This window comes from Sminthopsis crassicaudata, chromosome 1 (assembly GCF_048593235.1).
Source record: "Sminthopsis crassicaudata isolate SCR6 chromosome 1, ASM4859323v1, whole genome shotgun sequence".
NCBI classification, from domain to species: Eukaryota; Metazoa; Chordata; class Mammalia; order Dasyuromorphia; family Dasyuridae; genus Sminthopsis; species Sminthopsis crassicaudata.
In genome coordinates, this window is record NC_133617.1 from 74,523,686 (window position 1) to 74,667,864 (window position 144,179).

The 144,179-nt window shown below is 37.0% G+C and overlaps 2 protein-coding genes across 2 annotated transcripts; one reads left to right on the forward strand and one right to left on the reverse strand.

The window, feature by feature from the left end:
* Positions 1-7,952: 7,952 nt before the first annotated feature.
* Positions 7,953-55,488, reverse strand: LOC141547038 (uncharacterized). Its single transcript, XM_074275382.1, has 8 exons — positions 54,998-55,488; positions 47,894-48,068; positions 43,079-44,004; positions 26,264-26,394; positions 23,848-23,920; positions 23,171-23,297; positions 21,178-21,282; positions 7,953-16,221 (listed from the first exon to the last, which is right to left on the reverse strand). The coding sequence occupies exons 1-8, from the start codon at positions 55,370-55,372 to the stop codon at positions 14,708-14,710; spliced, it is 3,426 nt and encodes a 1,141-aa protein (XP_074131483.1). The 5' UTR covers positions 55,373-55,488; the 3' UTR covers positions 7,953-14,707.
* Positions 55,489-99,718: 44,230 nt separating this feature from the next.
* On the forward strand, positions 99,719-116,553 carry LOC141539240 (myelin-oligodendrocyte glycoprotein-like). The gene is made up of 8 exons (XM_074261711.1): positions 99,719-99,965; positions 110,043-110,132; positions 110,475-110,816; positions 112,077-112,190; positions 112,917-113,030; positions 113,389-113,514; positions 113,960-113,995; positions 115,747-116,553. The coding sequence occupies exons 2-8, from the start codon at positions 110,048-110,050 to the stop codon at positions 115,788-115,790; spliced, it is 861 nt and encodes a 286-aa protein (XP_074117812.1). The 5' UTR covers positions 99,719-99,965; positions 110,043-110,047; the 3' UTR covers positions 115,791-116,553.
* Positions 116,554-144,179: the final 27,626 nt, after the last annotated feature.

Below are 144,179 nucleotides of genomic sequence, written 5' to 3' on the forward strand. Positions count from 1 at the left end.
GGATTGGAAGTAAGGTTCAAGTCTAGTTAGTGAAAGATGTTAGGTAAAGAGAAGAGGGCACTGGAAACAGTATTCCAGTGGGCAAAGGCTCTTGGGGTGCCAAGCATGATAGCTAGCATGTTTAGAACCTCTACAAAGAGAGGGCTCCGGTCTGGTTCTTTTATAATAGGGGGTGTTGGCTACAAGCTAAAGGGGGTTTGTGGGTAGAGTCCCATGTAGGCTCCTGGCTGAGTTGCAGCCAGGGTTAGAATTTGAATTGAATTCAATGGGTTTTGGGACTGAGCTGTCTCCACCCAGATAACAAAGATGAAACTGTTTGTGCTTGGGGTGGAGTCCCCTCACTGAGGCAGAATCAAAGAAGGTTTTCTCCTTTTAGTATTTTTCAGAGTTTTGAGGTTCCCTCTTCAAGTTGACCCAGAACACACAGAAGTACAGTCTGGGGAGAAAAGTGAACAGTGGAGTCAGACTCCAAGTGTGGGTCTGCCATTGAGGCCTGAAGGCACCAACTTGGTGTGGAGCTATAGACAAAGACCACTCTCCCTACCCATTCTCCCTTCAGTTGAGCTGGAAACAACTCTTAAAAATCTTAATGCCCATCACCAAACCACAATCAAAGACTGGGAAACTAAGGCAGAAGAGCGGGGACTATTTGTTCCACTTCCTCCACTCAGCCATCCTGGCATTGCCCTTGGGAAGGGAGGGTGATGATGCAAACAACCCCAAGACCCAGTTCCCACCTGGAGCTGCTCTAGGCAGCTTGGATGACTTCTATCTCGATGGTTCAGCACAGCATGGCCTCCTTTGTGGAGGGCCCAGCAGCACTGTGTACCTGAGCTTGAGTCCCTTTCTCTTGCAACTGTACCCTAGCTTGGTATCCCTAAACAAACTCTTCTCCCAGGATTAAGTTTCCTCTTCTGTAAAAGGGGACTTATTCTATGGGATTAGCAAAAATGTATGTTTAAAATTTCAGATATAACTCTTCTCGTATCCATGGAAAAGTTGTATTGTCAACACAATGAAAGTGAGAATAAATTTCCCTTGCATTCTAGACAATTAGAGGATGTTCAGTTTTCAAAAGGAACTCAAAGAAAATGGACCATTTAAAAAGTTTTGCTGATAAACCAGGTGCAAAAATTAATGTTAATGGAGGCAGGGGCTACCCAGTCTTCAGATGGAAAGCACATTCTGTTACTTAACAATTCCTTGGGAGAATTTCTTAAGCAAAGGAAAAAATAGTATTATAAAAGAGGAAAATGGAAAAGGGAGTAGAAGGGTAATCTCAAAAAAAGAATTAGAGTATGTAGTAAAGGAACCTCAAGTTTCCCTTGTTACTACTCAACCTTTATCCTACTAATAAAATTTCTGATTTCTAGGGGAAGTCAGAGGCTAGACAGGCTTTTAAGGAATTTGAGTGACTATAAGAGAAAATTAAACAGTCAGCCTATGAATTCTCAGAATAGTGATTCAATAAGGTTGTGGTCTAATAGGAGTGGTTTGGAGTATTAGCAGCAAAATTATATCTAATAGAGTTTGTAGAAGATTTTCTCTTGCAAAATCATTTTAATCAATTAGAGGGTCTCATTGCTTTTCCCTTTTCAAATGTATGAAAGTGGGAATTCTGCCTATAGGGTCCATAAAGACGCCAGTTCCCTGAGGAACGACAGCAAGGAAATGACATTTTTTTTTTTTTAAGAGGGATTGGTGGATTGAATTTAAGCCCATCTCCTATGAATCACCAAACCACTATCCACATCTGGGCAGACCACTGTGAAATTTGAAATTTGAGGAGACTAGGGCAACTCTAGAAGCTGCTCCGGCAAATAGAACTGTCCACAAAAATAACCTTTTAGGGATGGAGAGAGGAGGCATGCCTATCACCCTGCTAGCTGGGCAGAAGAAATGTGATAAGAAGCTCTGGGTAAGTTCTTCTTAAAAAAATTTAATTTAATTTTTTAAAATTCTGGAGCAAATTTTATAATGTACAAATCTTTATCTCCCATTTATGGATAGGTATTTATATTCTTAAGTAACTGATCCCATTGACACTATGTAAAGGACAACTGTACCACACAAGCACATTTTGTGACTTTTGGATATAAAATTTTTAAAGACTTTAACATTTTAGTTCCAATATCCAGCCAATACTACAAACAGAACATTGTAGATGAGTTGTAATATTCTGTGTAGTAGCTTGGAACACTTTCATTCCCTTCAAAGTTATTTGTTTGTTTGTTTTCTTAAATAAAAAGTTGTGCTACAGAGTAGATCTGACATACTTTACATAGGTTTAGTTATTTAAACAAATGTAGCTCTTCCTTTTATTTGTAACATTTTGTGTTAAAGTTATTAAATTACATGCTTTCTTTTTAAAGTGCATTTTTAACTATGCTATGCTATGCTATGCTTTAACTATGCTAACTATGTTAACACTAACAGCCATTTTGGTATTTTTGTTCATAATGACAAGATGAATGGACACCAGAAAAGACCATGTCCTTGGCAGCAACCCAGGATCTGAGTGGGTCCCGTTGAGGAGCAAGCTGACCCTGTAGAGCTATCTTCTACAAACATGGAAATCTTGTACTGAAGTACACTGTTAACTTAAACAATCTGTAGGTAAGCTATAAACATCATCTCCCAAGGTATTGTGTACAAACAGGATAATATTGTGTATAAACTACAACTGTCAGTTGATTTACTGATCTAAACAATTATCATATCTTATTTTACAATTCTTTCCCATAAAAGGGATTTTCCCCTTGTTAATTGCAAGTTCAATAGGAACTTTGCCTCCCTTATGCCTCTAGACCTGGAGATAATTGGGGCCTGTGAATTAATTTTGGATGACTTCCCACCTCAATTTGTGGTATCTCATCGTGATTTCTTGTACCTTATCAATAATACTGTCAATATGATGGAATTTTTTCTAAGAAGCTTTGGGTATGGTTTTTAAAATATGATATGGATAAAAAGATAATTGATGACTTCCCAATGGGAGGGTTAATGAAATGTTACTGGGACATCTGAAATCAGGATAGTAAGATTCCTTCTTTCCCATCAAAATTTAGGGCATTCTTGAAAGCCTCTGTTCTCTGGTCACTTCTCCATCCCATGTAGTGTTTTCAAGTCTTTGTGTTCGGATTTGAGGAACTATCAGAATTGTCCCCTTTGGATGAAGTCCTTTTAAAGTACTACAAAGAGGAACAGGATAGCATTTGGGGACCTAGAAGAGCTTAAATCTTCCACAAACATTCCCGAAAAGCTCTAAAAACACATCTATGGAATGATGATAAAATCAAAGAGAAATAGCAATAAGTGCCTCCATTCAGTAGAGGACTACAGAAGAAAACTGCTAGAAACCTGAAGTTTCTAGTTGAGACAAGTTAGGAAACAAAACATGAAGGCAGAGTGTATAAATAGCCTAGGTCCAATACAGGACAGAGACAGGAGGACACCAGCATCTAAGCATCAGTAAGAAAGGCCAACTGAGTCACAAGAAAGTACTGATCAGGATGAGCCATGCTCCAAGCCCAGGCAGACCCAAGCAGTGACACATTCAGTTCAGTCAACCTAGCCAGGCAAACCAACTACAAAGCATCATCCCAGGAAATTCAACCCAAGGCACCAAAGAAGACAGAATCAGGTTAGTGCCTCATAGTAATATTCAGGATCAGTCAGTGCAGCACAAAGGCAGTCCAGGACCCAGGCAGCTTACTCCCACTGGAGAAAGTCAAGTCCTTTAAATATATAAGAAAAAGAAATGAAACAAGTCTTTAAGGAACTCCCAAAGAAAAAAATCCTACAACCAGATGGACTTTCAAATTAATTCTTTCAGACATTCAAAGAACAATTAATTGTTATAGTACATAAACTACAAAAAGTAGAAAGGGGATCCTTCTGACTTTTTCTGTAATATAAAAATGCCATCAATACCTAAATCAGGGAGAGATAAAGACAACTTTAAACCAATTATCTCTAATTTATTGGTTTTTAAAATTAATTCATTAAATTAACTTTTACAAAAATTTTATGCATAGGTAATTTTCCAGCATTGACAATTGCAAAACCTTTTGTTTCAACTTTTCCCCTCCTTCCCCCAGATGGCAGGTTGACCAATACATGTTAAATATGTTAAACTATAAGTTAAATACAATATATGTATACATGTCCAAACAGTTATTTTGCTGTACAAAAAGAATCGGACTTTGAAACAGTGCACAATTAAGCCTGTGAAGGAAATTAAAAATGCAGGCAGACAAAAATATAGGGATTGGGAATTCTATGTAATGGTTCATAGTCAACTGCCAGAGTTCTTTCGCTGGGTATAGCTGGTTCAGTTCATTACTGCTCTATTGGAACTGATTTGGTTTATCTCATTGTTGGAGAGGGCCTCGTCCATCAGAATTGATCATCATATAGTATAGTTGTTGAAGTACATAATGATCTCCTGGTCCTGCTCATTTCATTCAGCATCAGTTCATGTAAGTCTCTCCAGGCCTTTCTGAAATCATCCTGTTGGCTATTTCTTACAGAACAATAATATTCCATAATATTCATATACCACAACTTATTCAGCCATTCTCCAGTTGATGGGTAGCCACTCAGTTTCCAGTTTCTGGCCACTACAGAGAGGGCTGCCACAAACATCTTATTTATTGTTACAAAATGATAAATGAAACATTAGCAAAGTGGTTACAATATTAAACAACTTTAAAAAGATCATACATCATACCTAGGGTAAATTTACATTAGGACTTCAGGGTAGCTTCAATATAAGGAAAATTATAAACATAATAATGTATATTAGTAATAAAAAATTGTGAAAACCACATGATTATGTCAGTAGATGCTGAAAAAGCTAGAAAAAAATTCAACACTTAAAAAAAAAACCACTAGAAAGCATGGGAATGAACTTTTCCTTAAAATGGTAAAAATAATCTCTCTAAATCCAAAATCCAGTATTATATGTAATGGTGACACACTAGAGGCCTTTCAATAAAATCACTAGAACAAGAAAGTTCATTATAACCATAGTGTTTATTTAGAAATGCTAACCATAGCAATAAGACAAGAAAATAAATTAAAGGAATAAACATAGTTAAAGTGGAAATGATTGCTTTGTATAAAATATATAATGAACCCTAAGGAATAAACTAAAAATTAATTAAATTAAATCAGAAAGCCCAAAATACAATATTAACTCCCCCTTTGCAAGCAGAAAAAAAACTAAAAAGGGATATCCCATTCAAAATAACTATAGAATAGATAAAATAGATATAGGCCAGAATTAGGGTAAAGGAATAAGGTGGTATCCCTTTGTCTCTTCAGGATGGCTCAAAGACTACAGAATGAAGGGCCATTCTATGGACTGGTAACCAATTTACCAACAAAAGTTTGCAGTGCTGTATCTGTCCGAGAGGCCTCCACACATTAAAGTGAATAGCCCTTCTTCAGAACAAGGAATAGGCTTCTCCAATCAAGGAGAGGTTGCAGTGTTGTTTCTTATCTCTAAAGTTCATCCACACATAAGAGTGAATGCTTTTTCTTATCTGGATTCATAATCTGAGAAGAACAAGTAAGGATAAAAGCTTCTTCTTGATGGGCATAACAATATAGGGAAAGTGAATATGGACAATGCTAAGGGAAGAAAAAGCTTAAACTTTTCTCCTCTGGATAGATGAAGTACAGGAAGTGGGCCCATCTGCTGAGTAAGGAGCTACTTCTCACATTTCCCAACCCCTTTCTCTAACAGTGATAATGTGACCTCTGAGTCACTTTCAAATCTTAGGACTGTGCCTAACACTTAATAGCGGATACCTATATATCCAGAACCACCATGATTACCTGGTAGGCCCTAGGAACCACGAAGGTTCTATCTATAAACTCCTGCAGGAAAAGAGCACCTTCATATCCTTTGGAAGCTTCATGGAGAGGTGTTTGTGGGATATAGTCTATGGCACTCCAAAGAGGCTCACAGATTTCTCCCCTGGGGGGTGAAGGGGATCAAAATCTGCTGGAGATGGGAAAATAACACTTCTAGACCTCAAACTATATTATAAGGCAGTAGACATCAAAACTATTTGGCATTAGTTATAAACTAGAGAATAGAAGAGAATTATAAATCTCCTCAACTAATTCTCCTAAATAGGAGAGAATTAGAAGCAACAAAACTCAATAACCCATTGTTGAATAAACCAGCAAGCATAAAAAGATGCCCCCAGTTTGTAGGTAGGGGAAATTATGAGGAAAAATATTATTCTAGAAAGCAGTCTGGCAGAAATTAGGTTTAGACCAGCATCTTATGTCATTCTAAATGGATTCAAAACTTTAATATTAAAAATCTTACAATTAAAAAAATTTGAAGATAAACATATCTCACAGCCATGGGTAGGAAATGTGTTCTTACCTAAACAAGGGACAGGGTTATTACAAAAGACAAAATAGATAACTTAGATTATATGAAATTAAAAAGCTTTTACATAAATAACATTAATGTGACTAGGATAAGAGAGGAAGAGGTGAATCAAATAGGGAAAAAGACTTTTCATCAAATCTCTCTTATAAGTATTTGATGTCCCAGATACATAAACAAACAACAGAGAGACAGTTCTCAAAAAAAATTTGTTAATTGTAAACAATAATGAAAGAATGCTCTAAATCATGAAATAACAAGAGAAAAGGAAAAAAAAAAGATGGGAATGATCATTGTTGGAAGGATTGTGGGAAGATAAGAACAGTAAGGTATTGTTGGTGGACTTGTGAATCTGTACAAACATTAGAAAGCAATTTGGAATGATGCAAACACCCTTTAAGATTCCAATAAAGGCTTATATGGCTAGGAAGCATTGATAAGGAGAAAATACCCATATTAACCAAACTATTTGTTACAAATGGTATTACAATTATGGTAAGTAATAGCAAAGAATTAGAAACAAAGTAGGTTCCCATTGATCAGAGAATGGCCAAATCACTTGTGGTACATTAATGTAACAGAATCTTACTGTGAAATCAGAAAACAGAAATGTGATGTATACAGAATTGCATGCTATTCATAGTATAGAAAGAACTAAATGAACAGATGCAGATTGAGGAGAACAGAGCAAAGAAAACAATATACACAGTGACTGCAACAATGTAAACAGAATGAACACACCCCTCTACCCCTCAAAATTGATGATAAAAAAAAAAAAAGCATGGCCATAATGACTCAAATGAAGAGATATGAGAAAACTCTCTCCTCCCGTTTTTTGAGATCAAACGTTCATTAAGTGTTACATAGTAAACATGTTTTTGGACTTTTAAAATGTACTAACCAATTGTAATTATTTTTTTCTATTATTTGTTAAATGGGGTGGTTTTCTGTGAGAGGTAGTAGGAAATGATACTGTGAAAAACTATGAATGATGTAAAAAACAAAAAACCACAATAAAAAATTGAATTTTTTAAAAAAGAAAAAATGTATGTATGCATTTACTAGTGAACATAAACAGAAACTGTATAACTACAAAACATTCTACAGAAGTACACAACTACATAATTAAAGAAATATTTATTGCTGCTAGGCATACTGTGCCAATATAATAAAAATGAAAATAATGTCCAAATTAATTTACTTATTCAGTATTATATCAGCCAAAGCACAAAAAAGGAGCTAAAAAAAAATAATGAAATTCAGTTGGTTGATCAGGGAGAAAAGTTAGGTAAACAATATTCAAAACCAAATGAGTAGCATAGTGTTAAATAAACCCAATGAACCCACAAGGTAAGGACTTTTTAGCAAAAAAAAAAAAGATGAGAAAACTGGAAAACAGTCTTTCAGAACTTAGTATAGATGCATATCTTATGTTTTATATATATATATATATATATATATATATATATATATATATATATACATATATATATATATATATATATATATATCAAGATAATATCTAAATGATTTCATGACTTTGATATAAAAGGCACTATCATAACCATATTAAAAGAGTAAGGAAATTATCCCCAATCATGGATAGGGGAAGTTCAAGACCAGTAAGAGACAGAAAAGATCAAAGAAAATAAAATAGATAATTTTGATCACATAAAATTTAAAAAGTTTTCAACACACAAAACTAAAATTGCAAGTAAAAGAGATAAATGGGAGGAAAATCTCTGCAAGAAGTTTCTTTGATAAAAAAAAATCTCATGTCCAAAAGATAAGGAATTGATTCAAACAAACCTTCATAGATAAATGATAAAAGTAAATGAATAGGGAGTGCTCAAAAGGAAGAATCCTAAGCTATTACTAAAAAAAAAAAATTTAAAGAATTGCTACAAATCATTAATAATTAGAGAAGTACACATTAAAGCAATTCTGAGGTGTTCTTTCATTCCAACAATGACAAAGATGACAATAAGGGAAAATTACAATTGTTGGGAAGATCACAAGAAAATCATCACACTAATGTGCTGTTAGTGGGACTGTGAATTGGTCTAACCATTGGGGAATACAACTTAGAATTATACCTCAAAAGTCACTGAACGGTGGTGCTCTCTTTGAACTATCAATACCATTACTAGGCCTTATTCCCTAAGGAGATCAAAGACATTAGAAAAGGATTCATATAGGCAAAATTTTCTATACTAGATCTTTTTGTCATAACAAAGAATTAGAAAGTGGGGATATACCTATCAACTAAGGAATGTTTGAACACATTATGATATATGAATTCAAAAAAATACCAATGCACAGTAAGAAATAATGAAGGAAATGGTTTCAGAGAAACCTAGGAATCCTATTATGAAATGATGCAGAATGAAGTGAAAAGAACCAGAACAATTTATACAGTAACAATGTGAAGAAAAATAACTTTAAAATATTTAAGAATTTTTATAAATATAATACCAACTAAAATTCCAGAAGGCAGATAATGAAGTATGTATCTCCTGAAAATTTTGTAGAACTAGATATACAATTTCAGATATAGTCAATGTAGGGATGTGTTTATTGACTATGAATATTTGTTACGATGGTGGTAGGGGTGGAACAATTGGGATGGGAGGAAAAAAAGGAAGTAAGGAAAGAAAGAAAAAAGCAGGGAGGAAAGAAGAAAAGTAGGGAGGAAAGGAGAAAAAAAGGAAGGAAAGCAGACAGGAAGGGGGAAGGGAGGAAGAGGAGAAAGAAAAAAAGGGAAAGAAACAAGGGAGAGACGGATGACTACAACTTTTAAATAATTTTCTGTTAGGAAGATGGAATTATCAGAATCACACATAAGCGGGAATGTGAGTTACATACTTAATTTATTATTTATTTTTAAAGAAAGCGTTACATAAAGGAAATTCAAAGTTTCAAATACAATCTTTTTTTTTTTTTTTGTCCTACTATGAATATGGGAATATCCAATTGGTGCTGATACAAACATTTAAAAAATAAAGTGCTACAGAACTTCAACTACCAGTTCTATGAAGATGTCTTCTGAATATTTTGCCATGAACTCTATTAGTTTAAGATGTTCGTCAAGTAAATGAAAATGAAAAACATGCTCAACTTGGAATCAGAGGATCAACTTGAATCCCAACTCGACTCTGTATTATTTGTGTGACCTTTAATCTTTTTGGACTTGCTTTGGAGGAATTAACTAGATCAGGAGTTCTTAAATTTTTTTGAATTATGGAACCCTTTGTCAGTTTGGTGAAACCTATGGACTCTTTAGAATAGTGTTTTTACATGCATAAAATAAAATATAGAAGTTTACAAAAGGAATAAATTGTATTTAAATAACAATTACCAAAGTATTAAAAGAAAGCAAGTTCACAACCCCTGAACTAGGTGATTTTTATTACTATACTCTCCAGTTGTTTCTGCTTGGCTCTTCTGACCTCACCTCAGGTTCCATTAAGCTTACTCATCTTTCTGACTTCCTTATTTTATATGTGACAGCTGTATCATTTATCCATTCTCTCATGTTTGAAACCTTTGCATTAGCTCTTTTCATTCTCCTTTCATATCTAATCTGGTAATAATTCATGTCCATTCTGTATCTTTAATCTTTTTCACATCAATCCTGGTAAAAATGAGCCTAATGCTATTATTTCAAGTAGAGACACTTTTAGATCATTGAACAATTAAGCAAAGAGATTTACTTAAATATAGCACAGAAAAGATATTAGCAAAGATACAAGTGGCACTTAGCTTCAGCTCTAGTGGACACAACCTTTGAGTCACATCACCAGAGTAGGTAACCAGGGAGTCACATCAGTACAACCAGAGGATATCAAGAACTTGTGTCAAATATTACATAAACTAATCTATTTAGTGCCATACCAAATTCCCAAGAAACTATTTTAATGACTGAGGAAAAATAATATCAAAATTCATCTGGAAAAACAAAAGATTAAGAATTTCAAGAGAACTAATGAAAAAAATAAAATGAAGGTAGCCTAGCTGTACCAGATCTAAAACTATTATTATAAAAAAGTGGTCACCAAAACCATTTGGTATAGGCTAAGAAATAGACTAGTTGATGAGTAGAAGAGATTAGGTTCACAGGACAAAATAGTCAATAACTTTAATAATCTAGTGTTTGACAAATCCAAAGACCCCAGCTTTTGGAATAAGAATTCACTATTTGACAAAAACTGCTAGGAAAATTGGAAATTAGTATGGCAGAAACTAGGCATTGACCCACACCTAACAGCATATACCAAGATATGGTCAAAATGGGTTCATGATCTAGACATAAAGAATGATATTATAAACAAATTAGAAGAACATAGGATAGTTTACCTCTCAGATCTGTGGGGAAGGAATTTGTGACCAAAGAAGAACTAGAGATTATTACTGATTACAAAATAATTATGATTATATTAGGTTAAAGAGTTTTTATAACTAATGTAAACAACATTAGAAGGGAAGAAATAAATTGGGAAAACACTTTTACATTCAAAGGTTTTGATAAAGGGCTCATTTCTAAAATATGTAGAGAATTCACTCTAATTTATAAGAATTCAAGCTATTCTCCAAATGATAAATGGTCAAAGGATATGAACAGACAATTTTCAGATGAAGAAATGGAAATTATTTGTAGTCAAATGAGGTGCTCCAAATCACTATTGATCAGAGAAATGCAAATTAAGACAACTCTGAGATACCATTACACACTTCTCAGATTGGCTAAAGATGACAGGAAATGAAAATGAATGTTGGAGGGATGTGGGGAAACTGGGACATTGATATATTGTTGGTAGATCTGTGAATGGATCCAACCGTTCTGGAGAGCAATTTGGAACTATGCTCAAAAAGTTATCAAATTGTGCATACCTTTTGATCCAGCAGTGTTTCTATTGGGCTTATATCCCAGAGAGATCTTAATGGAGGAAAAGGGACCCACATGTGCAAAAATATTTGTGGCAGCCTTTTTTGTAGTGGCAAGAAACTGGAAACTGAATGGATGCCCATCAATTGGAGAATGAATAAATTATGGTATATGAATGTTAGGGAATATTATTGTTCTGTAAGAAACAACCAGCAGAATAATTTCAGAGAGGCCTGGAGAGACTTTCATGAACTAATGCTAGTGAAATGAGCAGAACCAGGAGATCATTATACATGGCAACAACAAGACTATACAATGATCAGTTCTGATGGACATGGCTCTCTTCAATGAGATGATTCAAACCAATTCCAATTGTTCAGTGATGAAGAGAGCCATCTACACCCAGAGAAAGGACTGTGGGAACTGAGTGTAGAACACAACATAGCATTCTCATTCTTTCTGTTGTTATTTGCTTGCATTTTTTTTTCTTTCTCAATTTTTTTTCTTCTTGATCTGATTTTTCTTGTGTAGCAAGATAACTGTATAAATACGTATGCATATATTGAATTTAATGTATATTTTAAAATATTTAACATGTATTACCTGCCATCTAAGGGAGAGGGGAGGAGGAAGGAGGGAATACCTTGGAACAGAAGGCTTTTGCAAGGGTCAATGTTGGAAAATTATCCATGCATATGTTTTTTAAATAGGTTTTTATTGACAAAACATGTACTTTTTCCCTCCTTCTCTGCACCCCTTGCCCTAGATGGCAGATAGTCCCATACATGTTAAATATGTTAAAGTATATGTTAAATACAATATACATATACATATTTATACAGTTATCTTGCTGCACAAAAAAAATCAGATTTAGAAAAAAAGTAAAAATAACCTGAGAAGAAAAACAAAAATGCAATAAAATAATATCAGAAAAAATGGAAATTCTATGTTGTGGTCCAACATTTTCCAGTATACTTTCACTGAGTATAGCTGGTTCTGTCCGTTACTGATCAATTGGAACTGATTTGGATCCTCTTGTTGCTGAAGATAGAAATTTCCATCAGAATTGATCCTCATATAATATTGTTGTTGAAGTGTACAATGATCTCCTGGTTTGGGTCATTTCACTCAGCATCAGTTGATGTAAGTCTCTCCAGGCCTCTCTGTATTCATCCTGCTGGTCATTTCTTACAGAACAATAATATTCCATAATATTCATATACCACAATTTACTTAGCCATTCTCCAACTGATGGACATCCATTAAATTTCCAGTTTCTAGCCACTACAAAAAGGGCTGCCACAAACATTTTTGCACATATGGGTCCCTTTCCTTTCTTCAAGATTTCTTTAAGGTATAAGCCCAGTAGTAACACTGCTGGATCAATGAGTATGCACAGTTTGATAACTTTTTGAGTATAGTTCCAAATTGCTCTCCAGAATGGCCGGATTCTTTCACAACTCCACCAACAATGTATTAGTGTCCCAGTTTTCCCACATCCCCTCCAACATTCACCATTATCTTTTTCTATCATCTTAATCAATCTGAGAGGTATATAATGGTATCTCAGAGTTGTCTTAATTCATGCCCATGTTTTATAAATAAAAAGCTTTAATTAAAAAAAAAGAAAGAAAGAAAAACATTTGTGTCAAAGGAAGCAAAAGTCAATGAGGTCCTGGGGATATTGTCACCATTGAGGGAAAACTAATCCATAGTAGGAATTCTGTAGAGGGATAGGGATAGGCCTAACTCAGGAGAGACATAGGCAGCGGCGAATGTAGAGAAGGGACAAGATGAAACCTGACAGATATAAGTTCTATCATACAATCTCTTTTCTCCATTCCCACATCTCAACTCCCAGCCCACTTTATCTAGTCTAACAGCTTCTCTAACTGCTTCATACTGATGTCAAAATAATTAGTCTGAGGCACAGAAAAGTATGATACCTTAAGAAATCACTCCTTTGCTCAAAACCCCTCCAAAGTTTCTAACTTGCATATACCAACTTTACATTTCTTTGCCTGGCATCTAAAACTGCACATCCTTGCGTTACTCTCACTTTCTGGACTTATGTCATTACTCTCATCCATATATTATACTCTCTATACTAGTCTACTTCCTTTCTTCTTTAATAGAATCCAGAAAACAGTTCTCCTGCCTGTTTTTCCTCATGGACACTTTTCATTCCTAGAATCTTCTTCCTCATCCCTACCACAAACTGAATTCAACCTCTATCTTTCCCTATCCTCAGACTTCTCAGCCTAATGAATACTAATTATGCACTTATGGATAATTATATGTACCTGAGTAGACTGAAGGATCCTTTGGGACAAGGAATTAGTCATTCCATCTTCCCTAGCTTAACACAGTGTTCTTGAATAAATACAACAGGGATTTCACAAATGTTTTTTGAGTTAAAAACAACTCCTGTGGGCTTTTGAAAGTCACTTGATTGAATTCCCATTAAGTAGAGAATGAAATAGTGGTTAACAGTATTTGTATTTTACAAGAAAAACTATTTAACATAAATTAGTCTACAATTATCTAAGAAAATTTAAGCTTCAAAAGATTAAGTGATCTGCTCATGGGAGTCACACTGTGGGTCAGATTAATAATTGAAGTGCAGATATTCTGACACCAGACCAAGTGCTTTTCCCATGGTACACCGGACAGAAAACTGGAGGGGAGCTAGAACACCTTGTCTGTGTCACTAAAAATTACTTCATATTTCAAGAATACTAAACAGGATGGGACTGGCTGGCATTCCTATCAAGAGCTTCCTCAACTCACCAATGAAATCACAAGTCTAGTCTCTTTTCCACTGCAAAACTTGATGTTGGGCCCTGGGGAAATATAACAGATAATCAAGACAAAGTCCCAGACTCAGAAGAGCATATAGCAACTCAAAGTTTCTAGGGGAGTCAATAAATACAAAGAGCTATAGGATGGGAAACCCTTAATCACAAATGTGGAGGACTCAGGAATTTTAATAAGTTTTTTGGAGGGAAAGATGATTCAGCTAAAGTAAGGTGGTTGAAGATAGCAGCTTCCAGGCCTCAACTCCCGGTGTGCAGCAAAGTGAGTAGGAAGGCATTCCAAAGGCACCTGGGCAAAACCAACAGGACTGAGAGGCACCAGTTTTTATGTCATTTTCAAATGATGAGAGCTTCTCTGGGACTTTCTCTGATAGCCATCACTAAAGTTCTTCAGCTTCAATATAATATTCAATGTAATGTGGTGTACACAAATCAAACTCTGCCTCTATAAAGGTGTAGAAAAGTAGGTAGAAAATGCACAGTGACCCACCTTTTCATGGAAGGTATATGTCTTAGGATATGATTGATGCAACTCACTCCACATATTAAATGAGGATGTAAACTGGACAGGTTACTTCTTAAGTAATGAGTCAGTCATGAAGTGACAACTTTTTCTTGGGGTCTTTCTCCTATGTGAACTCTCTGATGTTGAATGAGAGATATTCTGTGACAAAAAGATTTGCTACATTCTTTACACTCATAAGGTTTCTCTCCAGTATGAATCCTCTGATGTGTAAGAAGATGAGAGCTCTGACGGAAGGCTTTTCCACATTCATTGCATTTATAAGGTTTTTCACCTGTGTGAATTCTCTGGTGTCGGATAAAGCAGGAGTGTACACCGAAAGATTTTTCACACTGATTACATACATATGGTTTTTCTCCTGTATGTACCCTCTGATGCCGAATAAATTCTGAGCGTCTACGGAAGGCTTTCTCACATTCACTACACTCATAGGGCTTCTCTCCAGTATGAATTCTCTGGTGTTGAATAAGGGATGCACGAGCACTGAAGTCTTTCCCACATACATTACACTGAAAGGGTTTTTCACCATTATGAGTTCTCTGATGAAATAGAAGTTGAGAATCCTGACGGAAAGATTTTCCACACTCATTACATAAATAGGGTTTCTCTCCATTATGTGTCCTCTCATGTTTAATAAGAGTGGATAACTGACTAAAAGTTTGTCCACATTCATTACATTTAAATGGTTTCTCTCCTGTATGAATTCTATGATGTAGAATAAGGGATGAGCTCTGACTAAAGGCTTTTCCACATTCATTACACTCATAGGGTTTCTCTCCGGTATGGATTCTGTAATGCAGAATAAGAGATGAACAGGTAGTAAAGGCTTTTCCACATTCATTACACTCATAAGGTTTCTCACCAGTGTGAATTCTCTGATGCCGAATAAAAACTGAATGCTGACGGAAGGCTTTTCCACATTCTGTACACTCATAGGGTTTCTCTCCAGTGTGAATTCTCTGGTGTGTGCTAAGGTTAGAAAGCTGACTAAAGGTTTGCCCACATTCATTACATTCATAGGGTTTCTCACCAGTATGAATTCTGTGATGAAGATTAAGGGCTGAGCTTTGACGGAAGGTTTTTCCACATTCATTACACCCATAGGGTTTCTCTTCATAATTAATTTGATGATGTCCAGATTGGGCTGAGCTTTGCTTGAAACTTTTCTGATATGCATTAGATTTACAAAATTTCTTTTCCAATTGTCCCTTCATTTGTTTTGAATCTTGTTTGAAGCTTTGGCTCATTTTAGCACATGGTTGAGTCTTCCGTACAGAAGAAATTTCTTTGTGTCCAATAGGGTTTGACTCCTTTCTGAAACTTTTCTGAAATTCATTACATTCTCGTTGTCTCTCTATGGTAGGAGATTTCTGGTGGATCATTTTCACTGGCTTGAAACCTCTTCTCTCTGAAAAAAGTTTTCTCAGTCCTTCTGTTAGATATTCCTGATTTTCCTTTGGTTTATCTGTATGTTTCTGGGAAAGATGCCCTCCAAATCTTTCCAAAACTGTTGCTTGCAATTCCATTTCTTCAAGAATTTTCTGCTTTTGAGACAACCTCTCGTTCTCAGTCCTGGTCTCAAAATCTGTAACAATGAATATAAAGCATATATATTACCTATTTATCTTGGGAGAAAGGAAATTACAAGAGACTTGGGGCTGAAAGATTTTAATGCTAGCATTATAGTCTCAGCAGAGGTTAGAAAGGAGGAATAAAGTGAAAAGAAAAATTATAGACACTAAGTTTGGATGAAGGCAGAGAGTAAGAGCCTAAGGAGGAAGGGGAAAGTGTGAAGAGAACAGAAGAGCTAAAAAATACCAAACAATGAATAGTAATATCAGAGAGGCAAATTGAGAATAAGAGAAAAGAAGTTCTTGGGAATCATGAGCAGAATGACGCTAAAGATATTAAAAAACCAAGAATATTTAGAGAGTTGCATTACGAATACATTATTAGTAAAGCTATAAATCAAGACACCATTTTGAAAAGCAATATGAAATCATACAAATGAAGGTATTAAAATGCCCACAACTTTAGAACCCGAGTTTCTAAGACCAAAATATTTATAGATAAGGACATTTTGTGATAGTAAAAAATTACAAAGAAGATGACCATCGAATAGGGAATAAATAAACAAACTGGTATATAAATATAATGGAATATTACTGTGCTGTAAGAAATAATAAATGTGATGGATATGAAGAAACATGGAAAGATCATTTACATGAACTGATGCAGAGTAAAGTGAGCACAGCCAAGAAAATAATATACACAACGACTACAAAAATGAAAATGAAAACAACCACCATAAAAAAAGCGAATAATGCAAAAACATAAAGAACAAGCAAGGCTTGAAAGAAGATCTATGAAAAGAAACTCCCTCAAATGTCATACCTATTTTCATAATTTTTTTTTATGTACTAATCAATTACACTGATTTTTTCTTCTTTTTCTTTTCTTTTGTCTTAAAAAAATTATCATTTGTTATGTGGGATGCCTCTCTTCAAGGAGTAATTTTACACTTATCTGGCATGGATGTGACTGTAATCAAAACAGCTTATGGAGGACAAGCCAAGAAACCGACAGAATTAATGAAAAATTAATTAATGGAAAGGATATCATCAATATATGGTGATATAAAATTATCAATCAAAACTATTTTTTTAAAAAGCAGATGATGTAAAATTATGAAGAGTTTATATAGCTTAAAAAAGATATGAGAAGATACCCCCATTTCTCCCCTCTTCAGAGGCATTAGATGCATAAATATTACACAATGCACATATTTTCAGACCTTTCCAACAAATTGATCACATACACTGATTTTTTGCTTTTTTTCTTTTTTGTCCTAAAAATAAATAGTGTGTATGTGTGTATATATATATATATATATATGTGCATATATATATACATATATGTACATATATATAAAACTATATATGTATGGGTATATATATGAAACTATATTTTAGATGGCGGATGTTGAGGGGAATTATAGTGATTAAAAAACACCCAGAAGACATCAATAAAAATTTATTTAAAGCAAAAGTGTTGCATATGGCTTCCTTTAAACATTGTCTATACAGTGTTATGTTTATATATTCTTGAGGACAAGCATAGGTAGAGGTACTAAAATTGAAATTTCATTAATATAGGGAATTCCTAGATAAGAAAATTTCTTTTGCCAATGAAAGTCAATAATTTCTCTTAAATATAATAAGTGAAAGTTGTTTAGAAGCAATGAAAGATTAAGTGGATTTTGTAGGATCACACACAATGGCCAGTATATGTCAGAGACAAGATTTTTAAATTTGTGTTCATGAGCCCAAGGCTAGCTTTCTAGGTACTCTGCTGACTCATGACTTATTATTATTTTTAATTATGATTAATTCTTTTTATTATTTGATAAACACCTGTTAAAACTTAAGTGTTGAGAGGCCAATAGGGAAAAATCTATATGGGAGAGGCAAACTTTCTTAGGACTAGCAAAATATACATAGAGCAGCAATAGCTGTGTGACTCTGACCAAGCCATTAAATGAATGAATGGACAAACAATAGTTTATGAAGTAGTGTTAGGATTCTTACAAGGTTCTAAGTCACTGGAATGGATATAATTATCTAATTTAGCATAGTACTTAATAATTCTCTAGTTCAGAGTTCACCTTTAAAGGAGTTCAAACCTTTAAAGGAGTTTACACCTTTAAAGGAGTTAGCTCATTGGTCCTTTAAGGAGCTCCCACAAGCCCATTCTCTGGGAGGATATAAGGAGCCAAGATTCAGTGGGGACAGTCAGTCTGGATTGGGCAAGGAGAGGACTTCCCAGGAGAACTTCAGGGAAGCTCAAGGAGATTCAGAGCCAGGATTCAATGAATTCGCAAGTCTAGCAGATTCACAAGTCTAAAGGAAAAGCCTGCTCATGGACTTCCGGGAGATTCACATCTAAGATTGGCTTCTGGGAAACCCACAATCCCACACTCTTGGAGGCAGAGTCTGATTCATTCCAATGTCTACCTTCCTGCTGGCTGGAGGCTTTGGATTCAGGGGGAGCTAAAGGCTGAAGCTGGCTGGAGTCAAGAGCTCATTGGGGAACCAAGGAAAGAGATAGGCCTCTATTAAAGCTAGCCGGACCCCAGGAAAATATTCATTTTGAAGGACTCAATAGAGGATCTGGACTTTAACTCCTGACTGCATTTTGGGATTATTGAACTGAAACTGAAACTAAGGCTGCCTCTAGAAGCTCCCCAAGAATCCTGCTCCCAGACAACGATAATAACTTAGAAAAAGAGAGCATCACAAAGTAGCTACTATGTACTAGAGGTAGGGATGGGCCTTGGAGATACCAATAGGAAACCCTCTGAGAGTTAGTTTCTTCATCAGTAAAATGAAGAGGATGGACTAGAAGGTTGCTAAGATCCCTTGTAATGCTTAATCTCTGATTTTAAGTCATCTTAAGGGAAACAAAGTCATAGTAATCGCATATTATACAAGACTATCCTTTTTGGGGGCAGCTAGGTGGCGCAGTGGATAGAGCACCAGCCTTGAATTCAGGAGGACCTGAGTTCAAATCTGGTCTCAGACACTTAACATGTCCTAGCTGTGTGACCCTGGGCAAGTCACTTAACCCCAGCCTCAAAAAAAAAAAAAAAAAAAAAAAGACTGTCCTTTTTGACTTAGTGTTCAGTCCTAAAATCAGTGATTTAAGCAAAAAAATCACATACAATCAAAAGTGGCTTTTCTTAAGACCCTTCAATTACCCATAAAAGGCAGGAGATATGGATGATTCTAAGCTGGATCTGTAATTTCAGTTTAAAGATTAATTCTATAGTCAGGTAGGTAGAAGTGGAACAGAAATAAGATGAGCATAAGTCAAGGCTGGATGAGATGCCACCATCTTCCTGCTTAGTGACCTACCCTTTATTTTCCCCTCTTGTCCTGGCCCTCTCCTTGCCCTTCAGAGAAACAAATTCACATCTCATTCTCACTCTGGGGCATATGATTATTGAATGTTATTCTCTCTCTTTCTCTCTCTCTCTCTCTCTCTCTCTCTCTCTCTCGGGTATATATAATTTAAATGGAGTAAAATTAATATAGTCTACTCTATTGTGCTCAATTTTAATGAGAAACACAAAACCAAAAGCCAAAGGTAAGAAATGAGAGGATCCTATGCCTTAAAACTGGAATGGATCTGAGGGTACATCTAGTCCATCCTTTTCATTTTAAAGATTCAGAAACTGAGGTCCACTGAAGTTAAATTGCTTGTTCTATAAACTCATACAGATAGCATTTTTGTTGTGACAAGAATTCAAAATAAGAAAACAATAGTTGAGACAGACCATCATTGCTGTAGGCATTTTTTAAAAACTAAGAATTTAGCTCAATAAACCTCAACAGAGAAGTCCTCAGACAGTTTTCTCAAACAAAGGTCTTAAAGAATCACTAGGGTTGACTGAGGGTACTGCTGGTTATCTGGGTGGTCACTGCTAAAATAAAATTTAAAAAAGCTACCCATCATTTGGGATATGATGTGATATCACCACCTTATAGAGGTCAAGTAATCCTAGAAATCATACATGTTGAGCACTACGATTTACATAGTCCTTTTCCCACTAACTCTATGAGACAGGTTATATTATTATTTATTATTCCTATTTTGTCTTATGGGGGAAATCAAGGATCAGAGGGACTAAATTACTTAAGGGTCATACAGCTGGCAAGTCTCAGAGTCAAACACAAAAGTCAGTACATCTAAGACTAATGCATTCCAGAACTAAAACAGAGCCACAGTAGGAGGTAGATTTGTTAAAAGTGGGAACCTCACACAGTATGGCATGGAGGGTACACATAATATAATTTAAGTCAACATTTATTAAACACCTGCCTTTTAGATGTTAGGTGAGACTGTAAGTTAAAGAAAAGGTGTTTTATTGTACTGGTGGAGGCAAGTGCTCATTCAGAATTTCCCTGGATCAATGAAATCACAGGTCTAGTTTCTATTTCTATTTCTATAAGCTAGACACTGCAAATAAAAATAAAAATAAATTAATTATTTATTTAAAAAAAATAAAAATTAAGCTGTTTTTGGCCTTAATGAGTTTATATTATCCTGGGGAACAAAACATGTACGCAAATGCTACTGAACCTTTCACCTAACCTCAATTCCTATAAAATGAAAGGGTTAGTCAAGGTGGTCTCTAAGGTCATTCCAAAGTCTAAATTCTATAATCCTATGACTCTTTGAATTAATATCATATCCCACAAGAAGCCTGCCCTGCATACTTTTCCTATGCTCTAAAACTTCACCTCATCAGCCCCTATGAGGCTGGTGAGGCTCCATATGCTGCCTTCACTTGTTCTCTGGAGTTCATTTTTCCTGTTCTACTTCCTTAAACAAAGTAACCTCCTTTGAGGTAGAAATTGCCTCTTCTAATTATACTAACCCTGGCTCAAAAATTATGCCTAATCCCCTATTAAGCACTTAAGAGATGCTAAGTAAAAAAATCCCTGTTCAACAACTGAATGAAAAAAAGGTTCTCACATACCTGAAAAATCTCCTTTCAAGGTCATTTTTTCCTGTGTATGCACAACCCATGGCTCTTCCCCTCGTTCCAGATGGGAGATCACATCAGGTTTAGATACTGGAAATCCTGCTCATAGGAAAGGAAATGGTGTCTGGTAGTTTATCCTGAATACACAGAAATGCCCCCAGCTTAGTTCAAGATTTGGATCTCTAAGAGAACAGGGAGGGGGAAAAGCTATGAAAGTCTCCGAAGGCTTTAGGAATATGCTGCATGTCTTCTAAGCACTGGAAAGCCTTGGGGAACAAAGGAATGATGGGAAGAGAAGTAAAAGCAAAAAAAACAAAATAGCTCATGTGTCTTCTTATTAAAAGGATAAGAAAGTCCCACCTCTAGGTACACTCAACATTTATTAAAGTTCCACTACGTGACAAGAATTATGTTCAGTGCTGAATTTACAAAGACAAAAACAAACAAACAAACAAAGACAAAAAGAATGCCCTTATGATCTGTGGGGGGAACATGTATACACAGAGGGAAACATAACATACATATAAGGCATATATAAAGTCATGAGAATGGGCAGAGTGAGACCTTAGCAACTAGAGCGTGGGATGAATTTCATAACATTGAAGCTAGAAAGGAATGAATGCATTCTAGCCAAGGAGGGTAGACTATGCAAAGAAACAGAGATGAAATGTCAGGTACAAAAAAATGACTAACAGACCATTCTGCTTGGAAAGCAAAGTAATCTGCAATAAACCTGAAAGGCCAAGCTGAAGCCAGACTGTGAAAGGCTTCAGATGCTAAAAAGAGGCATTTTATCTGGAAGTAACAGGGAGCCAATGAAGCAGAGGAATGACAGGATCACATAGCTATTTTAGGAAGATCAATTTGGAAGCTGCGTGGAATAGAGAGAAAAAAAGGCATGAGGAAGACCAATTAGGAAGCCAAGTGATTGAGACCTAGACTAGGTGACTTTGATGTTAAAGAAGAAAAGAAGAAAAATACAAAAGATCAAGGGAAGATTGAATCTTCAAACCTATCAGCATTTACTAACCACCTACTATGTACCAGGTTCTGTACCAGGTCCAAGGAGACAAAGAGCAAAATGAAAGAGTCTTTGTCCTCAAGGAGCTTATATTGTATTGGCAGAGTTCTTGGTGGTTTCTAGACAAGTGACTTCAGACAGATATGGGGTATTGGAAGTAAATGAGAGCAGTGCCTTGTAAGCCCCAGGAAGCCTAGGAAGAGGGTAATGAAGAAAAGGACCAATAATCGTAGCTGATGTTGTACTTTGTAGTACATAAAATATGATTTATACATTATCTCATTTGATCTTTCTGTAAGGTAGTACTACAGACTTATCCTATTTTACAGATAATGAAAACAAGGCTCAGAGGGGTTGAGTGACCTGATCACATAGCTATTGAGATTGAGAGGTAGTATTTGAACCTAGCTCATCTAATTACACTATGTCCCACTGCCTTTCAGAGCTTCAAAAGGCCTAGGTGAAGGCTAGCAGCCTTCAGAGCAGGAAACAGAAAGAGAGGTCATGGGGTTGAAGGGTACATGGGCCTGAGAAAGGGGCTTCCCAGAGACTCAGGGCAGCAAGATTTGGCACTGACTGGATATGAAGGATAAGAAAGGGGGAAGAGTCCAGGATGACTCCAAGTTTGTAAACCTAAGTAACTGGATAGAAGGTAGTGCCTTCAACCTTTCCAGTAGAACCAAGAAGAATTATGGGACTAAGGCAGAGAGGCTGGATTTCCTACAGGGAACCTGAAGCAGAGAAAATTATAATTCCAGGAATCCTTAAGAAAGTTGCTCATTTTTAGTTCTCAGTAGACCAGGCTTGTGGAAAACAAACAAACAAACGCAAATATCCATGTTTGAGTCTCAACCGGACCAGTAATTTCTGATTCCTGAACCTTTCAAACAATACAAATGGCCCATGAGAACACTTTGCTATTCACCAAGCAGGAAGTGAAGCTGAGAGCTAGAGGACAGAACTTACCCAAAGACAACATGTTTTCATAATTCTCCAGCATCACATCCCTGTAGAGCCTCTTCTGAGCAGGGTCCAGACAGTCCCATTCACCTCGGGTAAGGTATACAGCCACATCCTCAAATATCATGGGTGCCTGAAATGATATTTCCTGTTGCAACCCATACACAGTCCCACTTCTCAGATCAAAGGTGAGAGAATGGGAAGGGAAAGTGCATGTGGGAGCTCATCGAGTTATATTTAAGAAGGTGTACGGTATCCAATTTACACATGTTGAAAGGAACAGAATATGTAAAATGCTTATCTCAGCAGTGGGCTGGGGCTGAAGGGATGAGGACAGTCACAATTTGGGAAGGACCCAGACTTTCAAAATTTCTTTCCAAATCCAAAATGAAGCAAAATTATTCATCCTACCTATAATGCTTTTTTTGAAAAGCCCCTTAGGCTTCAAACTCTTGTAGCTGTATGGGTAAAAGGGCTAAGTGTATGCATATATACTGGGGACAGCCTAGATATTTGGGATATAGGTCACAGTGTTTGTCATCCCCAATCCTGGGATAGACCCAAGGAAAGGGTATTTGGGCTCCAGGACCTGAAGGGGAAAGAAACCAACAGAGATATTCCTAGTCAAGGAAAGAAATCAAAGCCACATTGGGTCTGGAATAATTAGGTAAAAGATCACTCACCTGAGGCCTGGTTGACAGACTTTCAGCCTCCATCATCAGTTTTTGGCCTTCCTGTGGTGTAATAGGCAGGAACCTAGGAAGATTTTTTGGGAGAGAAGAACTTTGTGGAGACCAGGATAAATCCCAAATTTTTAGCCCCTATCATCCCTCAACAGGAAAAGTCCTGTCCTCGATGTCTAAACTTTATCAGCTCCTTCTAAGCCAATTCTTAACACTTGTTGGCTCCAGAAAGCTTTCTTCAACTACCCTGCTTCTATGAGTCAGAACATCTTCAGATGCCTCAAAAAATGATACTGAGGGTCACAGCCCCACAAAGAAAGCCAAGAAACCTAAGTAGGTTGGCTATTCCTAAAGTATAAAGGAGAATATTAGACAGTTGGGAAATCCCATCTCTACTTCATAGGATCTTTCAAAATTACCTGAAGTGCTATGTCTTATAGGAAATTTATTCTGAGCCCCATTTAATAATATTCTCTTTTGCAAATTATTTTACAAACTACTTTACAAACTACTCTTTGCTCCCTTACCCCCCAAAAAACAATAAATGGGGTTAGATCAAGATCATCAATGTTAACAGCAAAGGTCCTTCCCCAGAAGAGTATAACTAGTAACAATTTTCTCTGGATCACTGGCTGAGAAACAAGGACTATAAAACCTCTAAATTCTATCTCACCTCAGTAATCTTACGAGTTCATGATTCCAAGCATAGACTCATATTGTTCTGTGGAATTATACTAGGGGCAGGAGATCTAGGTTCTAGTGCCAGCTCTAATACTAAGTCACTGTGTGGCCACAACAAAAGGCACTGTCCCTTTCTGGGGGTCAGTTTCCAATCTGTAAACAAACAATAAATAATCAACAAAATAATCTGTAAAATCCCATACAGCTCTAATATTCAGTAATCATCTACAGTCTCTGGGCTTATAATTATTGGGAGGCTAGTATAACAATGACCACAAAAATCACAGAATAAGAAGAAAACTTGGCAGGGTGAAGCTAGTTCTCACACAGGAGGCAGAATGGAGATGGAGGTCAGAGTCAGAATGTGAGGCAGACTTTCTGTTTGAATCTCTCTTCTGTTACTCAGTACTGTGAGACTTTGGGTAAAGCACAAACTCCCTCCGGCTCAATTTCTTCATCTGTGATTGACCTCCATGGCTTCTACACCTTCCGACTCTAAATACATAATCCTCAAGTGTCCCTCAGCCTCTGTCCGAAGTTACTACTGTGTGAACTTGGTCAAATCACCGAGTCTTAACTTCTTCATGTATACAATGAGAAATTCTAACTTAAGGCGGGGGATTCTAGGACCTCCACTAATAAAAGCTGCTTCCGGGAGGACCGCCTTCTCCATCGGGAAGGAGACAAGGTTTTGGAAGAGACAATAAGGGATCTGGACTTTAACTCCTGGCTGCATTTAAGGTGATCAATTGAACGGAACTGAAACTAAGGCTGCTCCCAGAAGCTCCCCAAGAGACCCGCTTCCGGGGAACGATGATAATTTAGAGAACATTACACGCTGGCCTTGTTAGAAGGGGTCTCTTTAGGCGTAGGGGAGGCTTCCAGCCTGGGATCACAGCATTGAGTCACATTCTCTCTATAATTTGGGTTTAGTAATTTACAACCCACTCTTAAGACATTTACCATGTAACACTTTGTATCACGATTTCTTGTGATGATCTTATTCCCTACTATGGGACTCTGACAAGCGAGATCTGAACTTCCCACCTGCAGGTCAGGGCCTCCCCTCTGATGTCCCAGGGCTCTTCCAGAAGAAAGGACAAATAACGGCTCGGTAGGCGCTGCCGGTCTCTCAGCACAGATAAGCACGTCTCATAAGTACGCGCGTGTGTACGCAGTTACTAAACGCTGGCTGCATCGCTGGGAGGTTTGATGTGGAGAACTGCCACCCCTGCCGGTCTCAAGTGGGAATTCGGCTGAGCTGCGTGGGGCACCGGGGGCGGAAAGGAGCGAGGCCGTTGGCTGGGGCTGCGTAAGGGGGTGGGGGGTCGGGGAGGGGGGATCGGCGGGGCTAGGTCCGGGACAGCGCTCTGCGGGCTTCCAGCCGGCCACACGGGCCAAGGGAACATCACCCAGAGGGACTGGGCGGGGCGCGCGCGCAGCCCCGGGTTTGCGCTGGTGGGAGGGCGGAGGGCGGAGGCCACGCCAGGCCCAGCCGGACCTCAGCTCGCCGGGAATGAGAGCCGCTCCCTGGGAGACCCGCCCCAGACGCCCAAAGACCCATCTCGAAGTTCGCCCCCTGCCGGTATGCCGGGCCAGGACTGGCCGCCAGGGACTGACCCGCCCCTCTCTCCCGGGAGGCAGGGCGGGGGAATCCCTGGCGCGCGCGCGCGCATCGGTCCCCGGGGCGTTCACCCTCACACCCCTTCTCCGGCCCAGGCCACCCCCGACTCACCGCCACTCCAGAGATGCCCAAGACGCCCCCCGCGAGACAGAAACCTCTGACCGGAAGCGAAGGTCTCGGTGCCGTAGCCAGGCCGGGAGGGTCCGCGCGGCCCCTCTAGGCGGCGGGGAGCATTCGACATCTCAGTGGCCGGCCTCTGCCCCACCTACAGTTTCAGTATCCAATGTGAGGCTTTCCCAAGCTTTTTGTTTTCATCTTCCCGTTATGTATGTGCCAGTGTTTCCGTCTTCTCTGCTTGGCTGTTTAAGAAATTAAGGTTGGTTGATTCTTTTTAAATACCTCCCCTCTTGCTGATAAAAACTGATTCTCTGTTTGTCATTTACTTCCAAGGAGCTTGTTCCTTTCCCTCCCCCCATGAATTTCTATCACAGTCCACAGTGGCTTTCTTTCTCCTTTCCTGGCACTTGCAAACATGCCCGGCTTCCCCCCATCCTTAAAAAAGCCTTCACGTGCCATCCTTCTCACGCTCTCCCCACCCCGCCCCCTTCATAAGCAAACTTAGTTAAAGCCTTGTCGGCTGAATCCACTGTCATCCTCCCACTGACTTCTCCGCATTTTACAAACGTATTTCACGCCTCGATCCCTCCGAAGCTATCAGTGATCTTTTCAGTGCTAAATCAGAGAATTCTAGATTTGGAGCTGGAAAAGTTCTAGTCTAACAGACTTATTCTACAGATAAGGAAGTTCCATACTCAGAGTGTCTGAGATCAATCCTAAACCCAGCCAGGTCTTCCTAATTCCAAGTCCTGCACAAGACCGTGCTGCACTAACCCCATCCCATCCTGGGACGGACCATGTTTTTTAGTCTTTGTTGTTTGTCATGCCGCTTTCTAAATGTGGTTGTTTTTCTAGAGTGATGATGATGATGGGCTTCCTCACCTTTTCTCTGTCATTTCTTCCTAGTGATCTTATAAGTTCATTTACCACTCTATGCAGATGACTATGCAGGTAATACATCCAGCATTGTTCTCCTGAAGTACCATATCCGTAAACCATGCTGGACCATCGGCGGCTCAAACCTGACCAAAATGGAATTCATCTTTCACCCATTTTCAAATGATTCCATTTTCGTCAAAAGTCATATTATTCTCCTAGAAGGGGACTGTTAATTTTTAAGTCTAAAGCAGATTAAGGCTCTTCTGTCTTTAGCAATCAGGAAATTGACATTTAAAGTGAGAAAACAAAAGCATAAAAGTTTTAATGTGTCAGTATTCTGGGTCTGTTCTGAGTCTGGAAGAATTAATTACCTGGAGTGAGGAACCTTTTGAAAGAGCCATTGTAACTAAAGCAGAATTGAGGTACATTTACTACGGGAGGAAGAGGCAATTGCGGAGGGATTTTTCTTCTAATGGAAAGTCCTCTGCCTTTCTGAGAAGATTAAAGTAAACTTTAAATTGGAATTGAGAATGGCAAGTCCATTCTCCATTTTATAGCAAGAAATAGCACTTCCATCAAGTCCATCTGAAAATTGAAAGAGAGCAAAGTTGTTTATTATTTTTTGAGTAGTGGAGATACAGCTGTTAGTGGCCAGCAGAGAACCAGGGATCAGCAATCATGTTGTAACAGCATGGAGCAAGGCTCACAAGAAATTACATGTCATACTGAAGGGGGAGTGAAACTGTTCCCTTTAAAATTATTACTCTTAAACTGTGTTCCCTTTTGATCTTGGGACTCTCAGACCCTCCTGGGAAAGCATATCTCCCCAGATTAAGTTAAGTGTCATTATTCAATTACAAATCTTGGTCAAAAAGCACCCCTTTGAGCTTTTGGGGATGCCAGACCCTTTGAATTCTAATTGGAGATGTGGGTGGGATACCAGTAAACATCTAGGGCTGGGAACTTTGGCTTCTTTTCAACCTGAAATCTGAGCCTCAAGATTCCTTTTTAAAGGGCAATTTCTGAACTTATTCTTTGCAGATGCCTGATGAGAAGGCATTCTCTTCTTAGTGCCAGCCTCCATTTCCCTAATAGGACTTTGCCACTAAAGAAATCAGTCTCTTAGCCAAACTGGCTTCCTATTCAACAATAAACTTCCATTTTAGCCAATTAATATTTCAGGTTCATGAATTCCTTCATGAAGAATCTTCATTGACTAAAAGGGGATTTCCACACCTCTCTGACTGCCACTAACTTCATCAATACCCACATGTCTGCTGGGACTATAAGACTGGAGCAGTGTTGGTCTCCACACAATGGAGACCATTCTGTATACACACACACACACACACACACACACACACACAGTGTATATTATATAGTGTAGTTTTAGATGTAGGTCCACATCTATATATAAAAGTATATGTATACATGTATACATACATGTAAAATCCAAGTTTTTAGGGAGTGCTTTATTAGTAGTCCTCTAGGCTGTTTTATTACACATTTGAATGAATTGTCATCTAGCTAACTAGTAAAAGTTGCCACATGGGTAAAAGGCTCATAAGTTAGGATTTTTTTTTTTGTTTTTTATTAAATATGTACTCTTGGAATACCATAAACTTGGTATTCCAAGGCCTCTTCTTCAAGATCTACCATGTGAATTGGAGCCTGCCCCAAGGTTATTACCCTCATTTCATTTTGCATATCAAGATTCCATCTTCTCCCTTCTTATGTTTACATGCTAAATAACATATCAATCATTATAGGGCTTTGCTGTTCATAGATTGGAATGTGGCCTCTGTGGGTGTCAAATACTGACCTTGTCTCCTTAGCTAATCTTTTGTTTTTACTCAAATTCATTTCCATGTTTTCTGAAAAGATCTTGGAAATAACTGACCATTAGATATGTCAAATACTGACCTTATATCCTTAAACAACGTTATGTTCTTAGTCAACTTCATTTTCATGTTGTCTGAAAGGATATTGAAAGTAACTGACTATTAGATAATGATCTTGTTAAGGACTCTGATATCTCTTCTCTTCTTCCTTCCTCTCTCTTCCTGTCACTCCCTCTGCCCCATTCTTTGGGCCAAAAATGGAAAGCCTACTATTAGCCTGAGAACACTGCCTCTTTTTTTTAGCTAGATGTAATGACTTAAGAATTAGCCCATCTTTATCAATCTACTCCCTATATATGACAGAGATGGGCCCAGATGATAACATAATAGGGCTTTGCCCATGCCCAAATTACCTAAGATAGACACACTTATGAGGGAGATCTGTAGGAACCTGCTTCAGATAGAAGACATTCTGAACTCTGCGTGTGAAGCCTCTTTGCTGGCTTCTATAATACTATCAAATTGGGATTGTCTTTCTCTCCAGCTGTTTCTAACAGCTAAATATCCTGTTTACAGTACACAGTGTAGGCATGATGAAATGAGCTGGGTATCTGTCAGGCAATAGAGGCCAGAATAATCAATATCAGAATAGTCTTGGGAGCTACAGAGTAGAAATTTTATGTTCAGTACCACTTGAGTAATATTCACCTGAGACCTTTAGGACCCACTGAGAAATATGCCCAAGATACCACAAGACAAGCAGGGTAGCATTAGTCACACAGTAATCACCATGAGATAATCAGGAACCAGGGGAGCCCATCAAAAACCCATACCATCAGTTACAGGGCCTACTGAGAGTAGCACAATGACATTACCAGAAGATGATCAGTGATATTGCAGCATCAGAGGGATGTTGCCCTTCCACATATATTCTTTCTGTGGGGGTCCTTTGTATGTGTTCACTCTTGTGCAGGCTTAAGAAGGGAGTGTCCTATTGTAAATCTTACTATTTTATTTCATCGGATTCCCTTGCTTTGAAATAACTGCATCTTCAATCTAACTAGGCAAAAAGTGAACACTTCAGTGGGAGCTAGTGAGTCTTCATTTTAAATGGAGTATAGAACTACAGAATAGTAGAAACTATGTAAGTTATTCTTGGGGTCCCACATTTCAGATGAGGGTATCCCAGGAGCAGTATATGCCAGTGATCATTCCTTCTTCATCTTAGTTTCTTGGAATTCTTATTTTCCTTTAGTATTCAGCTCAGATGCTACCTCCTCTGTGAAATATTCCCTAGTTCCCCAATTATCAGTACTTTCTCCCACCTCCAATTGTCTTTTATTTATAAATGATTGAAAAATATATTAGGCTCTTACTATATTATGCTATTATGCTAAGAGAGAGAGGGGGAGGGGGCTAAAAACATAAATAGAAAAATAAAACTGCATCTGTCTCTGATCCTAAGGAGCATACACTCTAAATGGGGAAGACAGCCCAAGGGGAACAACAATGGGGAATTCTGCCTCTGTGTGATGGAAAAGCCTTCTTTACTTAAGGATACCGAATAAGGGGTATGTAGTAGTGCTCAAGGATCATTAGGGTAGAGCATCAAATTAGATGACAGAGCCCATGTATCTTAAGGAAAAGATAATAAATTCTGGAGGACTTGAGGATGCCTTATTGAATCAGTTCAACTCTATACTCAAATCCTTTGGCCTCTGATCATCAGTCATGCCTTGCCAAGCTTCAACCAGACTATTCTTACATCTTCACCTTCAATCTTGTTCACATGCCTGCTGAATGGAACTGAAAGTCATGAAACTGTAATAACTATGAGCATTACAAACATATTATAACAAATTTTTAAAAAGTGAATTTTAAATTAAAAAATAAACATTAAACATTTAAAAAATAAAGACAGAAAAGGTTTTTCAAGGCAGAATAGCCTATAATCATGTTCAAGAAAGAACTCATTAATATCCTCAAAATTAAATCAATATATGCTTTTAATATGACTTCAATACAAAGGCAGAAACATGGAAGAACATCAAAATACATCAGAAAATGTGGCTCAGAATTATGAAATGAAAGGTTTATAGAGCACATACAAGCTTCACATCTATATTTCATGAATACTTTCTTTGAGAAGCAGTGCTGGACCTAGCAAGCATCAAATATCAGAAAAAAATTTAATTGACCATATCATAAACATGGATATTACTACCAAAAAAGACAAATAAATATCAATCTTAAAATCTTTGTAAGAATAATTTACAGACATATCAAAGGCATATTCATTGAAAAGTAAGAAGGCAATAATAGACAGGCAGTTATAAAATGGTACTCTACAGTAGTCACACAACCATATAGTATAGAGAATATAAAATCCCATTATGTTGTGTTAACTATATAACATTATTTTATTTCATAGGGCAAAATGCTATTTCAAAGAGTCCCCTCCAATAAGGTAACTCCTGTGCATATCAACAAATCAAGTCACTTCTCTATAACTGTCCAGGGCACCCAAACTTACAACCTCAGTGTAACCCTCTGTTCTTCACTCATTCTACATGTCCAATCTATTGCCAGTCTTGACAGTTCTACTTTCATATCTCTCATATGCAGTTATGCCTTACACACTGTGACTTTTCCCACTGCAGTTTTTGGCATAAGAAATTAAATGGGAATTTTTTGACAGTTTTGCAGAAGCCATAGAAAACATACAAAAGGCCAGCAGATGACACAGAGCCTGTGATCAAATAGCTAACCCAGATTTTACAATAATATACTATAATCACCCCATAAAATAAAAAGAAAATATTCATACTTCTTCTCTGGTATGAAGGGAAGGCCAAAAAATTTTATGTGGATTTTTTAGGTCATGGAGGTAGTGCATCCCTAGTCCTAGAAATGTGAAAGAGATAATTATATGTACCTTTCTCTCCTCAGACACAGCTACTTCTCAGGTACAGGCTTTCATCACCTCACTTTTAGAAAATTGCAATAGCTTCCTGGCTGGTCTTCCTGGCCCAAGGCTCTTTCTGCTCAAGTTCATCTTCTACTCAGCTACCAAAGTGCTTATCCTAAAGAATAGTCTGACCATGCTACTGCCTATGAAATAAACTCCAGCTGCTCTCTAGTACCTTCCAGAACAAATATAAAATCCTGTTTTGGCTTTTAAAGCCTTTTATAATCTGACTTTAAATCCAGTTAACACTGATCTTTCTGTTCTTTACACAAGCTACTCTATCTCCCAACTTTGTGCCTTTTCACTGGTTATCTTCCATGCCTGGAATATTCTCCCTTTTCATTTCTATCTCCTGACTTCTTTTAAGACTCAGTTTAAATCCTAAAACTGCAAGACTTTCCCAATCTCCCTCTGGGACTAGTTTTCTTTGAGATTGCCTCAAATTTATCCTGTAAATAGCTTGTATGTACATAGTTGTTTCCATGTTGTCTCACCACCAGAATATAAACAAGGATTATTTCTGCCTTTCTTTGTGTTCATGCACTTAGCAGAGTGCCTGGCATAAAATAAATGCTTGTTGACTTGACTTGAAAGAAGGTTTTTCAATAGGTAGTAATATTTTCTATATCATTCTCTTTGCAGATGATACTGTGTAGATCATTTAAAACACTAAAATACTCCAGAGCCTCCTAAATGAGGTCCTGATCATAATTCAAGAGTTTGATTAAACTATCCACACACGAAAAACAAAATGGGAGAAGAATCTAGAGAATGATATGTAGCTAGATAGTTAATATATAAAGATGGCCTATTAGTACAAAATCTTGGATAAAAAATGTGCAGGAACAATGAACTGCGCCAAAAACTTAAGAGGAGAAGAGAGTAGGTTAGATTGTATTTGGCAAATTGAGCAATGTGTTTAACAACCACAGACTTCAAAGAAACAAATGATGCCCCCTTTTTTTAAACACTAATATTCTTCCAGTGATATTAAATTGAAACAGGAATACTGGTCTCCAAAGAATTAAAAGTTGCAGGCCACCCAAAAGGCAATTGCCTTTTGGCAATTGAGAGATTGCAAGAGAGAGATGATCAACATAAGTAATATGCAGCATATTACCAATTAAAAAATGAATGGCATTGTTGGTGTAAAAGATATTGTTAGAATAATAGTGTCCTGCAAAACTGAAATAGGAAACACACCCTTCCTCCTTTTGAAAGAGAGGCAGTGGTTATAGATATGGTATGTAACAAGTAGCTATTGTGTGAATTGGCTTTCCTTGAATTTTTTTTAATTACCAGGAAGGATTTAATGGGAGTGGTCTGGAGGTGAGTGGGGGGTAGAATTTAGAATTCCTATATAAGGTTAAGAAATCTAGAGGCAGCAAACTGAGTGGACAGTATAGAGTATTTAAGGTAGGAAGGTTTTTTGGGGGGTTTTTTGTTTTGTTTTTATGGGAAGGTATAGACCAGGATACTACAGCATGGGATATTATACATATAACTTGTCTTATTGGAGTTCCTATACTGATGAAATTACAGATCTGAAAAGTACCAATGAGCAAGAAAACTTTTTTTTATCTTAGAAGTTTTTATTTGTGTCCTTCACTGTTTTCTATACCACTGCTTAGATGTTGTTTTCCTCAGAGGATTATCTTTTAATTAATCAAATACAAATTGTCAGGTATTACTCATTTTCTCCAGGTCATCTATCATAGAGTTTAGAGTTGAAAGGGATTATAGGGATTATTTTATCAAGTAGCTTTCAAAATATGGCCTAGAGGACCTCAAGAACTTCCAGTGCTTACTTAGCATAGTGCCTAGAACATAGCAGACAATAATTTTTTATTGTCTGAATGAAAATTACTTTCACAGTAATACTGTTTTACTTTCTAATATGATGAATATTGATAGATATAAGCTACATAAACAGAAGAAGTCTTTTGGGAGAAGTCCTCAGTAATTACTGAGTGCAAAGGGGAGCTTGGATCAAAAAGTTCAGAAAACTGCTGAATCCATTCACCTGAGGTTTAACAGAAGAGGACACTGAAATTTAGAGGTTAGAGATTAAGTGTACTCAATGTCAACACAAAGTAGTAATAAATAGAGCTGAGATTTGAAACCATTCTCTAATTACAAATGAGGTGCTCTTTTCTCTGCACCATGATGCCCTTTTTTAATAGCACACAGAGACAACTGGGTTTTGTTTTCATAAGACAAGGACAGTCATTTACAAAAAAAACAACCAAAAAAACCCTCCAAAGTTGGAGATAGCCCCTCTGATAGGGGCTTTGGTAGGGGGTTATAGGGCAAACTCTAGTTCTGTTCATTTTGTTCCTATTTTGGCAATGTACACGATTCTATTTCATTTCAGTAATACAAGTCACACTTTTTTCATCATGATGATTCTTCTAGCAACTAATTGGCACTCAGAAAAAATAAATTAGTTACTGATTTGATCTTGAAGACATTTTGAATATAAGAATTATTCCACCCTTATGTTGAAAATGAGACCTAATAGCAGGTGTGGGCAACAGCTGCTTGTCAACTTGGGTCTGAAAACAGCAACTCCAGTCATGTGACCATCCTGGCCACAGCTGTGGTTCTAGCAAATAGCTTAGAGTAACAGTAGTAATGAAGCAACACCCAAACCTTGGACAGTTTTCAGGAAATAAAACTGTTCAGGAAACAAAGGGGAAAAAGATATTAGCAGAATTCAGATTTTGATTTGGATAAAACAGAATCATATGTTGTGGGAAGGGGGTTAAGGCAGCTGTCTCTATTTCCCAGGAGCCAATAAAGGTCCAACAAAATTTCTGATGACTCCCATTATCTCTCCTCACCCATTCCCTGGTTTTGTGATTTTCTCAGAGGAAAGATGCCTACAAGGGCTACACAGTTGCACCTGATTTCCTGAGCTGACTTAAGGGCACTAGTACAGGAGCATGATTACAGACTAATAATCAGATTTGGTCTTATAACTGCTTATCAAAATCACTTCATGGCCCAAGAACATGACCATGAGTGATTAGATTGTCCAGGTCACAAGGGAAACAGCTCTGTGTATTACTCTAGAAGTACTCTAGATACAAAACACTGGAGTAGGGACAGGACGGTGCCACATACTTAGCACTAAATTTTTGGAGCAATTTGATCCAACAAATATAACTAAAATACTTTAGCAAACATGGTACAAAACTCAGGGATCATATCCCACATATTTTCCAGGGCAAGTAGGAAACCCTGTCCTTTCAGAGACAATATCATTAATCATCTAAGTGCCCAACATTTTTGCAACTGACAGCTTCTGACATTGTTGCATTTTTTAATGTCATTATGATGACCCAGCATCAAACTAGGATGAGACTATTTCTGGAATTTATTTAGGCTTAAGCGAACAGTAAGGAGTTAGGAGTGTGGGAGTCTTAGTATATACTGGGAAGCAGGGATTGAGTGATATATTCCAAAATTACTTTGGAAGACACTCCATTTCTAATGACTAGACAAGTCTAATGGATATGCTCATCCAGCTGGACAAATTTGCAACATCAGGAAAGGCAAAACTATGATCCAAAGGACTTGAGGAGAAGAACTAATGGTGATGAGGTTTAGAGTGGTCTAGATTCCTGGTGGTCTAGAGGTTAGTGGCTGTAAGAGAGTTAAGAATCCCCTTTTAAACGGCCACAGGTTTTAGGAGTGAAACAATTCATTCATTCCCAAATATTAGTTGCAAAATGAAAGTTTATTGTTAGATAGAAATCAGTTTACCCAGAGACTGACTTCTATAGTGGCAGATCTATGGAAAATGGAGTTTTGCACTGAAAATTCAGTTCTCAGTGGACAGAAAGTTCTGGCAGCTGAGTGAGCTACCTAGGTCCATCTGCAAAGCTTATTATATTGGGTGTCTTGGTGGAGGTTGGGAAGCCCGAGCAGATCAGAACCAGTGGGGGCTGGGACAAGCCCGGATCTCCTATTGGAATTTAAAGATATGCTTTTTGACCAGGATTTGTAATTGAATCAAAGGCTCTGGCATCCTGGAAAGACAACTTGTTTGGGGAAGATATGCCTCGGCCAGGAGGGGCTGGGAATCTGAAAGGAATCACAGATCAATAGGAAATAGTTTCTTAAAGGGACCCCAACCAGCTTCAATGGGTCTAGTCTAAGTACTACGAAGCTAAATAGTGATCCCATACAACTAGAAGCCACCTGAAAATGGCATCTCAACATTGGTAGTATGGGGAAGTCATGGTATGTACTTCCAATATATCCTGGAGATCCAGGATAGGAAGAAGTTTGTGAAATGCAACAATAGAAGTAACTAGTATGGACAGCAGTAGACAGTAACCAATGTCTATGAATCAATAGAATGTGCTACTGTAGAATATAGTAAAATACAGAATCAGTAGAATATAGAATGTATTATATTGGGCTTGACCTTGAGCTTATGTTTTTCATCTGGGAGCCCAGACACTCAAATTTCTGGTGTAAGCAGGTCTTCCTTGATGGGAGATCTAAGTAATTATTACTCTCCACCTGGATTCAGGGGCTAAAATCTGCTGGCAGCTTGAGTCTAACATTATCAGTGGGAGAGAAGCATTCAGTGCTCAAGCATAAGGCACAGAACACAGGAAAAAATGGATGTCTGGGCTCCCAGAATATATACTGTATCCTTTCCCCCTCAAAAAGAGTATGGGAGGAGAGGGGAGGCTTTATATCCCCTCTTAAAGGATTATGGACATTTCTTTTGACTCCAAATCATTTTGAAGAATACTTTACAAAGTAGTATAGTATTGTAAAGTGCAGAAAGGATTATCTTCTAATTTAGCAACAGATGCCCTCAGAAGAACATTAAACACTAAGTATATTAAGCACTACAGGAATATAATAGATGATTAATAAATGCTAGTTGACTGGCTGGGGAATACAAAACAAAACAAAAAAACCTTTCCCTGCTCTCTAGACTTCCATCAGTATGAGAAACAAAATGGAGAAGCTGAATAAAGTCTTATACCAGTTAATGCTTCAGGAAGTTTTCTACACTTTTCCCTAAGTAACATTGCAGTCTGTTGATAGAAAAGTGTGAGGAATATATAAAAAAGGGAAGAGCTGTTTTTTTAAGCTTCTGGGGAACATAGCTGCCTTCACTTCTGCAGTATTATTTAGGGGGCCAGGAAGGACCCTCAAAGATGTGGTTGATCATCTTGGAGTTAGAAAACTTGCCTGGCCAATTCACAGGCTTGTGATAGAAAGAGCCATCTGCATCTAAAAAGAGAACCATAGGGACTGAATGAGGATCACAATATAGTTTATTCACCTTTTTGTTGTTGTTTTTTGCTTTCATTTTTTTCTTTCTCATTTTTTTTTGATCTGATTTTTCTTGTGTGACATAACAATGGAAATGTTTAGAAGTGTACGTGTTTAACTTATATTACTTGCTATCTAGGGAAGGGAGAGAGGGAAAGAGAGGGAGAAAAGTTTGGAACATAAAGTTTTGCAAGGGAGAATGTTGAAAACTATCTTTGCATGTATTTTGAAAATAAAAAAGACATTTTTTTAAAAGTAAGAAAAAAGTTGGGGGGAGTGGGGAAACTAGCCTGAATGTAGTAAAGTTTGGACGGAGAACTAGCCTGTTACTGAACAAGTTTAATGAGAAGATATTAAATACTTGGGATATTTAGGAGAGCTAGAGGATTCAGGAGAGATGTTATATGAAGAGAGAAATTAAATTAGCATGAGGAAGAGATGGCTTGGAGGAAAGGATTCCTTGATTGGTGCAGTGTAAGTACAGAATGAAGGCATGTGTGAGTTATGTGAGATCTGACCAGAGAGAGGTTATCTATAAAAGCCTGGTAGAGCAGAAAAGCACCTAGGAGATTCACCTCTATTAACAAACATTCATTAACCAGTATGTGCTTCAAAAAAATAATTTCAAGAAAAATAACTAAAAATTGGCAGGATAAAGATATGCAAAAAATGGCACCTGAGTTGTGCTCTGAAAGAGAGTTGGGTGATTCTAAGGACATGTACATCAGCCATCTTGTATAGAAAACACCTATGTAAGGTCAGAGGTGGGAGACGGAATATTGTTTACAGGGAATAGGTAGTAGATTAACTTGCCCTGAATAAAGAACATGAAAAGAACAATATAAGACAATCCTAGAAGTCAGGATCACAAATTAATGTTTTATCTTGAGTAGTAATGTGAGGCCTTTGAAGTGTGATGGCTGGATTTGTGTCTCCTCATTATCAACTAGACAGCTTCGAGGAGGATGGAGTAAGGAGAAAATGGAGATTCTAATTAGGAGGCTATTTTAATAATCTAGTGGAGAAGTAAGGAAGCCTGAAATAGAATAAAAGCTGCCTAAATGGAGAACAATTGGGTTGAAAATGAGAAGTGGCAGGTCTTAACAACTGGTTGAATTTGAGAAGTGAGCAAGGGAAAATTTGGATGAACCTGTGGCTGTGAAATTTGGAAGGAAGGGTTTGGGAAGAAATCAGAGCTCTATTTTGAACCTGGCTGAGTTTTAAATGTCTACAGGACTTTGGAAGAAGATAAGCAGTAAGTGAAGATGATTTAAAAACAGATTAAGGCTAAATAGATTTTGGTGCCATTTGCATAGAGCCAATATCAAAACCAAACAAGTGTAAAGACAAAGGCCCACCAAGGACAAAGCTTTAGGGGTTGAAAGGATGGTGACCCAAAACTGACTAAAGAATGATTAGACAGATATAAGAACCAAAAGAAAAAATAACATCACAAGAAATCAAGGAAGGATGGTGTCCAGGGGTGACTCTTCCAAAGTGTCAAAAGTTGCTGAGAGGCCAAATAGGACTGAGAAAAAATTCTTAGTAACCTTGGTTTTAATTTGAAGTTGACACATGGGTAGGAAATGAGAAAATGGATACAGCAAGTATAGATAATTTGCCTATAAGGGGAAAATACTGATAAGAAAATGAGAGGATGGTAGGGATAAGTGAAGATTTTTTTTTCCCACATCTCCTGGATCAACATCTCTAAAGAGTTATACAGGTTAATTGTGATATCAGATTACCCTCATCAAAGAATAAAACACAAAACCCCCAACATTATTTGACATTATAACAATTTAACATTCTCCTAAGGCATTGTTATGTGCACAGAAAGCTTTTAAGTGAAAAATGGAGAAAAAATTTCTTACAGAAATCAAACATCCCTCTGCTGAATGCAACTGTTAGACAATTTTTTTCTGGCAAAATCAGTCAAAATAATGGCTTATATGTTCTCTTAACTTGAATATGGCTACAATGTAAGTGAAAAAAATTTTAAGGATGGGAGAAACTCTGGTATGTTATCAGGCAGTGGCGATGAGAATCAGGAGAGATTGAAGACAAAGAATCTAATAGAGGGAGCAAGCTCTCAGAAGATAGGTGACCAGAATGAGAACAAAAATTAAAGGGATCCAAACTAATACCTCATTTTATAGAGAAAGAGATTGAAGCCCAGAAAAGATGTGACTTAACCTCAAGCAAGTAAATCAGGATCACAGACCAGATTAGAATACAGATCTTATTTGCAGTCCAAAAAAGATAGGCTAGAAAATCCATCTAAGTTCAGCTTTGCTTGCTTCTTTCTAATGTTCTCATAAAAAGTTGTGAATTAGTTATCTGAGTACTTATCATGTACGGAACTGAGCTCAATAGTTGTATGCCCACCCTACTAGGTTGCAAAAGGATTAAATGAGGGCTCCTGTAGATAAATCCATCATAGAGGATTCTTGTCAATTCTAAGATTTTGTGGGCAGCAGAACAAACATTTTTAAAGCATGTATGTGCACTGAGGATAGAGACAATCCTGTTCTCAACATTAATCACTTAAGTCAGTCAAAATAAGGGAATATGAGGGGACACCATTAATCACTGATTGATCAGAGCTGAGCCTTGAAATGCTTGGCAGGGTCTAGAATCTATATGAATGCACAGAAACAGGAGATAGCATGTCAAATTTAGGACATAAAGCTGGTATGCCAGTTTGGCAGAAACTAGCATGTGAGGGGAGTAATATAAAATAACTATCAACAAGTTATAATTTATTAACCATCAATCCATCTATTGGTAAAAATTATGAAGGGTTTTAAAGATTAGGCTGAGAATTTTTTTTTCCTCTCCTGAATGTAATAAAAGAGAAGAGACAAAAAATCAAACCCATTTTAATAAGTTTTGGTTGCTGTATACAAGAGAAATTGTAAACAAAAAATTAGTTATTAGAATAGTCCACGTCATAGGTAATAAGCTCCTGAACTAAGGTGGTGGCAATTTGAATCAAAAAAGAGAACTGATATGAGGGTCACTCCAGAAGAAAAATAAAATAGATTTGATTAACTGGGACAGAGGTTAGCAGGTATAGAAAAGAAAGAGTCAAGGTGATAAACTTGGATTTTAGGATGGATAGATCTTTGAGCACATATGAATTCTGCTTTCAATTTGAATTTTAGATGATGGAAAAATTCAGAAAAATCCAGTGGTGAGTTTCAGTGACTCCCATTACCTCTAAGATAAAGAAATACTTGTGCTTGGCAATTAATGACCTTTACAACTTAGCCCCAACCTATCTTTATGAACAAATCTCACACTATTCTTCCTCATACTCAAGTGTTTGAGCATATTTCTTCTCCATCTCTTTGCAGAGGCTGTCCCTTCTTGCCTGGAAGCCTTTAAACCTCACCTCTACCTCAAAAATCCCCCTTGCAAACTCAGCTCAAAGGCAAACTCCTAAAGGAAGCCTTTTCTGATTTTTCCCAAGTAGAATATAAGCTCCTTCAGAGCAGAGATCATCTTGTTTATTCTTTTATCTTCTGCATTTATCAATGCCAGGCACAGAGTAAGCCCTCAACAAATGCTTGCTGAATTGGATTGAATGCAGGACTGGAGTTCAGGAGAGTTCTCAAGATGGAATATATAAACTTGGGAGCAAATGATACTTAAACTTTCCATGTAGTCCCAAAAACAGGATAAACAGGTGAGCCAAAGTGACTTGTTGCTTTTCTTTATACTCTTACTACACTGTTTTTGTTCTGGCTATTGTCCAAACCTAAAATATAGTTCTGCTCACCTCTACCTTTTAGAATCATTCTAGTTTCTTTCAGGACTTAGCTCAAGCACCCCAAAAAAGTTGTTGCTTCAAGTTGAAGCCTTTCTGTTCCTCCCCAGCTATTAGTACTTTCCCTCAAATAACATATATATTTTAAGAATATCTATATCCATATGTATATATAATATGCATGTAGTCTAGCCCAGCTAGATTGGAAACTTCTCAAGAACAGAAATTGTTTTACTTTTATCTCTGATTCCATAACAATTAACAGAGTACTTGGCACATAGTAGGTCCTTAATATAGGCTTACAGATTGACCCAAGTACTAAGGAAAAGGCAAAGCTTTAAGGGCCAGCCACACTTGGGGTAAGAGATGGATGATGATTCAGCAAAGGAGAACAGGAAATCAGACAGAAGAGTGTTGAGAGAACAACAAACTGAGCCAAGAGTAGAGTCAGAAGAAGGGGATGGTTGACAGTGTCTAATACTGCAAAAAGGGAAAGCCCATGAAGAATGAGAAAAGATTATCACATTTACTTTAGAAAGAGCTGTCTGAATTTCCTAGTGAGAGAGGCAGTTCACATTTGCAGGGAATCAGGGAGTGGCAGTAAAGAGATTGATGCATGTGCCTGTTCATTTCACCCCTCCTGTCTAAACTTGATTATATGCTCATTTTCTGTTAATGTCTTACACGGGATCTTCCTTAAGTTCCTGGGAACAGGCCAATTCTGACCAGGGCATGCTGGCTCCTTCTCCCACCTTCCTCTGTAGTTTGGTAAAATAAGTCTTTTACCTATCTTTCACTAGCTTGGAAAAATGTTCAGGGACACACATGGATGGACATACATACACATTCTCTCTCTCCCTCTTTCTGTCCTTCTGTCTCTGCCTCCATTATCTCTGTTTTACAGATGAATTAACTGGGGCCCAAAGAAATTGTGAGAACTGCCCAGAGCCACAGATAGTGAGCAAAACATCCAGGATTTTAATCCAGATTTTCTGACTTCAGATCCAGTGTTCTTGGTATTACACATACACTGTCTTACATGGAGTTACCACTCTACTATGTATCCCCATAAACTGCATTCTAGAAGTTGGAAAAGTAAGAGAGCCTGGTGGACAGAAGATAATAGGATCAAGAATTATAATTGGAAAGGACTTTATAGGTGAGCTTCCTATTTCTATGTATCTGTTCCCTGAAGAGAGGGGACAGAGATAAAAAGGTCCTAGCACTTTCCATAGATATGAGATCAGATTTATGAGAAAAACCTAGGCCACACCTGGGTCACCTGAATCTTGAAGAGGCATTCAAGTGGCAGACACAGCAGAACTGGAGTGAGGTGTGCTTTTTACAGGTATCCTTCCCAGCAGGGTTTAAGTCCTCCTTCTAGGGTAAAACTCAGAGGCACTTCTTGGTTTTAGATTGGCTTCCTAATAAACTCTTTCTTCTTTCCTAGGTGCCACTACTGTACCCAAGTTCCTTCAAAAAACAAAGAACTCAGTTTCCCCAGTTATCTCTGTACTTCCTGTGCCTGAGGCAGAAATATGTAGGTATCACAGGATTTTTTAAGGTTTTTTGCTGCTCTATATAGGAAGATGGATTGGATGCTAGGGAGATAGAAGTCAATGAAAAGAACAAAGGAGGGGAAAGTTACAAGCATCACTAAACAGATTTCCTCTGATGTTCACTGGAATGTCATAAGAATTTCATCTCCCAGCTCTCTAATTCAGCTACCATAGTATCTTTTTGTTTCAAGAGCCACCCCGAGCCCTCTTTCCTCCTTGTACTCAATACAGTGCTTTTCCAACCTCCCTCCATTCAGTAAGGGAGTATCCTTTTAGGACACCCTTAATCCCCATCTTCTTTTTTTGCATTAGATCTTATAAAATAAGACACTTGTATTCAGAGGGACTAACATAGGTCTTTGTTGGGCAAAAAGGACACAACTGAGATTAATTTATGTTTTGGAGTTATCCAAGATGAAGAATCAGTTTGACCCAATCCTGCCTGCCTTCTTCATAAAGGAAGGAGCTACATTGGGTGGATGCTCACTGCCTAGAATGACTCCTCTGGTGTTCAACAAGCCCTGAGCTCCGCAGAAAGGCTTTCCCACATTCCTCACATTCAAAGGGCTTCTCTCCAGTGTGGATTCTCTGATGTTGAATGAGGGTTGAGATCAGCCTGAAACCTTTCCCACATTCACTACATTCATAGGGTTTCTCCCCAGTATGAATTCTCTGATGTTTCCTAAGGCCTGAACTCTGGCTGAAGTTTTTCCCACATTCATTACATTCATAGGGTTTCTCTCCAGTGTGAATTTTCTGATGTCTAATAAGGACTGAGTTCCGACTAAAGGCTTTCCAACACTCAGTACATACATAGGGTTTCTCTCCTGTGTGAATCTTTTGATGTCTGACAAGGTGTGAACTTTGATTGAAGGCTTTCCCACATTCATTACATTCATAGGGTTTCTCTCCAGTGTGAATTCTCTGGTGCTGAATAAGGTGTGAGCTTCGACCAAAGGCCTTTCCACAATCATCACATTTATAAGGTTTCTCTCCGATGTGAATTTTCTCATGTTCAATGAGCTCTGAGGTTTCTTGAAAGATTTCACCACACGTATCACAATGAGCATCCTCTTCAATAGGAAATCTCTGATTTGTAACCTGGTTTGAACTAAGACTGAAGCTTCTCTCAAATTCACCAAATTCTTGGTTTTGCTCCCCTATGGAGGCTGTCTGATGAATTGCTGTCACTGGTCTGAAACCCCTTTCCAAAGAAAGGGATCTGTTCAGGCTTTCCTCCCCAGGTTTTCCTGAATGCCTCTCTAACCTGACCTGTTCAAGGACTTCTCCAAACACAGGTCCCTGGGGAACTTCCTCTGTGGATCTTTCTGAAACCATCCACTGGGATTCCACTTCTTCAGAAATTTCCTGCTTTAGAATTAACTCCTCAGTCACAGTCCTGGTTTCATGATCTAAAATAAAGAAAACCCAAATGTCACTCTATAGTTAACTTGAGACAAAGGATACCACTAAGACATGAAACAAAGGACTTTATCTCTCCCCCCCCCCACCAATTTTAGTTTATCCTTTTCCAAATTTTTTCCCCCCCTATAACTCAGGGCAATTAAAGCCTCAACAAAAGAGTGATGACCTATTTTAAAAGTGAACTCATTATGGAGAAACAATGAGAAAGAGAAGGATGAAAGGGATACAGCACACCAAAATGATGTGAGAGATGATTGGAAAAAAAGGAGAGTAGGAGGGGAAAAGAAAGAAGATAGAGCTCAATAGGAATATCAGAGATGGATAGGGACTCGTTCTTTCATATTCCTCAACCTTTCTCCTGAAACTTCTTCCTTTTTTTTTCACATTCAATTTATGATCTCTACTCTTCTATTCTTCTTAAAATACTCTTTCCTTCTTCCCTCCAGTCTCAGAGTAGACTTCCTCTTAGATAAAGACAACCCATCCCCCGGATCCTTAATCCTATTAGATTTCAACAAATGAATTTTCATCATTAATTAATTCAATTAAGAAACATTTCAATAAAAATGTATTAAGCATCTAGTAAGTATAAGGTAATGGGGGGGGGGGGGGAAAGACAACAAAAGGTAACTCTGAGGCCAGAGGTTGTTAGCCCTCAAGGAGCTTAGATTCTACTATGATGTAGGATAACAAGGTCAAGTTTAAAGGGAGCAAAGAAAGCCCAACAAGATGGTCAAAGAAAATATAAGAAGGCAGAGAACACTTTTCATTGTAGGAATGTGGGGAAAAGCTTCACAGAGAAGGTGGCAATTGAGTTCAGCCTTAGTTGAAGAAAAGAGTGCAAATGAAAGTCAAACTTCCCTGACATACAGCTGGAGATTAAACACCAGTTGCATCAGAACAAAGAGTATATGAAAGTCATTTTGGATTTCTCACACTCTCCCTCTCACCTCTTCCTTCCCCCCCCTCACCTCCAATACCCCAATCCTCTAGCTAAGGCCTTTTGATTTCACTTTTGTAACATCTCTCAAATAGAAATCTTCTCTCCTTGGACAGTGATACCACTCTGGTGCAGGCCTTTGTCATCAGGTATGTCTCCCTTAAGTCTCTCTCTACTCCAATTCTTCTTCTATTCAGTAACTAAAGGGATTTTCCAGAAGCACAGGCTCAACTGTCACTCTCCCTGCCTACCTCACCCCCCCCCAACTCTGGTTTCCAATCACTTCCAGCAGCAAATACAAAATACTGTCCTACTACCTTTACGATCTTCTTAAACTCTATTCTTCAAAATGTATTCTTCAAGCTAGTAATACTGGCCTTTTGGTTTTCCCCATGAATAAAATACTTCGTCTTAATTCCCAGCATTCTATTTGGTTATTCTCCGTGTTTGGAATTGTCCCTCCTTCACTACTGACCTTTAAGTCTCAACTAAAACCTCACCTTCTAGGTAGGTAGGTAGGAAGCTTTTCTAACCCTTAATTTAATCTTAATTCCAATGTTGTCTTCTATTATTTCCTATTTATCTTGTTTTGTATATGTTTGCATGTGAATTCCCTTATTAGACTATAGGTTCTTCGAGGACAGGGACTATCTTTTTGCCTCTTTTTTGTGTTTCCAGTGCTTAGGCCAGTTAGTACCTGGCACATAATCTTTACTGATTGATAAAACAATGCTACTAAGGCAGGTTAAAACTAGATCTTAGGGAGGATCTCTATTCACTAAAGACTTTGCATTTATCCAATAGAGCTTTTTTTCAATCTCTCTGATGTTTCTTAGCTCTTAATTTACAATATATTCTGCTTTCTCCTCTCCTATAAAAACTTTCCCTTAATCATGTCAACTTTCAAAATATCATCCTCACCTTTACGTCACTACTGCCACATTTCCTGGGTCTGCTTCTTCAAAAGTTAGTCCTTAGCCTCCCTCATTCTGATTTCTGCCCCACTTCTCTTAGTGGGGGACACATCAGTTATCAAGGTCTTCTTATTAATAAATCCAATTACTTTTTTGTCTTTATCCTCTTTTAATCTCTCTGTGGCATATGACATTGTGGACCACCCCCTGCTTGCTGATATTTTTCTTCCTTTGGCTTTAAAGACACTATCATTATCTCTTCTTATATGCAGCCCCTACATATGGGTGGTTCTTTAGACTTTCATATACCACCATAGTTTCAATTATTGCCTCTAAGCCCAAAATGCCACATGTCATTTCTCCTCAAAAGTATTGTACTTTCAACTGCTGCTGAACATGTCAGTATGTTCTGCCAGTAACATAAATTCAACCTACTCCAATCCAAACTAATTTAGCTCTCCCCCTGATCTTCCTCCCAACTCCAATTTCTTTCAATGGTACCACTATTCATCTAATAATACTAAATCCCAATTTTTATATCTGGTTCAGGCTATTGCCATGCAAATACTCAAATTAATACTCTCTCCTCTACTCAGAGCAACCACTCTGATTTAGACGGTTATCACTTCTCATCATCAAATCCCTTCATTTCCACCTCTAAATAACCTTACTATCTAGCCCATTCCATTCCCTCCCAATCCCAATAGCTTAAAACTTTGCTTCCTGCCAGGAGTGGGGTAATGATGTCACTGGTTCTAGGTTCACCTTCTGGATACTCACTTCCAAAAAGTTATCTCAGTAATCTTAAAGCAAGACTAAATGCAAATTATTCCTCTACTAAAAAATTTCAGCTCTGAAGACCTCACAAAGGATAAGCTCCAAACTCTGGCATTCTAAGCCCAGCACAAATTGGCTCCAATCAACCAGTCCAATCTTATCTTTCTCTAATCTCTTTCAAGTACTTTACATTCTGAATAAACTGGGCTAATCTCAGAGTAGTCCAGAGCTTTCCCTCTCTTTTATCTCCTTGACTCTGCTCACATTAATATCCTACCTTGGAAAAGATACTTCCTAACTCATTTGTTGAAGTTATTCTATTTCTTTAAAGCCCAATTCAAAAGTCATCTACAGCATGAAGTCTTCTGTGACTGCATTTCTTTCCCTTTCCCCCATGACAGGTGAAAGTCATTTCTTCCCTTTTACTTCTCACAACAGTTTTGTACCACTTACCTCTTTTTCTTTGTATCTCAGTTACTTTATATGTCTATGTAGAATGCTTGTCAATAGGATTTGTGCCTTATCTATCCTTCTCACTCCCAGAACCTGGTAATATTTGTCAAAAAAGAGGAAGATGAACTGGGGAATGCAGACAGATGAAGAGATGGAGAAGAATTCAGAGGCTGTAGCTATGAGGAAGGGTAAGGGTAGTTCTATTTCTCCTGTAGCTTAATTATAATTTATACTGTATATCTTGGCACTACCTCTTGAATGGACCAAGAGAAAAAGACTCAAGTCTGAGGCAACCTTGGGCTGGTCACTTTTATATCTCTAAATCTTACTTTTAATCTCTATTAAATTGGGGTTTTACTACTTGTACTATCTGTCTCACAGGGTTGTTGTGACTCAGGCTAACTTATGTCTATGAAAGCTCTTTGTAAATGAAATGCTTTATAATTATCACTGTGACATGCTGTAGTTAACCTTCATCAAAGTTCTACTGACATTCTGGCATATTAGTGATTGAATTTTCAAAGCCTATAGCAATAGAATAGCAGCAGTTTTACCAAGATAGGAAAGTTTCATGCATGGAACCAGTGATGGAATGTCTATCTTTTGTTGAAGGACTTGTATAGCCAGATTGAACAGAACTCATTACTGGGTAAGATGAAAAATGATTATTTGCATATAGCAGCTTATAGAGCAAAGAGAGGCTGTGATCTGTGTTCAGTGGATAGAATGCTTGCATCAATGATCATAGAATTTTTAAGTCATTAAGTCCCACTAATGGGAAAGATAGAATACCTTGTTGGGGATCCTGAAGAGAGACCAGGGTTCCATGGTGAAGAGATTCAGATTTTGTTTTTGAAGAATCACTGATTGGAGGCAAAGTCGATGACTCTGGTACTGTTCCCAGGATTGCCATTTCTGTTGCTTTCTCTTCTGACAGCATTTCTGGTTGCTGGGCAAAGCCTGGTACCTAGGGGACCATTAGGAACATGTCAGGTAAGAGCATGGCTATGAAGAAAGGGGAAGTCTATCCTTTGCTTAGTGACAGGAATTATGCCTAGGCTCTAGGGAAGTTTCCATTTTTCTGGGAACCTGGAGCCAAAAATACATCTAGAGCTCTTGCTTCTAGATTTATTCACAGGGGAAAGAGGCAGGAGAATAGCAAAGACAATAAATATTAGTAAATCATGGAGGTATCCAGGAAGGTCCAGTAGGGCTCATGAAGGTAAATATCATTCAAGTATATAGGACTACAGACAATGGAAAGCATTTGAGGGAAACCTTGGATACAGATAAAGTGCATGATGTAGGTATGGATCGTGGATTCAGAATTAGAAGAGACCCCTGATAGTGACTCTAATCCTCTGATTATATAGACTAGGAAATTGAGGCTCAGGTTAAATGACCTGCCCAGAGAGTGTCTGAGGCAGGCTTTGAATTCAACTCTTCCTAACTCCAAGCCTACTGCTCTAACCCACTCCCCCATGAAAATGGTACAATAGATTCACTGTACTCCAAAGAGACAAATAGGAATGGTTCCAGCCACAGGAGATTTAGGTGAAGAACTCTGGCACCAACATAAATGGAATTTTCTACTTGCAATTTACTTTACCCACATTTTGAGAAAAACTATATTTAAATATAATCTTCCTAGTCTTAATTCAAACCCATTCCCTGCCTTGTACAATTCCAGTTTTAAAAAAGTTCCTGTTACTAGAGATGGCTCTGAAATTTGGCCATACTACATCTGTCTTATAAAACAGGCAAGTGGATCCCTGAGAGCTGCCTTGTAGGAATTTCTCCCTACCTTTTTATCACCATTCCTGTTTTTAACATTTCTCAAAGCAAGGGGTCTCTAAGCTTGTATGACAGGCCAATTTCTGATTTACTGGGGGAAAAAAACCCTAAAAATCATCAGTTATAGAATCTCAGAGTGGTAAGGGATTGGAGATTATATTCTTTGACTTCTTCATTTTATATGAGAAAGTAGAGTAGAAAAGTCAGTTTGCTTAAGGTCATAGAATAAGCAGATGGCACAAGGAAGATTCAAATTCAGTCTTATTATTGAAATTCAGTTTTCTTTCTAAAGCAAAAGGTAGAAAATGTATGCTGTAGTGGCAAGAGAATGTTTTAGGGAGTCAACAGTCTGCTATTTCTGACTCCATTCTGGGCCAGGACAAATCTCTAAATGGGAATATTTTGTACCCTACCCCACAAACATTTTGCATTCTCTTGCTTCTGTGGCTTTTTCTCCCCCATTCTTTGCACTTTAAAAAAATCTTCCTTCCCATTTCTTCATTCCCCCTACTTTCCTGAAGTACATACCAGCAGTAAGTGAAAAATGCTGAATTTGGAGTCCAACAATGTGGATTCAAATCCTAGTCCAGCCCCTTCCTAGTTAAGAACTGACTACAGCATGGGGCAATCCACTTGACCCCTCTAGGCTAGTTTCCTTGCCAGTAAACCATGATATAGGAGGGCCCTTCCAGCTCAAAATCATTGAGTCTTTAAAACTTAACTTTAAACTTACTCTCTTCCACAGAGATTTTTTTTTTGATCCATCAGTAACAGCCATGCCAGGACTTCACACTATGCTTTAAAAAGCTAAGATTCATCATGAATTTTTGTGTATTAGAGTTACTTATGTTTATCATCTCTACTAAACTAAGAACTTATTTAAACTTTGTATCCCACCTTTTCTGCCCCTAGAATCTAGAGAGGTGCTCTGTACCAAATAAATGTACACAATGGACTTAAGAGTAAAACCTTGAACAAATTCTCTCCCCTTTTAGATCTCAGTTTCCCCATCTGTAAAAGGAAGAAGCTGGACGAGATGCTATTTAAGGTCCCTATAAATTAATGATCAGACATTCTCTAGTTCTGTTTTCCCTGAGCAATTCCTAAGTGTTCAACCCTGCATAAGGTACTAGAGGACACTGAAGATAGTCTTTATCTTTACAGATTTTACAAACTCACTGAGGAAGACAAGAGGAACAATTTTACATTGCTCTCTCTACTACCATACAAGAGCTGTAGTTTGTGTTGGTAGCTTTACTTACCCTGAGGATACTAAACACTCAATCAATTTACAGTATTTATTGGACTCTAATATGTGCCAGACACTATACTGAACAGAAGAAACACAAAGACAAGAGTGAAAAGTACTTGCTCTTGAGCATTAGCCAGGTACAGACAAAATATTATAAGGTGACAAGGATGGGATAAGGAGAAGGGTTAAGAAAGATTTCATGTAAGAAATGGGATCTGAGCTGAGCTCTAAAAGAAATTATTTTGAGAAGGATTTTGAAAAATGAAGGTGAGGAAGGTATGCTTTTCAGATATGAGTACTAGCTATACAAGACTACTTGGCTTTTGATCTCTAAGAAAGTAAACTAAGGAGCCAGGTATAATATGTTGACACTAATCAAGGTAAATTTCCTGGACTGTAGAGCTAAATATATTGAGCAAAGGAATCCAACAAAAAAATCACTTATTTAATAGCTCCAAGCATTACTGTTTGCTTCTCTGTAAAGTACACTTGTATTGTCACACATACAATTTATAAAATATTTCTTTTTAAATAAAACATCTAAACATATGCAGTGAGAGACATCTGGAAGTGCAAAATATTTTTATAGGCCTATACTCATGAAAATTAAAAATAAATAATAAAAGTGAGTATAGGAATCCCAACCTATGAGTCCCAAAGCTCACAAAGGACTATTAAACTTCAGTTTTTAGAAAAATAACTCTCTATTTCTTTGTTTATGTTATTCGGTCATATCTATCTCCTTGTGATGCCACTTGAGGTTTTCTTGACACAGACACTAAAATGGTTTACCATTTCCTTCTCTAGTTCATTTTACAGATGGGAAAACTAAAGCAAATAAGATTAAATGACTTACCCAGGGTCACACAGCTAGTAAGTGTCTGAAGCCAGATTTGAACCTTGAAGAATTTTCTTGACTCCAGGCCTGGCACTCTATTCACTGCACTACTTAGCTGTCCTTATTTTATCATCAATTTTACTGGCATTTGAAATTCCTTTTGTCATTAGAGCTAAGATCTCCAGGATATAATTAAGCAATTATTCTAATATCTGCATGTATATAAACATACACACAAATGTATGTATACACACATTTCATATATATATATATATGTATATATATATACACACACATACACATGGCTAACAACATATATATATATATATGTAAATGTGCTTTCAAGCCCTGTCTTTGGGTCAAGGTACTCTTTGTATGAAATAACAGGCAATTATGTATTTAACTTCAAAAACCAACTCAATGAATGGTTGAATGAATTGCTTTACTAACTATTCTCTGGACAGTTTCTATCAATCTTTCTTTCTCTTCTTTTGGCATATATTACAGAGAATTCTGTATTTGGCAGACCTTGTTGATGACATTAAAAAATCTTCTTGTCTTGATAATATTATGGACCTTGTTTGAAATATGTGTATAGATGACCTCCAAAGAATTTTAAAACCTCTAGCAGAGGATTCAAAGGGAAAATACTAACTTTGACATACCCAAGTACCTTAAAAAATTTGTGTGAATAAGTATGACAGCTTTACAAATATCAGTCAAATTTTAGATTTTAATATTTTCACTGGTGAGAATGGTAGTGAATCCTGGTCAAATCGACCCTTTAAAATTTTCAAATACCTGCTTGTATGTCTGTATATCAGTATCAGTCTCTACGGTAAGATACTGGAAAAGTATAAATCATCTAACTAAACTATGTAATTATTTGCAGTAATTAAAAAGAGATAGGTCAAAAACTGAATTTTCATTCAAAAAAGTTCTCTACTGCATTCTCTCAAGAATTATTGCTAACATCTGTCCAGTATAAGATATGGATGGATTGATCTTAGTCCATATAGTGATGGTCCCTTCCAATTGGTTAGTAATATCTACTTCTATTTCATCAGCAAACATACTCGGTTTATAGAATCTAGACTTCTTAAATCCTCTGGTCCTGCCATGTTTGATGGCAGTGTCAATAATTTCTAAGATCTTCTCTGTTGCCAAGTAACTATACCAAAAGTATGAATATAGTATTTCCAAAGGCAAAAGTTGTTCCATTTCTCAAGTTCCTTATAACTGCATTGTTTTGTGGATTTTTTTCCCCTGAGGAATTCAATTTCTTCTTGTTTAAGTTTACAGATCGTATGAACTGAAGTACTAAAATACTACTTTAAGGTAAAATCCATAACAGATTTTTAAGCTGTGTACATGATGTGCTTTAAGAAAAGGATGTGCAAAATATGCAAATAGAAAACATGTAATCAAAGAGATCATCCAATTTGGGAAGAAAAACTTCAGAAGAAAGCAGGCTTCCCTTACAATAGGTCTTCCAGTATGGCAGGATAAATTCATGTTGGAGATGATGCAAAAGGGATTTCTGGATTGGGTGAACTCAAAGATCCTTTCCAGCTATGCAATTCTGTGGAAAGCTGAGCCTGGAGAAGATTGAAGGGGAAATTTAGGGAAGAGAGCTGTAGGACCACTTGTTCAGATGATGCAGAAAAAATTCGTGACTTAGATGAAATAGTCTTAGAATCAGTAAACAATGAATAAGGATACCTCTGATGTCAATCAACAAGATTGCCCTCAACTAAAAAGCCTAAAATCCAAAACCCTCTCAAATCATTGGAAATTCCGCAGAGTCTAGAATCTCTTGAGGGAGGCTCAGTTCTGGAAATGTGTCCCTATTTTCAAAAGGATAATGTGAAAATCTGTATAAAGAAAACATTTCACAGAAGACCCTGAAAAATTCTTCACTTGCCTGAGTACAGACTTGACCAACACACTGGAACAAAACATTCAGAAACAAGTCTGCCTTTTCTAGGACCTTACTTTTTGGGATGCAGCCTTCTTCAAGGGAAGGGGACAACTGTCCTATGACAATTCCATGAAAAGCATTTCTAATAATGTGAAACCATAATTCTAGTTAAAGCCAGAAAACTCAGGAAGAATTAATAGTAGCAAACCAGAAAACCAAACCCAAAAAGTTATGAAGATTGCTTCAGTTGGAGAAATACAGAAAAGCAATGATGAGTGTGCCCAGAAGTCAGAGTTGAGTCTATTTTAAAACTTGCATTCTGAAGTCAGTGGTTTGAAGACTATAACTAAAGGGAAAAGAGTTTACCCACCCCCATCCAGGAAAATCCCAGCTCAAACTAAAGGCCTATACAGCTGTCTATTGCACAAAGAGATCTATCCCAGAAATGGAAATACACTTGATGAACTAAATGAAGAGTTCCACTTTCTGTGGGAATTTGTTTTGATTGCTGAAGTACCTGCTTTCACATGGAGACAAACAGGTAGACCCAATGCTGTAACAAATACACAGAGGCTCCCATACAGTGCCATTCAAAAGTCTTTGGTTTAAAGACCTCTACAGCATGGCCTATACCAGCCTTTCTTAGCCTCACAGAATTAGTCATAATCATAAATCATTAAAGCTAGAAAAGATCATCTGGTTGAAGTGACTCACTCAAAAGTCACCAAGTAGTAACAGAGCCAGAATCACTGTTCCATATATCTTCCATTCCTGCCAAAAAGATTACTCTCCAGCTTCCAAACTATTTCTGTTCTTCTTGCATCAAGGCCAACCCTTCTCCACAGTTAACAGAAAAGCATTTTCTTCCCCCTCTAATCTTCAATCTCTTTCTTTCTCCTGGTTCATTTCCAGATTGTCAGACCTCCACCAATCTTCAATCTCTAGCCCCTTTCACAGTCAAACTCCTAGATAGGAATGGTTTAATTTTTTTTCTGTATTCTCAACACAATTCCTGGCATGTATTAGATCCTTAATAAATGCTTTATGATTGATTCTCCTCTCCATACTTTTTTTTTTTTTTTTTTTTTTTTTTTTGTCAGGCAGGCTAACCCTGCCTGGAATGCTCCCTCCCTTCCAAATCCAACCCGACCTTCAAGTTTCTCAATGAAGCCTTCCGGGGATCCTCCCCAGTCAGGAATGAGCTTTCCACACAGATCTCATAAAAGTATTTGGTTTATTATACTTATCTAAAGCACTTCCAATAACGTATTGTTTGTTTTTGTAAAAGGACCAGTGATTTCTTGGAAGTGAGCAAAACCAACAACACAGACTAGCACCTCGGCAATGTGTAGTCTATGCATTTCCCCCGGAGGCACCAAGGTTAATTTGGTCAAAGTCACGCATGGTCCATATAGACCAGAGGACGGACCTTACTAAGACCAGCCCTCTATCCCTGCACGCTGAGAGTGCACAGAGTGGCTGATAGGTGGCTAGGCGGAGTGAGGAAGTTCAGAGCTCAGACATTTTCTAGCTGGTAATCCCATGCAAAAACTTCACCTCTGCCTGCCTCAGTTTCCTCACCAATGAGGTGCCCTCATATAAAACACTGGACATATTTTATTTCCCTTTATCCTCACAGTAATTCTGAGAAGCAGGTGCTATTATTATTCCTCTTTCCTTCTTTCAAGAGATGAAGAAAATGAAGCAGATGAGGGTTAAGTGACTTGCCCAGATCACCCAGCTACTGATCACCCTCAGTAAAAGTCTGAGGCTGCATTTGAAATACAGGTCCAGCACTCTATCTACTACCCCCGAGACAGAATTTATAATATAACAATATAATATGCATATTACAAGGTGTTATATAAAATAAATATGACATGATGTATGTGATGGATCACAGAAGATGCCAGGTCATGTTGCATATATCACATAATAGCACGTGATACAAGTATAATACATTAGGTGCTGGCACTTGATAATTCAAGGCCTGCCCAGGAGGCCGTGACAGGAGGGGCTGCCCCGCCATCCATTCTCCCATCTCCCCGTCGCCCCTCCCCCTCCCTCGGCCCGTCCCGTCGGAGCGCTGACCTGCGGCTCAGCGCCTTGCTCCTGCTGCAGCCTCAGCCGCAGCAGCAGCTCCACGCCCGCGGCCGCCTCGTCCCCGGAGCGTGGGCTGCGGCCTCGCACCCAGGCCTGCACGTCGGCCGGCAGGATGGTCAGAAACTGCTCGAGCACCAGCAGCTCCAGGATCTGCTCCTTGCTGTGGCGCTCGGGCCGCAGCCACTGGCGGCACAGCTCTCGGAGCCTCCGCAGCGCCTGCCGCGGCCCGGCCGCCTCCTGGTAGCGGTACCAGCGGAAGCGCGGGCCCGACGCCGCCCACGGCTGCGGCGGCTGCAGAGGCAGCTGCAGAGGCTGAGCGGGCGGCAGCGGCGGAGGCTCCACCCGGGCCCCGAAGGCCGCCATGGCCCCGCGTCTGCTCGATGCCGAGGTGGCCGCTTCGCTCTGGGGCCGGGACGTTCCTGACGCACGCTGCCCGAAGGTCAGCCTCGGGGACCAGAAGCGCACACCGCCCAGCGCCCGCGGGGTGACGTAGGAGCAGCTCCTGAGCCTCGCCGGACTCAGTATTCCCCATGTGTAAAATGGGCGGGCCGGTCTCCGGGACGTCGGGGCCACGCCCGTTCGGCTATCCTAGAACTCCACCTCTCGGCTGCGGGGGGGCGGAACTCCGGGCCCGCCCCATAGGACAGGAAGTTCCGTTCTCGGACACTGGGGCCGCTCTAGGCTGCGAGGAGGACTCGAGATCTCAGTAGTCCATCCAGAAGCCTTACCCTGCAAGCTCCTCCCCTGTGCTAGATACTCCTCTAGATACTCTTCTCTCGGAATGTCTTTGTAATTTTTTAACAGTTGTCTCTCCAGATTTTTTTTTACAAGTTTACACGAAATACATTTAAGTTTGATCTGTATTATCAACATTTCCCCATCTTTCTTAAGTCCAAACAAAGAACAAAATGTTAAATTGATCCCTTGAAAATTTAACAATCAGCTCTTGTAAGCCAGGACGCACCCCTGTCCCTGAGTCCCTAAGCTTGGGTGTCCCCAGGGGCTCTGCGAGGAGCCCTCTCACTCCGAGAGTTACCGAAGCCGCTCCCTCCCTCTCTGCTAGCCGCTATGCTAATGACTCAAATATGTCCTGCACTCGCTCTCCCTGAGCTCCAGCACCACCGCTCCAGATGTAGAACAAACAGGACTGGACTTTGGCTATCATCTAATAAAACGTTCATATTGGTTTTTTAACTTAATTTGAAATTTTTAAAGACTTTTTTTCACAAAAGCCTCAAATTTCCTACCGTAGATTTAACAAAATCTTTTAAGTTACCTCAAAATGAAAAACTTTATTATGAAACTGTTTCATTGTTAAAGTTTCACATTATTTGGAAACACATGAGGCAACGGCTTGTAAAATTCTTTTGATCTTTGCAACATTGTTTCATTACGAATCGTTGGTTTCCCTTTTGAAGTGTAGTTTGGTTTTTTGTTTTTGTTTTTGTTTTTCACAAATGTGGAAGTTGAGGGAGATCATTTGAGGCATTAAAAGTCACTAGAGGGAAAAGTATAGAAAATTACATGTTGGGCTTCCAGCCTTGTGGCCAACCCTTGAGGCCTAGAAGTGACATGTGTAGTAAGTGGCAGAACTAGTCTTCTGACTTCTAATCAAATATGCTTTCAATTGTCTCATTTAAATGGTACCAATTGTACTATAGGCTTAAAATCAAACATTTTTTCCCTTTAAACCTACTTATTTCTCCCAAAATTTCCTATCTGTATTTGGGAAAGCACCATCTTTCAAGCCACCCATGTTCAGGACCTCAGGTCATCTCTGATTTTTCCCTATTCTCTGTTCCCAAACTCTCTTGCCCATCAATATCTAATCAGTTGCTAAACACTGTTTTGTTGAGTCTCTCTCCACAAATATTTTTTGTATTGTATTGTATTTTTTTTCCACTATACTAGATTCTCTCCACTCACATTGTCACCAACTCATCACCTCCTATCTAGATATATATATATATATATATATATATATATATATATATATATATATATATATATATATATATATATATATATATATATATATATATATATATTTTAAATCTCACTTGTGTCTCACAACAACTATAATATTTAGGTTGGTGCTTTTAATATGCCCATTAAAAAGATGAAGAGACTGAGATCCAGAATGGCGAATCTATCTGCTAGAATCACAGAGGTCCAAAATGACATTCAAACATGAGTCCTGGTGCTAGGGCCAGCACTCTAGCCATTTTGTAGTGACTGTCTAGGCAGGCAGCAAAATGCAGGGGAAAGAGAATCTGTAACCCAGGTTTGAACTTCTGGGGTTGATGATCCAAATTCTGATGACTCTGGAAAAGTCTCTTTTTATCTCAGGGCTTCAGTTTCTTTCTTCGTAAAATGAAGGAGATGGACAAGTCTCTCTGCTGAGATATAGATCTGACTTTATCCTCACCTTACTCAAAATCTTAGGAGCTTCCTACTGCCTTTCAGTATTGCTTCAACCTACCTTGCTGGATTTGTGATATTAGTACCTTTTTAAAAACTGTGTTTTAGTAAACTGAGCTATGATGTATTTCAGCTACTTAGCCAAATTTGATAGAGCCAAATTAACTCTTGATAAGTATATGATCCTGAAAAGATGGGCTGAACACTTCCATAGTGTTCTTAACAGCCCATCATTAGTCAATTGACCCATATATCGCAAGTTGATGTCAATCCTTCTCTAGCTGAATTTTCAATTGAAGAAGAGGTCTTGAATACCATTAGGTTCTTCTTGTATGAGCAAGCATCTGATGATGATTCTGTTCCAGTTGAAATGTACAAGATGGAAAGAGACCCTCTCTCCTTACACTGCTTATACAAAAGCTGATTGAAGAGTGCTGGTCCTGAAATCAGGAGGACCTGAGTTAAAATCTTGCCTCAGACACTTAACACTTCGTAGTTGTGTGATCCTGGGCAAGTTACTTAACTCCAATTGCCTGGCTTAGAGGAAAAAAAGCTGATTGAAATCTTTCAAATTATATAGCAAGAGGAAGTTATACCCCAGCAGTTTAAGGATTCTCTAGCTCTTTAAAGAAAGAAGAAACAGATTGTCCTGTGATGAAATTCTTTTTTTTTTAAACATAGTCACTTTATTATAAAATTTTTTGACAGTATATATGCATGAGTAATTTTTTTATAACATTATCCCTTGTAATCATTTTTCCAAATTATCCCCTCCCTCCCCTAGATGACAGGCAATCCCATACATTTTACATATGTTACAGTATAACCTAGATACAATATATGTGTGTAAATACCATTTTCTTGTTGCACATTAAGTATTGGATTCCGAAGGTGTAAGTAACCTGGGTAGATAGACAGTAGTGCTAACAATTTACATTCACTTCCCAGTGTTCCTTCTCTGGGTGTAGTTGTTTCTGTCCATCATTGATCAACTGGAAGCGAGTTGGATCTTCTTTATGTTGAAGATATCCACTTCCATCAGAATACATCCTCATACAGCATTGAAGTGTACAGCGATCTTCTGGTTCTATTCATTTCACTCAGCATCAGTTGATGTAAGTCTCTCCAAGCCTCTCTGTATTCGTCCTGCTGGTCATTTCTTACAGAGCAATAATATTCCATAACCTTCATATACCATAATTTACCCAACCATTCTCCAACTGATGGACATCCATTCATCTTCCAGTTTCTAGCTACAACAAAAAGGGCTGCCACAAACATTTTGGCACAAACAGGTCCCTTTCCCCTCTTTAGTATTTCTTTGGGATATAAGCCCAATAGCAGCAATGCTGGATCAAAGGGTATGCACAATTTGATAACTTTTGGGGCATATTCTGACAAGATTCTTTCCAGAGTCCTTAATAGGCACCTGGAAGATGGTCAAATATTTGAGAGCCAGTGTGGTTTCAGAAAGGTGGAGAAATTATTGATAAGATAGAGTTTGCAGAAAAACTGCCAGGAGCAGAACAGAGGTATGGAGTAAGATAGATCTCAGTTCAAATCCAGTGGATACAAATCTCTTACCCAGATAATGGTATGTATCTCCCAGGGCTATTGTAAGGATCAAATGAATTGACACGTGTAAAGGGTTAGATAAATGCTAGCTGAATGGTTCTTTCCCACTGGACATGTAGAAACCATAACTAGCAACTGGTTTCTGATGAAACTGGTGCTCACAAGAGGATAATTGTCTTTTGTCACTCACTATGGGGATCAAAAAGCATGTACTTTAGGAAGCCAAAAGACAGATGCTAGGAGATGTGTATGTTGGTGTCCAAAGTTGCTAACTCTTCTTATGCAACCTTTCACAATCAGATTTCCTGGTTGTCTTGGAGGAGACAGGATACAAGCAGCTGTTGCTCTGGGTTTTGGCTTTCTCTGCTTTCATGAGATAGACTGGAGTGGTCAGGATTGTGCCTATTGGGGAGATCAGTATTATGGAGACAACACAGATCAAAATGAAAGAAAGGAGCATCCTACATCCACAAACTGGCAGTTCTTATGACAACAACTAGGCTGTTAATCAATTTTCTTCTGCTTTTCCCTATAGATTCCTTTCCTTTTTTTGAATCCTCTTGACCACACTCAGAAACCTAGAAAAACAATGGGAAGTATGCACAGAAGATGGGCAGAAAGAAATGGCTTTATATAGGTATACTAGAGCTAATCCTTTTCATCTCTATATTCATTAAGCTATATAATCACAATATTTTAAATATCTCAGTCTTTAGCTAATTTCCTGGGATTTACCTCCTTGACAGCAGACTTGCACTTCCTTATACCTCCACTTTGAATTCTGCTTTGATTAGTGAGACCTTACCCCAATCCACTATTTCATGAGAGTTCCTCAGACATGTTCACTTAATTCCTTGATCAACTTATTCTGTGGATTTCTACATCTCTTTACTAGCCAGCCTTTGTTTTTCAAAGGCACTGTCTCCATTTCTTTTATGTATTTTTGTTCTTTTATTAGGATGAAAACTCCTTGAAAATATGGATTGCTTTATTTGTTTGTATTTGTATTCCTAAAACTTAACACAGTGCTCAAGGCAGTGTAAGTACTCAATAATTTTTTTTAATCTCTGCTTCATATGTAAACAGGAAGGAGAGGGGACTAGAGCAGTGGATATACCAAGAATTTTATATTTTAATATTTCAGTTTATATTCATTTAATTCCTAGGAATTAGTTTTACATCCAAATTTAGGATTGTTAGTGTAATCTTGAGCTTAACAATAAGAAAAATACAAGGAATCTGCAAGCTAAATTTTCTTTGGCAGTCAGTGGCAATACTCCAGCCATAGAGACTCCACTAAAAATGTGGGGCTGGTGATGGCTCAATCAGTCAGTAAGCATTTAAGAAATGCCTTCTATACTCCAGATACTTTGTTAAACACTGGGAATATAACAAAACAAACTGAACCAAAAAATCTCCCAAATCTCCTTCCCAATAACTCAAAACAAATCAAAACAACAAAAAATGTTCTTGCTTTCCAAAAGCTCAGACTTGAATCGGGTAGACAAGGTGCAAATAGCTATGTTCAAGCACAGCATATACAGCAAAGATCAGAGATAATATCAGAAGGAGGGCACTAAGGAGGACTGTGAAAAAACTTCCTGAAAGTTTGAGACTTTGAGACTTTTGAATGCTAGGGAAGCCAGTTAGAAATGAGCAGAGAAAGCATTCTGAAAGTGCTTAGAGTTGGGAAATAGTTTTTCTTATGTGAAGAATTGTAAAAAGGCTAGTGTCGCTGTATTGCAGAGTATGAAAGGATGGTGGGGTTTAGATATAAAGTTTGAGAGGACTGGAAAAGGGGAGGCAGATCCAAGATGGTGGAGTAAAGTCAGGCACTAGCCTGAGTTCTTCCCCAAAGCCCTTCAAATACCATTAAATAATGACTCTAAACAAATTGTACAGTAGCAGAATGCACACAAAGATGGAATGAAACAATTTTCCAGCCCAAGACAACTTAGAAGTTTATAAGGAAAAGTCTGTTGCACCAGGATAAGAATGGAGGGCAGTTTAACATAGACTGGTCCCTAGAAAATCAGGAGCAGATCTCCAGGCAACTCACTAAATCAAAGGCAACAATGGTGATTCCAGATCTCTCAACCCAAGACGCTAAAGACAACATAGAAGGTCAGCGGGAAAGGTCTGTTGTATTTGGCTAAGAGTGGGGCACAGTCCAGTGTAGACTATAGCAACATAGCACAGGACCCAGCAAACCAGAAGCAGGCTTTGGAAGCCACTGAATCAGCAGTGATTGCTTCCAGAGCTTTTAGGTCACAGCCAGGATACAGTAAGGAAGTAAAAACTGACCAGAAGAAGATTATATGAGTCTCCTTGCCAGCACTAAGACAGGAATTGGTAGTTTCACATATTCAAATCTGGGTTGCAGTCTTGGGTGGCAGTCTCTAGGCAAGGAAGAGCACTAGTATAACAGAACTTGTGGCCACAGTGAAATAGAGACCCTCTTCACAGTTGCAAGGCAGAAAAGAATGTATGTTGTCAATTGCACATCAGAGCACACACCAGAAGAATAGTAAACACACTTCTTGGATCATACCACCTTGGAAGAATTGGAAACTTATAGATTTTTAGAAGCATCTCTGCAAACAGAAGCACAAAATCTTTAAAATTTGGGACAGCGCATCCTCCACCCTGGAAGCAGAACCCTACTTTAAGAAAGAATTAAAAGTCAAATAATAAGGTGGGAAAATGAGCAAACAACAGAAAAGTGACTATAGTTACTATGGTAACAAGGAAGATCAAAATACATGCTAGAAAGAATTATCTGCAAGAAAAATATGAATTGGTCTCAGGCCATAGAAGAGTTCAAAAAATAATTTGAATTTAAGTAAGAGTAGAGTAAAAATTGGGAAGAGTAATAAGATTGATCCAAGAAAATAAGGAAAAACAAGTTAGCAGTTTGGTAAAAGAAATACAAAATTTAAAAGAAAATTGAAAAAAAAAATAACACCTTAAAGAACACACTAGGTCAAATGGTAATGGAGGTACAAACCTGATGAAGAGAAAAATGCCTTAAAAAGCAGAATAGGTCAAATGGAAAGAGTAGCACAAAAATTCACCAAAACAAAATTCCTTTAAAAGTAGAATTTAAAAAGTAGAAATTGAAAAGGAGGTGCCAAAGGCCAATGAAGAAAATATAATCCTAAAAAATAGAATAGAGAAAATGGAATCTGATGATTTTATAAGAAATCAAGAACCAACAAAACACAATCAAAAGAACGAAAAAAAAAAAAAAGACAACATGTGATATCTTATTGGAAAAACAACAGACTTGGAAAAAGAGATTCAGGATAGATAATTTAAAAATCATTGGATTAAAAAAAAAACTAGATATCATCTTCCAAGAAATTATGAAGGCGAAGATGATAGAAAACAGACACGACTCTCTGTGACCTACACTTACCTTCTCTCAAATCAAAGCAGATTAAGTCTCTAAACTGGTTTTGGAGTCAAAAAACCCCCAAATATTTGGAGCACAACACATTTCTAGAGGAAGTTACCTTGGAAGAACTTCAGACCAGGTCTGTTTCAAACATGCAGGGGGACAGCCTGCCAAGTCCAGACCACAGCACAAGGGAGACTGGGACAAGAAGCTAGGCTCAGGAGTCAGAGCATTGTAGCTTCTATGCACCTGGGAATCTTCTGTGAGGCTCTTAGGCCACTCTGTCCTGGTTGCAAGCAGGTGGTTTGGTAGATTTTCATTTTGTAAAAGGCAAATTGTAAACCCACTGAGCCCAGAAGAATAGTGCATCTAGCCACCATTACCTAGCACTGAAAATCAATCAGCAGAACTACACCAGGGCAAATTAAAGTAGCTGTCACTCCTTTGTATTCAACAGAATTGGAACAACAGTCAAAAAACTTGGAAAGACTTATGTGAGCTGTTGCAAAGTGAAATGTATGTGTATAAAGCAACAACAATACTGCAAGATGATCAGTTGTGAATGATTTTGCATATCTGAGAAACACAGTGATCTGAGACAACGCTGAATGACTTATTAGAAAAAATGCTTCCCAGAGAAAGAATTGATGGTGTTTCAGTACAAACTGAAGCATACTTCTTAAACTTTGTTTTTAAGTTTTTGAGTGTTTGCTTTTGATATGGGGGCTATGTTTTCTTTTACAACCTATTATGGCAGTTATGGCCATATTTTGCATGACTATACATGTATAACTTATATTGAATTACTAGTCTCAGTATGGGAGGGTGTAGAGGACCAGTGTTGAATAAATCCATGTACAGGTATTACTTTAGACTTGCTTTCTGTAAAAGGCTAAGTTCAAAGCATTGGCTCACTATCTCCTGTGACAATGAATGAAAGACATGCTCAAGATAAATTTAGGATAATCTTGGTGAAGAATGCATGTTAATAGGAATAAGACATCATGAACTATAGTATTTAAGACTGTTATGTTACATTATTACTGCTAATTTCTATTTCCAACTCTGTTATTATTACTACTAGTTACTGTTTAAAGTTAATGTCAATCTGAAATGTTGAAGTATGGTATATACATTAGCCCTGGGATGTACACAGTGCCACCTAGAGACATCTGGTGTTAATGCAACACTGGCCTTAATTTTGGTTTTAATGCAACACTAGTTTCCTTCTGGTGTTAATGCAATATTAGCTTAATTCTGGTGTTAATGTAGCACTATCTTCAAGAGTACATAAAGTCCTGCTCTCAGATCAACAAATGGACTGCTTAGACAAATCCCACCTGGCTTTACATCTTCATTTCATGTTCACACTCATCCTATTCACTGGAGCTGGTCTCCTACAGTTGGCACCTGAACAAACAGGGACTTGAATGCCCTGTCAGGGGAGAGTGACCCCTTGCTTGGTAGAAGGATTAAAAAAAGGTAAGAGCTGAAAGTAGTTTATTACCAGGCTAACACAAGTATTAAAATATAGGACATAGGATATGAGATATAAGATTAAGATATAAGATTGATTCTTGTCCAGCTAATATCAATATAATGCACATATTGAATCAGAATGGGGTAAAATCAATCATGTGGCAGGTTCAGAGGGATATCCTATACAAAAATCAATCAAGGACTCAGTGAGACTTTTGCTGACTTTGTCAATTGCTTAATGATGGCAATTCAGGACTCTATCAGTGATAGGGAGGTAGCTCAAATTTTACTGAAATAACTTGCCCTAGGAAATGCTAATAAATCTTTCACTTTATGTCCAAAATGCAGGAAAGATAGATATTAGCTTCTGAATGTGGCTCTCAAAATGAGAAGGAAGGTAATCTGACATCAGGAAGCTATTCTTGGGGCCAGCTTCAGCCTGGTCAAACAATGGAAGCTACATTCTGCTTCAAGTGGTGCCTGCAAACAATATCTTAAACAATTAGCCTCTTTATATATCATCCAATTACCACTAAATATGTTTTTAATTCCCTGTTTGAATCTACACAGCAGAATGAATTATATTCAATTATTACTGCATTGTATACTGTTCACAAATCTCTTAACATTTTTTTTCCCCAAATAGCAAATATGCTGTTTATGTGGTCAATAATAGAAACAGCCCCAGCTCTGGTTAAATGAGATTCCTTTAACATTAATTGTTTCTATTGTTTAAAAGAATGGTTGATGTTTACATGATGTTAATAACTGAGTAGTTGTTTTGATTTTTTTAAGTTTATGACTTTTGGCAAAGATGGGATAGTTCTCTTTCATGTCAGTTTTGTCTGTATTTGTGTCTCTGTGCAGAATATCTATGTCACGTTTGTTGTGAGCTAGATTTTATCTGGAAAGATTTCTTAACATCCTAGACTCCCACCTTAACAGGGGAAAAGTCTGACTTTTTCCTGTAGACCCCATTCTGGGCAAGCTGGGGGCCATAGAAATAAAGTTAGCTAATTAAAATTATAGAACTGCTAAAATTACATCTTAGCAGATTCTCAAAGTTTTGAGAGATTTGATTAAGAAGTTTGATAGTAAGATTCTAAAAAAACAAAATAAAGCAAAGAAAACTAGGTAAATCACAAGTTTTGGTTAACTCCTCTTTGACTTCTATCTTGTCTGGAGTCTCCTTCTACTCCATTGGAAAGTACCCCAGAAGGTATTAAGGGACCCTCTTCATAACCCTCATCACTCAGTATGCTCTGCTCCCCAAGGCCCTGATTGAGTGCATATCAGTTAGTTAAATAGATATAGCCCAAATCCTTTAGTTTGCTAACTCCTCTCATGTCAGATAAGATTAAAATAATGCTGAAGAACTGTAGGGAAATTCAAATTCTGCCTTACCCATAGAAATGGGGGAATTAGTAATAGCCATGGGGCTCTCACACACTTAGACCAAATACCTCCCTAGTCCAGCTTTTGGGATGTAGTAGAGGGTCAGATCCCATGATCAGCACTCCCTAAACCTTGGCACCTGAAATTACCATTATTCCAGTCTTCAACAGTTTCTATCCAGCAACTGCCTGAGAAGAGTCTGGATGTCCCTGGCATGGCAATGTGAGGTGAGAAAGCTAGTCAGCCTTTGCATTTGGCAAGCCCACCATTCTCTGTTTCAGTTGTGATATATGGGTTAAAGATTCCTTTCTAATTCCCAGCCCCCATGAATCCCAATGGGAGATATCCAGGCTTTTCCAGCCTCCACCAGATCTGAGTTAACTTGGGTTGTCCCAGACCCCACTATATTGATCTGCTCAGGTTTCCCCAACCCCTACCACCAGCACAAACAGTTCCTTATCTAAAAACCCATTGAATTCTATTCAAATTCTAATCCTGGCTGAAGCTCAAGCCAGAAGCCAATCTGGGACTCCACCCACCTTCAAGATTACCAAAAGCCCCCATTATAAAAAAGGGAATCCTGGAGCCTACTCTTTGCAGGAGCCCCAAACATGGCATCCTTATGCCGGCCATGTTAAGGGTTTCTGTCCACCCAGCACCAGCCTGGCCCTGGCGTCTTTCTACCTTTACCCTTACTTCCAAACCCCAAATAAACCTCTTTTATTTATCTAGGTTTTCAGATCTTGCGCCACTACTAGACCTCATTTAACTCTGTATCCTTGCGCCGAATCCAAAGCAGTTGCAGGAGAGCTCTATTTGACTCCCTATACCCGGAATCTGTCACTAGACCTCAATTAACCCTAATTTCATCTAGGTAGCCCTTACCTAACTCTCATCAGTTGCAGATATGTATTACCTATGTAATTTATGGCAAAGTATTTTACCTCTGCCCAGTTTTCTGATTTGTAAAGAGATATAATAATGATTGTTATCATGAAGATCACGTGATTGCAAAAGTGCTTAGCATAAAACAAATGTTATATGAATGTTAACTTCTTTATTGGAAATAATTGCTTCATATTTGTTAACTTTACATTGGCTTTTAGGTGTGACCAATATACAATGCTATTGTTGAGATAAATGATCTGTGTAAACTAAAGTAAGCAAATTCAACTAATTAAGGCCTCCCTAGGATTAGAAAGATAGTGCATAGAGGAAAAATAGTCTCTTTCTTTTTTCCCCCTTCTCACCTTCCCTGACTGCAACAGGAGTATATAAACAAAAGGGTGAGAGGAAGTGAAAGAAAATATATGCAGTTTAGCAAAATTTGTTAATTGAGATATGATAGTAAAAACATTTTTAAAGAATCTCTAATCAAAACCCACTAAAGGGATATATAAATTGTAATCTATTTGTGATGAGGGTTGGGGTCCCTTTAAGATTCCTTCCTAATTGCCCAACCCATGACTGACCTTGATTCACAAATCCTGGTCAAAGGCACCCTTTGAATATCTGGGCCCAGCCCCCACTCTCAGCTCAGCTTCCCCCAGCCCTCACCTGATCTGAGCTAACTGAAAAGTCCACTGAGAATTTAGGGGTACCGCCCATCATCTTTTGGGTATAAAAGAGGTGAGCCAGAACTCCCTCATTGCAGGAGCCCTCCCAGCCAACCCATGTAAGGGTCCCTGCCCGCCAGCAGCCACCTTTGGCCCTGATGTCTTTCTAACTGAGCTTTACTTCCAAAATTCCTACAATAAAACCTTTTATTTATCAATGTAGGTTTTCGGGCCTGTAAATTCATTTTACAGGGGACACTGTGCCTCATGGGATTATCTATGCGCGGAGGAATGGGGTTCCCCCTTTCCTTTCCCTCATTATTTGCACTGTGTTATTATAAGATTTAAGAATTTGGGAACCTTAGGAAAACAGAAAAGCAGTTCACTGCTATTTTAAAAACTGTGGTCACTAACAACCTGCTTTTGAATTATCTTCAGTCAGACTTCTGAGGGCCCAGTTGTTAGGATTACTAGGTGAGAACTCAGGTTGTCTGGACAGTGACAAGGTGAGAATTCAGGTTGTCTGGACAATTACAAGGTGAGAACTCAGGTTGACTTGATAGAAGGAGCAAGCTCATTGGCTGAAGTGGTTCTTCCCAGAAGCCCTTGCATTATCCCATGCCCATTCTCTGGGAGGATAAAAGAGGACACCACTCCAGAGATAGGAGAAGACTCTGCACTACATCTGGCTTGACACAGCTCTCTGCAGGTAGGGAAGTCGGCTCTCTGCCGGAAGGGAAGTCACTTCTCTGGACAAGAGTTAACAGCAACTGCCTGGAGACAACGGTTCACTACAGGAAGAAGAATCTGTCTGAAAGATTTGAGTAGACACAGCAGATCTCTTCCCAGAGAGCGATCCAGCAGCTTCTGGAGACAACAGCTCGATACATTTGGCGCCCAACGTGGAGCAAGGACTTTTGCTTATCCTGACAAGAGGAGCTAGACCAGACCTTCGCAATTTGGTGCTCGGACACGGTCCTGATTCCAGTGGAAAAGCCTCCCATCCAGATCTCAGTCTCTCTGACCCAGAACCATGAGTAACAAGGAAACTTTGTTAAAGATTAAGTGAGCGTGCTAATAGATAAATAAGGAACTTAACTTGTTAAGGGCTAAACCAGCAATCTCTTATAGCTGAAATGGGGCAGATGTTAGCTAAATTCAATCCCTGGACCTCAGCCGACTCAACCCCAGCCCCAGAAGCAACCTCAGCTCCACCCCCATTCAGGAGTGGTACTATAGAGAGTATAATCAAGATAATTGAGGAGCAGAGTTTACTTGTAACCTGGGTACAGATTGCTAAACTCTTGGCTGCATTAAGACGCACATCCCCTTGGTTCTTAGAGGAAGAAAAGATAGATGTAGATAAATGGAAGCTAGTGGGATTTGAAATGAAAGAATTTCATGCAAAAAATGGGCCTCGTTCAATTTCTGCAGAGGTATTTTATATCTACAACATAGTTCAATTAGCCTTAAACTATCAAGCAAGATGTAGGAGAAGGAAAAGTTTTAAAAATGAACAGAGGAGGAAGTGTGGAGAAAAAAGGAGAGATCAAGATCTTGCCCTAGAGCAAGAGGATTTAAATGAGGAATTAGGGTATGATTCTCTTGAAGAAGCTTCAACCCTGCCTAGAGAACAGATTATTGACAGGCCCACATCAACCCCACCTTCAGAGGTGGAGGAAGAAGGAGGGGAAGAGGCAGAAACACAAACAGAATCACCTGTGAAGCAGCCTAAGCCTATGACAAGATTAGAAAAAGCATTGGTTAAAGCTAAGAGAGAAGGACAGGATATAAGTGATTTTATACATGCATATCCTGTGATTGAAAATATTGACTCTGTAGGTCAAAAAAGGAGAAGATATGCACCTTTAGATTTGAATAAAATTAAAGATTTGAAAAAAGATTGTACCCTTTATGGGGCTACATCAGCTTATGTTAAAATGTTACTAGATGGTTTGTCTTATGAAGTCCTAACCCCAAATGATTGGAAATCCATAGCAAGGATATGCCTGGAACCTGGAGAAAATTTATTATTGCTTGCGGAATTTCATGAATTATGTAAAATTCAAGTCAGATGCAATTTGGAAATAGGAGTTAACACAAAATTCACTTTTGAGCACTTAGCTGGTGAAGGTCAGTATGGAGAGAATTCAGAACAGATTAATTATACCATGACAATATATGAACAAATTGCTAAGGCTGCAATAAAAGCTTGGGGTGTCCTTCCTGGACAGAAAGATCATGGAGAGGCTTTCACTAAAATACAGCAAGGTCCCAATGAACCTTTTGCAGATTTTGTGGGACGTTTGCAAACTGCTGTCAAAAGAACTATTGGAGAAAATGCAGCTACAGAAATAATGACCAGACATCTGGCTAAGGAAAATGCCAATGAGATTTGCAAAAGAATTATATGGGGATTAGACAAAGATGCTCCTTTAGAGGAGATCATAAGACACTGTGCTACAGTGGGAACAAATGCTTTTTACACCCGGACTATGATGAACGTGGAAAGATAGGGTCCCTTCTGGCAAGGGACTTCTAGAGAAACTCGGCGATGTTTTCAATGTGGAAAAATTGGACATCTAAGAGCTCAGTGTAGGTATGGAGATACGTGAGAAGACAGGGTGAAAGAAGACCTAAAACCCCATGTCCAAAATGCAACAGAGGACTCCATTGGGCATCAGAGTGTAGAATAATTCAGGGAAATGGGATGAGGGGCCCAGGTCCAGGGCCCCAGGCAAAAAAGACTTGGGGCATGATGGCAGCTGATGTTACACCCAAAGAGCCTTTAGAAGATCAGGACTCTGATGTGATCAACCAGCAGAAAAGCAATCACATGGCAGAAAGGGATTACCTAATAAGTGAGCCAAAAGGCAATCAGATTGCAAAAATGGATTACACTTGGGGAGAATACAGGCCTTTTAAACCAACGGGGCTGTGTCCAGTGCAAACAATTCCAATGTAATTGCCAGATGATGAGAAGAGATTTAGAAAGTGGTAAATAGAAGGTAATTAGATAGGTTAACTGCCTGGGAGAGAGGGTTTGCTTGTATTTCTTCAGCAGGAGAAGGAATCAGATGGGTGCCAACAAGTCATATTCGCCTTGTCCATCAGAGAGAGACAGAAAAAGAGAAAGACCTTAAAATAAAGGAGACGATCTAAGAAACATCTTACACCGAAAGAGCATGGCTAATAAAAAGACTGTTAAAGAACTTTAAAACCAGCAGGAATCATTGGACTTCCTCACACAAGATGAGACTAATGGACAATGGACTTATGGACATTTATAAATTTTCAATTTATGATTATTTGATTATGTTATTTGTTATATACTTCTAGCATGTGTTATGTTACTATGTTACTATGTGCTTATGTAATTTATGTAATTATGTGTAATACTTCCCATATTGATGGATTTATGTTTCAAGGTCATGACTGTCCTATGTTCTAAATCAAAAGAAAGGGGGAGATGTTAGGATTACTAGGTGAGAACTCAGGTTGTCTGGACAGTGACAAGGTGAGAATTCAGGTTGTCTGGACAATTACAAGGTGAGAACTCAGGTTGACTTGATAGAAGGAGCAAGCTCATTGGCTGAAGTGGTTCTTCCCAGAAGCCCTTGCATTATCCCATGCCCATTCTCTGGGAGGATAAAAGAGGACACCACTCCAGAGATAGGAGAAGACTCTGCACTACATCTGGCTTGACACAGCTCTCTGCAGGAAGGGAAGTCACTTCTCTGGACAAGAGTTAACAGCAACTGCCTGGAGACAACGGTTCACTACAGGAAGAAGAATCTGTCTGAAAGATTTGAGTAGGCACAGCAGATCTCTTCCCAGAGAGCGATCCAGCAGCTTCTGGAGACGACAGCTCGATACACCCAGTCAGTAAAAACTCACCTTAATCCTTTTCTAACTCACAAAAGAGAAATGGTTTGTGTGAACTGGAAAATAACCAAATGACAATTCAGTTTGTCTGAAACATTTAATTAGAATTCAGGAAATCTCATGAACTAAAGTTGTCAATTTTAAAATCTGTTCTACCTCAATTTTTAAAATTGTCTTGCTTTCTTTCTAAAACAAAAAGGAAACTTATTTAAGGAAATGGAAATCTTCTCTGAGAATTTCCATTGCTCAACAACCTGAGGACAGAATAAATATAACAACTAAAAGAAGGTAGGAAGTTTATTTAACCTTTCTAATCCCATTTTATAATGTTGTGTAAATGTAATTTAAGGAATTAGGTATTTTCATCTTTGCTAGAAAATTAAGAGGAAATTACAGCTAAGACTATTTGTTTATTAGGAAATTCTAAGATTGTTAACTGAATTATTTGGAGTTATTGTCATCATATTAAAACTAAAATTGGTAATGTGTGTGTGTGTGTGTGTGTGTGTGTGTATGTGTGTAGAATAAGAAGGATAAGGTGAAAGCCTTATCAGCTCAACTTCAAGTATGAGAGTATGTAGCACTTTTTCCCTCCTTCACAGAGTATGAGAAGGTGTCAAACAGCACTGCCCATGAAAACATTAAGAACAGTTGGGGTGAGCAACAATAAGCTCAACCCCTTCCCTGAGGTCTCTATTAAACTCCCCTCAATTTGTAAGCTTGCCAATTTTCTTGAAACTATCAGGGTAAGCAAGACCATCAGCCCTTAGAAATGAGCCTGTCTAGGATGTATAGTTCCTAAACAAAGAATATGTTTACTAAGAATCTATAAGCTAGTTTAATGATTGATCCTTTGCACCAGGATGTTTAAACATCTTTTATATGTTAAACAAAATCTCCTATGTGTGCAAATCCATGTAAACTTTTAAAAATAGTTTATTTAGCCTAAACTGCAATTAGTAGAATTTACTATTTGAGATAAAATCTCTTGGGGCTGCAACTGATATTCTTTTGAGTTTTGAATTTGATTGTCTGATCATTAAGCCCACCATTTGAGAAAATTCCATAAACTATTCAGAGAAATGTGATCCTGAACTGTTATAGGTGGAGGTCTCTATATGGATAAGTGTTGGGAGGATAACCTTGGCTTCTACTCAAGTTGGTATTCTTCTGACTCAATTTCCCAGTTGTGTCACTTTGAATAAGAACCCACATGATTATTCCTGAGTCTGAGTGTAAGGTGGAACTATTATAATTGGTTATCAAACTGAGCTAAGGATGTTTTGTCTTCTCATGTATATGCTCCCAGGCTGAGGCCTGAACAACTAGTTTTGATAGTATTATAATCATATCCCTATTTTTCCTTCTTTAGCAAATTTCTATAATCAGAGCAAATGGTTAATAGAAGCTATGAGCATAATCCAATTATATAATATCTTGCTGTTTTTAATCTTAAAATAATAGTCATTATGTCCTAAATAATATTTGGTCTAGTCATCTATCTGTTACTAGATGTATATGTCTATATGAAATAAGGTCTTTAAAAGGTTTCCAAAATAATATAAAAAATCAACATGATTATCTGAGACTTTACTGTTATTTTATTATTTATTGAAGCATATTTAACATTCATGTTCTGTGACACAAATATATTTCTTTACATGAAAAGTTGCTCCCCAATCTTTATTGGCATCTTTTACAGCAGTCTTTGTGGGCTTTGTCTTTCTAGCTAAAATTATCCCAACCTCTATTTCTTAGGTTTTTTATTCTAGATTTTGGTCAGTTACAGTTACATTGACCAGCTTCAAGAGCTGTATCCACCACTGGAAGTTTCAATCAGTTCCAGCTTACTATCCCCTCCAAAAAAGAAAAAAATGGGACCCTGTAGATGACTCAGCTCTATACCCATTCTCAACAGGAAGTGATTTCAGAAGATGGGATCATCACCCCTGTCTCTAGAGGACTTTGGGCCCCATTGGTTTGAGGAGGAATTAGAACTGGTTGGTGAATGGATCCCAAATTATCCAGTGTCTGGATGGGCCCCTTTTATAATGTATTTGGGTCTTAGGATGAGACAAATTTTCACATTTCAGATATAGGATTCCATGATATTTCAGGCTCCTCAGAATGTACTGTACAGGCATGTTTAAAATATCCACAGATGTTTCTAACTATAGATACCATTTTAAGAAATGATACTGGAATCCAAATCATGACAGCACCAGGAGGATATATTGTAAAATGTTACAATTGTCTTTTATCCCTGTGTCTTACTTCTAATTCATTGTCTATTGTTCTTATTATTGAATACCCATTTTATATAATAGTGCTTACTAAAATTAATCAAAATTGCTACAGGACAGCAGGTAAACATGTTTGGGATTATAGCAAAAGAAAATTAAAAAGCAATAGAAGTATGGACAGAATCAGCTACACCCAGAAAAGGAACACTGGGAAATGAGTGTAAACTGTGAGCATTTTTTTGTTTGTTTTTCTTCCCAGATGATTTTTACCTTCCGAATACAATTCTTCCTTTGCAACAACAACAACAACAACAAAATTCGGTTCTGCACATATATATTGTACCTAGGATATACTATAAGATATTTAATATGTATGGGAACGCCTGCCATCTAGGGGAGGGGGTGGAGGGAAGGAGGGGAAAAATTCAGAACAGAAGGGAGTACAAGGGATAATGTTGTAAAAAAAAAAATTACCTATGCATATGTACTGTCAAAAAATGTTATAATTATAAAAATTAATAAAAAAGAGAGAAAAAAATAGCAATAGAAGTAAGAAAAAAATTTTCAATTATTCATTGCTGCGATTATGAATTCATTTGCCATTTTCAGCTACAGCTCTAACAGAATCTGTACAGACTGCCCATTTCACAGATCAGTTAGCAAAAAATTACATCACAAGCTCTTAAAGGACAAATATAGATAATGAATTAAAACAAGAACTAAATTTAATGGAACAATCATTTATGTTGTTAGGGGATCGCGTAAACAATCTGGAAACTCAATTACAACTAGCTTGTGATTATAGAATTACTCATGTATGTGTAACTCCATATGAATAAAATAATGATACCACCAATGTGACATGGATTCAAATATGCAACAGAATAAATGGAGTATACATAATTCCAACCTCACTTGGAATATATCTCAGCTGCTTTAGCAAAAAAAAAAAAATGGCAGAAAGTCATGTCCCTGGAACTGATCCTGATAGCATAGTGAAACAAATATTTTAGTGGTTAAAAAAGATAGATCTTGTAAATAATCTCACTTCTATGCTTTTGCATTTTGTTCTTCTTGCATGTGTCATTCTTATACTTATTGGCTTAACTCCTTGTGTTTTCTGGTATATTTTTCAATCATTGTCATCTATGGGAACTGAAGTTCATAGTTCATATGAATAAAAAAACAGGGAGATGTAAAAGGGTAGTATTGAATAAGTCCATTGCAGGAAGTTTCTGATCCAGGTATTACTTTAGATTTGCTTTCTATAAGGGGCTCAGTTCAAAGCATTGGCTATCTCCCATAACAATGAATGAAAGACATGCTAGTTACTGCTATTTACAATTTTGTTATTGTTACTTCTAATTACTGTTTAAAGTTAATGTCAAACTGAAATGTTAAAGTATGGTATATAAATTAGCCCTGGAATGTACACAGTGCCACCTGGAGACATCTGGTGTTAATGCAACATTGGCTAGTTTTGGGTGTTAATGCAACACTAGCTTCCTTCTGATATTAATGCAATACTAGCTTAATCCTAGTATTAAAGAGTATGTAAACTCTGCCTTTCAGATCAATAAATAGATTGCTTAGATAGATCCGTCTGTCTTGTACATCTTAATGTCCACATTCATCCTATTCACTGGAGTTGGACTCCTACAGGAAGGCACTGGAATTCACTAAATAGGGGTGGAGGGTGACATGGTTAGATTTGTCCTTTAAGGATATGAATTCTATAGCTGAGTGGAGGGTAGAATGATAAAGGGATATATTTGAAGCAGAAGGCAATCTTACAACATAGCAAAAAGGCTAAAGAAGTTCCAGTAACCAAGGATAGCTGAAATAACTCATTGGAGAAGTGCACAATAGCAGATGCTGATAGCAGCTTATGGTGAAAGCCCAGAAACAAATGAAAGTGGTTCTTCAGAAATGTAATTAGTAAAAATTTCAGAAGCAAAGGGGAGATGCAGTTTTGGTGTTAAAGTGGAACAACAGTAAGGTGGAGTCATTTTCTAGGAGCCAGTTGTGAGAAGTATTCCAGTCAGACAGGATCAAGATTTGCCTAGAAAACACTGCTGATGTAGAAGCCATTGTGGGGTGGTACCTCTGTGTGTATAGGGAGGAGAGAATATATGCTCTTATTTGCTTTTCTATTCTTTCCTAGTTAAAGAGAAAGAGAAGGCTATTGCAATAATCCATGATGAAATGATGAGGACCTGAAGGTGGTGTCAGTGTCAGAGGAGAAAAGAAAGCAAATATAAGATATGTTACAAGACTCAACAACAGATTGGATATTGGGAGAGAGGGAAGGATGTAGTGAGAAAGAATGAGGAATCCAGTAAGACAAGTAGATCAGAAGTCTAAAGAGAATTATGGTACCATTGACAGTAACAGGGAAGTTAGATAGAGGGAAGAAGTGAGAACAGGGGAAGAAAATTAGTTCACTTTTAAATATGTTGAATTTCAACTATCTAGGAGTTATCCAGATGGAGATACCCAATAAATTGTTATGGATGTGAGACTGTAGGTCAGAAGAGAAGGTAGCGCACCATCTGGTGGAAACCTCAGGTACTGCACCCCTTTGCTGGAGAACAAATAAAATAGCATGCAATCTTTTTATAGGCTTAAGAAAGGCAGCACTTGAGGCATATAATCAATCAGAAGCAAAAGGGAAGGCATACTCTGAATTACAGGTGTTATAGACATATGAAAGTAAAACTTCTTCCTAACAAAAGAGAAACCTTTATTTCCTGAGGATTCTTGTCCAGAAATACTAATAAAGGTTAATTTAAAAATCAATCAAAAAACAATGCGTATGTCTGCCTATGAGCATATATATACATACATATACATATATATGTATATATATACATGTAGTATGCATAATATATATGTATACATATGTGAATAGCAATATATGCAAGAAAAACTTTGATATAGTCACAAGAATGAAAGGCAAGGGCTACCTGCTATCTCACCTACTACAGTGTCCCTAAATATCTCTTTCAGGTTTGTCAAAGCACTAAGTCAATTTATATAGCTTTGTAATGTTAACAGAATTTTTACTGTCTTGATCTCTAAACTGTGTATAGCTAGAGCCACACAAACAGGCCTAGAGAAAGTTTTAGAGATTAAATCGAGGCTTAATTAATCACTTTCAGAAAGAGGAATACAGTTTACAAACTTTAAGTTCTTCTGTTGAAGGAAAAGTAGAAATTTTATACACAAATCATAAGTGGGAAGAAAGGGGAAAGGTGGATTACAATATAATCGTTTTCAAGGTCTGAGTGGTTTCCCATGACAAGCCTATGAGTGGAGAACCATATGGTTGTTCTTCAGTCATATGGGAACAGTTCTCAAATGATTATTTCAAATCCTGGGAAGTATTACTTGTTGGGGACAGAACCAGACTTCTATGACAGGGTTTCTGCAATCCATGATTCACTTCATTTACCATACACAAGAGAGTATTGTCAAGCTAAATTGTAAAACTACCAAACCAAAAAAGGCACCTCTGAGAAATCTAAATTATTAGCATATTCATTAAACATACCATCTTGATCATTATGAAAATCATAATCATATTTACAGTAGCTAATTGACAGGGACTAGAGTGGAGCTGAAAGGAATTCCTTGATCTGAACCTAAATATCAAGACAGCCTAGCAGAAATCTAGATAGCAGAACAAGGGAATTGAGAGAGGAATGGGAGACTTTTTCTGTGCCCATTTTGTATGGCTATAAGCCTACCAAAAGAACTTTAAGTGAGAAGATTAATTTTAAGCAGAAGGCAATCTTACAACATAGTAAAAAGGCTAAAGAAGTTTCAGTAACCAAAGATAGCTAAAATAACTCATTGGAGAAGTGCACAATAGCAGATGCTGATAGCAGCTTATGGTGAAAGCCCAGAAGCAAATGAGAAAAGTGGTTCTTCAGAAATGTAATTGGTAAAAATTTCAGAAGCAAAGGGGAGATGCAGTTTTGGTGTTAAAGTGGAACAACAGTAAGGTGGAGTCATTTTCTAGGAGCCAGTTGTGAGAAGTATTCCAGTCAGACAGGATCAAGATTTGCCTAGAAAACACTGCTGATGTAGAAGCCATTGTGGGGTGGTACCTCTGTGTGTATAGGAAGGAGAGAATATATGCTCTTATTTGCTTTTCTATTCTGTCCTAGTTAAAATCATTAATTTTGAATGTTATCCTACTTTGTGGATTGTTAGAGAATGCATTGGACTAGAGATTAAGCTGTAATTAATAATTATAATTACTCAAACCCTGACACTGAACCTGGAAGTAGTAAGAGATCCCAGAGAGATGGGAATCTTCTTACATGCATTTGTATGGAGGCTTGAAAAACTAACCAAAAGTGATTTAAACTGAAAATTGAGAGGAAGGGAAAAACATATCTCTTCTGTATGCCTTCTTTTTGTCCCCTTGACATTATTAGCACTCTGGTACAAATCTTTATCACCTTATTCTGTACTAATACAAATACCTGTTCAGTCTCCCTATCTACTTCATAACTCTCTCTATTCCAGTCCATAAAATGTAGTTCAGATCATGTCAAGAAACTCCTGTGGCTACTTATTATGACTAGATCAAATATGAAATGCTTTACTTTTAAAGTCAGTCAGTCAACAAACATCTATTAGGCACCTACTATGTGCCAAGTACTGTGCTAAGTGCTAAGGATACAAAGAAAATCTTTTCTTTCCTGCACCCAAGGAGATCATAGCACTTTTACATTAGAAGGATTTGGTTTTACAGTTTCCTGAAGAAGGGTCTTTTGATTTAGCTAAATTAGTTAACCTATGGGGGTTGGCTAAATCCAAATATCCCCGTCAGATGGAATCTATCTCTTGCAGCATGAGGAGGCCACCAAGAAATAGACTGATCCAATATTTGGTTCTAGGGATGAAAATAAAAAGAAATTAAAGGAACTCATAAAAATGCTAAATTTTAAGCTTCCAGAACTTCCTTGCTGTCAGCTTTCTTGTCCCCAAGTCTCCCCAAAGCCTCTTAGAATTCATGGTCTCTCCCATTCCCAAAGATCCGTTAAACCAAGAACCCCAGCTATTGAACCCATATCTACAGAATAACTTTGAGATACGTTCTTTCTCTCTACCTTTACAACCTTGGTGGCAGATTATCTTTATAGACAGATAAGGAACTCTTTCCCCAGATTTATAGACGTTTATGGCATCATAAACCAAAATTTGTAACTGCCATGTAACAGCTTTATTATAAATTTCCATATTATGAAAACTACTTTAGGAGATTTTTGGAGATTTGCAGCTGGGATTAAAATTAAGGGCAAACAGTACAAAGCCTCTCTCCCTCTTGGAAAGCAATAAATGTATTGTCCTAGTAGAAGGTGATTTTACTTTTAGAGAAGTAACAGAACTGAAGCTAGTATGAAATGATTCAACAGAATTTAATTGATTAGGTAAATAAATAGTTAAAATGCCAAAAGTGAAATAGATTCTGTAACTTAAGAAGTTTAGCAATTAAATAATAATGTAGAAGTAAATTTATACAGGAGAGATTCAGTGGCATGTTAGACTAAAATATGATTGGAAATTAGATGGATTTAAGAAAACTAGTGAGGGTAAGTATAGAATCAGTGTAACAAAAAGGTGCAGTGTGGAATTTGTCTACTTGAAGGAAAAAAAATTAAACTTGTAAGCAGAAAGTTTAAGCAAATAGAGATAAGAGGTTAATGAGTAGAATATTAAGGAATTGTGGAATTTGTACTGACTGTTGGATGGAGGGAGAAATTGAAACTATTTCTAGTCATATGAAAAGGTGCTCTAAATCACTATTGATTAGAGAAATACAAATTAAGACAACTCTGAGATACCACTACACACCTCTCAGATTGGCTAAGATGACAAGAAAGGATAGTAATGTTGGAGGGGATGTGGGAAAACTGGGACACTAATACATTGTTGGTGGAATTGTGAATGAATCCAACCATTCTGGAGAGCAATTTGGAACTATGCCCAAAGAGTTATTAAGCTATGCATATCCTTTGATCCAGCAACTGGGCTTATACCCCAAAAAGATCTTAAAGAAGGGAAAGGGGCCCACATATGCAAAAATGTTTGTGGCAGCCCTTTTGTTTGTGGCAGCCCTTTTTGTAGTGGCTGAATAAATTGTGGTATATGAATGTTATGGGATATTATTATTCTGTAAGAAACGACCAGCAAGATGATTTCAGAGAGACCTTGAGAGACTTATATGAAGTGATGCTAAGTGAAATGAGCAGGACCTGTGATCATTATAAATGGCAAAAATAAGACTATAAAATGATCAATTCTCATGGACATGGCTCTCTTCAACAATAAGATGATTCAAACCAGTTCCAATTGCTCAGTGATAAAGAGAACCATCTTCACCCAGAGAGAGGACTATGGGAGCTGAGTTTGGATCACAACATAGCATTTTTACTTTTTTGTTGTTGTTTGCTTGCATTTTGCTTTATTTCTCACTTTTTTTCCCTTCTTGATTTGATTTTTCTTGTGCAGCAAGATACCTGTATAAATATGTATACATATATTGGATTTAACATATATTTTAACATATCTAACATGTATTGGACTACCTGCCATCCAGGGGAAGTGGTAGGGAAAAGGAGGGGAAAATTTGGAACAGAAGGTTTTTCAAGGGTCAATGTTGAAAAGTTACCCATACATATGTTTTGTAAATAAAAAGCTTTAATAAAATTTTTAAAAAGGAAATAGTGTTTAATGTCTTCCAATTACTGTAAAGATAGTTTTCAACATTTATTTCTATAAGATATTGAGTTTTAAATTTTTCTCCCTCCCTTCCTTTCTTCCCTCTCCAAGATGGTAAGCAATCTGATAGAGATTATATATATGCAGTCATGGAAAACATTTTCATATTAGTCATATCAGGAAAGAAAAAAACAAAATAAAAGGAAAATACCACAAAACAATAACAATAACAACAATAACAAAAGAACTATATATGTGCTTTGATCTGCTTTCCAATACCATAGTTCTTTATCTGGATATGGATAGCATTTTTCATTATGAATTTTTAAAAATTGTCTTGTATCATTGTATTGCTTAGAAGCTTCTCATCATTTCTTAAAGCACAATAGTATTCTGTTAAGTTATGCCCCAATTGATGGAAATCCCTTGAATTGCTAATTTTTGTGACCACTAAAAGAGTTGTTATAAATATTTTTGCATACATAGGTCCTTTCCCTTTTTTTTTTTTTTTTAACCTCTTTGGGATATAAACCTAAGAGTGACATTGCTTGGTCAAAGGGTATGCATGGTTTTATAGCCTTTGGGGCATAGTTCCAAAATTGCTCTCCAGAAATGATTGAATCAGTACATCATTTCACTAGTAATGCATTAGTGTTTTAATTCTCTACATCCCCTCTGACATTTGTCTTTTACCATTTTTGTCATATTAACTAATCTGACCGCTGTGAGATCAGATTTGTTTTTATTTGCATTTCTCTCATACATTATGATTTAGAGCCTTTTTATATTACTATAGATATCTTTGATTACTTTGCTGAAAACTGCCTATTCATATCCATTGACCATTTATCAGATATTAAGACAACTAAGATAAGTTGTTTTTATTTCTTTAAATTTGACTCAGTTTTCTGTTTGAGAAATTATTAGAGAAACTCATTGTAATTTTTTTCTTTCTCACAGTAATGATTGCCAACATTTTCTCACTCATTTCTTATTTACTCCTATTTATTCCATTCTCTTTCCTTTCTGACTTATATCTTAAATCTATTCTCCCTTCTATAAACTCCTCCCTGATCCTACCTACTTTTATCCTTTTCCCTTCTTACTTTACTGTATGGTAATATATAAATTTCTAGACCCAATTGAGTCCGTATATTATTCCCTCTTTGAGCCAATTCCTATGGAATAAGGTTCATGTGCTTCCCTCCCCACTTTCCCCAGTTTAACCTCTACTGTAAAAATTTTTCAGGAATCTTTTATATCAAATAATCTATCCCTTCCTCCCTGTCCCTTCCCTCTTCTCCCAACGCATTCTTCTTTTTAATTTCTTAATTTTATTTTTTATATACTCATACAATCACATTCAACTTATATCTCTGCTTTGTGTCTATGTATACTCTAACTGCTTTAATAATGAGAAAAATTTTAGGAGTTGTAAATTTCATTTTCCACATGAAAACATACAGTTTAACCTCATTGAATCTCTTATGATTTCTCTTTCCTTTTTACCTTTTTATTCTGTGAATATGTGGAATCTTTCTGTATGATTGGTTGCTAACTATGAATTTTTACCTGAAATAAAACAGAGCTTTTGGATTTCTCCCCTACTGCACTTGTATCAGTCATCTTGTGCCTTCGATGGGTCAGTCTTGACATTGTTAAAATCATGCCTTTGCTTTTTTCTTTTATAGAAAATATCTATAATCAAGATAGGTCACCAGTAGAAATTTTTGTTATTGTAATACTAAATCTGTTACTTAATAAATATGAAATATTTCTGAGTTGCTAAAATAGGATGCAAGTATGAAAAAATTTACTATTTTTCTCCTGAATTTGTGATCATCTCCATATCCTAAATGACTGGGTGAATGAGTTCTTAGGCTTTCATTCCTTTGTAATAGTTGTATATTCAATGTAAGATTAGGTCCTTAAAGCATCTCATTCTTTCAGTATGATATGATCATAGTATATATATCCTCAAAAGAGGGGGATATGATAGACATGTAAAAATAAAATTTTAAAATTTTAATGTAGTAAACTTAGAGAAAGCAACAAAATTATTCTTTTTTTCCTGAGAACTAGGATACCTATATGATTGGCTTCTAAATGTTTCAAATGGGAAATATGGACTTTGAGTATGTTCTAGCAGCAAATTCTCAAAACTAGATTGAGAATTTTATATGAAAAATTGCATTAATAAATGTAAAAATATTTTAAAATCATATTCTTTTTCCGCTTTGAAGATTCTCTTTAAAAGAGACAGAAGGGCTTATTTTTCCAAGTCAGGCCCTCAAGTCAGATCCTTTTGAAAATTCTTCTTTCAGCCTGCTAATGGCTTTGTCCATAATATGTATAGGGTCCAGATAAAGCTTGTAAGAACCAGTGGGATCTAAAAACTGAAATTCTCTAAAGTTTCAGGTGAATTATGAAGTCCTAATTTGATATTCTATAGCTCTGTTGTTAGGATTAGCTCTATAAAGTCTGAACTAATTTTCACCATATGAACTAGTTACTGGAAAACAAATTTATGATGTTGTACTAAATTTAGTCTTGTTATTGTTATATTTTAGTAGTATTAAATAGGGAATCTTTACAAGTGACTTAGAATCAGAAAAGTGAATCTACTAAAAGGATTCTCATCCAAAGCTTCCCTGGGAATGAAACCTATTCTATATAGGGAATATGTTTTCAGCATCCAGAAGACTATATGGGACAGCTGCAACTCAAAATGAAATTTCTTATTATATGAACACTGGGAATGAGTTACTAGGAACAAGGAGATTTGATGTTATTTAATACTGATGATCATTATTGCATTACTTTACTTTAATGTTTCATGGTGTTTATGCTTCCCTGCAAGAGGAGTATGCTCAAATTCCTCTTATTTATTGTTCAGAAATCAGGGCCATTCCTCCCACAATTTTTGATCAACTAAAAGCCTGTTTTCTGTTTATATTAATTTTGTCTGACCAAAACTTGATTTATGAAAATAATAATGCTAACTTTGTTATTCTTCAAGAAGAAACTAAAAGGAAGTTTGAGTTTACTAAAGTAATTTACTTATTTGTAAACTACTTTAGTTAACTGGTATTATAGCAATGTCTCCTCTTAATCAATCCATTGGAAACCCTGTAAATTAGTAGTTTAATTTGTAATCTGATTTACAGATTCTGCTTTATGATGTTTGTTTGCTTAAGGAATGCATGAGACTATGATTACTTACCTAAGTAAGGAAACATGGCATTATGATTTGTTTCTTTTTGTGATACTCACACAGTGTACTTGTTTCCTAGTAAAAGTGTAAGTACTTTGATTTATAGCCTCCTGAAACTAAAAAGGGTCTTTGTGCTCTCTTCTGGCTGCCTTACTTTTGAACCTTAGGATCCCTGACTTCTTTATGATTGTTATATGCTTGGAAATTCTTGCCTCCAAGAGCACTTCTGACCATTTCTTATACCTCTTCAAATCAGTCTTTTGGCCCTGTCTCCTACAAGGCCATTATCCTTTTTTTACCCTAATCATTCAGTCACTCCAGCTCATTTGTAAGAATTTGATCCATAAGCTGTGAACTAATTCAACCATTCTGTAGAAATAGACCCATATGTACAAAAAATGTTTGAAGTCATTCTCTTTGTGGTACCAAAGAATTGGAAATTGAGGAGATGCCCTTCAATTTGGGAATGGCTGAACAAATTGTGGTATATAAATGTAAGAACAATAGTTCTATAAGAAATGGTGAGCAGGTAGATTTCAAAAAAAAATCTGGAAAGACTTACATGAAATGAAATATCACAATGTGATTAATGTAGAAATTTGTTTACATGATTTCATATATATAACTTCTATCAGATTGCTTGCTGTCTTGAGGAGGGAGAAGGGAAGAAAGAAAATTTTGGAAGAAAATGTTGAATGTTGAAAACTATCTTATGTAATTGGAAAAAATAAAATACTATTTACCAAAAGCCTTAAAATGAATAAATCTAATATGCTACTTATGATTAACAAGGAATCAGATATCACACTGAAGTGTGTTTGAATAATTGTCATCTATTTTGGGGAAACAATGTGAAAGACTCAAATGCAATATGAAACATGAGAAAAAATAATTTGATCCTTGCCCCTTAGTTTAGTCTGGATGCTATGTTTATATAACATAAAGGAGGAGGAAGGTGTGAATCCAGAGCTACTCCAGTTTGAGAATTCTTCCTTTTTATTCACACACACACACACACACACACACACACACACACACACACACACACACACACATATATATATATATATATATATACAGTCTCCCATTAGAGCTTAGAATGCAAGAAATACAAAATTGAATGTGCCATGATGTCTTGTTGTGCAACCTGTTCTAAGAAACAGCCTAACTCTACCCCACCCCACATCATATTATGCTCCTTTCTGGCAGAAACCCCAAACCTTTAATTGTGCCAGATTACTTTTTAGACTCAGTGACAGAGATTTTGACAAATCAGTTTTACTCCATTGTCCTACCCTGCAACCTATATTATTCTTGTGTGCCAATTGTCCTGTATATCAGTCTTTGAATCTTTAGATTGAAATTGTCTTGCAGGCAAATTCAATATACCCTAGTTAGTTTAAATTTGCTTTCTTGGCCAGTCTTGTTCTAGGTAAAAACAATGACTTTAAAATTCTGTGATTCTATAAAGTCTAAGTAGCCCTTAGATCACAGAATATAATTTATCTATATAAGTAATGAAACCTGATGAATTTGATAACATTTATTTGTCTAAAATTACCTAATATATAAGTGGTATTAAAAGTATGACCTCCTAGGAGGAAGGAATTTATGACCAGAGGAGAACTAGAGATCATTATTGATCACAAAATAGAAGATTTTGATTACATTAAACTAAAAAGTTTCTGTACAAATAATACTAATGCAAACAAGATTAGAAGGAAAGTAACAAATTGGGAAAATATTTTTAAAAGCAAAGGTTCTGACAAAGGTCTCATTTCCAAAATATATAGAGAACTGACCCTAATTTATAAGAAACCGAACCATTCTCCAATTGATAAATGGTCAAAGGATATGAACAGACAATTCTCAGATGAAGAAATTGAAACTATATCCACTCACATGAAAGAGTGTTCCAAATCACTACTGATCAGAGAAATGCAAATTAAGACAACTCTGAGATACCACTACACACCTGTCAGATTGGCTAAGATGACAGGAACAAATAATGATGAATGTTGGAGGGGATGTGGGAAAACTGGGACACTGATACATTGCTGGTGGAGTTGTGAAAGAATCCAGCCATTCTGGAGAGCAATTTGGAACTATGCCCAAAAAGTTATCAAACTGTGCATACCCTTTGACCCAGCAGTGCTACTACTGGGCTTATATCCCAAAGAAATACTAAAGAGCGGAAAGAGACATATATGTGCCAAAATGTTTGTGGCAGCTCTTTTTGTAGTAGCTAGAAACTGGAAGATGAATGGATGTCCATCAGTTGGAGAATGGTTGGGTAAATTGTGGTATATGAAGGTTATGGAATATTATTGCTCGGTAAGAAATGACCAGCAGGAGGAATACAGAGAGGCCTGGAGAGACTTACATGAACTGGTGATGCTGAATGAAATGAGCAAAACCAGAAGATCACTATACACTGCAACAACAATACTGTATGAGGATGTATTCTGATGGAAGTGGAAATCTTCAACATAAAGAAGATCCAACTCACTTCCAGTTGATCAATGATGGACAGAGGTAGCTACACCCAGAGAAGAAACACTGGGAAGAGAATGTAAATTGTTAGCACTAATATCTGTCTGCCCAGGTTGCATGTACCTTCGGAATCTAATGCTTATTGTGCAACAAGAAAATGGTATTTACACACATGTATTGTATCTAGGTTATATTGTAACACATGTAAAATGTATGGGATTGCCTGTCATCGGGGGGAGGGAGTAGAGGGAGAGGGGGATAATTTGGAAAAATGAATACAAGGGATAATATTATAAAAAATATATAATAAAAATTATTTTTAAAAAAAGTATGACCTCCTAGCTATGTGACTTTTTTTTTTTTTTTTTTTTTTTTTTTTTTTTGGAGGCTGGGGTTAAGTGACTTATATTTACACAGCTAGGAAGTGTTAAGTGTCTGAGATCAGATTTGAACTCGGGTCTTCCTGAATTCAAGGCTGGTGCTCTATCCACTGCACCAGCTAGCTGCCCCTTCTATGTGATTTTCTTTAGAGCTGTTGTGGTGAAGAATACAGCCAGACAAGACTGAAGAAAGGCATTTTCACAAGACCACTGCCACAGATGTAGCTCTAAATTGCTGGATAGTAATAGGGAACAAGGATCATGCTGATGTTCGGACCAAGACAGTTTTCAGACTCCTTTGTGAAATTCATATTATTCTTTTATGTCAAATAAGTTGGTTGTGGCCCATCTTTTAAGTTTCTAAAGGTTCTGGAGTTTGGTAGACTGGAAGTTTGGTAAGAACTACAACTATTCCACATAGGCTAGGCTATTTTTTCTCTAAAAGCAATGAAACCATCTTGAGATTTCAGTGGTTCAGGAGACTAAAAATTGACATAAATTCTTTGTTGTCAAGTTAAAAAAAAAAAAAGACCAGCTACAAGATGTTGTATAGTTCTTTGGGCTTGACATACACTGCTAATTGAGCAACTAATATGGCAAATATATAGTCAGGGAAGATACATCCAATTGAATCGATATTACATCCTTGCTAAATATTTTTTCCATGAAATTGTTAAATAAACTCTCCTTTGTTAAACATTAGATAGCCTAAAAGGATTTCATTTTGTTTTATGCTGGGCCTGAACCACCAGGCCAGCCTGAGTCAGGTCTATACCATAAAAATAAAAAGAGTTAAATCAAAAAGAAAATTCCCTCATTTTCACTTTTTTTCATCATTCAAAAGAAATATTCACATTTATTAATAGGTAATCTCTGCAAGGCACTGATCTATTACAAAATAAATTCAATTTGGCCTTGTATGTAGAAAGAACTTCCTATCATGGGAGTGTCAGGCATTTGAATGAATAGTAATAGAGAATGAATGTAAATCAACACATGCTATGTTCACTTTTCTTCCTTTTCTGTTTTTTTTCCTCTCATAGTTTTTCCCTTTTATTCTGATTTTTTTCTCTCCCAACATTATTCATAAAGAAAGGTGTATTTAAAAAATTAATGTACATGGATAACCAGGAATAAAAGAAAACAAAATGAATAGTAAGCCTCATTCTGGTTTTCCCACATTGAATAAGTTAGCAGAACCTTTTTGTTGTGAATTTTCTGGTATTTAATGAGTTTTGCTCTGTGACTTAATGCTTTTCCACATTCATTGTATTTGTAGTGTTTCACGCCATGTAAATTCTATTGTGTTGAAGAACTGAGTGCTGAATGAAAGCTTTTCCACATTTGACACATTTATATGATTATTCACCAGTGTGGTTTCTCCTATGATGTTTAAGATTTGACTTTCTACTGAAGGCTTTCCCATATTCATTACATTCATAGGATTTCTTTCCATTATGAATATCCTTACTCTGAGCTCTCACCAAAAGTTTTCCCACATTCACTAAATGTATAGGGTTTCTTTTTTAGTATGAACTCTCTGGTGAACAAAAAGGGATATGGTCTCTTTTTAAAAGTCCTTCCCACATTCAATACATTCATAAGAAGTTTTTTCTAGTATGAATTTTCTGATGCCCAACAAGTTTTGAGTTCTGGCTAAATTTTTTTTTTGCATTCATTATATTCATGAAGTATCTGTCCAGTGTGAATTTTCTGATATTGACAAGGATTTATTTCTGAGTGAATGATTCCCCACATTTACTGCAATTATAGGATTTCTCTTCAGTGTGAATTCTTGAATAAGATTTGATTTCCAACTGAAAGCTTTTCCATATTCATTACATGTATAGAGTTCAGCAAAAAATATTTTGTAACCTTTAAAGTGCTACATATATGGGATTTGTTATTAAGAGGAAAAAATATATATTTTCTTTCTTCCTTAAGATGATGAAAATTGGAGTGGGGAGTAAGAAAACCTTGAAGATGCTGAGTTGAAAAGTGGGTGGGAGAATGGGAAGAGAGGTCCTGAAGATAGCTAGATGGCAGTGGGTAGAAGTTCTAATACCTCACTTCTCACTTTTAGTCCTATAAGCACACACACACATGTATAACTATTTTTCAACAGCATGCAGGTACTTAATTATATAATAAAAAGTATCACTCAATCTAACAAATATTTATTGATACCAGTATGTCCAACCTGTCACTAGGCCCCATAAGGAATTAAAGAGGAGATAGACAGGAGTCCTGCCTATATTCAGCAATTGAAGCAGTAGACAAAATTCAACTGATAAGACAATTAAATGCTATGCTTACTGATTGCAGGCTATAGACATTGAGAGAAGGGAGAGATTGATGGTGAACTGTAAAACCGTTTTTCCCTGGAATTATTTTCTCTATATGCTTTGCGTCTTAGTGATCTTTACCTACTTTTAAAGTTTTAAATAACCTTTATGTGATGACTCAGAAATCCATACCTCCAACTTGAGCTTTAGGTTCATATCTCCAACTGCTTATAGAAAATATTCTGATGAACACTTAAAACTTAATTTACAAAATAATATATTTTCCACCAAAATCTGCTGCCCCAACAAAATCTCTTGAATCTATGCCTTCTACAATATGTGCTTCCATTTTCTCTCCTCTCACTCTCTTCTGAACTTGTTGCCTTCTTTCCAATCTTAGCTACATTTGTTTTCTTTGTACAATTTTTTAAAATTCAATATAATAAAATTATTCATTTTATACCTTAAACTTCTCTCTATCTTTTATTTATTGATAAATTATTCATTTCTCCTAAGTCTGATAAATAATATATTCCATGTTTTTCACATTTTCTTGTGATATCTCTCCATAGCAAAGTATCCATTTTGATCTGATCTTAGTAAATGGTATAAGGCTTCAGATTCCATCATTAATTTGAAACTATAGTCTCCAGGGTTATTGATCACTTTTTCCTGAATATTATACTTTCTGTAGATTTTCTTAACATTGCTCTCTGCGGGTTCTTCTCTTATCTGTCTGATCATCTTTAGTTTTCCTTTGCTATTTCATCTACCATGTCAAGATCACTCACCATGGGATTCCTCATGACTTTGTTGCAGATTCTCTTCTCTTTTCTTTTATTTCTATATTTTCTTATGTGGAGATCTCATCAGCTTCCATGAGCTCAACTATCTTTTCTATGCAGATAATTCATAGATCTATTTATCTAGCTAATCCTAAATTCTCATCCTGAATCAATTTTTGGATAGCTCAAATTTGATATTCCATAGGCATTTCAAATTGAACATGTTCAAAATAGAACTCATTATGTATTTCTCTTTCAAAATTCTCTATTAGTGTCGAGTGAGCTACCATCCTTCTAGCCACCAAAGCTCACCACACCAATACCATTCCATATATCTCATTCTTATTCCACTTACGGAATCTTTCTACTTTCATAACATCTATTGTTATATCTTCTAATTGGCTCCCCAATTAATTTCTTTTCTTAATCTAATTCATCCAGCACTCAGCTTTTGAAGTGATTTTCCTAGATGAATTTATGCCACCCCTGTAATTCCTTATACCCACCAGTAGCTACATAACATTTTATTTGTTCTCTGTTCAATCTTTAAAGCCCTTTATTACATAAACTCTTACCTTTCTTTTCTTCTTATACTTCACTCCTTTCCATGTACTCCAACTACACTAGCCTATTTTGTCATTTCTTACACAGCATATTCCATTTTTTGTCCCTCATGCCTGGAATGATCTTCTATATCACCTCAACCTCTCAGTCTCCCTGTATTTCTTCAGGTTTTGTTTATTCCCACTTTTTATAGGAAGCCTTTCCTATTCATGCTGCCTGTTAGGACCTTCCTCTTAAATTACTTCCAATTTCTTTTATATATATCCTACATAGACTTAGTTATTTAGGGGCAGTTAGGTGTGACAATGCATAGTGTACTGGGCTTGGAGTCAGGAAGACTTATCTTCCTAAGTTCAACTATGGCCTTAGACACTTAACTAGCTGTGTGACCCTGAACAAGTCACTTTATTTTTTTATTATAGCTTTTTATTTACAAGATATATGCATGGGTAATTTTTCAGCATTGACAATTGCAAAATCTTTTGTTCCATTTTTCCCCTCCTTCCCTCCACCCCCTCTACCCTATTGGCAGGTAGACCAATACATGTTAAATATGTTAAAATATATGTTAAATACAATATATATATACATATATATATATGTGTATATATATATATATATATATACATGTCCATATAGGTATTTTGGTGCACAAGAAGAATTGGACTTTTAAATAATGTACAATTAACCTGTGAAGGACATAAAAATGCAGGCGGACAAAAATAGAGGGATTGGGAGTGGTTCACACTCATTTCCTAGAGTTCTTTTTCTGGGTGTAGCTGGTTCCATTCGTTACTGCTCTATTGGAACTGATCTGGTTCATCTCATTGTTGAAGAGGGCCACGTCCTTCAGAATTGGTCATCATATAGTATTGTTGTTGAAGTACATAATGATCTCCTGGTCCTCTCATTTCACTCAGCATAGGTTCATGTAAGTCTCTCCAGGCCTCTCTGAAATCATCCTGCTGGTCATTTCTTATAGAACAATAATATTTCATAACATTCATATACCATGATTTATTCAGCCATTCTCCAATTGATGGGCATCCCCTCAGTTTCCAGTTTCTGGTCACTACAAAAAGGGCTGCCACAAACATTCTTGCACATACAGGTCCCTTTCCCTTTTTTAAGATCTCTTTGGGATATAAGGCCATTAGTAACACTGCTGGATCAAAGGATATGCACAGTTTGATAACTTTTTGAGCATAGTTCCAAATTGGCTGGATGTATTCACAATTCCACCAACAATGTATCAGTGTCCCAATTTTCCCACATCTCCTCCAACATTCCACATTATCTTTCCCTGTCATTCTAGCCGATCTGACAGGTGTGTAGTGGTATCTCAGAGTTGTCTTAATTTTCATTTCTCTGATTAATAATAACTTGGAGCATCTTTTCATATGGCTAGAAATCGTTTCAATTTCTTCATCTGAGAATTGTCTGTTCATATCCTTTGACCATTTATCAATTGGAGAATGGCTTAATTTCTGATAAATTATAGTCAATTCTCTATATATTTTGGAAATGAAGCATTTGTCAGAGCCATTGACTGTAAAGATGTTTTCCCTGTTAATTGTTTCCATTCTAGTCTTGTCTGCATTAATTTTGTTTGAACATAAGCTTTTCAATTTTATATAATCAAAATTTTCTATTTTGTGATCAATAATGATCTCTAGTTCTTCTTTGGTCACAAATTCCTTCCTATGCTCTTCTAATTTATTTATAATCTCATTTTTTATGCCTAGATCATGAACCCATTTTGACCTTGTCTTGGTGTGATATTAAGTGTGGGTCAAAGCCTAGGTTCTGCCATACTAATTTCTAATTTTCCTAGTAGTTTTTGTCAAACAGTGAATTCTTATCCCAAAAGCTGGGGTCTTTGGGTTTTTCAAACACTAGATTATTAAAGTTATTGACTATTTTGGACAAGTAACTTTATATCATTTATCTTAGATTCCTCATGTGTAAAATGAGCTGGAGAAGTAAGTGACAAACCACTCCAGAATCTTTGCCAAGAAAACTCCAAACAAGGTAACAAAGATTAAGAGAGGACTCTGAAAAAAATGACTGAACAATAGCACCTAGTTATTTATATGTTATATCTTTCTCCCTCATCTTAGAATATAAGCGCCTTGAGGGAAGGGGGATGGGAACTTATCCATTTATACCTCCAGTGTTTATACTTAATAAGCAATAAATAAACATTTGTTGACTGATTGACATCCTCAAAGATTTGGGAGGATCAAATAAGAAAACATATATAAATTATCCTGAGACCTTGAAGTACTTTAAAAATGGTAACTATAATCATCACCATCATTTTATTGCTCCCACTATTACCATTTAGTTCAGGCCTTCATTAGCTCTTGCACACAACATTGCCATAGCTGAATAGTTTCTTTTTTTATCTTCAGTTTATTCCTCTTCAATTTATCCTATGTAGGCTGTTACCTTGATTTTATCATTATAATTTATTATATTTTTCATAGCTGCCTTCTACATATAAAACATGAGGGAACATGCCAGAGCAGAAAGAGATCTGACCTTTAAGTCAGGAAAACCTATGTCCAAGTCTTACCTTTGCCATAGGGTGATTTATCATCATGGGCAAACTAATTAGCCTCTCGTAACTCTTTAAAATTATACCTTCTAGGGCAATTAGATGGCACAGTAGATAGTATACTGTTTCTAAAGTCAGGAGGATCTGAGTTCAAATATGGGCTTAAACATTTAATAAATACTAGCTGTGAGACCCTGGGCAAGTCAATGGCTTTGCAAAAAAAAAAAATGTTGAATATTGAAGACATTACTGATTATGTATTTATTTACAAGGATAAGTGACAATGTATTAATGTGTCAGCAGGTATGAATGCTTTATGAAGTACAAAGTTTTAATGGAATTGAAGGAGAATCTATGTATTTATGTATGTATATATGTATGTATGTATGTATGTATGTATGTATGTATGTATCAGTCATCAGAGAGTTGGGCTGCAACATCTGGTGGCCATTAAAACACTAGCTTACTAACCTCTGTAGTCAGTAGATGTCAGGAACAGCTTTGAAGTATGTGGATTCTTTGGCTATGCTAAAAAACATGGGAAGAAGGAATTTTATCTCCTCATTTATTCTTTTTTTTTTTAACAGTAATTTGTGGAAGGTTTTTTTTTAGCTTTGTTTTTTCAAAATATATGCATAGTTTTCAACATTCAACCCTGCAAAATCTTATGTTCCAAATGTTTTCTCCCTCCCTTCCTCATTTATTCTTATGGCATCTTTCAGCAGATCTTCTTGATCCATAAGAGACACTGTGTACAACAGGGAGCAGAGACACAAACTCTCCAGATAACAACTGAGAGGAAGTCAGGTTGGACAGTTTAAGAAACATGATCCTTGACAGTACAGAAAAACAGATTGCGGATTCAAGAGACAATTCACCCTACCCATCAAGTTTTAGAGAGGAGGATGCACAGGGACATTAGATGGAACTTGAATGGGGAACAATACAAAGATTCTTTAAGGAATAAACAAGACAACAGACAGTACAGTACCAGAAACATATGGCTTGGCCACATACATTCCTTAAGTATATGCAATTATACTATCACACTACTAGTTTGTCTCCACTCCTTCAACTAATATTAGATGTATTTGTGAGAGTATATCCCAGGCTTATGAAGGAATGTTTTTATAACTACTGTTCTTTTCATGCCTTTTTAGTAAATATTTGCTTTGAACTAATTGTATATATTAGCTAACTGTTAAAGGGAAGTTGACAAGTAGAGATCTCTTAGTTGTAGTGTTAGAAGTCTAGATCTACAGGGTGTTCCTTTGGATCTAAGATAAAAGGTATCACTATGGGGGAACCTAACTTTTGGGTGCAAGTTGGGGAACCAGATGCCCAGAACAAGTCCTGAATTGATAATAAGAACCATATCAAAGTAGAAATGACTGCTTAGGGAGGCTAACCTTGTGAGTTCTTTAAGTGAATATTCAAGGGAAAAGCAGCACGGGTGCAGTAATGACAAAAGCAGTATGTGCTGAAGATCAAGAAGAGACCACAAACGTTAGTGAGGATTTTGGAAATTAAAATACTTGATTATTTTGGAAAAGGGGCGGAGACTCATGATAAAGAGATCCAGTCCATGACTCTAGGAAAAAGTCACTGACCTAGATCAGAGCAGGAAATGAATTTACATCTCTGCCTCCAAAATATTTCCTTTTGCTCCAAACTGGTTTTGACTTGGGGACCATCATGGACATGATAGATGAGGGTGAGTTTCTAAGAAAATGAAGAGCACAGTTCTAGAAGAGAAACTAGGGAACCAGAATAACATGAAACACTAAAGAGTATATCATAACATTTCAGTATAATAAAGGATATTTGACATCATTTAGTTCAACTTGTACCTGAAAAAGAATCTACAAATCAGAGAAACTGGATCCATCTACTGTCTTCCTCAGGCCCTCCAGTGATGGTGGACTCATGACATTTCCAGGATACCACAAAGATCCAGGAGGTTAGAAGCTTCGATCTTTGATCCTAGTGCCATGACATGCCATCTAGAATCAGATTTCTTTTCCTGTTTCTCTGGGAAAGGAATGTGGTCTTGCCATAGGTTCAGGTCAGCAAACATCTGAGAACTTCTAACACATCCTAGGGAGATGACATAACTAAAAAACCATGTGGAAAAGACCTGAGAGCTTTAATGAGCCAAAAGCATAATAAGAAACAAGAATGGCAAGTAACAGAATCCAGGAAAAAAGAATAGTTTTAACTGTATTCTGTTTTGAAACACTGTATTCTATTAGGGGTAACATAATTTAGGAATGATAGTAACAAACTAGATGGTTTCTAGAAGAAAACTGCAAAGACAATGATAAAAATAATTAGCCAGGCAATATGAAGAATAGTTGAAGAAACTGAAGATATTTAGTTTGTAGAAAAGAGTTGGGTTGGAGGAAAAACGAGCCTGAAGTATTTAAAAGGTCCTTATATAAACAAGTGAGATTTACTTTGCTTGATCATTAAAGAAATTATTACAAAAAAGTGATGTTATATAAAGATCTTTATCTTTCATTCACATTTCTTTTATTTATCTCTATTTTTAATATATTATGATCTGTTAAATATATTCACAATGTTTTTCTGCTTTTATTTATGAATTCCTTATGGCCTATGCTGCCTTTAATTTTAAAAACTATCAAGTTTCCCTCTAAACTATTTTCTCTAATATTTCCATTCTATTTTCTCCACAAACTTATCAAATATGAATTTTAAATATTCTGTCTAGATTTTATTTTTTTAATTTGTTCTTGTTCTCATATCCCCAAAGGTTATCTTCTATAGCAAACCCTATACACATATATGCACACAAATACACACACATGCATTTCAATTAGTCTTTCCTTTAAGTGATTAATTGCTATGCAATTTGGTGAATATATATTTAATACTGCTTGTATTTCAATATTTAAATAATGTGGTTTTCCTTTTTCTCTCTCAAAGCTATTTTGGCTTCTTCTTTGAGATTGTAATTAATTACAGCATTAATATAGTAAATACAATGATACAGTGCATTTAGAATCAGTAGAACTAAATTTAAATCCTAGCTCTGTTTCTTCCTACCTGCATGACCTTGCAGGAAATCACTTAGTCTATTTGGGCCCATTTTCTTCATTTGTTAAAGGGGTGCTTTGAATCTATAATTTTACAAACTACTTTTTTGGGGATGCTTCAATTGAAATAGATTAAATTTTACTCTCACTTTAAATATTTATCTATCTCTATGTTTCAGGCGTGTTTCCTCCAGAGAACCTATTAGGCTGTTTTCTAAACCAATCAGCAATACAGAATAATTCTCCTCAAACTCACTCATAACATTCTGGCTTTTGACCCCACCACTCAACAAACTGCTTTCTCCAAGGTTGCTAATGAACTCTTGACTGTTAAATTTGGTGGTTATTTCTCAGGTATCATCCTTTTTTTGGTCATCTAATCAACATTTAATGCTGTTGACTATCATTTTCTCCTGGATCTCTTTTCTACACTATTGATTTTCATGAAAATGCATTCCCTTGTTCTTCCTTGCCCCCCACCTGCCTGACTGTACCTTTTCAGTCCCTTTTGCTGGATTATCTTCTATGTCTAATTCTTTGAGAATAGGTTTCCTTCAAGACTCTGTCTTGATATATTATTTTTTTTCCTTATATACCCTCTTGTTGAGCTTATCAGTTCCAAGAATTCAATTGTCATTTCTGTGTAAATGACTCCAAACCTACATGTTCAGTTCTAATTCTTCTCTTGAGCTCCAGTCCTCTTTCAACAATTGCCCAATGGATTTTCCACCTGAATGTTTTCTACACACTTCAAATTCAAACTCATTATATTCCTCCCTTAACTTAATAATCATACAGGATTCCTTGATAAATGCAACAAAGTAAACTATTCAGTGATTCTTTGTTTATAACATTTCTCATTTTTATTCAATTCAGGACTAAAACAGGAATATATATGCACAGGGTAGTATTACTGTCATGGGGAATGTTTTATGCAAGATGGTAAAATGACAGATTCCCTACCAATGATGCCTTCCAGATGCTCCTGTTTGTGGGTAATCTTGTGTTTATTGCATCATTCCTCAGGAAAATAGGGACCTTTCTTCTCAAAGAGGTCCATCATATAAATAAAAAAAAAAAAAAACATACTCTACAGAAAATGATGCACAGCTTGATGGCCAGTCTATTGGGTCTGGGATGATGACTGCAAATGGAGAATGAGTTGAGTCCAGAACTGAACAGGGAATAATGTTGGCTTCCCTGTATTTGAGAAATTAAGCAATGCTTTTAATACCCCAAAATGAATCTGATAAAAAAAAAGCCTATCTTTGAAATAAGTTTTCCTGATAATACTAAATGGTTTTGAATTTGTAACTCCATAATCTTCAGAGCATCAAAGTTGCTAATTTATACCAGGAAAAATACTGCTACATTGGTCTATCATTAAAGTACTAGTGGAAATAAATAAACTGGGGCATGTTTTCACAGAGAACTTATACAGAAAAAGTAAAATAAAACATATTGTTCAGGTTATAAATGAACAGAAAATTAAATTGGAAGTCATGTGACAAAAGAGAGAACAGATGGACAGTGGGTTGCTATATTAGTACTCATAAAATGTCCTAGAGAAAGGCCTCTAGCATTAGGTAGATTATCTGTGGAGGGTTTGTGGAAGAACATAGATGTCACTTGCATAAGATGAAAAGGTCTTCGAGGGATTGCAATCTATAGTAAGTAGGAAGAATACATTGATGAAATCATAGATCTACTGAAGTATTTGAAGTCCAGGGTTCAGAATACAGGCTGAAGATTTGCTTTCTATTCCCCTCTCTCAAGGGGCCAAAAACATTGGCATTTGGCATATGATCATAAGAACATTATAGGAGCAATAGAGACCTTCCTCCCATACTGCAATCTCAAAAGAAGCCCCCAATTTTGGACATGACCATCCTTTGCTTCTGTGGCATCTAGGTAACATTGAGGCTAGAATGCCAATTTTGGAATTAGAAAAGTCTTGGTTAGAATAAGGGCTTAGGTACTTATTATAGTTGTACAACCCTACTCAAATCACTTGACTTATCTCAGCCTTTTTTCTCATCTGCAAAATTGGGATAATAATAGCACCTATATTACAGGATAGTTATGAGGATCAGGTGAGCTAATATAAAGTGTTTTACAAATCATAAAGCACTATATAAATGCTACCTAGATCTTATTCTCCCCCTAACTTCAAATAAATCTCAGGATCACACAAGAAAGCCATGTATGATGACTTCTAAAAGAGTGTTCAGGCCTGAATGGAAAACCCTACAAAAGTATATGTTGAATGAAACATACAATCAATCAACAAGCATTTATTAAGTACCTACTGTGTGCAAAGCACTATACTAAGTTGTGGGGTATGAAGATAAATTCTTTATCAATGCAAAAGGAATCCCTGGGGCAGCTAGATGATACAGTGGATAGAGAACTGGCCCTGAAGTCAGGAGGACCTGAGTTTAAATTTGATTTTAAACACTTAACACTTACTAACTGTGTCACCCTGGGAAAGTCACTCCATCTCAATTGCCACTTCCTCTCCTCCCCTCCCCCTAAAAAAAAAAAAGCAATCTTTATTCTATACCCATCCAGGCCATATGTAAACTGGGAAAAGAAGACTTTGCAAAAAGAACTGGGAGAAGCAAATCTAAGGAGGAGAGAAAGGACCAGAATGGCGACAGAAAAAGAGGAAAAGTCTAAAGAGAGGAAGGGAAGAATGAAGGAGAAAGACAGGTTCCAGGTGAAAGAGAAGAAAACAACTGAGAAAGAAAATGGTCCTGGTAAAGGAAAAGAAGGAAAGGTTGAGTCTTAGGATGGGAAAAGGAATTGGTTAAAATATGCTGAGGTCCAGGGAGAGGAGAACAAAGGTACAGAAAGATGAAGGTAGGATAAAGGAAAAGAGATGGAGGCAGAGCAGAATGGAGGAAATGAAAGGAAATGGGAAGAAAGGGGAGAAGGGAGAGACAAGCACAGAGGGGTCTGAAAGGGTAGGGTAGAAATGTTGGAGCAGAGACTAAAGTGAGCTGGGGAGGTGTGATATATCTATTATTTATAGATATTTCCATAAAACTGCAGTTTGCCCATAAAGTGAGAAGGGGCTGGGAGAGGAGGCATAATCTCTGTTTGCTTCTTGTTAGAATAACACAGTGATGGAGTGTAGTAACCTAGTTAGCTAAGGGGGACTGGAGGTAAGGCAAGATATGAAAACTAATAGGAATAGGGAAATAATTTTTATAATTTTTAATATAAAATGGGAAGTATCAAGAGAGGAACAGACTTGCCATTTGGGAAAAAACAGATCACAATCTCAGTCCCAGTCGCTTGTCTTTCTAAAATTTAGTAATACAAAAAAGTTAAGCTGTTAATCTAAACAAGGTAACATGAAAAATATCCTTGAAGTTCGCTTTTGCCAGCTTCAGAAGTTCTTAATGTTTGTAAACATCAGCTCACAGAGGTTTGCTTCTCAGGGTTGTGATGTTATTTGGTCTGCTCACTCTGTGTAGAGATTAGGATGGATGACAGTTTTGGATTGAAAATGGAGGAACAGAAGGGGAAGAAGATGAAGATGATGGGTGGGCAAAAGACTGAAGAGAATGAGATGAGAGGGGTGAGGGAATGAGATGCAGAGAAGAAGGTATGGAGCCTCTGGAGCATAAGAGAAAGGGACTGAGAAGACAGGAGGAACGGAGATGAAGCAATGGAAGAGAAAAAGAGGAAGGAAAGTGAGGAGGACAGGGCACTGAGGAAGATGAAAAAGGAAAGAAAGTAGGAATGGAGACAGGAGTGGGGAGATGAGGAGGCAGAGGCAGAGGGTGTGGCAGTAGAGAGAAGAATGGAGCAGGGAAAGAATAGAAGAATGGGAAGAGAATGAAGGGACAAAAGCCTAAGGAAAAAGAGAGGGGTGGGTGTGTGTGTGTGTGTGTGTGTGTGTGTGTGTGTGTGTGTGTGTGTGTGTGTGTCTGTGTGAAGAATGGAAAGGAGAGGTAAGAAGGTAGAGGGGGCAAAGAGGAGGGGAATGAAGGGTTAGAAAGTTCTGAAATGAAGGGATAAAGGAGAAAAGGGAGGAAGGGGATGGATAGGCATGAGACTAAGGAAGATAAAAGAAAGGTGGGGAGAGGAGAAGAGATAGAGGGGTAGAAGGGCAGGGATGTAGGAACAGTTTGTGGAAAGAAGAAAGTCTGAATGAATGGGTAGGAAGCTGAAGAGGAGAAAGAGAGGAATAGGAAAAAAGGAAGAATAGGAGATGAGGGGCTGACCTAAGGGCCCAGAGGAAGAGGAAAGGCCTCATTTGGAAGGTCTGGGCAGGATCAGAGATGGAGGTTCATCTGGGGTGGACACCTCAATACGCTTCGCACTCGAGGTTCTGGAGGTACGGAGCCGTCTCTAGAGCAGGAGTCAGAGCAGAAGAGCGCCGCAGACCCTATCCCCGAAGCCCGCTTATTCCATTGGCACCAGGGGCCTGCGGAACCCTCGATGTCTCAGAGGTCCTCTGGCTGTAGCCGCTGCCTATTGCAGCGCTTATCTTGTCCAACAAGATGCCCAGGGCAGCCTTCCAGGGAACGTTCCAGTTCCAGAGGACCCAGTGGGGCGGAGGGGGCGGGGCAAAAAAGTTAAAGAGGTAGAAACTGAGCCCCGTAGGGAGAGGAGGGGCTAGAGCAGGTGTGGTTAATTGGAGGGGTGGGAACAGAGACCCGCCCCTAGATCTAGGCTGTTTCCGCAGCTTACTTTGCCCCCAAGTCTCCACAATCACTTTCGATTTCTGGATCTGTGCTGCTTGTTGCCTTTGAGCTGGCGCGGGAGCAGAGCCACCTTCTCTACAGACAGGCCTCCAAACAGGAGCCCCACGGCTGGATACGACAGTCTTTCACGGGTAGTGAGGGTGCAGTCCCAACAGGTCCATCCCTTCAGTAGACTCTGGAGACCAAAGAACCAGAAACTGAAATCACCCAGGGTGAGTGCTAAAACCTTCATCCTGACCCACCCCTCAAGCTTACACACTTTGTTACTTTATAGCTCATACTAGTTTGTCCTGGTTCCTCCCGCTCTCTATCCCCTCTTCCCCAACTCATACTGCCTCCCTAGAACTCAAAGAAATGTGTCCCACCTCCCCGAGGTCACTTGGGTATGTTCCTGCCCCCAGAGGATTTATGTCCGTTTTCCCCAGTCTCATCCTTCCTTATCTCCCTTGGGCATATGTAGCAGTTTGTTGCTCCTCACCTCAAGGACTGGCTCTCCTACGGATAAGTACAACTGCTGCAATAGCTACTGTAGATATAATATTAATAGGTTGGCAAGGAGACTTGTAAAAAGTCTCCATTTAGAGACTCAGGAGTCTCTTGCCAGAGAAAAGATTAAAAAATATTTCATGATCTCAATGTACCTTCTAAATCTTCTCTTCCTTCACCCCTTTGAGTTCCAGGGACTGCTATGTTCTTGGTTGTCAGCATCATTCTCCCAGTAGGTTTTAATTCCTATTACACCATGGACTGAAGGAAAAGCAAGTCATTTGCCTTAATTCACCCCTAGGTCATTCTAAATGAAAGCCATCCTTTACTTATTTTGCTCCCACTCTTGCTAACTTCCCTTTTCTTAAATGCTTTGCAATCATTCAACTGAAACTGCTCTCTCCAGTTACAGAAGATTTTTAAAAAATTTTTATTTATTTATTTCAAACATTCTTTTCTGTTTAAATTTTGAGTTCTAAATTCTCTTCTCCCCTTTTCTCCATTCACTGAGAAGGCAATCAATACTGATAGTAATTATACATGTGAAAATGTAAAAAGTTTCCATGTTAGCCATAGTTCAAAAGAAAGCAAAAAGAAGATAAAGGAAGTGAGAAAATTATACTTCATTTTGCACTTGGAGGTTTGCAAACTCCAAGTTCTCTCAAGGTTTTTTTTTGTTTTTTGTTTTGTTTTGTTTTTCCATTTGTAATTGTCTTGGAATTCTTTGGAACTGTCTTGGATCATCATGTTGATCGGAGATGCTAAGACTTTCACAATTGATCATTATTATAACATCATTACTACTGTGTGCAATGATCTCCCATTTCTTCTCACTTCTCTTTGCATCAATTCATATAGCTCTTGCTATGTATTTCTCATCTCTCTCCATCATTTCTTTTTAAAAAAAAAATTTCCCCTAAGGCAATTAGAGTTAAGTGACCTGCACAGGATCACACAGCTAGGAAGTGGTGTCTGAGGCTAGGTTTTTTGCAAGTGATGGTAGTACTTATTTTTGAGATTATGGAAAAAAAGAATGGATGAGGGAGACTATTCAGGTACATAGGACAGTTAAAAAGTACTCCCTGGGTTAGGAATCAGAGGATTTGGGTTTAAATCCTGGCACTCTCACTTCCAAATCTGTGTGATCTTGGTCAAGTCACTTTATCTATTTAAGTCTCAGTTTCCACATTTGACAAATAAGTGGATTAAACTTGAGAATTTGTGATGCCCCTTTCTACCCAAGTCTAGTCTGTGAGAGAATTCAAGTCTGAGAAGAAGGACGAAATATTGTGTGAGGGGTACTTAGAATATAAAATATTTGTGAAACCCTCCTATGCCTATTAAATTGGTGAAATAATAAAATGAATAAGAATTAGCACTAATATAAAACTTTACAAATATCATCTCCTTTAATCCAGATAACAATCTAGTGAAATAGGTGCTTACTATTATCCAAATTCTCCTGATGAGAAAACTGAAATTGACAGAAGTTATATTACTTGTCTAATGTCAAATAACTAATAAAAGCAGCTCTTATTTTCAAGTCCAATTCTCTATCTACTATGCCACCTAGTTATTTCTAAAAAAGCCAATGTCATGTGACTGTGGCAAAAAAGAAAAAAAAACTACTATGGATTCATTGTGGAGCTGTAAAAGTGTATGATGTTTTTGGAAAGCAGTTTGGAATTATGCAATAAATTTATAATGAAATATATAAAATAATAAAACTCTTCATCCCTTTTGACCAGTGATCTCATTATCAAATCTATATATTCTAATGTTGTATTGATAGGGGCAAAAAGCTATTTTTGTATGAGGAAAAAATTAAATAGCATTATTTGTTAGAGTAAAATAAATAAATAAATAAATTAGAAACAACTCAGATGTCCAGCAATCAGAAATAGTTGAATTAAGTATGGCATATGAATGTAGTAGAATGTTATACCCATATGAACCCACAAATATAAAGATTGCCAAACATATGAAAAGATTACATTAAATGATTCACAATGAAGGAAAAAGAATAAAAAAGAGCAGTATGCACATTGATTTATTTTAGATCATTACTCTTACTTCACTGGTGTAGAGTGGTGATGTAAAATTCAAATAGAAATAATGTCTATAAGTCACAAATTGACATAACCCCCCACAAATTAATGTTATCTATGATGCATTTTAATTTATTTTATTAAAGTTTTCCAATAGTCTTTTAATCTGCTTCCTACCACCCTCTTGAGTTTGAAATCTCTAGAGAGATTAGCAGCAACTCTGTGGCTCACAAGGAAAGAGATTTGCTTAGAATACTACAAGGGTAAGAGACATTTCTCTGGTCAAATAGCCAATATGTGTCAGAGTCATTGTATACTCATTATATGTAAAACAAACAAAATTAAGGCACTCCACTGAAAACAAGAGTAAGATTGGAGATGGTAGTGGGATTTTTATAGGGGAGGAGTGGAGAGGCCAACAATGGATTGAGCAAGACAGGTAAACATAGAAGATGAGTTTAACCTTCAAACTAATTTATATGTTTTTGGTTAATTTAATGATAAAAGTTTGATTTACATATATTTTATTTTGCTTTTTTTTCCCTTTTTGTATATATGAATGCTTATATCTGAGGGCTGACAACTATATAATAAAATTATTTTTATTCAAACAAAAAATTTATTATATAGTTATCAAAATGATTCTTGTAGGAAGAAAAGGGTTACAGCAGATAAAAGGAAAATGTTCCAGGTCTAAGAAATGGACAAATGCACAGAGATGAGATACGGCATGAAGACTGGGGAATAAATAACAGCATAATCTGGTTATATGAGTGTGTAAAGGAGTATCATGTGAAATAAGACTGGAATGGATGGGTGGAGAACCTTGAATGCCAGTTAGAGAAGTTTATATTCTAGATTGTAGATAACTTGAAAGGTTTCTGAACAGAAATATGATGTGGTCAGATCTGTGCATCACTAATCAACAAACATTAATTTAATGCTGTTACCTCTGCTAAGCACCAGAGATAGAGAGAAAGGCAACAAATAATCCCTGTGTTTTGGCAACTGGGTAAAGAATGAGATAATTGAAAGATTAGAGAAAGGGATACAACTTTAGAAATTGTTACAGTAGTTCAGATTAGAAGTTATGAAAATTTGAAGCTAGAATGGTATTGGGAGAATAGAGAAAAAAATAAATTCCACAGATGATATAGACATAAAATTAGATCTTGATAGTTGTTTAGATCCAAAAAGAAATAAGTTATTTAGGGAGGAGGAGAAAATTTCAACATGGGTCATATTGAGTTTTAATTTCTGGCAGCACCTGAAAAAAGACAAGGAAGAGAAAGATTTTATCTAACAGATGATAAGGGGAAAGTATCCTCCATCTGGGATACTTCCTCGACAAAGACGAAGCAGCATTCCACAAGCAATTGGAAAGTACTTTGGGGAAAGACTTGGCTCAAGATGTAAATTTGGGAATTATCTGCATAGAAGTGATAAATCCTGGGAGTAACTAAGATTATCAAGGAAGAAAATTTAGAGAAGTACGTAGGTGAGAAGAGAACCTTGTTTGGACATCCACACCTTAGGTGACAGGGTGAGAACATAGCACAAGGAGAAGAGAATTTTTAAAAAGCTAGAGAGTCTCACTGGAAGAGATCCCAGAGAAAATAATGGCATGGGAAGCAAGAAAAGACAGAACATCAAGGAGGAGGTTGTCAATGGTATCAAAAGTGGGGTTTTTGAGAGATCAAGAAAAATAATGGCAGAAAAAAGATCTTTGGATTTAGTAGTAAGAATAATAGTGAAAGAGGAGATAGGTATTCCAGGAGAAGTAGTTGGGATATGGACTATTCTTTCCAGAAATGTAGAAGTGGAAGAGGACTATCACTTTGGGCAATAACATGATCAAGGGAAGATTTTATTTTTTTTAATTATTATTTTTTAAATTATGGAGCATTTATATTCTTTTTATTCCTCCTATCTTCACTTCCCACTGAAGTGTGTCAGAGTGAGGAATAAGAAAAGTCCCTGGAACAAATAAATATAGTGAAGCAGAACAAATTCTCACTTGGCAAAGTCTAACATGTTTTATCTTGCATATTATAATATCCATCACTCTTGAGTCAGGAGGTGGATAGCGTTCCTGATCATCAGAATTGATGATAAGATTGATCAGAATTCTTAAGTTTTTTCAAAATTGTTCATTTCTGCAATATTAGTATTATAGTGCTAAATATTTTCTTTGTTCAGTTCAGTTCATACAAACTTGCCCAGGTTTCTCCGAAATAATCACTTTCTTTTTTCTTTCTTTCTTTTTTTTTGGGGGGGGGAGGCAATTGGAATTAAGTAACTTGTTCAGTCACACAGCTAGCAAGTATTAAGTGACTGAGACCAGATTTTAATTCAGATTCTCCTGACTCCAAGGCCAGTGCTTTGTCCACTTTGCCATCTAGCTGCCCCAATCATTTTATTGCTTACAGTACAATAGTATTCCATTACATTAATGTCTTATAATTTGTTCATCAATTTCTCCAGTTACTGAGTATCCCCTTAGTTTCCAAGCTGCAATGAAAACAATTGTTATAAAAATTATTGTATAGAGATGTTCTTTGATTTTTCCTAATTAAAGTTTTTTATTTTCAATATATACATGGATAATTTTCAATATTTACGCCTATAAAGCCCTGTGTTCTAATTTTTCTCTCCCTTCTCCCCACCTCCTCCCCCAGTTGGCAAGTGATCCAATATATGTTAAACATGTGCAATTATTTTCACAAATATCATGCTGCACAAGGAAAATCAGATCAAAAAGGGGAAAAAAATTGAAAAAGAAAACAAAATGTAAACAAACAACAATAAAAATAGTGAAAATACTATTGTGGTGCATGTTCAGTTCCCACTGTCCTCTCTCTGAGTGCAGATGACTTTCTTCATCACAAGACCATTGGAATTGGTCGGAATCACCTCGTTGTTGATGAGAGACATGTCCATCAGAATTGATCATCGAATAATCTTGCTGTTGCTATGTATAATGATCTTCTGGTTTTTCTCATTTCACTTAGCATCAGTTCATGTAAATCTCTCTAGGCCTCTCTGAAATCATCCTGCTGATCAGATGTTCTTTGATTTATTTGGAATATAGGCCCAGTAGTGGTATTATTCTTTCAAATGATAGGTACAATCTACTAAATTTTTTGACATTTTTCCAAATTGTCTTCTAGAATGGTTTGACCTTGAATTGGTCAAGGTTCCACCAAAAGTGCATTAATGTTTCTTTTTCTGAAACACTTCCAGGGGAGATAACAATGTTGGCAGCTTAAATAGCAAAGTCCCCAAGGAGGGGTATGGTGGAAGGGAAAATGAAAGTTTAGCCGGTGAAACAATTAAGGTAGCGATCTCTAAGAAATTCATATGTTGCTCATCAGCACTGTATATTCAGCAAAATGTAAAAATACCCCTATATTCAAGGTCTTTCATTTATAAGACACCTCAAAAAGTCTTTCAGTTGAAATCTCCCTGTGCTCAGAGAACTATGAAAGAAGTATTGGTCTCCCAGAGAATCCTGGCTTTCTTCCCAAATCATTTCTTTCTTCTTATTTTCAGAACCAGCCCTGTCCAGGTCTTTTATTTCTCCTCTAATCATTGGCCTACTGATCATGCCCACCCTTTAGCTCAGTACCTTAGTAAATGTTTAATAAAGTGCTTAATAAGTGTTTTCCTTTCTTCTTTCTTTCCTTTTCTTTTTTTCCTTTTTCTTTTCCTTCCTCCTTCCCTCCCTCAGTTCCTTCCTTCCTCCCTTCCTTCCTTCCTTCCTTCTTTCCTTCCTTCCTTCCTTCTTTCCTTCCTTCCTTTCTTCCTTCCTTCCTTCCTTCCTTCCTTCCTTCCTTCCTTCCTTCTTTCCTTCCTTCTTTCCTTCCTTCCTTCTTTCCTTCCTTCCTTTCTTCCTTCCTTCCTTCCTTCCTTCTTTCCTTCCTTCCTTCTTTCCTTCTTTCCTTCCTTCCTTCCTTCCTTCCTTCCTTCCTTCCTTCCTTCCTTCCTTCCTTCCTTCCTTCCTTCCTTCCTTCCTTCCTTCCTTCCTTCCTTCCTTCCTTCCTTCTTTCCTTCCTTCCTTCCTTCCTTCCTTCCTTCCTTCCTTCCTTCCTTCCTTCCTTCCTTCCTTCCTTCCTTCTTTCCTTCCTTCCTTCCTTCCTTCCTTCTTTCCTTCCTTCCTTCCTTCCTTCCTTCCTTCCTTCCTTCCTTCCTTCTTTCCTTCCTTCCTTCTTCCCTTCCTTCCTTCCTTTTTTTCTTTCATTCTTCTCTAACTTTTCCTCAATCCTTTCTTTTCTTGTACCTAGCCATTCAGCAAATTCAAATGAGTACTATGAGATCGGAAAAGACTAGAAAATTTCCCATGTATTCTATCATAGGTGTGGAGCAGTGGAACATTTTTAGTTGTATTACAATTAAATAATGTGTAGGGGCTAAAAGTAGATCAATTCGATTATATTAAAAACAGATTATGTTTGTATAAGAAAAGGAAATGCTTCCAGAATAAAAGAGAAAGAAAGAGATTAAGAATAAAACCTTGATGATAAGTACTTTTGACAAAAATTTGATAGCTAAAATCACTGGGAAATTGATACCAATTTATAAGAGTAAGAACTATTTTCATACACCAGATTAATGGTTAAAGGACATGAATAATTATTTTTCAAAGAAGAAACACAAACAATGTGGAAATTGCAAGGGATGTATTTAGGTTCCGTGTATGAAAAAAATCTCAAAAAAGCCAACAACTTCCTAACAGAGCTATCCAAAAATGATGTGGACTTTCTTGGGAGATAGTAGATTCCTTGTCCCTGGAGCTATGTAAGTGAAAGCTTACCTATTTGTTAGTAGCCTTTGCATAGGGAATTCTTGTTCAGAGATTCTGTAAGCAACATGGTTCTGATCAGGATAACATAATCAGGTGTTAGGATCTTCAGTAAAGGAGAAGGTTGTTGCTAAATGATTGTGTTTCTGGCATGGATCCAGTGTGGGGAAGAGGAGGACAAAGAGGAGGAGGAGGTATTTTCCATTTGTTGGAATCTAGTTGGTATAGCTTCTAATTATAGATTACAGATGAATTCAATTATATCTCAGGAGAAACACAAGGATAGTTGCCTCATTTCAATTTCTTTCTATTTTATCTCAGAAATAGAAAGTCATTTTCTGATAAAACTTTCTTTACCTTCTCAAGAAGCATACCAGATCAGTGATTTTATCAAAATCCTGACTAGAGTCAAAACAAGGAATTCTTGAACATGGGAAAAATTCAGCTGTGGAGGACAGGTGTTCATAGAGGACATTCTATCTCAGATTGTTGTTGTTGCTTATCTTTTGCTCTTGGAGGAGACCAATGACATCAAGAAAGTGATGTTTTGACTGGCAAGTGAATTGGATTTAAGTGAGGCAGGACTGTATAGTCACCATTCTCATTCTTTTTTCTGGAACCATCTAGGTCCATTGACAAGATATAGATCAAGTGTGAAGGACAAACAACAATTTGTGAGGAGTAGTAGCTGCCCCTCTAGGAGACACAACTAGTCATTTTCTTTTTTTTTAATTTAATTTTTATTTTATTTTATAATTATAACTTTTTTTGACAGTACATATGCATGGGTAATTTTTTACAACATTATCCCTTGCATTTACTTCTATTCAGATTTTTTCCCTTCCTCCCCCAACCCCCTCCCCCAGATGGCAGGCAGTCTTATACATGTTAAATATATTACAGTATATTCTAGATACAATATATGTGTGTAGAACCGAATTTCTTGTTGCACAGGAAGAATTGGATTCAGAAGGTAAAAATAACAGTTTACACTCATTTCCCAGTGTTCCTTCTCTGGGTGTAGTTGTTTCTGTCCATCATTCATCAATTGGAATTGGATTAGCTCTTCTCTATGTTGAAGAAATCCACTTCCATCAGCATACATCCTCGTACAGTATCATTGTTGAAGTGTATAATGATCTTCTGGTTCTCCTCCTTTCACTTAGCATCAACAACTAGTCATTTTCAATTGGGCAATGCTTCTTTTTCCTTTCTTCTTACCTCAGATATAGTCTTGCTACAAGAGGGAGCAACCCATTCATAAGACAGGAGCTCTTTGACTAATTTTTTTAGATCATGATCCTTTTTGGCAGCCTGGTAATACCAATGGACCCTTTTCACATAATATTTTTAAATTCATAAAACATGGCTATTTCCAACAATGAGATGATTCAGGCCAATTCCAATCAATTTGTGATGGAGAGAGCCATCTTCATACAGAAAGAGGACTATGGGGACTGAATGTGGATCACAACAGAATATTTATTGTTGTTTGCTTGCTTTTTTTCCCTCTTTTTTTCCCGTTTTGATTTGATTTTTCTTGTACAGCATGATAAATGTGGAAATATGTTTAGAAGAATTGCACATGTTAAATCTACATTGGATTACTTGCAGTCTAGGAAAGGAAGTTAGGAGGAAGACAGGAAGAAAAATTTGGAACACAAGATTTTGCAAGGGCAAATGTTGAAAACTATCTTTGCATGTATTTTGAAAAAGCTATTATTAAAATATTTTAAAAGAAATGGGATGTTTAGAAAAGCAAAAAAATTCATAAAACAAAATGCATAGGAATACAAATGAAATCAGTTATTAAAATATGTAGTTTTTCTCTTCCAAGTTTATGAACATCCTAAAATATATTCAAAGGTCCCTTAAGGGATCCATGAACTTAGGTAAAGAAATTCATGCCCTGGAGAGTTCTAATTGTTCCTAGTCTCTAATATTTTCTTACTCCTTCCCAGTCTCCATGAGTTAAATACAAGAGTAGCTATTCTGATTACTGACCTTCTTAGATATCCAAACTCTATGCAGCTAGAGTAAGAGGAAGGCAGTGGAGGTAGGGGTCAGAGATGGTGACAGACTCCAAGAGAATCTGCTATGACAGAAGCCTGAGGCTGACCAGAGGATAACAGAGTCTGCTCCCACCCTAATGTCCCACCAAATTGACAACCTGATGAAAAATTCTGATCATAATGTTTGCCTTAGTTCTTGCTCTATATGATATTCCCTGTCACTCACTCCACTCTTACTATGCACTCCCCTTTTAGTAAGCACTCACCCAATGCCAATCACTACTAGACTCTGGGAATAGAAATAGTAAATGAAATGTTCCTGCTTTCAGAAATCTTATTGTCTATTAGGAGGAGAGTGATATATATGCACAAAATACCGTAGAAACAAAAATATTTTTGATGAAGTGGTAGTATGGGAAGGAGATTAACATGCACAGGAATCAGGATAGGGAACATGTTTAAGGAGGTATCAGCTGAGCTGAGCCTTCAAGGAATTCTAAGAGGCTGGAAGGAGGACACCGGTAGCAGCTTGCACAAAAGCATGAGGCTGGGAGAAAGGATGTTGTCCAACAGAAAATAAGCCTATGTGTCTGAAGAGAGTAATATGGAATTAATGTGAAAACTTGGATGGGAGCTAAACCATGAAGTGTTTTACATGCCAAATAGAGGAGTCTGTATTTTATCCCACAGACAGTAGGGACTATTTAGAATCTATTGATCAGAGAATTGACATGATTAGACTTGTGCTCTGTGGTTACCAACCTCACAACTATCTGGAAAGGAGAGAGGCTTAAGGTCAGGGAGACCAACTAGGAGTTTATTGCAGAGAATCCAGATGAGAGATGAGGAGAGCTTGTTCTAAGGAAGTAGCCATATAGATGAAAAAAAAGGGGGAATGACTGGGAGAAATATTACTGAGCCTCTTATGTCTTTTTTCCTCAGGTGTGATGGAGATCAGCAGGTGCTCAAAAGCCTTTCTCTTCAAATTCCTTATCTCCTTCCTCCTCCTTGACATGCCTGCTCAAGTTTCAGGTATGGATGGCTGTTAGATTTTTTTTTAATAGCTTTCAGGACCTTGCCATAAGATCCTAAGGGCTGTGCCTATGGGGATTCTGGCCTCTTCTCTCCTTACAAACCAAGCCATTCCTTCTTTACTGGAGAAACTTACCTCCATATCCACAACCAATCCTTTTCTCCAACCTGACACTATCTCATTGTCCTTATCATCCTGTCTCTTTCCCTCCTTGGACTCCTTCCCTCCTTCCCTCTGGCATGGAGTTTTGGACTCTGTTCTCCTGTTCCTCTGTATCCTGGAGTCCAGTTCCTCCCATCCTTTTCTGACCCCATGTCTCTCTCTTCTATCTGTCTGAACAGGAGCTTTCTTAGTGTTTGGACCTACAGCACCTCTCCAGGCTTCAGTAGGAGGAGAGGCGATATTATCATGTCATCTGTCCCCCGCTCAAAGTGCCCAGCATATGGAAGTGGTTTGGTCCAAATCCCAGGATATAGTGCATCACTATCAAAGTGAGGAAGATGATTTCACAGACCAGTCACCTAATTACCATGGGAGGACTAAGCTGATGAAAAATGCCATCACTGCCGGGAATGTTACATTGAGAATAGGGGATGTGAAACCTTCAGATGCGGGACAGTATAAGTGTCATTTTTCTGATTATTCTCATTCAGCAGAAGCATTCATGGAGCTGGAGGTCATAGGTAAGGTCCCAAATTGAAGTTTGTTTTCCTTGGATTTGTTTTAATGTATCAGGAAAAGCATGGCTTGCCCGTTCACTTATTCAACAACAAGTTTACAAGAGACCTCCTCCCTGCCAGACCCTGAGTGAGGTGCAGAAAATATAATATATAATAAAATATAGCCTCAGAGAGGCTACTGTCTGGGAAGGGAGTTCATCATGTACTTAAATATCTTTCACACAAAGCAAAAGTGCCAAGCAAGAAAACTTTTGAAGGAGTAATCCCTTTCATCTAGGCAGATCAGGGAAGGCTTCAAGGAAGACTGGAGGAAGGGAAGTGTTTTTTTTGGGGAGGATATGATATGTCTATAATTCAGCTTAACTGACTGATAGTATCCAGTTCAATGACTCTTACCTTTGATGGCAAATTCTTCTGCTCATTTTGCATACAAGGAAACTGAGGCAAATTGAATTAAGTGACTTTTCCAGAATCACACAGCTAGTAAGTGACTGAGGCCAGATTTGAATTGAGGAAGAGCAGTCTTCTTGACTACAGACCTAAAACTGTTTCTGTTGTACCATCTAGCTGCCCCCTATGATATGTAGTAAACATTTAGTAAATACTTACTGGTTAGATAATAAGCCTTATTCACCAAATTATTTCACACTTCAAGAAAAGGAAAAGGAAAGCCACTTCATAGGTGATATTGTCAGAAAAAGGAGAATCAATAAATCCATAACAAAAGATGAATTTTCACTTTTTATAGACATTATTCATTCTTTTTTTTTTTTTTTTTTTTTTTTTTTTTTTTTTTTTTTTAGGCTGGGGTTAAGTGACTTGCCCAGGGTCACACAGCCAGGAAGTGTTAAGTGTCTGAAACCAGATTTGAACTCGGGTCCTCCTGACTTCAGGGCTGGTGCTCTATCCACTGCGCCACCTAGCTGCCCCTGACATTATTCATTCTTTAGAGACATTTTGGACTTATTCTCTCAATTCACACATGCACAAGAGCTTTGTTGGTTACATCTCTTACTATAAGGACAGAGCACTTCTAGGCCTCTAGGATTGAACTCTCATTGTCGTGTCTTTGTTACACCTGCAATTCATACTTTACCCATAGACCCTCATTCTGCTATCATCAGTGTTCGTGATTTCTACAACAGAAAATACAGAAAGTTTCTATTTAGTAGAAAGAAGAGAAACAAAAGATGAATTCAGGGAAAGCCTGTATGAGGGCAGCCCCAATTCCACCTGAAGCCTAAGACAGAGTTTGTATTTCAGAGCCACCAAACCTGTTTCAAACCTATCCTATCTGGTGGAGTGTGATTGGCATCCTGGCATTGGTACAGCTCAGCATCCTCTTTTACTACAGCTGGAAAACCTACCAGTACAGAGGTAACTTCTGTTTGGGAAGAAAGGAGATCAGGCAGTTAACCCTTCAAGTAGCATTTAAGTGTTTACTATATGCTAAATACTGTGCTAATCCCCAGGAATAAAAATCTAAGGACAAAGAAAGGCAATTCCTGCTTTCTAGGAGTTTATTTTCTAATGGGGAAGAAAATTATAAAAGGAAAATAAAAAGGCAATTGGGATAAAGGTTGCACAAAGAAAAATCCAGAGTACAGCCTAGAATGAGGCTCTGCTGACCTTTGACCCTTATTAAATGGAGTATGTGGGAAGAATAATCCAATCAGAAGGAGAGGTCACAAGGTTTGGAGTGAGGCTTCAGAATGAAGAATTTGGGTATAGTGATGGAAGTCCAGAGTTTAGCTTGGAGAAGAAAGAGAAGAGACTAAGAAAAAATATGAACTCTCATGGTCTTTATCCCAAATACTCTGAAGTTATGCTATAGATTCTCAGGCAATGGGTACTGTGGCCTTCAGACTTTGTCAGGAACTCCAGGGATGCAGAAAAGGAGGCCGAGACTTAGTTGGTCAATCAATTAGCTCTGGAAGCTGCCTTAGGGTCAGTCAGTGAGTGTTCCAGGTAAGGGAAAGAAGGTAGGCAGGACACCCTGAATTTATTGATGCCCCTGGCTGGAGTCAAGTGGTGAGGTGCGTTGATGAGGAGCCCTGGCAAGAAGTCTACTGAAAGATTCTGGGCCTGGCCTTTGTGTTTCAGGGAATTTCCTAGTCCTATGGTCTCATAAAATGGGAGTGATAACCCTGGCAGTTTTTTGGTGTTTACTGATGGGCTTCCTCATTTACTACATTGTGAATATGTCTGGCTGTCGAGGTAAGTCCCTACAGCATGTTAGAGGGTCTCTGTCCCTCTGTGGCTCACCAGACCAGGGCTGGCAGAAGGAGCAAAGACAGAGCTTAGATTCCTCACTGGCCCTCCTGAGTTTCACCCTGAATCTTGGGAGGAGGAGGAAGTGCTATGTTCCCCAAATGCTATCACTGGGTTGTATATATGTTGAAAGTGACATTGGGATAGTGACTTTGGTGTAAGGCCCTGGGGTGGGACTCTGCTGTAGTTGTGGATGAGGGAAAGAGGAATCTTTGGTTAGGAGTATGGGTGAATGAGGGAGATGGAAGCTCTGATAGGAGATTTAGGAGGCTGCTGAGTGCTTGGGACTTATTCTGATTTTCAGGCATGGAAGACCTGGAAGAGTGGGTATACAAGGACCGGGTGTATTTGGCACTTTTGACATTCCTTCCTCTACTGCCAACATTCCTGTTTGTTTCTGTTGATTTCTATGGCAAGCGCAAGGCAAAAGGTGATTAGAACCAACCTGGGGATGTACTTGGGTTCAGATTCCCTGAAGAAAGACCACACAGAAATCTGGACAAGCTTCCTTTCCCACAACAGCCCCTTAAACATGGCACCAAAGATCCTTTTAGGCTCAGAGTTCAGGTTCTGGTGAGGCTGGACTTCTGTAATTTCCCTTATTCTTTAGCAGATTCAAGGATCTAAAGGCTCATAATGAGCTCTAAAGTCCTCTCTTCTCTCTCCTCCCTTATCCAAGTCACCAAGCACAGGTCCATATTAAACTTTATAATACAGATATCTGGGATTGAATGTGATACACCATACCAAAACTCCCCCAGTAGCTTAGGCAAGCAGACCCCAGATGCTCTCTAGCCTTCCCCATAGCGCTCTATCTTTAAATTCTTTTTTTACATATTCTCACTGCCATCTTCCCTTGCTTTGTCCATTTCTAGAGAAAAGAAACCGAAACCAATCTGGAAACCCAGCAGGTAAGAAATTCTGAGCTCCTATTTCTATCCATCCCAGTCTTATCTTCTGTCCTCCAGTAAGTCAGGGATGTTCTTAAACAGCCAATTTTTCAGAAAAAGGAAGAAGTCAAGCCAGATTTCCAGTCCCTCCAGAGCCTTGGTCCTTTCTCCTATGCTCCCTCTCTCTGACCTTTGCACCACTTGTTGGTATTTCCCAAGGTCAGAGGCCTGCAGAATGCCAGGCCCTTTCTAGAACTAACTCAGGGAACTTTGTCCTTGGCCTAGGAATTCCTTTGCCCATTGTAAATGCCACAGTGAATCCTAATTCAAGCCCAAACTTCATATTGTGCTCCTGCCTTTCCTGTTTCCTTCTAGACCTGAAGTCCAGCATTTTATCCATTAATTCTAGAAGACCTGTTTTCAAATCCTTTCCTCATCATGGTCATGGTACTACTTTAAATGTTACTATACTGTTACATTAATTCATGTTTCCTCTCAGGGATTAGGTTATAGCAACTCAGGGAAATCAAAAAATCTTAGGGACCAGTTTGGAAAACAGGATTCAGGAGAACAGGATTCAGAACCTATCTTCAGAACCAACAGGTTCTCCAGCACCCCCAAGCTATTTTAGAAGCCTCTGACCATTAGGATACTTCCCACCACAAATGTATTCAAAATTCCTCACAAATTTAGCATGGCCCCAAGACACTACATAAAAACTTTAGCCATGAACAATAAGAAATGTTAACAAGAAAGAACAGGGTCATTGCTTCACCTTGGTCCCCTTAGTGATCCACTAGTGGTTTGCATTCCTATGTTTTCTCTAAATGATTTTCAAATCTATTACTTCAAATGTAGCCCTATGTGCTCACTGCTGCTGTGACATGGGATTTCTGTTTATTAGTCCTCTGCCTCTTCCCTACAATCCAGCTTACCATGTTCACATTCCCTCCTTCACCTTCCTCCCTAAATCTAATCCTGGGGCTTCTTAGAATGATTGAAGGAGCTTGATTCTTTTATTCACTTCATTTGATGTTTGTTATCCCCTGGCTTACATTACCTTCCTTCTCTGGCTATATTCTCTTATGAATGGCCAAGGCTGACAATCAGACTGAAAGGGGCAGAGATTGGCACTGAGTCTGTCCCAAATCCTATTCTGATGAAGCCCTGCACCTAGCAGCATGTAGGTAGGAATAAATATTTTAAGTTCTTATTAAACTGAGTTCTGAGAATACAAATTCAAACAAAAAGAAAAATGCTTTCTATGCTCAAGAAGCTTATATTCTAATGACAGTATTGTGCATTGCACAATTCTGAAAAGTAAGGTAAGGGGGAAAGTACCTATGTGGCAACATCACATCAAAATCCAGAATATCAGAAACAACAGGAGGTTTATTGGGTTAATTTGTCTGGTGATGGCTAATTCCTTATCTTCACCATACTGACTACTCAGAGCCCAGCATTCTGTGAATATAACTTTGATGACTCTTTTCCAAACATTTTACCTTGTTCTTGGCCCACTGAGCCACACCGGCCATCCTATATTTTCTATATAGATTAGCTAATATCTTTTTGGCTTTCTTTTTCACTCCAAGTGTGTTATTCACATGACAAAATAATTCTTTAAGGAGGAAAGTTTGCACTGTGGTTAGGATTCAACTTGTGTGGAAGTTCAGCTCTTAAAAAACTAAAAGAGCTAAAGCTTGACCCTATCACAGATGATTTTACCTAAATGAGCTGACCTTTTAAAATTTGGTTATGTTTTTATGCAGAAGGTATACCACTGCAGGACTCTCAAGAAAGAAACAATAAATAAGGAGCAACAACCGTAAACTATGTGACTTGGCCCTAACATCGAAAAGAAGAGGATTTAGTCTTGTCTCCATCATCCGATCATACACTTCCCTCACTCTCATCCTTCCTTCACATTCACATGCCTTATTAAACAGAGGTTGGATACTGGAGATATTGTAGAAGGGATTCATGTAATTGGGGAATTCCCTTGTTATCTTTTTCTCTTGAAATTACTGTGAGTGTGTGGGGGTATGTCTATTTTCATCTGTAGACTTAACGTAACTCTTTTTTATATGTAGGACCCCCAGAAGTGTTTCTACAGATTTAAAATATGTGAAGGTCTGCATAAATGTAAAACCAAAGACTCAAGTCCTTACTCATGTGTTTATTTTAATTAATCAGAGTACAAAATTCAAGGCGAAGGCATTTGGTAAAAGAGTATGTATGCCTAATTTCTGCCAGACTGTTTTCCAGTTTTCCCGACAATTTTTCTTTTTACCAAATAATAAAGTCTTCTCCCTAAAACTTAATTCTTTACACTTGTCAAAAACAATTTTACTACAGTCATTTGCTGCTGAAAATTTTATGTCTATTCTGTTCTACTGATCTTCCTTTGTATTTCTTAACCAGTAACAGATACTTTGGATAATTACTACCTAATAGTAATGTTAAGCAAACATAACATTTTTTATTAGTTCTTTTAATATCCTTGAACTTTTGTTTTTTAAAATGAATTTTGTTACTATTTGCTACTTATTCATTAAAATAAATTTTTGGTAATTTAATTGAGTGATTTAATTTATATTGCATATATTAATCAATATAGGTAAAATTATCATTTGTATTGTATTGGTCTTTCCTACTCATGGACAATTAATATTTCTTCAATCTATTTAAATCTGATTTTATTTGTGTAAAAAGTTTTTTTTTTTTTTTTAATTTGTTATGGCAGGTATACTCCTAGTTATTTAATACTGGTCAGAGTAATTTCTTTACAAATGATCTATTTAAAGAATAATGATTTAAAGACATTATGCTTTTCTTTACAAAGATAATAGTTATTTCAAATAGTTTATCTCTTACCATGCTTTTTTGAAGGTTTTTGTTTGTCACACATGAATACAGATGATTTATGCTACTTTGTTAAAATTATTAGTTGTTTCAACCAAGTTGTAAGTTAAGCCTTTGAGATTTTCTATGTATATTATCTTATCATTTGCAAAAAGAGATGGTTTTATTACCTTGTTTCCTACTATGATGCCTTCTATTTCTTTTTCATCTCTTCTTGCTCTTACTAAGATTTCTAATGCAATATTGAATAATGTTAATATCAGTGGGCGTGCTTGATTGTACTGAGAATGCTTGGTGATGATTTTGGACAAATTTATCAATTTAAGGAAGAATACATTTATATAGAAGTATTTTTAATAGAAATGAGTATTGCACTTTAGCAAAAGCTTTTTCTACATTTATTTATAAGATAATATAAATTTGTTCCTTTTATTATTGATATAATCAATTATGCTTATAGTTTTCTTTATGTTAAATCATCCCTGCATTCCTGATATAAATCCCACTTAGTCATAATGCATAATCTTTGTAATATATTATTGCAATCTTTTAGCTAGTATTTTATTTATGATTTTTAAAATTCAGTTTCATTAATGAAATTGGCTTATAAATTTTGTTATTTTTACTCCTTTGGATTTAGGTATCAGTATCATATTTATTTCATAAAAGGAGTTTGGTAGGACCCTTTTTGTCTATTATTCCAAATAATTTATTTAATATTGGAATTAGTTGGTCTTTAAATGTTTGATAGAAGTCACTTGTAAATTCATCTGGTCGTATTGCTTTTTTCTTAGAAAGGTCATTTATGCTGTGTTCAATTTCCTTTAATAAGTCTATTTAGATATTCTATTTTCCTCTTCTTCTAATCTAGGCAGTTTGTATTTTTGTAAATATTCTTCCATTTCACTTAAATTGTTAAATTCAAGTATATGATTGGAAAAAATAACTCCTTATAATTGCTTTGCTCTTATCCTATTTAGTAATATATTCACTCATTTCATTTTTAATTCTAGTGATTTGGTTTTCTTCTTTCTTTTTTAAAAAAAATAATATTAACCAATAAATTGCCTCTACCCTTTGACCCAAGAATACCACTACTACTTCTATTTCCAAAAATAATTAGAGAAAAAAGAAAAGAACCTAAGTTTTCTAAAATATTTATAACACCTCTCTTTGTGATTTCAAAGAAGTAGAGATTCTAGGGATGCCCATTAATTGTGGAATAGCTGAATAAGTTGTGTTATATAATTGTGATGTAATACTTCCAGTAAGTTCAATGATCTTAGAAAAAAAATTAACTTGCACAAAATAAAAGAGGGCAAGATGAACAAAGCCAAGACAATATTTTGTGCAATAATAACAGCAATATTGTTTTAGGAATAAGAATAACTTTGAATAACTAAGTCATTCATATAAATTTATATCAATACAAATTAATTATAGAGAATCTTTAAAGCAAAACACTGTATCTAAAGAAAGAACTGATAAATAGAAATATATATATTGAATGATCTTATATTAATGTGTACAAACACATGTCTTATAGTTGCCACCTTTAGAATGGGAAGGAAGGAGGAAAGAAAAAAAGAAAAATAAAAAAGTTACATAACTCTATTATATGTTTAAAAGGAATAGCAAGTTGTACATAATAGATTTGCAGTACCATATGCAATCACTTTTTTCCTATTCTCCTATATTATGGAAATGCTTGTTTTATTTCTAAAATTCAGAATAAAAAATTATATATATATATATATATATATATATATATATATATATATATATATATATATACATGTATATATATATATATATATATATATATATATATATATATATATATATATATACATGTGTGTGTGTGTGTGTGTGTGTGTGTGTGTGTGTGTAATAAGAAAATAGGGATATAATGCCTTACCCCTAAACAACAACCTAGTCTTACTGTATCCATCCCCACTCCTTACACCCTCATAGCATCCTGGAAAGAGTGGATGTGTATGAAGATCATACACAAGAGTACACAAATAGGGTAGATATGTGACCAGGCAAAACTGTTGTTCTGCTAGTCTCAAAGTCCTTACTGGTTTCCTAATTACATTTGACCTCATCTCTGCTGGTTGTCTTAATTGGACATGAGGTCATCAGTCTTCTGTCTATCACCAATTTCTGGGCTTTAAATCTTTAAGTCCATGATGGGCTAAAAAAAAAAGATGAAGACCATATTTTTCATTGTAGCCAGAGTCCAAAGACTCCATAGACTTCCCAACTGGAAGGCATGGCTGTGGTTAGTACCTGCAGTCTGAGATACTCTTGAATTTTAATTCCCTGTATCTGATGCTGAATCTTAGTCATTTATATAAGATTTAAAAGTTAGAACTTCAGGAGCTCCTCTCTGTTTTGACATACAGATGAATTTGAAGCAGATCTAAAGCTAAGTGAAGAAGGCAATATTGTTTTCCTCTTCCTCTCACCCCCATTTATCCCTTTATTACATATAGCTGTCAGCAGCAAAATCCTCTGCTTTTGGTGAAAAACATTACTTCTTGTTGTTCAATTGTTCTTATTCTGTGACCCCATGGACCATCATACTCCAGGCCCTCCTGTCCTCCACTATTTTTCCCAAGTCTGTTCAAGCTCATGTTCATTGCCTTTAGGAATACTACCTATACATCTCATCCCCTGCCATCTCCTTCTCCTTTTGCCTTCAGTCTTTTTCAATATCAGGTTTTTCCCCATTGGGTCCTGTGGTCTCATTACATGGTCACAATTAAGCTTCAACTTCATTATTTGATCTTCCAATGAATAGCCTGAATTTATTTTTGAGTATTTAATTTTAAAATAAATTTTGAATTTAATTTAATTTTAAATGTTGAGTTCTTTGATCTCTTTACTATCCAAGGGACTTTCAGAAGTACTACAATTCAACAGCATCAATTTTGTAGCATTCAGCTTTATTTACAGTTCAACTCTCTCTTTTTCTTTTAATTTATTTTTTATTAATTTTTTATAATTATAACATTTTCTTTGACGTACATATGCATAGGTATTTTTTTAACAACATTATCCCTTGTACTCCCTTCTGTTCCGAATTTTTCCCCTCCTTCCCTCCACCCCCTCCCCTAGATGGCAGGCATTCCCATACATATTAAGTATCTTATAGTATGTCCTAGGTACAATATATATGTGCAGAACCGAATTTTGTTGTTGTTGTTTCAAAGGAAGAATTGTATTGGGAAGGTAAAAATAATCTGGGAAGAAAAACAAAACAAAACAAAACAAAAACAAACAAAAAACCAAAACAAAACAATGCTCACAGTTTACACTCATTTCCCAGTGTTCCTTTTCTGGATGTAGCTGATTTTGTCCAACATTGATCAGCTGGAAGTGAGTTGGATCTTCTCTATGTTGAAGATATCCACTTCCATCAGAATACATCCTCATACAGTATCATTGTTGAAGTGTAAAATGATTCCCTAGTTCTGCTCGTTTCACTCAGCATCAGTTGATGTAAGTCTCTCCAACCCTCTCTGTGTTCTTCCTGTTGGTCATTTCTTACAGAACAATAATATTCCATAACATTCATATACCATAATATACCCAACCATTCTCCAATTGATGGACATCCATTCATTTTCCAGTTTCTAGCCACTTCAAAAAGGGCTGCCACAAATATTTTGGCACATACAGGTCCCTTTCCCTTCTTTAGTATTTCCTTGGAATATAAGCCCAGTAGTAGTATGGCTGGGTCAAAGGGTATGCACATTTTGATAACTTTTTGGGCATAATTCCAGATTGCTCTCCAGAATGGTTGGATTCTTTCACAACTCCACCAACAATGCATCAGTGTCCCAGTTTTCCCACAGCCCCTCCAACATTCATCGTTATTTGTTTCTGTCATCTTAGCCAATCTGGCAGGTATGTAATGATATCTCAGAGTTGTCTTAATTTGCATTTCTCTGATCAATAGTGATTTGGAACACTCTTTCATATGAGCGGAAATAGTTTTAATTTCATCATCTGAAAATTGTCTGTTCATATCCTTTGACCATTTATCAATTGGAGAATGGCTTGATTTCTTATAAATTAAAGTCAATTCTCTGTATATTTTGGAGATGAGGCCTTTATCAGAACCTTTAACTGTAAAAATGGTTTCCTAATTTGTTACTTCCTTCTAATCTTGTTTGCATTAGTTTTGTTTGTGCAGAAACTTTTTAATTTGGTGTAATCAAAATTTTCTATTTTGTGATCAATAATGGTCTCTAGTTCTCCCTTGGACACAAACTCCTTCCTCCTCCACAAGTCTGAGAGGTAAACCATCCCATGTTCCTCCAATTTATTTATGATTTTGTTCTTTATGCCTAAATCTTGGACCCATTTTGATCTAATCTTAGTATGTGGTGTTAAATGTGGGTCCATGCCTAGTTTCTGCCATACTAATTTCCAGTTTTCCCAGCAGTTTTTGTCAAATAATAAATTTTTATTCTTATCCCAAAAGTTGGGATCTTTGGGTTTGTCAAACACTAGATTGCTATTGTTATTCACTATCTTGCCCTGTGAACCTAACCTATTCCACTGATCAACTAGTCTGTTTCTTAGCCAATACCAAATGGTTTTGATGACTGTTGCTTTAAAATATAGTTCTAGATCAGGTACAGATAGACCACCTTCATATAATTTTTTTTTATTACTTCCCTTGAAATTCTCGACCTTTTGTTGTTCCATATGAATTCTGTTGTTATTTTTTCTAGGTCATTAAAATAGTTTCTTGGGAGTCTGATTGGTATAGCACTAAATAAATAGATTAGTTTAGGGAGTATTGTCATCTTAATTATATTCGCTCGGCCTATCCAAGAGCACTGAATGTCTTTCCAATTATTTAAATCTGACTTTATTTTTGTGGCAAGTTTTGCTCATATAATTCCTGACTTTCCTTTGGTAGATATATTCCCAAATATTTTATACTATCGACCATTATTTTGAATGGAATTTCTCTTTGTATCTCTTGCTGTTGAATTGTGTTGGTAATGTATAAAAATGCTAAGGATTTATGTGGATTTATTTTGGCAACTTTGCTAATTATTTCTAATAGCTTTTTAGCAGAGTCTTTGGAGTTCTCTAAGTATACCATCATGTCATCTGCAAAGAGTGATAGTTTGATTTCCTCATTTCCTACTCTAATTCCTTGAATCTCTTTCTCGGCTCTTATTGCCGAGGCTAGCGTTTCTAGTACTATATTGAATAGTAATGGTGATAGTGGATAACCTTGTTTCACTCCTGATCTTCCAGGGAAAGGTTTTAGTTTATCGCCATTACATATGATGTTTACTGATGGTTTTAAATATATGCTCGTTATTATTTTAAGGAATAATCTATATTCTATACTCTCAAGCGTTTTTAGTAGGAATGGATTTGGATTTTATCAAATGCTTTTTCTGCATCTATTGAGATGATCATATGGTTTTTATTAATTTGATTATTAATATGGTCAATTATACTAATAGTTTTCCTAATATTAAACCAGCCCTGCATTCCTGGTATAAATCCTACTTGATCATAGTGTATTATCCTGGGGATTATTTTCTGAAGTCTTTTTGCTAATATCTTATTTAAGATTTTAGCATCAATATTCATTAAGGAGATTGGTCTATAGTTTTCTTTCTCAGTTTTTGATCTACCTGGTTTAGGTATCAGTACCATGTCTGTGTCATAAAAGGAATTTGGTAGGACTCCTTCAATCTCTATTTTTTCAAATAGTTTATATAGCATTGGAGTTAGTTGTTCTTAAATGTTTGGTAAAATTCACATGTAAATCCATCTGGTCCTGGGGATTTTTTTCTTAGGGAGTTGGTTAATAGCTTGTTCTATTTCTTTTTCTGAGGTGGGACTATTTAGACTACTTACTTCTTCCTCTGTTAATCTGGGCAAGCTAATTTTTGAAGGTATTCTTCCATTTCATTTAAATTATCTAATTTATCGGCATAAAGTTGAGCAAAGTAGCTCCTAACTATTGTTCTAATTTCCTCTTCATTAGTGGTGAGTTCTCCCTTTTCATTTTCAAGACTAACAATTTGCTTTTTCTCTTTCCTTTTTTTAATCAGGTTTACTAAGGGCTTATCTATTTTGTTGGTTTTTTCATAGAACCAACTCTTAGTTTTATTAATTAATTCAATAGTTTTTTTACTTTCAATTTTATTAATCTCATCTTTTATTTTTAGAATTTCAAGTTTTGTGTTTGTCTGGGGGGTTTTAATTTGTTTCTTTTCTAGCAATTTTAGTTGTAAGCCCGATTCATTGGCCCTCTCTTTCTCTATTTTATACAAGTAGGCTTGTAGAGATATAAAACTTCCCCTTATTACTGCTTTGGCTGTATCCCACACACTTTGGTATGATGTCTCATTATTATCATTTTCTTGGGTGAAGTTATTAATTATGTCTATGATTTGTTGTTTTACCCAATCATTTTTTAGTATAAGATTATTTAGTTTCCAATTATTTTTTGGTCTATTTTCCCCTGACTTTTTATTAAATGTAATTTTAATTGCATTGTGGTCTGAAAAGGATGCATTTACTATTTCTGCCTTACTGCATTTGATTTTGAGGTTTTTATGCCCTAGTATATGATCAATTTTTGTATAGGTTCCATGAACTGCTGAGAAGAAAGTATACTCCTTTCTGTCTCCATTTAGCTTTCGCCAAAGATCTATCATATCAAACTTCTCTAGTATTCTATTTACCTCTTTGACTTCTTTCTTATTTATTTTGTGGTTTGATTTATCTAATTCTGAGAGTGCAAAGTTGAGATCTCACACTATTATAGTTTTGCTGTCTATTTCTTCTTGAAGCTCTCAATTTCTCTTTTAAGAATTTTGATGCTGCACCACTTGGTGCATATATGTTTAATTTTGATACTGCTTCATTACTGATGCTACCCTTTAGCAGGATATAATGCCCTTCCTTATCTCTTTTAATTAGATCAATTTTTGTTTTTGCTTGATCTGAGATGAGGATGGCTACCCCTGCTTTTTTGGCTTTGCCTGAAGCATAGTAGATTCTGCTCCACCCTTTTACTTTTAGTTTGAATGTATCACCCTGTTTCAGGTGTGTTTCCTGTAAACAACATATAGTAGGATTCTGACTTTTAATCCAGTCTGCTAACTGCTTCCTCTTTATGAGGGAGTTTAGCCCATTCACATTTATGGTTAGAAGGACTAATTCTATATTGCTTGACATCCTGTTAACCCCTGCTTATGCTTTTCTCCTTTCCTTCCCTCTTACGCCCCTACCCAGTATTAAACTTGTGAACACCACTTGCTTTTCACAGCCCTCCCTTTTTAGGATCCCTCCCCCACCTTAAAGTTCCTCCCCTTATTTTACCCCTTTTCCTCACAATTTCTGTATTCCCTTCCTCTTAGCTTACTCCTCCCTTCTCACTTTTCAATGAAGTAGAAGTTTCACCATAAATCAAATATGTCTGTTGATACACATTATATTCATCTCCCTCCTTTCTTTTTCTCAGATATAATAGGTTAGCTTTGCCTCTTCGTGAGATGTAGTACCACCACTTTACACTTTTTTATGATATAATTTCCTTTCTACCTCTAGTTTCTAGGACAAATTATACATATGTTCTTTACATATTTTTATGGCAGAAGTATAGTTCTCAAGACTTCTTTTTACCTTTTTAGAAATCTCTTGAGTTCTGTATTTGAAGATCAAACATTTTATGTAGGTCTGGTTTTTTCATCAGGAATAGATGAAATTCATTTATTTCTTTAAATATCCATCTTCTTCCCTGGAAAACGATGCTCATTCTTGCTGGGTAAGTTATTCTTGGCTGCATATCAAGTTCCTTAGCCTTTCAGGATATCATGTTCCAGGCCCTGCGTTCTTTTAATGTGGATGCTGCTAGATCCTGGGTTATCCTTATTGTGGCTCCTCCAGATCTGAATTGCTTTTTCTAGCAGCTTCCAGTATTTTTTCCTTTGTCTGATGATTCTTGAACTTGGCCACTATATTTCTTGGCATTTTGATTTTAGGGTCCCTTTCAGTAGGTGATTGATGAATTTTTTCAATGTCTATTTTACCCTCTATAGTTCAACTCTCAACAGGCATACTGGAAAAGTCATGCTACCTTTTTACAATTTGTATTGGAATACAAACTTCTTGAGGGCAAGGACTGGGTTTTTGTTTTTGTTTTTATCTTTACATCTCTTATGCCTAGCACAGTGCTTGCATAAAACAAGTACTTAATATATTTTATTTATTTATTGAATTAAAATGGTGGGGTTTTTTCCATATTTGGAATTCTAGAATTTTATAAGATAATATGTCCCTATGTAAGGTAAGTCCACATGATCAGGCTAAATTGATAGAACTCTCTGGAATCTGGTCCACCTCTACAGAAAAGATGTGATCCAAGGATCCTGCCAATATTGCCAACAAATAAGTTGTGGGTGAGGGACAAGAAGGACCCCAGATATTTCAAAATTGGATGAACATTCCTTCAGTATCTGAGGGAATCTGTGGGCTAGAATTATATCTATTTACTTCATCAAATGGTCTGGTCTGAAGTTGTGATGTTTAAGAATGTAAAAGGAAAGCTTTGTTCTTGCTTACTCTTAATTGGGGAAGGTAGCCCCTTCCTTCTAGTTAATTTAGTTCCCCACAAAATGCTGTTTATATTAAGAAGCAACAATACTTATAGAGAGTAGCAAATAAACTATGCTAAATAATAAACAGAAATCATTCAGCTTAGATTATACAAAGAACATAAGTGAACAAACTATTTAGCTAGGAATATGAGAAAATATCAGTTCAAGCTTAAAGCCCACTGAAGAATAAATTCTCACTCCAGTATTTCAGAGAAGCAAACTGGAATTGAGGAATATATTGAGATGGTTTCTCCTATATATCTGTGGCTTATAAAGTTTTTCTCTTCTCCTTGAACTGTTCTTGATATTCTGCCACCAAAAACTCTGAAACCAATTCTTAAAGATCAGCCCTTTTAATTATGAGACATTTCCTTTTATAAACACAACCTCATGTTATACATGCAAGACTCAGTTGGGAGTTCAGTTGTAAATGGATTTAATGTGAGTCTTCATACTCTGTTCCTGCTAGAGCCATTGGTAAGAAGTGGAAAAAGAATGATGGAGGCATTTTAGGAATAGGGGGTATAAAGAATATTTGTAGAGGGTCTCTCTGAGGATATAAAGAAGAGAATCAAAGGGAGCTGAGGATAACCACTACTGATATTTCTAAGGATACCAAAGAGAAGTCTGGGAGATGTTCAGAGTTTATAACTTTCCCTTATGAGACTTTTTGTCCATTTTCTATCTTCCCATTTTGAAGAAGGAATACAACCCAATAAATGACCTTTAAATGATTCAGGAATGAAGGCCAGGTGAGTAATTATGGTCCTAGACTCTATTCTTCATGGCCCTTTAAAAGGAGAAATGCAACTGGCAGAAGAGGGTAAAGGGGAATGTGGACCATGGAAGGAAACTTTGGGTTTGAATCAGTTTTCAAAGATTCATTGACCTGTTATGTGTAGTACTTTGGCTGAATTAGCCTATAGGGTTGATCCCAATAAGTGTTTGGGAGGGAGAGGAAAGGAAAGTGAAAGGATGGGACTTCAGAAGACTCCAGGGACATTGATTAAGCATTTGAGCAAACCAGAGATGAAATGCCTAGTCATATAAAATGTCAGTACTGAACAATATAATGCTTTGAAATAACAAAACAATATCTTCATTAGTTGTTAAGCAAGAGTTACTAACGACTCTGGTGCTTTTACAAAGAGAAAATAGATTCCAATTCAGTCTTTCTTCCTTCCAACCTACACATGATATGTATCTCCAGGGAGTGGTAGAAAAGGGCCAGCTCTTCTTCCCTCCAGTTTCTTGGTAACTTCACCCACATGGCAACTAGTGCAAGAAGACTCACCTAGCTGAGTTTAGTCTTCTGTCTAGCTATAGTCTATAGTTTTAGCTATAAGAACAAAATTCTTTCAGTAGAGTCTGTATGATCTCTTCATGGATATAAGATTAGTGAGGTCACTGGGAAGTGGTACAACCAATCTTCCCTGTAGCAGATGCCCACCCCTGATCACTCTGCTTCTCTAAACATTCATAATCTTTCCTGGTTAACTCCCATCAGCATACATAATCTTTCTTGTGCCAAGATTAGAACTAAAAGGAGAAGGAAGATGGGGGCTAGTGCTACAACTGAGCTGTGGAAAGAGGGTAAGGTGTTCTGTCAGTGAAGAGGTTTCTATGAGAGTGACTCAACAAGAACAAGATAGGAGTCCCCCACTTAAGTTGCAGTTCTGGGTAAAATGGAAGAGCCAATGAATACATGGGGTGGGATGAATTAGATACTTAGCTAGGATTCCATAGTTTCATAGGACTGAGAGAATAAAATTGAGGTCATCCTGAATAATTTATCAAGGCTTATATTAAGTCTATGTTATACTTATTCAGCTAAAGTAAGAAGTATTAAGGTAGAAGATACAAAATGGCTCTTTGTTTTAGGATTAGTTTACATATAAGCAATATGAATATTACTTAGTTAAGTTATAAGCAATACTGTTTTGCCTCTCTTCTCTTCTCCTCCCTTGGCTGGATTTATATTAATTAATATAATTAATTTAATTTAATATTAATTCAGAATCCTGAAGATGCACTCTAGAACTTTGGAGATGTTTGCCTTCAATACCCTGAGATTGCTCATCATCTTCACTGTTCCAGTTTTTAAATCCTGAGTCAAGTGCCATAATAAATAAATGAAATCATATCAGTCTCATCTCTTTTAAGGGGGTGGAGAAATTATCATGTCACTCCCTCTGATTAAAAATCACCACCAACAAAAAACACAAAGAGTTCATTTAAGAAGTATTTATGATAGATAATGGAGGGGCCAAATTTGTCATACTCCAGCTTGTTGATCCACATCTACTGGAATGTGGAAAGACAGGCCAGAATGAAGCTTCCAGTCCAGACACTGAGGTGGGGAAATGATCTTGACTTCTATTATTCTAGGAACTAAGGCTATAATATCCTTTTGCATTCTGTCAGTAGTGCCTGTATATATACATACTGGTGGTACTCTAGACCATATGAAATTGGCTTATAAATTCTTTTGGGTGTCAACATCACAATTCATAATTGAGTTGATAGTATCTTTTGGATTCCATTTCTAAGAAACAAGATTGGAAGAGAGCTTCTAGGCACCTGAACCTCTCATTGCCAATGAATATAGCATGACTACCAGGGCACTTATTACTCTTTTCTAGAAAAGAGTTAGATGCAGCAATATCTGCTCAAAGTCTAGGACTATATAATGTAGTTTCTCCTTGATACCACTCTCAATTTCCCTCTCAGCAATAGAAGTGAAATTTCCCCACTCTTAATCAGGATCTCCATGAGGTAGTTTGTCAGATCATGGCCAGTTCCAGAAGGAGGAATGGAGCATGGGGAAGGTCATAATCTTCATAAATGGGGTCAACGTGAGTCACGCCAGCAGCAGTCTACCACAATATCAGTTGTATAACAAGAGTCATATAGGGTCAGCACAGATTAGATGTCAATGTATATGGATGGCATGCTGAAGGTTTCAAACATAATCTATATTATCATTCCTCTATTAGCTTTGGGATCCAGTGGTGCTTCTGTGACAAGCACAGGGCATTCTTCACCATAGAAGAGAGAGCTCACCATAGAAAGCATGGTTCAGATCTTTTCTATGTTATCCCAATTGGTGACAATACCATGTTCAAGGGGTATTCCAGGGACAGAATATTTCTTTTTCTCTGGGCTTCATCTCATATGTAGCTATATTTCTGGCCCATATCCAACATCATATCGTGATACCCAATAATGGAAGGGAAGACAGCCCTAGGGCATCAGCGCCTTCAAAGTCAGTTTGCACATGACAAAATTATTATTGACAGCAAAACAACAATATCATCATCCATGGTGAAATTTGAAGTGACGAGTTTAAACTCTTAAGACGGAGAAGAAATGGTGCTGTGCCTGTAGTCAGGCAGTGGACGAGAGGCAAATGCAAAAGCACATAGCTCTCAAGACTTCATTTTGATGTGTTGTCCCCATCATCAATTGGCTAAGGATCAGTTAATATATCCTCATCACTATCAATATAGCTATCAATTTATTCAGTTAAAACAAATAAACTTTTATCAGGAGATATTTCCTGAAGAGATAAAGCAAAAACACAGATGTATTCTTTACTAATTCCACTCTCTTCTCTACTACCTTTGTTCCTGGGGATAGTGAGCTCAAATTGCCACAGAACTTTTGACCCAGAAAATTCACTTTCAAAACTGGAGTAGCTACTGAACAAGTTGCTGCCTTCCTCCAGGGTTCAGTGTCTTGTCTACCAGGCAGAACAAAGTGAACTGTTTATTCCATCCCACAGATGACTTCACATCCCACTAGCAGACTTCAATATGGATTCTAATTCTTGGGGCTCTGGTATTCTTCTGATCTTTTGAAGTTAACAAGGTCATAGTCTAGTCCATTTTATCTCCACCTAAGAGGAAGAAAGAATGAAATATGAGAGATAGGAAAATAGTTTCACTACACACACACACACACAAAATAGATCTGGATATATATACTAAGCCCTACCTAGAAGCTAACCAGGATCCTGCCTTTATGGTCATCATGAAAGAAAGATAAGTTAGTACATTTTTTATGCATACTCAGTTCCAGCTTGATTGCCAATCAAAAGCTTTTTCTTTACTACTGATGAAATTGTTTATCATTGTTGCTGTCATTGTCATTATTGTTGCTGTTGTTCATTCTCCTGAAGAGACCAATGACATCTTGGGAGAGTGATGTCTTGACCTGCAAATTAATTGGATTTGGATGAGGTAGAGCTGTGTGAAGACACTCACTTCACTCTGTCCTTCAGTCATCTGGATCCAGTGGCAAGGTAGACATAGATCAGAACCACTGAGACCAGATCCCCAAATACAGTGGGAGGCTTTGGCCTTATTAAGTAAAGCCTTTCCCAGGCCTCAGTTTGTCTAAAGCACCACTCATTCAATGATTTATGAACAGGTGTTGCTTGTCCATCTTTCACAAACAAGACCATGCATCAGGAAGGTGATTCTATGACTTGTAAGTGAATTAGATTTAAGTGAGAGCAGCTATACAAAGCCAGCAGCCTCACTTTCTACTTAGGAGCCATCTGGGCATAGTGGCAAGACATTTGTCAGCACTTCTGAAGACATCTTCAGATGTAATGGGAGACCTTGGTCCTTTTGAGTTAAGGTCTTTCCCAGTTTTCAATTTGACTGAGTCAATACCTATTCCATGTTTAATACTAGGTAAGAAATAAGGCAAAGAAGGTCTCTTAGTCAAAAAAAATCATTCTGGAAGGGAAAGACACTCAAGATTTCTGGCCAAAACAGACACAGTTGCTATTTACATTCATTGAGCCATTAGGGCTCAAACAGTGACCAGGTGGGTCTGGCTGGTGACTAATTAATAAGAGTTTGAGTGATTTAGGTTTAAGGCATGACTCTTAAGAAAATCTAGTTCTTGAATCCCAAGATATCTAGTGAGGTTTCATTGATGAAAATTTTCTATTTTGTGATCAATAATGGTCTCTAGTTCTCCCTTGGACACAAACTCCTTCCTCCTCCACAAGTCCGAGAGGTAAACCATCCCATGTTCCTCCAATTTATTTATGATTTTGTTCTTTATGCCTAAATCTTGGACCCATTTTGATCTAATCTTAGTATGTGGTGTTAAATGTGGGTCCATGCCTAGTTTCTGCCATACTAATTTCTAGTTTTCCCAGCAGTTTTTGTCAAATAATGAATTCTTATCCCAAAGTTGGGATCTTTGGGTTTGTCAAACACTAGATTGCTATTTTTATTCACTATCTTGCCCTGTGAACCTAACCTATTCCACTGATCAACTAGTCTATTTCTTAGCCAATACCAAATGGTTTTGGTGACTATTGCTTTATAATACAGTTTTAGATCAGGTACAGCTAGACCACCTTCATTTAATTTTTTTTTTTTCATTACTTCCCTTGAAATTCTCGACCTTTTGTTGTTCCATATGTTGTTATTTTTTTGTTGTTATTTTTTCTAGGTCATTAAAATAGTTTCTTGGGAGTCTGATTGGTATAGGTGCTGTATATTCTCATGACTTAACTATAAAGAGAGTAATCAGAACTCCTTTTGAGTCCACTCGGCAGCATGAATTGTATGCAATCATGCTAGCTCTTACTTATTATCCAGGAAATGTAAATATATCTGATTCAGCCTATTCAGTAGGTGTGGTACAAAGAATTGCCACAGCCCAAATAAAATTTGCAGCTTCTAATATATATTAGCTCTTTAAGGAACTTCAAGAGCAAGTGAAAAAGCATTCAGGTAAGATTTATATCTTGCATATCCACTCTTGTTGAGGTTTGGCCCCAATTCCCAAATGATACAGGCCTTATATGACTATCAATGCCTGTACACTTGAGTAGCAAAGACCGTGCACAATGAGGGGTAAGAATCAGGGTGGTATGAGAGTCTGTTTATTACAAAGACAGCAAGTCCTTTTATTTCCTCAGAATGTGTCTCTAGTTCCTATATCTTAATGTAAGCACATCCTAACCTGTAGCAGATACAACATTCTCTACAGGAAACTACACATAGGTATATATCTACACTTAGATATAGAGTGTGCATTCCTTTCCTAATAGCATATATGGTCATTGTTCTCCCCTCCAAGTTCCTGGCACGCCTCTCCCTGGGAACTGTCTTGTAGCTTCTTTGGGTGGGACCCCTTCTTCCCAACACCATCTTGTTCACCCTTAGAAGGCTACCCTCAGTTTACCTGAGCCACGTCCTGTGTGATGTGCAAGGCTGGCGGGGGGGGGGGGGGTTGGCAAGTCCTCTTACATTTATAGTAGACTTCCATGTCCTATTTTTTATGGAAATTCAAAGTCAGATAGCCTTCTAACCATGTTAGCCAATATTCCTTTATTTCAGGCAGCCCAAGAATCTCATTCTAAATATCATCAGGCTGCTTGAGCTTTACATTTGCAATTTGAGATAACAAAAGAGGAAGCTAGGAGCATAGTAAAAGCCTGCCCAGCTTGCCTTCCTTTCCACACTCCTACACTCCCTCCAAGGAAGAACCCTCATGGTTTGAGACCCAATGAAATTTGGCAAATGGATGTGACCCTTTATAAATCTTTTGGCTATCTGTCTTTTATCCATGTTGTAGTAGACATCTTTTCAGAATTTACTTTGGCAATACCAGCAGCAAAAGAGACAGCCCAAGTGGTCACTGAATTCCTTATATAAGCTTTTGCAATTATAGGTGTGCCACAAGTAATAAAAACAGACAATGGACCTGCATATACTTCTAAACATTTTGTACACTGTTGTGCACAGCATAAGATTTTACACACCACTGGCATACCCTTTAATCCTCAAGGATAGGCAATAATAGAGAGGAGAACAGACATCAAGATGCTCCTCCAAAAACAAAAGAAAGGGGGAACCACAGACAACCCTAGAGAACTTTTAAATTTATTCTTAACACTATCAATTTTTTTTTTATAAAGATACAGTGGCTCCGGCAGACAGATTTTAAAACCTACTAGAAGGGCAATGTCCAGTGTGAGCAGCTCCATTATCTTTAGATAATCACCAGGTGATGTGGAGAGATCCAGAAAGTGGTAAATGGAAGGGACCAGATAGGTTAACTGCTAGGGGGACAGGGTTTGCTTGTGTCTCTACAAATGGAGAAGGAATCAGATGGGTGCCAATGAACCATATTCACCTTGTCCATCAGAGAGAGCTGGGAAAAAAGAAGACCCTAAAAACAAAAGAGAAAACCCAAGTAGCATTTGGTGATTTGGTGATTCCATCTCTGACTACAAGTGCCATTGAAAAAGCATAACAGTGAACATCAAAAATTATAAATAAGACTGCTGCAGAACTTCAAAACCAGTAGGAATTACTGGATTCCCTGAGACATGAAACTGTTGCAAAACTTCAAAATCTGCAGGGATCATTGGATTCCCTGACACATGAAATAATGGACAATAGATTGGTTTTGAACTATTTCTTGGCTGCTGAAGGAGGTGTATGTTTGATTGTTATTTATATATACTTCTTCTAGGACTTATAAACATGTATAGTTCCTCATGTTGATTCATGTTGCTAGTTACATCACATGCTAACAATATCTCATCTCCCTGAGAAGTCAAGGAGGGTGTGATCACCTCTTTTTAGGTATTTTCATCTCCCTTCCTTAGAAATCAGGGAGGGTATGACCACCTGTGATCTAAAACAAAAGAAAGCAGGAGATATAGAGGGCTGGAACTCTGGAGAAGTATGCTTGAAACAAGGATACTTACAACAAGCTGTTAACTCAGTGAAATTGATGAAATGATGGTTCTCTAGTATACATATACTTAATACTTAATATGGTGATGTAATGGTTCTCTAGTTCACACATATTCAGGATGCTGTAATGATGTAATTACAATAAGGTATATAAGAGCTAAGAAGGAGTGGAAGAGAGACATTCCATTTTTTACCATCCTCCAGGTGGCTCTTCTGCCTCCTGCACTCCTTCACTAAGATCAAGGCTGGTCCTGAGGACCTCCAGAAAGCTAAAAGGTACATTACAAAAGCAAATCTGTAGCCTCATTCTTCTCCCCAGAGTTTCTGCTATTAGGCCATACTGGCATAGGGTTTAGGGATCCAAAAAAAAGAAAGTTATTATGAGCTGAGGTTGGTTGGAGTGGTGATACAGAAACAATGAGGCTAAGGATAGAAGTCAGATTTATTTCCTAATTTGAGCTGAGCAAAGGTACTATGCTGACTATTTGAGATTGCTGACATGTGCAGGATCTCTTTGCTGTGTATCTACACTCTACAGGAAGATTTTTCTTGGATGCAATCTGGGTTGGAAACCAGTTATGATATGGGAAACAAATCTCTTCTCCACGTCTGTTTCCTCTAGTCATTCCCAGCAAGATAAGACCAGAGGTATGTGCTCTCAAAAATGGAAATCCCGTAGAACAAAGCTCACATCTCTCTAGTTTCTATTCTACCTTGTAAAACCTGTTCTATACCTGCTTTTCTTGTCAGCATGATGTAATCCAGACCACTCCCACACCAACATACAAATTCACACAGACTCCTTCCAGGCCTTATGTCCTGTGACTGCTCCTCTTCATTGTTATATGTCCTTTCAAGAAATATTCCATCAAGAAGTGGAAATCTTCAACATAAAGAAGATCCAACTCACTTCCAGTTGATCAATGATGGACAGAAATAACTACACCCAGAGAAGAAACACTGGGAAGTGAATGTAAATTGTTAGCACTAATATCTGTCTGCCCAGGTTGCATGTACCTTCGGATTCTAATGTTTATTGTGCAACAAGAAAATGATATTCACACACATGTATTGTACCTAGATTATATTGTAACACATGTAAAATGTATGGGATTGCCTGTCGTCGGGGGGAGGGAATAGAGGGAGGGGGGGTAATTTGGAAAAATGAATACAAGGGATAATATTATAAAAATATATATATATATATAATAAAAAAAATTAAAAAAAAAAAAGAAATATTCCATCAGGCTGGGAGCTCCTTGTTTTGTATCCCAGTTTTTGGCAAGGGGATGTTAGATGTTTAATAAATTCTTTATGGCTTTACTTAATTAGGTTCCTGCTCCAAATATAATTGTCTTTCCATTGTCACATGGGGCTTTTGAAACTTAAAGTAGATTTCGTAAAAGAATAAGATTGATTAATCGTGTATTGAGGTGTTTTTTTCCCTTTATTTAGTTTGGAGCTATAATTTCATCTGTTTAGGAAATAACTGTTATGGAAAGTCCTTGTTAACTCAATTACCTTAGAAAGTTTTTTCTGGCAATGAGAAGTTAAATGGTCACATAGTTGGTGTGTGTCAAAGACAGGATTTTCTGAGCCCAAGTCTGATTTGGCCACTACATCATGCTGCTTCTTAGAGCTTTTATCATTGCCTATTAATGACTTATTCTTTGAGGCATAACCCTAATACTAGCCTATTAGCCTTCTTAGTTCCAGGTTCAATGTTGGGGGGGAAATGAGGCCCTTACAAAGCATGGGATATTCAAACATTTGTCCTAATATATTATGCATATGTAATTAGAACACAGTTCCCCTTGGCTCCTCTGAATACAGTCTCATTTGTTTCCTGTGGAATTGCATTTGGTCAGTCAGTTGCCAGGATATGGTGACTCAAAGGGTCTCAGGAAAACACCAAGGCTGAGAGATGCTGATTACCCTTGACTGGGGCATTTTGTGCCTCAAGATTAGGAAGCTTGTCAAGAAAGCTAAGCCAATCAGGGATTTGTGGAGGGGAGAAAACTAGAATGGGAATCTGAAGAAACTATCTCAGGAAATTGTTAGTTCTGTCACATTTACAAAGAAAGACTGAAATTTAAAATGGAACATGAATGGACCAGAGCATGTGGTCAAGCAGGTGCATCAAAAGAGAGATAAAATCAGAGCTGTCATTGTGAAATAAGGCTTTCTGCTCTTAGGGACAACATAGAAGGAAGAAAGGTGGGGGACATGGTCAGAAATGATTCTTAGGAGAGATATACCCAAATCTCCTGAGTTCTGCTTCTTCCTCTAAGTCAGTGGGTCAGAAACATATTCACTGGAAAGTAGCTTTCTGAGTAGCCAAAGGTCATGAGGTTTACGGGACTGTTTTTTCCCCAGGTGACAGTAGTTTCCTTTCTCCAATAGGTAAAGCCAGATAACCTATAAGTATACACTGATGAAGTCAGAGGTGTAGGGGCACCCAAACCTCTCTTCCCTGTACTAAATGTGTGGTTGACTTGGGTAAGAGGAGGTTCCATTTTTCTACATGTTTTGCCTAATTAACAAGTTCTTATCCTGAAGATCAAAGAAAAATGAAACTAAATTTTTTTACAAGTCTCAGTTTTCTCCAAAAGAGAAAATAACAAAAGAGTTTAAAGTACAATATGGAACAGCAATGGGGCAAGTAGTTTGTTCCTCCTTACAAAAAGAAATTGCTAAGTGGAGTTAAATCATAACCTTAACAATGTTATTAGAGCAGTATTGAGTAACCTGTCCTTATACACACAATTATCTGGGAGGGTAATATTGAAACCATAATAAAACATAAGGAAGTTTTAGTTTTTATTATCCAGTCCTTTCAGTTGTCTGAACTTTTGTGAGCCTATTTGGGGTTTTCATGGCAGAAGTGCTAGAATTTTTCCTTTTCCAACTCCTTTTATGCATGAAAAACTGAGGTTATGTGACTTGCTCAGGGTCACCAGATAACAAATGTCTGAGACCAGATTTAAACCCGACTTCAGGTCTGACAATCTATCTACATTGCCATCTATCTGTCCTATTAAAACTTGTGGTAATATATTAAGCAGGCACTTTACATTTTACCTCAGACATTCTCAGATTAAATGCCAAGTGTGGGTCAGACATCTTTCTGGTAGCATCTTTTCTGATGCAGAATATGGTCCCTTTTGACATTTAATTGTTCACTGGAACTCAGGAATTTCAGGCCTTCCAAAGTCCAAGTCAGTCCTTGACAAATACAGCGAGGGAACATTTATTTTCCAAAGTCAAGACAGAATAAACACAAAAGAGGCATAAAAGGCCATGTGATCATAGATGCATGGTAGCTGGGTAGAAAACAGGACAATCATTTCTTCTTCAAGCTTATTCTCCTGTTGCAATATTTTTAAAGGTCCTCAACCTTCAAAACTAAAATGGAAAATAGTCAAGTATATTAGTGGCTAGTTTTTTGTACATTTGATGAGACATCATCTGTTCTGTTTCAGTAGTCATCTACCATTTCAAATCCTTCAGTGATCAATCATTCATAGGTGGATGTAGCACTGCTCCCAAATATCCATGTAGTTACCTAAAGGTAGAAATAATTCCTGAGCATGGTGGAGGTGGAATGGAGAAAGGATACACAAAGGTCCCCTGTTCTATAGGTATTTACTAAGGCTAGGGAAGTGACTAAAATAAATAAGAAACACAAGCAAAGGGTATAAAATTTTCAGTAGGAAGAAGGAGGAAGGCATATGACAATTGTTCACAGTATTCAATTCCTTAGTCTCTCTCACCCCACATCTCTAGGTGACTGGGGATTATTATATTTGTAGGTTTTAGGTAGAACTTGAAGGAGTTCAGGGGAGGCAGGAAGCTAAGGTGAGAAAGAGAGTTCTAATTATGGGAGACCATCAGTAAATTTTTTTAATAAAGCTTTTTATTTTCAAAATTTATGCATGGATAATTTTTTTAACATTAACCCTTGACAAACCTTGTGTGGAACATTCTTAAATGTAGGAAACAATACAGAAGGAGGAAGTTTGGGGTTATTAAAGGTAGCTTTTCCCCACTTTTCATGGATATGAGGATAGAAATTTCCTCATGATCTAGAGTACTCCTTCTTTGGCTTTGGATGTATAGAGGAGCTAGGTAGAGCTATCAAGAGGAAGATGAGAGAGCTAAAGAATGGAGAAGAGAGAGAGATGATAAATTCATCTACTCTAGTGTTTTAGACATATCCACACCTCTTCTGTTTGCTATTTTGACCCTATTTGATCCTCTGTGATTAAGAAATAACTCTTTCCTCCAAAGTCATATGCTAGCCAGAGATGAATTGTAATGTGGGCCAAACTAAAGAGCTGTAGCTCTCCTCTTGGAAACTAGCTGGGGAATTCGATGGCCAGAAAGAACAGAGATATCACCTTAAATAGAATCATTGAGCCAGTCTCCACATCTTGGAAAAGAAAAAGAGGAGACAAGAGTTGGTATAGGACTCAAGGGACTTCACTAGCAGATCCTAAACTCAGACAGTAGGATTTAGTTGGAAGGAATCACAGGGGCCATCTTCTCACCCTTTTATCTTACAAATGAAACCTGAGACCCCGACAAGCTAAATGATTTCCTTGCCCACTGCCTTTGAGAAAATAGAAGATGCTGATTTTGATCCCAAGTCTATGAATTCCAAAGCCATGCTGTCTCCAGCATATCACATTTTGGCCCATGAAAGATTGAAGCTATAATCCTTTCCTGAACGGGGTTTCTGCTTCAAGTTGAAGCTATCTTCCTTCTCCATTTGAAAGATCTTTAGAAATCAAAGAGAGATAGAGATGGAAGCCCTGTGGAGGGCTGGGCTTTAGATAGTCTGGTAACATTTTGGTTATGAAAGGCCATATATATATATATAATCCACACTCAGAAATTCTAACAAAGTTTTGAAGGATTCCTTATTGTGGGGGACTTTTGGTTCATCTGTCTGGAATTTGTTCTGAGTAGTACTCACAGATACTACCACAAAAGCAAGATTTGGTGGCATAATGGATAATGTGCTACTAAGGCAATCTGGAAAACTTGAGTATAAACCCTGCTTCAGACCCTCAGTGTTGGTGTGCTCCTCTGCAAGTCACTCAAACATTGGTGAGATTTATTTTCCTCTTCTGTAAAATGGGGATAGTAATAGCACTTACTTCACAAGGTTGCTGTAAGGATAAAAATACATAATATGAACAAAGTATTTTAGGAACACAAAGCTCTTTAAAAACCAATTTTCATTTAGCAAATATTTATTTAGTGCTTATTATTTTTCAGTCACTGTACTAAATCCTGGTATTACAAATACAAACAAAAAGATGGTTCCTGCCTTTACAGAGCTTCCATTCCATTTGTTACCTCCTATTTTGTATTAAGGCCCCTTCTGCAAATATTAGCCAGGTGCTGTACTGACTGGGGGACTGAATATTCTCAGTTTCAGAATCTGTAGGCTCCTTACTAATTCAGTCATCCTCTGCATTCTTTTCAGCTTGCTATGGCCTTCCTAAAATATAGCACCCAGAACTAAAGATGATGCTCTAAACCTTGTCTGAGCCAAGCAGCTTACAATGACCCAATCCCTTGCCATCTTCTGGGCACAATGCCTTCCAATGTACTAGATTCCATTCCAACCACTTTGTTCTCTGCCCTGTATCCCAGGCAATCATTTTGGCTACTTAATCTCCTGAATTTTTTAATGTTAAGGTCACTTTCTCTAGTCTATCCCATTCTCATGCCCCATCTGCTGTACCCTAGCCACATTCATTCTACTTTATTCATCTTGCCCTGTCTCTGCCAGCCTACAGTTTCTCTTTTTCCTCTGCCCTATACCTTTCATTCAACACATGAAAATAAGAATGGCCAGATTTAACCATGATTTCTGTCTGATTCCTGGCATTCTTCCAAACTGGAAGGGACCTTCATTCTCTAGCACTTAGGAACCCAGAAAGAGAAAGAATCAGTCTGAGCTGAGCTTGATTGGATGCAGTGATAAGATAGAAGAAGAAAGAGCTAAGGATAGAAGCCAGACTTACCTTTTAAGCTGAGCTGAGCTGAGCTGAAAGATTATGCTAAGTACCTAAGGTTGCAGAACTTGTGTGCAGAGTCTTAATTTGTTGATTATCTACACTCTGCAGGAAGATTTCACCTGGATACGAGTAAGTCATAATATGGGAAGCAAATCTCTTCTCTTTCTGTCTCCTCTGGCCACTCCCCATTTTCCTCCTCTTTTCCTTTAGGCTAGACATGACCAGACACATTTATTTTCAAAAAGGGAGATAGATCCCCTAGAACTGACCCCAGAACTCTGAAGTTTCTACTCTATTTCTGAAACCTGCTCTTTGAAGTCAGCATGATGTAACCTACATTATTCCCACTCCAACGTTCAAACCCATCCTAACTGTTCCCCTCAACTATTATATGTCTGTTCAAGAAATATCCCATTAATCTGTGAGGTTTGTTTTGTTTTGTTTTGTTTTTGTATCCCAGTCCTTAGTAGATTGTCGGCACATATTAAATGCTTAAGAAATTCTTGATGAAATCAGTTCCAATTGTTCAGTAATGAAGAGAACCAGCTACCCCCAGCGAAAGAATTATGGGAAATGAATGTGGACCACAACATAGCATTTCACTCTTTGTTATTGTCTGCTTGCATTTTTGTTTTCCTTCTCAGTTTATTTTTACCTTCTTTCTAAATCTGATTTTTCTTGTGCAGCAAGATAACTGTATAAATATGTATACATATATTGTATTTAACATGTACTGTAACGTAGTTAACATGTATTGGACTGCCTGCCATCTAAGACAGGGGGTAGGGAGGAGGAGAAAAGTTGGAGCAGAAGGTTTTGTAAGGAACAATGTTGAAAAATTACCCATGCATATGTTTTGTAAATAAAAAGCTATTAAAAAAATCCTTGATGAGTTTACTTAATTAGATTTCTGTTCCAAATATAACACTCTTTCCCTTATAACATGGTGTTTTCCAAACAGTACATTTCACCCCATTTGGGGTTTTCTTGGCAGAAGAACTGGAGTCTTTACTTCTCCAGTTTCTTTTATGAATGAGAAGCAAGAATTAAGCTTGAGACAAGCAGAATTAAGTGACTTGCTCAGGGTCACACAGCTACAAAAGGTTATATTTTAACTCACAAGATGAATCTTCCTGACCTAAGGCTAGGAATCTATCTAATATGCCACCTAGATATCCTGTAAGGCAGTTAGCCATATATTAAGCAAGCAATTTACATTTTGCTTCAGACATTGTCAGATCAAATGTTAAGCTTGGGTTAGATTTCTTTCTGGTAGTATCTTTTCTGATGCATACAGGATCCATTTTTATATATAATTGCTTATTGGAACTCAGGAATTTCATACTTTTCAAATCACAAAGTTCCAGTCAGTCCCTAATATATCCATGAGAATGTTATGTTGTGATCCATAGTCAGCCCCCACACTCCTCTCTCTGGATGTAGATGGCTCTCTTCAACACAAGATCATTGGAACTGGCCTCAATCATCTCATTGCCTAAAAGGGTCACATTCATCAGAACTGATTGTCCTATAATATTGATGTTGCCAGGTAGAATGATCTCCTGGTTCTGATTATTTCATTTAGCATCAGTTCATGTAAGTCTCTCCAGGCCTCTCTGAAATCATACTCCTAAATGTTTCTTACAGAACAATAATATTCTATAACATTCATATACCATAATTTATTCAGCCATTCTCTAATTGATAGGCATCCCTCAGTTTCTAATTCCTTGTCACTACAAAAAGGGCTGCCACAAACATTTTTGTATATCTGGGTCTCTTTCCCTCCTTTAAGATCTCTTTGGTATATAAGCCCAGTAGAAACACTGCTGGATCAAAGGGTATACACAGTTTGATAACTCTTTGGGTATAGCTCCAAGCTGCTCTCCAGAGTGGTTGGATCCATTCACAATTCCACCAACAATGTATCAGTGTCCCAGTTTTCCCATATCCCTTCCAACATTTGTCATTATCTTTTCCTGTCATCTTAGCCGATCTCAGAGTTGTCTTAATTTGCATTTCTCTGATCAGTAGTGATTTGGAGAACCTTTTCATATGATTAGAAATGGTTTTAATTTCTTCTTCTAAAAATTGTCTGTTTGTATTCTTTGACCAATTATAAATTGGAGAATGGCTTGATTTCTTATAAATTTGAGTCAATTCTCTATGTATTTTAGAAATGAGACCTTTATCAGAACCCTTGAATGTAAAAATGTTTTCCCAAGTTACTGCTTCCCTTCAAATTTTGTGTGCATTACTTTGGGTTGTACAAACATTTTTTAACTTAATATAATCAAAATTATCTATTTGGTGTTGAATTATTCGTTGCAGTTCTTCTTTGGACACAAATTCTTTCCTTCTCCACATATCTGAGAGGTAAACTAGCCTATGTTCTTTTAATTTGTTGTTCCCATGAGCACTCGATATTTTTCCAACTGATTAGATTTGACTTTATTTGTGTGGAAATTGTTTTGTAATTGTGTTCATATAGTTCCTGACTTTCCTTTGGCAGATAAATTCCCAAATGTTTTATACTATCGACAATTATTCTGAATGAAATTTCTTTTTGTACCTCTTGATGCTGAACCTTTTTAGTAATATATAAAAATGCTGATGATTTATGTGGATTTATTTTGTATCCTGCAACTTTGCTAAAGTTGTGAATTCTTTCTAGTAGTTTTTTTTATTTGATTCTCTAGGGTTCCCTAAGTATACCATCATATCATCTGTAAAGAGGGATAATTTGATTTCCTCATTATCTACTCTAATTCCTTTAATCTTTTTCTTCTATTATTGCCAAAGCCAACATTTCTAATACAATATTAAATACTAATAGTGATAGTGGGCAACTTTGTTTCACTCCTGATCTTATTGGGAATGGTTCTAGTTTTTCCCCATTAGATATGATGCTTGCTAGTGACTTTAAATAGATGCTATTGATCATTTTAGAGAAAACTCAATTTATTTCTATATTCTCTAGTGTTTTTAATAGGAATGGGTGTTGGATTTTATCAAATACCTTTTCTGCATCTAGTGGGAAAATCATGTCATTTTTGTTAGTTTGGTTATTGATGTAGACAATTATGCTGATAGTTTTCCTAATATTGAATCAGCCCTGCATTCGTGGTATAACTCCTTCTTTGTCATAGTGTATTATCCTGGGAATGACTTTCTGTAATCTCATTGCTAATATTTTATTTAAGATTTTTGCATCAATAATCAATAGGAAATTGGCCTATAATTTTCTTTCTCTATTTTTACCTTACCTGGTTTAGCTATATCTGTGTCATAAAAGGAATTCGATAGGAGTCCTTCATTCCCTATTTTTTCAAATAGTTTATATAGTATTGGAGTTAATTCTTCTTTAAATGTTTGGTAGAATTCACATGTAAATCCATCTGGTCCTGGGGATTTTTCCTTAGGGAGTTGATTAATAGTTTGTTTTATTCCCTTTCTAAAATGAGATGGTTTCAGCAATTTACTTCCTCCCCTGTTGATCTGAGCAACCATATTTTTGTAGGTATTCTTCCATTTCACTTAGGTTATCAAATTTCTTGGCATAAAGTTGGGCAAAGTAACTCCTAATTATTGCTTTAATTTCTTCTTCATTAGTGGAAAGTTCTCCCTTTTTTTTTTTTTTTTTTTTTTTTCTTTGCTGAGGCAATTGGGGTTGAGTGACTTTCCCAGGGTCACACAGTTAGGAAGATCCCTTTTCATTTTTGAGACTAACAATTTTATTTTCTCCTTTCCGTCTTCTAATCAAATTAATGAAAGGTTTCATCTAATTTTGTTGGTTTTTTCATAAAACCAACTCTTAGTTTTATTTATTAATTCAATAGTTTTCTTTTTTCAATTTTATTAATATCTCCCTTTATTTTCAGAATTTCAAATTTGGTATTTAATTGAGTGCTTTTAATTTGTTCTTTTTCTAGCTTTTTTAGTTGTAAGCCCAATTCATTGATCTTTTCTTTCTCTATTTTATGCAAGTAAGCATCTAGATATATAAAATTTCCCTTAATAACTACTTTGGCTGCATCCCACAAATTTTGACATGTTGTCTTATTATTGTCATTTTCTTGAATGAAGTTGTTTGTATCTGATTTTTTGTTTCATCCATTCATTCTTTTGGATTAGATTATTTAATTTCTAATTAACTTTTGGTCTTTTTTCTCCTGACCTTATATTGCATGTGATTTTTATTGCATCATGATCTGAAAAAATGCATTTACTATTTCTGCCTTTCTGCATTTGATTTTGAGGTCTTTGTGCACTAATACATGGTCAATTTTTGTATAGGTTCCATGAACCACCGAGAAAAAAGTAAACTTCTTTCTGTCGCCATTCAATTTTCTCCTAACTTTTTAACATTCAGTTTACCTCCTTAACTTCTTATTTATTTTGTGGTTCAATTTATCTAGTTCCGAGAGAGAAAGGTTGAGATCTCCAACTAGTATAGATTTGCTTTCTATTTCTTCTTACAACTTTCTTAACTTCTCCTCTAGAAATTTGGATGCTACACCACTTGGTGCATATATATTTAGTATTGATTTTGCTATGGTACACTTTAGGAGAATGTAGTTTTCTTCCTTAATTTTTTTTTATTAGATCTATCTTTGCTTTTACTCGATCTGAGATTAGGATAGCTACCCCTTCTTTTTTTACTTCACCTGAAGCATAATAGAATCTGCTCCAGCCCTTTACCTTCACTCCATATGTATCACTCTGCTTTAAATGTGTTTCTTGTAAGTAACATATTGTAGAATTCTAGCTTTTAATCCAGTCTGCTATCTGCTTCCATTTTATGGGAATGTTCATCCCATTCACATTCACAATTAAAATAACTAATTCAATATTTCCTGCCATGTTATTTACCCTAAGTTATGCTTTTTTTAATTTCCTTTCCCCCTTCCCTCCTCTCCAG

What these genes read in the sequence shown, in the direction of transcription:
- LOC141539240 (XM_074261711.1), top strand. Translation starts at nt 110,048, where the DNA reads ATGGAGATCAGCAGGTGCTCAAAAGCCTTTCTCTTCAAATTCCTTATC. An exon ending in GAATATGTCTGGCTGTCGAG is followed by an intron (nt 113,031 to 113,388) that starts GTAAGTCCCTAC and finishes TCTGATTTTCAG; the next exon opens with GCATGGAAGACCTGGAAGAG. An exon ending in TGGCAAGCGCAAGGCAAAAG is followed by an intron (nt 113,515 to 113,959) that starts GTGATTAGAACC and finishes GTCCATTTCTAG; the next exon opens with AGAAAAGAAACCGAAACCAA.
- LOC141547038 (XM_074275382.1), bottom strand. Translation starts at nt 55,372, where the DNA reads ATGGCGGCCTTCGGGGCCCGGGTGGAGCCTCCGCCGCTGCCGCCCGCT. An exon ending in GTCTGTCAACCAGGCCTCAG is followed by an intron (nt 23,298 to 23,847) that starts GTGAGTGATCTT and finishes ATATCATTTCAG; the next exon opens with GCACCCATGATATTTGAGGA. An exon ending in CTTGAAAGGAGATTTTTCAG is followed by an intron (nt 16,222 to 21,177) that starts GTATGTGAGAAC and finishes TCATTGTTACAG; the next exon opens with ATTTTGAGACCAGGACTGAG.